The 115469-nt window shown below is 43.4% G+C and overlaps 9 protein-coding genes across 12 annotated transcripts; 6 read left to right on the forward strand and 3 right to left on the reverse strand.

The window, feature by feature from the left end:
• Window positions 1–4371: 4371 nt before the first annotated feature.
• Window positions 4372–21156, forward strand: cdc14aa (cell division cycle 14Aa). Its single transcript, XM_072688319.1, has 15 exons — window positions 4372–4700; window positions 6519–6609; window positions 7104–7179; window positions 9381–9473; window positions 10259–10338; window positions 11165–11231; window positions 12413–12475; window positions 13375–13462; window positions 13682–13912; window positions 14634–14772; window positions 14885–15032; window positions 15860–15957; window positions 17486–17614; window positions 18618–18972; window positions 20118–21156. The coding sequence occupies exons 1-15, from the start codon at window positions 4661–4663 to the stop codon at window positions 20145–20147; spliced, it is 1728 nt and encodes a 575-aa protein (XP_072544420.1). The 5' UTR covers window positions 4372–4660; the 3' UTR covers window positions 20148–21156.
• A 429-nt stretch (window positions 21157–21585) lies between these two features.
• Window positions 21586–31427, forward strand: vcam1a (vascular cell adhesion molecule 1a). The gene is made up of 9 exons (XM_072688321.1): window positions 21586–21725; window positions 21984–22253; window positions 23696–23977; window positions 24187–24438; window positions 25020–25280; window positions 25425–25685; window positions 26449–26709; window positions 26854–27114; window positions 27779–31427. Exons 1-9 carry the CDS (start codon window positions 21608–21610, stop codon window positions 27931–27933), a joined length of 2121 nt encoding a protein of 706 aa, XP_072544422.1. The 5' UTR covers window positions 21586–21607; the 3' UTR covers window positions 27934–31427.
• A 3125-nt stretch (window positions 31428–34552) lies between these two features.
• extl2 (exostosin-like glycosyltransferase 2) lies at window positions 34553–45102 on the reverse strand. Of its 2 annotated transcripts, XR_011980163.1 has the most exons (6): window positions 45063–45102; window positions 43668–44089; window positions 42717–42787; window positions 41644–41759; window positions 37463–40065; window positions 34553–36586 (listed from the first exon to the last, which is right to left on the reverse strand). XR_011980163.1 is itself a non-coding variant. In XM_072688326.1 (5 exons), the coding sequence occupies exons 1-5, from the start codon at window positions 45065–45067 to the stop codon at window positions 39681–39683; spliced, it is 999 nt and encodes a 332-aa protein (XP_072544427.1). In that variant the 5' UTR covers window positions 45068–45102; the 3' UTR covers window positions 37028–39680. The 2 variants fall into 2 exon arrangements, 1 of the variants encoding a protein (XP_072544427.1); XM_072688326.1 differs by lacking the exon at window positions 34553–36586 and having other exon boundaries at window positions 37028–40065.
• A 1124-nt stretch (window positions 45103–46226) lies between these two features.
• LOC140562581 (glyoxal reductase) lies at window positions 46227–53398 on the forward strand. Of its 2 annotated transcripts, XM_072688335.1 has the most exons (8): window positions 46227–46453; window positions 48761–49009; window positions 49161–49262; window positions 49758–49849; window positions 49938–50120; window positions 50234–50293; window positions 51222–51320; window positions 52144–52227. In XM_072688335.1, the coding sequence occupies exons 1-7, from the start codon at window positions 46249–46251 to the stop codon at window positions 51315–51317; spliced, it is 987 nt and encodes a 328-aa protein (XP_072544436.1). In that variant the 5' UTR covers window positions 46227–46248; the 3' UTR covers window positions 51318–51320; window positions 52144–52227. The 2 variants fall into 2 exon arrangements, with proteins under 2 accessions (XP_072544436.1, XP_072544435.1); XM_072688334.1 differs by lacking the exon at window positions 51222–51320 and having other exon boundaries at window positions 52144–53398.
• Window positions 53399–53413: 15 nt separating this feature from the next.
• rc3h1b (ring finger and CCCH-type domains 1b) lies at window positions 53414–70607 on the reverse strand. 2 transcript variants are annotated; one of them, XM_072688332.1, is made up of 19 exons: window positions 70462–70607; window positions 68189–68670; window positions 67120–67240; window positions 66667–66906; window positions 66294–66469; window positions 65500–65700; window positions 65094–65226; window positions 64417–64648; window positions 63314–63565; window positions 62566–62759; window positions 61934–62379; window positions 61546–61704; window positions 61105–61257; window positions 60778–60997; window positions 60317–60407; window positions 60045–60141; window positions 59430–59594; window positions 58233–58333; window positions 53414–58120 (listed from the first exon to the last, which is right to left on the reverse strand). In XM_072688332.1, exons 2-19 carry the CDS (start codon window positions 68417–68419, stop codon window positions 57964–57966), a joined length of 3369 nt encoding a protein of 1122 aa, XP_072544433.1. In that variant the 5' UTR covers window positions 68420–68670; window positions 70462–70607; the 3' UTR covers window positions 53414–57963. The 2 variants fall into 2 exon arrangements, with proteins under 2 accessions (XP_072544433.1, XP_072544434.1); XM_072688333.1 differs by lacking the exon at window positions 70462–70607 and adding an exon at window positions 69090–69138.
• A 5283-nt stretch (window positions 70608–75890) lies between these two features.
• On the forward strand, window positions 75891–88725 carry LOC140562799 (uncharacterized). Its single transcript, XM_072688652.1, has 10 exons — window positions 75891–76875; window positions 76960–77154; window positions 78511–78583; window positions 81476–81616; window positions 84904–86096; window positions 86293–86473; window positions 87251–87476; window positions 87608–87729; window positions 87819–87991; window positions 88442–88725. The coding sequence occupies exons 1-10, from the start codon at window positions 75891–75893 to the stop codon at window positions 88633–88635; spliced, it is 3483 nt and encodes a 1160-aa protein (XP_072544753.1). The 3' UTR covers window positions 88636–88725.
• A 976-nt stretch (window positions 88726–89701) lies between these two features.
• Window positions 89702–99003, forward strand: colgalt2a (collagen beta(1-O)galactosyltransferase 2a). The gene is made up of 12 exons (XM_072688654.1): window positions 89702–89931; window positions 91269–91382; window positions 92108–92225; window positions 93039–93173; window positions 93278–93482; window positions 93872–93991; window positions 94934–95007; window positions 96410–96516; window positions 96606–96738; window positions 97723–97850; window positions 98189–98395; window positions 98760–99003. The coding sequence occupies exons 1-12, from the start codon at window positions 89702–89704 to the stop codon at window positions 99001–99003; spliced, it is 1815 nt and encodes a 604-aa protein (XP_072544755.1).
• Window positions 99004–100113: 1110 nt separating this feature from the next.
• On the reverse strand, window positions 100114–107882 carry LOC140561757 (Krueppel-like factor 9). The gene is made up of 2 exons (XM_072686987.1): window positions 107048–107882; window positions 100114–104733 (listed from the first exon to the last, which is right to left on the reverse strand). Exons 1-2 carry the CDS (start codon window positions 107604–107606, stop codon window positions 104471–104473), a joined length of 822 nt encoding a protein of 273 aa, XP_072543088.1. The 5' UTR covers window positions 107607–107882; the 3' UTR covers window positions 100114–104470.
• A 3114-nt stretch (window positions 107883–110996) lies between these two features.
• On the forward strand, window positions 110997–114123 carry LOC140562801 (zona pellucida sperm-binding protein 4-like). Its single transcript, XM_072688655.1, has 8 exons — window positions 110997–111735; window positions 111814–112001; window positions 112087–112184; window positions 112253–112410; window positions 112495–112687; window positions 112762–112909; window positions 112984–113059; window positions 114023–114123. The coding sequence occupies exons 1-8, from the start codon at window positions 110997–110999 to the stop codon at window positions 114121–114123; spliced, it is 1701 nt and encodes a 566-aa protein (XP_072544756.1).
• Window positions 114124–115469: the final 1346 nt, after the last annotated feature.

Raw genomic sequence — 115469 nt, forward strand, 5'->3', positions numbered from 1 at the left:
TCATATAATAATAATAATAATAATAATAACAATAATAATAATAATAATAATAATAATAATAATAATAACAATAATAATAATAATAATAATCATCATAATCATATAGTGTAATAAAACTATACTACTATTATTATTATTATTATTAATAATAATAATAATAATAATAGTTCTACAATAAGTAATATCAGAATAACAACAATAATAATAAAAATTATGATTATTATAATTATAATAACAATGATGATGATGATAACAATAAAAATGGAGACAATAGTAATAATAATAATAACAGTTTTCTTTGCAGATTTACTATTTTCACCACCAGAAACTGTCTAACCTCACACTCTCAGTACGTTCCGCAGTGTGTGATTGTGCTGAGTGAAACAGTCCTGTCTGAAAACAGTGAATCTTCTCACACACTAATCCTTTATAACTGTACAGTCTCCTCACACACCGGCCTCATACCGGCCTTTCCCACACTGAACACTCCAGAAACCTGTGCCCACAGGGCTGGAACGGGTCCACCGGTCAGCTGACCTCAGAGCTGTGGATGTAAGCCCGTCTCCTTCCCTCAGCTCTCTCTTCCTGAGATTAGTGTGAGAAGCCGGGACCTGCAGGGCCGTGGTTTTCCGCTGCCCCGTTAAGATCCTGTCTAATTGGCTGATCTGCGCTGACGGGCCAGGACAGGAATAGGTGATGAGGTTTAGAGAGAGGTGTAGCGAGAGCTGCAGAAGCTGAGGAGTGGAGAAGCTGCACAGTGGACTCGACCCGACCTCCACAGTTCCCCTGAACTGATGAGTGTTAGTATACGCTTGGTCATTTAGAAAGCATACATACATGGACAAAAGTATTGGGACACCTGCTCATTCCTTGATTGATCCTTCTTTTGTTGGAGTAATTCTGTCTCTGCTCTCTGGGGAAGAGGGGACTTTCTACTAGATTTCGAGGAGAAGAATTGGTGTGAGGATTTGGTTGCATTCAGTGGCAAGAGCATTAGTGAGGTCAGGATGGTGGGATGTTGATAATCACCACCCCACATCATCTTCCCCAACTCCCCAATTCAACATCCAAATCATCCAACTCAAAAGTGCTGGATGGAGCTTCACCATCATTCCAAAGAACACAGTTCTTCCACTGCTCCACAGCTCAACGCTGGGGGGCCGAATACCCCTGTAGCCCATGCCTGGCATTAGGCAGCATGGTACCAATAGGTCCATATTGATCTGCTCCAGAGAGTCCTAATGGCAGCACTTCTCTACAGGGACTAGACAAGCTTAAAGTAGCTGAATGCATTCATTCATTACAGGGGTGTCCACAAACTTTTGGACATAGTGTTTCTCAGGCTCAAAATATGCCCCCAATGCATCTCCCCCCCCCTGTAAATGACACCCATGTATGAACCATTACAACCCACAGGAGCACCTTTACCGCTCTACATAACTCAACACTTCTTCTGGGGTTTCCCGTGTCTCTTTGAGGAGCTCTCCTGTGACCATGCTTGCGATTAGACACCTGGCTCCTCTCGGACTCTGCCCTCTACATCTCAAATGTTACCTCAGCGCAACTGACCCCTGACGAAAGGTGGATGTTTGCTGATCTCAGAATCAGAACTTCCAGGTTATTCCACACTGTTCCTAAAGCAGAGCTACAGAAGAACCACAGTCAGGGTTATCCTTTAGGCTGTTCGGCCCCATTTGCAGAAGCAGAAGAAGGTGCAACATCTGGTCGTCCTGTATCTGTGGACACCAGGAAAGAACAAGGCTTGGAGGACTGTCTGAGAGTACTTCACCTGTTATAGCAATAACATGTAACAGAGTAAGTCGTAACAGAACGCCTGTGTCAGGGCAGGAGCTGGGTGGATTTTTTTTTAGAAGGCAGAGTGGCAACCTGAACCTGTTACCTGAGCCGCTCTTCGCCTTGTTCCATGGCGCTCCGTCAGGTGAGGCTGCAGGCGCGTACCTACACCTGTTCTTTTGTCCTTTATGCCAAGAAATATTGCCCAGCGCTTTTCTCGAACAGTTTGTGGAGTCTTGCCCTGGACGGAGGCCTCCTGTGGACAGCAGGAATCGGTGAGGAACCGGTGAGGAACCCTTGAGCGTCGCTGCTCTAAGGCCGCAGTCTCTTTACCGACCTCAATGAAGGCATGTCTCGTTTGCCCGTCTGGGGGGGACACTGGCGGGTCAAACATAGGCCTCCAGCCATGGTGCCCCCAACAGCCTGGATCGTACACATCGCAGGTGGGTGTCCAGACCTTTTGATCCTCTTTATTTTTTGTTTTAGCTTCGACTGTGTTCCTTTCAGAACATAGTGTCCTTGGCTTGGTCCAAGGTCCAAAACTGCGTCCTGATGCATTGGTCTGAAGGCCTAACCAAACTTACCATGCCGATCTAGCCACTCAGCAAGTGATGAAGTGAGTTGAGAAGTATGGACGATTTTCCTCATTTGTGTAGAATTCAGTGGATGAAATGTAAACAATGTCATTTCGATTTGGGGGGGTGGGGGGAGGGGGATTGTTGAAAATTATTGTGGAGAAATTTACCAACAGATAACAGTTTCTTTACAGTGGTGGTAAAAGGAGTCACCATAAATAAAGGACTACACCAGTGGAGCTACCACCACCATGTGTTTTCTGAGATTTATATGTATTAATGGTGGTAAAAATATGTAATATTGGTGGTAAAAATATGTAGTATTGGTTTTAGAAATAGGCTATTTTGCCTTACAACACCTCTTCATGCATCTCTCCACCTGTTTATCAGTTTTAGGCCTAAAGCTTATCTCAAAACACTATACCATTAAACCTTTCAGACGCCTGGTTCCATTCACCACCACTGTAAACAATTCCCAATTGGTACATTTCTCTAGAACGGAGCATTTCCCCCCAAACCCACTCTGACTGCCCTTGTTTACATCCCAACCACTGAGCTAAGCATGCATTTTGAAACTTTGGCGGAGTTCCCCTTTAAGGTGGGCCCTTTGTGGTCAGTCTGAGGTGCGCACAGGAGGGCCGGTGTGTGTGTGTGTGTTTGCAGATCGTGGCTGAACATGAGCTGGCAGGAGACGAGGCTGATCACGTTAGTCAACGTTAGAGCTGAAGCACGTCAGACACACGTGCTGACGAGAATCCAGACAGCAGAGCCCTGCTTACACCCCCCTACCAGGTCACACACACCTGGTCTCAGTGGCTTCCGTAGGACTGAAGGAGTATCAATGTCATTCAGTCAAACATGGTCTGACTGAGGCTGTGATGAGTGTGGTTGACCTAATGACCTCTCATTACTGAGGTTGTGGAGTGGGCACTGCCAGGCTTATTTATTATTTGTACATTTATTTTATGCGGCTGGTGTGGTGTACTGGGCAACAACACCTCCGCCCCGGTGGATTTCCTAGCCAGACAAATATACGTTACCTTATGCCAGTAAGAGTTTTTGGGCAAGACTCCGAACACTATATTCTCCTACATGTTTAAACACGTCGCTCTGAATATGAGCTGTTCATTTATTTTTGCTTTGATTTGACTATTTTATAGAAAGATATTTGACAGTGTTTTAGTTAATTATATTATATTATTAAATTAATCAATTAGAAAATTGATTCAGTTTTAACCAAATGTTATCAGTGGTTTGGAATCTCTTATTTTATATATTTTCTTTTTTAATTTAATATCCTTTTATTTTTTACTTTTATTAATTATATTTAAAAAATAAAGACTTCCAGAGTTTTACGTTTTACTACTTTCTTAATGGGTTTTTTTTAACCTTAATATTATTTTTTCTTTTACGTTTTAAAATGAAATATTATTATTTCCTTTATTTTCCTTCATTTTCTTACATGTGTCTTAAAAAAATAACTAATTTTTTTTTTAGAATAGAAAAGTGTATATTTTTAACTGTAATAATTAAATTTGAGAATATAAATTATTGACACAACTTATATCTCGTATTTTATCAGAATAAACACATTTTTTAAAGCTTTTACAGCGATTTTTATAAGTATGAATAAACCCGTTAGCGAAGCAAGTTCTTCCCACCCGTTTTCAGACATGTCCCGCCCTCCCTGCGCTACGACTGGTTAGCACTGTCGCCGGCTTTGCGCTGCGATTGGCTGATGGTTCTATTCTTATAAGCATTCCGCTTCTCAGCCAATCCCAGTGCGGGAAAGGCGTGACGTGTCGGAAAACGGGCGGGAAAAAAATTAGCCGCGTCTCGAAAGCTTATTGGTCACCGTAAGCCCGTCCCTTAGCAACGCTCCTTTGTGTGGAGGCAGGGCACGTGGTTACCAAGCGACGTCTCTTTAAGAAGTGTCGCGTGAAGTTTGTTTGTGGCGTTCTGCGGGTCGGGAGCGCGCGGACAGAAAACCAAAACAGGAGACTTTATTAAGAAAATAAGTAAAAATTAAAAGTTTGGGATTTTAAGTGTTTTTCAGACACGTTTGGGGATTTTTTGAGGGACTCTGATCGTCGTTACGCGACATGGAACCACTGTTGCGGGACCAGAACTACAGTTTTTGTGGAGTACTTTGTGCTTTGGTGCTCAGGCTGGATCTGCTGCTGAGGGTTTAGTCTGCTGTGGTTTCAGACTGTGGTTCAGGGCTCTGCAGAGAGTAAGAGAGGAGCTGTAGGTGCCAGAGAACCCAGCTAGAGTAAAGAACAGTGAATGAAATGGCTCATGACCTGCTCGGAGCTGCTGAGTTTATCAAAGGTATTTGAGTCCAGTTAATACCTGGAGGAGAGCAAATCCGTAAGCTAGTCAATTAGATCTAATGTGCTTGTGGCAGTGTGTGCAGCCTGAAGGTTACACACACTGTTGTCAAAGAATTAAAGGAGTGTGTAGTCATGTGTACATTAGTTACTATCCATTGATCTACCTACCTACCTATCCTATCTGTCTGTCTATCTACCTACCTATCCATCTGTCTGTCTATCTACCTATCCTCCTATATATCTGTCTATCTACCTACCCTCCTATCTGTCTATCTACCTATCCTCCTATCTATCTGTCTGTCTATCTACCTACCTATCCATCTGTCTGTATATCTATCTACCTATCCTCCTATATATCTGTATATCTACCTACCTATCCTCCTATCTATCTATCTATCTACCTATCCTCCTATCTATCTACCTACCTATCCATCTGTCTGTATATCTATCTACCTACCCTCCTATCTATCTATCTACCTATCCTCCTATCTATCTGTCTATCTACCTACCTATCCATCTGTCTGTCTATCTACCTACCCTCCTATCTGTCTATCTACCTACCTATCCTCCTATCTATCTGTCTATCTACCTACCCTCCTATCTATATGTCTATGTACCCACCCCACCTACCCACTCACCCACCCTTCAACCTGTCTGTCTGCCTACCTACCCTCTTACCTATCTATCTACCCTCGTATTTGTCTGTCTATGTATCTGCCTACCAACGTCCTATCTATCCATCTATCTACCTACCCACTCACCCACCCTTCAACCTGTCTGTCTGCCTACCTACCCTCTTATCTACCCTCATACCCTCTTTATTTCTAGATACCTGTCTATCTATTTATCTAACTACCCTCCTACCTACCTGTCCGTCCGTCCGTCCAGCCATCCATCCATCTATCCACCTCATCATGGACATGAAGGTCATAGCGATCTTTGGCTGTCCTCCTTTTGACTCCCTGAAGAAGTTACAGCATAAATTTGGTGCACAAGTTTCCAGTTTTCTAAAATCAACACAGGCTCAAAATTTGGTTAAATGTCTCTTAGGAAGTTGCACTATGACCAGGCACCTTCGGGTAGCAATCAACAGGCCTAGAGGATATTACACATATTAGGGGTTAATAAGGCCACACTTTTACTCCTCTAAAGGTCTTTGTCTCATCTTTATCCACTTTGTTAATGTGAAGGAGCTGTAGGCTCTCGGTCCATGACAGAGTCGGCGTCACTGGTGTTTCGGCAGCTTCCAGTTTAGGGCAGGCCCGTGCCTTGGTGGTTCTTGGGTTGTGCCTGGGAAAATAAGGGAAGGGAAATTTAACCAAATATTGGAAATATGGCTCTGTGCTGATTTCAGACCCCCCCCCCCCCCAATAACTATATTATTATTATATATTTTTTAAAATAATGTGGAACTTGTAATTCAGTGTTTGGGATGTAAACACAGTCATTCAGAGTGGGGTTCAGTATGAAATGGTTCATTGTAGAGAAACGTCTTCAGGGTAGAAGTTAATGTAACCAGGCATCCAAACCCACTGGTGAACCTACCACCACCATGTGTCTAATGAGTTAAATGTTTATGATGGTAAAATAGTGGCAAATATGAAAAATTGATGTTTACTGGGGACTACTTTGTCGTACAACATCCCACAGGTATCCCTCCACCATGAATTGATTAAAAACAATGAGTTTTAGGCCAAACATTATCTCAGAACTGTGAAAAAAACATAGTCCTCTGCTGTCAACAACCCATTTTTTTTTACCTGTAATCGTTATTTCTTTATTAATTATTAATTTCTGTTTTCATATTTTCTTACAGATCGGTTATATTTCGCTACTCTCCGAGGCAAGCCGAAAAGCACAGCAAACACACACTACTTCTGCACAGATGACGAGTTTATCTATGAAAAGTGAGTGCTTAGTGCAGACATCTGAATATCTGTGAAGGCTCATAGGGTAGAAAGAGCCTACTGGAGTATAACCGGATGGTCACCTTTCCATATATAAGCTCACCTGTTGTAAAGTACAGCATAAGCAACCCAGTCAGCATGCTCATCTGAGGCTTACATGGGTGGAACGTGGGCTAGGTGGGTTCCAGGTGGGCATGGGCTCTGAGTGGGTGTGTACTTGTGTTGTTATTGGCTTCCCAAATAGGCCCTGTCGTTACAGCCAACCTTAATTTTACATGGGTTTCATCTAGTACCCATGTGACAGTGCACAACTCGGATCAGGCCCATGGTTAACCCCTCCTGGTCCCATCATTGGTGGGCGTCCATATGTGGGGCCTACATAGAACCAGTGGACAAAACTGGTTTTGGTTCCCAGTTAGGCTGCCCATACAGACCCCACATGGGCATATTATTTGAGGATGATTAATGAACCTAATGGAGGATTTCTGTTTCAGCTTCTATGCAGACTTTGGGCCTCTCAATTTGGCCATGCTGTACCGCTACTGCTGTAAACTGAACAAAAAGTTGAAGGTAAGGCGATTTAGCTACGGCATTCTGCGTGCAGAGGCCTGTCAGATACCTATCAGTTACCGGGCATGTTCTTCCACTTAACCTGGCACTTGCATTTTTACAAATATCCAGGTTACTGCAGTGTTAACTCAGAGTTCACAGTAAGTGCAGACACACTCTATTTGGACAAAAGTATTGGGACACCTGCTCAATCATTTTTTTCTTCTGAAATCAAGGGCATTAGAAAAGAGTTGATCTTGCTTCTGTTTGAGTAACTGTCTCTTCTGTCCAGGGAAGAATGCTTTCTACTAGAGCTTGGAGCATTGCTGTGAGAATTTGATTGCATTCAGTGACAAGAGGTCATTGAGGTCAGCATGTTGTATGATCAACTCCACAGCTCATCCCAAAAGTACTGGATGGAGCACCATCCATCATTCCAGAGAACACAGTTCCACTGCTCCACAGCTCAACGCTGGGGGGCTTTATACCCTTCTAGCCCATGCTTTGCATTAGGCAGCATGGTGCCAGCAGGTTCATCTGGGTTTACCTGCTCCAGAGAGTCCTATTCTATTGGCAATACTTCTCTAGAGGGATGAGATTTATATATGCATTTGCACATCTGTGTCAGCAATGCATGCAACTTAAAGTAGCTGAATGCATTCATTAAAAAGGTGTCCACAAACATTATAGTGTAATTTCCATTATTAGGAATGACCTTCGTAAGATCAGAGACAGAAGCGATGTATCTGTTGCTGCACAGTTGGATGTGCTGGTCATCCTCTAGTCCTTAATCAGTCATTACAGGATCCTGTTGGCTGGCTTTTTCTGGTTGGTGGACTGTTCTCAGTCCAGCAGTGAAGCTGAGGGGTGTAAACACTCCAGCAGGACTGCTGTGTCTGATCCACTCGTACCACCAGTGCAACACACACTACTAACACACCACCGTCATGTCAGAGCAATCACTGCATGACAAAGATCCACCACCAAAATAATGCCTACCTGCTCTGTGGTGGTCCTGTGGGGTCCTGACCATTGAGGAACAGGGTGAAATGAGGTCATTACAGTCCATCAGCCAGCCAAGGGCTCCTCCTCGTGGGCATTCATTGAAGAACAGGGTGAAAGGAGGCTAACAAAGTGTGCAGAGAAACAGATGGATACAGTCTGGAATTATAGAACTACCACGTGCTACTTTATGGGAAGAGGGGGGAGTTCATTCCAAACCAGGGGTGGTCATAATATTCTGATAGAGATAACAGGATGTAATACTGTTACGGTGCTGTTACAGTAATACGATTACAGTAATGCTGTCACGGAAAACATCATGGTCCTGAAACTTGCTGGCAGCATCTACATGCTTCTAGTGATGACCTTCACGTTGTTATATGACCACTAATCTCAGGAGGGAGCATTGCAGTGCTGCCCATGCGAGGGCACTCTTTCACTCTGTGAAGATGTAGACTCTGTAAAGCCTTATTAATGCTTGCTTAGTCTGGAACAGAAGGTTCTGGCGTTGGTGAAAGAGATATCCTGAGCTAGAGTGGCTGTTTCCTCAATAGCCCTCCACTTGCATCTGGAAATGACAGACAAATGATAGTGTGGTCACGCATGTCCAGTCAGAGTGTGCTCTCGGCTCAGGGATACAGAGGTCATGCAAAAAGCCGAATTCAGTCAAATTCAGTCAAGTGTCATGTTTTATTTGAAGCCTTTAGAATCCGTCTGTGACGTTTCCGTCAATCTGTGCACACCAGTGGGTCCTCAAAAGCTGGAAATGCATTTAGCCTTCACCAAGTGCTGCTGTACACACTTAGAAATATGGTGCTACTTTGGGTGATGGTGATTATCCAACATCCTGACTTCACTAACTTCACTAATTCTTGTCTGTCTAAATGCAATCAAGTCCTCACAGAAGTGCTCCAAAATCTTTTTGCCAGGACAGTGGAGACGGTTACCCCAATAAAAGCAGGATATATATTTATAATACCCTCCAATTTGAAAGAAACAATGCGTGAGCAGGTGTCCCAATACATTTGTCAATAGAGTGTACATGCGATTGTGAATTATTTTGTAACCATTTGGTTTGACTTATCTTGTGGAGTCCGTCAGGGTTCTATTCTGGGGCCTATGAAACTGTTAGCGACATGATTAGTTACAGCTGTGGGCTTACACACAGGGTAGGGTCTAAGGGTTTAAAGACAAACTGGTCATTTTTTGTGTCTTTGCAGTCCTTCACTCTGTCCAGGAAGCGGATCATCCATTATACCAGCTATGACCAGCAGAAAAGGGCCAACGCCGCCTTCCTGATTGGTGCCTACGCTGTGAGTCTACTTTACTACCTTTAGATTTACGGGGATTATATTTGAATAAAATCTATTTAAGACATGAATTAATAACATTTTAATTGCCCAAATTTCGTGATGAATGGACCAATAGAAATGCTCCATAACAACTTGGAATAAAATCGTTTTACACTGACATCAATTGAAAGCCAAGGTTGTTTGTTTTTTTGTTTTTTAAATATGAGAGTCCCACATGGGTCCAAATTTAGGCCATTTTAGTTTATGAAGTTAGAAGAGCCAGCTTAGCTCATTTTCAGTTCTTCAGTTCATTTTGATTTCATTTCACTGCCTTGACCTGATCTTAAAGTCAGTTAAGATCAGTTTTGCAATCCCTGGCTGTGGTCAGTGCAGCTAGTGACTGTCACTTTTACTCCAAGCAAAAAGGGCTCCGTCTAGAACTGGACAAATGGGTCTTTTCGCTTTGTTACATCGGTGGAACCCTTTGGAACCATTAACAAAAGGTTTTTCACCAATCCAAAGCACACTTTGACCCCTTAAACCCCCTTTTAGCTACAACACATTATATAGTAGTTAATAAATACTGGTAGTAATGCTACAGTGGGTAGTGGAAGGTTACTGAATAATGTCTTAGGCCTAGGTTTCAATGGGGTTAACTAGGCAAAGAACCATTTAAGTATCCATCATCATGGGTCTATATAGAACCATTGCCTGCAGTAAAGCATTATTTGTGTTGTACAGAAGAAGTTTCCTAATGAACAGTAAGGTCAGAGATTTACACGTCTATTCTTTGTATGGAACTGCAGGTAATCTACTTAAAGAGGACTCCAGAGGAGGTGTATCGTGCCCTGATATCTGGAACTAATGTGTCATACCTGCCCTTCAGGTAAGACTCCTGCCTCACGCCAGGCATGAGGTAGATTCCTAAGCAGTTTAAGCTGCCTGTGATTACGTGTGATGGTTCAGAATGGTGTTAGTGTGGTGCTGGCGCAACAGATAACACCACTACCTGCCACTGAGCTACCACACCATGTGGGAGACGGGGGTTCGATTCCCGGTCTGGGTGGCTGTGCTGTGCTACACCAATAAGAGTCTTTGGGCAAGACTCCTAACACTACATTGGCCCACCTCTGTAATACGAGTAACCTTGTAAGTCGCTCTGGATAAGAGCGTCAGCTAAATACCATAAATGTAAATGTAAATGCTGGCAATAGCCTGTATTTAAGCCTGCATAGTATGGGGTTAAATACACAAGAGTTTCCAGGTGTCCAGGGAAGGAATTCTACTAGATTCTGAGGATTTGGTTGATTGCAATCAGTGACAAGAGCACTACTGAGGTCAGGATGTTGGATGATCACCACCCTACCTTATCCCCAACCTCCCAACTCATTCCTAAAGTGTTGGATGGAGCACCACCATCCATTATTTTAGAGAACACAGCTCTTCCAGTGCTCCACAGCTCAATGCTGGGAGGCTTTATACCCCTCTAGTCCAGGCATTGGACTTATCGTCTACTTTGATCCTTGGTGATGCTACAGCCATTTGTGGTAGAGAGAGTCCCACGATGTTGTGCACTGTCCAGATGTCTATGCTACAAGCTAAATTTCACTTGATAATAAAGTGTAAAGAAAAAGGACATGGGAGGCATCTTACTGAGTCTCTCTCACAACTTAGAAACGTATTAATACATGGTTGATGTTACGTCTCTTTAGAGATGCTGCCTTCGGGAACTGCACGTACAATCTGACCATCCTTGACTGTTTACAAGGCATCCGCAAAGTGAGTGTTCAATCAAATTGAATCAAATTTCTTCTTTATACCTTGTTTTTTTTGTTTCTTAAAAATAAAGGTGCCACAAAGGATTACTTGAACCTTTGTTCAAGGGATGTGTGTGAGAACCTTTTAAAGATTTAAAGGTAGTCAAAGGTAAAGGTTCTTTACCATTTAAAAGGTTCTTCACGCTCACAGCTCTTTAGAAAAATGGTCTTATGGAGCCAAAAATGATTCTACTCTGGCCTTGTGATAGTAGACAGGTCAATTTTTAGGGCTCTGTCTATTGGGTGAACAGAATACCTCAGCCAACCGTGGCCAGTAGTCCAAGAGTAGTCCATCACTGTGCAATGCTTGTAGGTGAATCGGGGACTGTTACTGCCTCTCTAGCTGGAGATGCTGCCTTTTGGGACTCGTGTTCCAACAGTGTGTCAACAGAATTGGCACCTATAAGAGAAAGATGGTTACCTCCAAAATCCCATTTTAACCCCCACCAGTGTCCCACTTGTTTATGTCATACTTACATAAACAATAGACAGGTCAGTTTCTAGTACTTGGCCTATGGTCCTCTTTGTAGCTAGAAAAGTCATTAGTACAATGTTGATGTTTATTCTCTTTGGAGATGTGGCCTTCTGGAACTTTTGTTCCAACAGAATTGGCACCTATAAGAGAAAGATTGCTCAATCACCTCTGAAATTAACCCCCCCCTGCCAGTGTCCCACTTGTTTATGTCATTCCTACATATTCAGCAGACAGGTCTGTTTCCAAAGCTCGGCCTCCACTGCCTCGGCTCTATCCCTTAATCTTGTAGTCCTATTATCAGCCTTTCCAGGACTGACACAGGAAACAGCACTGGCACGATTCAGGGTGGGGCAATTACATAACAGTGCCCCACAAAAACATAATAAAGTAGATAATGAGAAAATAAAAAACGCAGTGTGAGGAAACAGGATACTAATACCGTTTCTTTTCCCAGTTGTTTTCACAAAACTGATCCAGCATCAGGACGACCAGTATGTTCTTCTAAATTAGAAATCGGAATGGGAGCCATATACCACACATTAGGTCATTAATGCATGTAGAGTTATTATTAAATTAATGTTAAATACACGAGTGCCCTGGAAATCCTAACCTCCTTATAAATAGAACATTAAAAAAGTCTGTTAATGCTTTCTATCAACTCTGCGTAGGCCCTGCAGCACGGGTTCTTCGACTTCGAGACGTTTGACGTTGAAGAGTATGAGTATTATGAGGTAGGATTCGTCATGAGGTCTTCTTTTCTTTCAGCACCTTGTTTTTCTGTATTTGTAGAAATCCTTTCTTTTCAAACCCACCCAAAACCCCCTCGTGGAGTTATAGTGTAAGTTACCTTACACTATAAGTAGTTAAGTAGTTATAGTTATAGTATATAAGTAGTTATAGTGTAAGTTACCTTACACTATAAGTACCTACATTTAAGCTTCTACAATAAACACTGCAGTACCTAATTAAGTGATTCATTATCTACAATAAATGATTCAGTACCTACATTTTAGCTTCTACAATAAACAAGATAAGATAATCCTTTATTAGTCCCTCAGTGTCACAGCAGACACTCAGTTACAAAAAAAATGTAGATAAAAAGACTGTCGTACCTATTAAGTGATTTATTATCTACAATGAACGATTGTGTCTACAATACATGATTCAGTAAATGATTCAGTACCTACATTTCTCTACAACTAATTCAGTGACTACTTTACATTATTTATTATCTGCAATAAATGATTCTGTATTTATAATAAATGATTCAGCAACTATTGTAAATAATTAATTATCTACAAGATATGATTCTGTATCTATAAAAAATAATTAATTATCTATTAGAAATAATTCATTATCTACAATATGATTCATATGACTGATATGATTTTACATATCACATTAGTTTTTACAATAAGTCAATAACTAATATAAATTATTCATCTACAGTATAAGATTCTGTATCTATAATAAATGATTCATTATCGACTATACGTGATTCAGACCCTACATTTTTTTTGTTTCTACAAATACTAATTCAGTAACTATTATAAATGATTTATTATTTACAATGTATGATTCTGTATACATAAACAATGATTCATTATTATCATTTCTGTTTCTCCTAAAGCGTGTAGAAAATGGTGACTTCAACTGGATCGTCCCAGGGAAGCTGCTGGCCTTCAGTGGGCCTCATCCCAAGAGCAAAATCGAGAACGGTTAGTAATAAAGACAAAACATCAGGCTATGTTACTAATTTACGGGAATTCAAACACAATAAAAAGCCTTATCTTCAATCACAACCTCATGCACTTTGTTTAGCTGTGGCCAGAAACTCACCCTACAACTATGAGCTTTTTCCTTTGATACACTGGCCTTTGCCCCACGCATAACGCCCCTATCCCAAAGCACTAGTTAGTCTTGTGTGTCCTTCACAGGTTACCCTCTCCACGCCCCAGAAGCTTACTTCCCCTACTTCCGCCAGCACGACATCACTGACGTGGTGCGGCTAAACAGGAAGATCTACGAGGGCCGCCGTTTCACGGACGCTGGCTTCGAGCATCACGACCTGTTCTTTGTGGATGGCAGCACGCCCAGCGACCTTATCATCTGCCGCTTCCTGCACATCTGCGAAAGTGCAGAGGGAGCCGTCGCCGTCCACTGCAAAGGTAAGACAGAGGTTAGGATTCTAGAGGTAGGCGGTCGTGGCCACACCTATTTGTTTGCGTCCAGATACAAGACCCTAGGCTTCAATTCATCAGTCCAGGGCTCAGATTCCCAAAAGCATCTTAATGTTAAAGGTCATCTTGATAAACATGAACCTATCGGCGCCATGCCTAATTCCAGACGTGGGCTAAAGGGGTATAAAGCCCAACAGCATGGAGCTGTCGAGCAGTGAAACTGCAGTGTTCTCTGGAATGATGGACGGTGTGTTCATATGAAATGGAATGATTATGCGCCATCCAATACTTTTGGGATGGGTTGGGGATGAGGTGGGGTGGTGATCGTCCAACATCTTCACTCACTTCACTTCACTCACCTCACTGACGCTCTTAATGCTGAATGCAATCCGATCTTCATAGCAATGCTCCATAATCTAGTAGAAAACCCTCCCTGGACAGTAGAGACAGTTACTCCAACAGAAGCAGTCTAGACTCTTTTTAACACCCATGGTTTTGGATAAAACAATGAATGAGCAGGTGTCCCAATACTTTTGTCCATATCGTGTATATTGTGTCATATTGTGTACGCCTGAAGAAGGAATGAATAGAAAGGCCTATTTGAGCAAGGCTCAAATACTTCTGACACCAAATATGTACTGAACCATCAGTAGGTCTTTTGAAGGTAAATGACTTTTCTCACATTGTTTCCTTTTACCTGTATGTGCAGCGGGCCTCGGCAGAACTGGCACTCTGATTGGCTGCTACCTCATGAAGCATTACCGCTTCACAGCAGCGGAGGCCATCGCCTGGATACGCATTTGCAGGCCTGGTTCGGTCATCGGACCCCAGCAGAACTTTCTGGAAGAGTGAGTGGCTCCTCCAATCTCCAAAGCCAACTTGGGTATGGGTATCATTTGTACAGTAAGAACGATTCCCATTCTCGATGTACCACCGTTTGTTGTCACTTTCTCGTCGTAGAAAGCAGCACAGCATGTGGGTGGACGGGGATCTGTACCGTTCGAAGCAGAGGCTGCAGTGGCAGCGGCAGCGGCGGCAGCAGGAGCGGGACATGGCTCACCTCATATCCAGCATGGATGACGTCTCCATCACCAGCAGCATCAACGAGGTGAGAGACTTGAACCTCAACCATACAGTGCTGCTGTTAGCTAGTGTCATACATGGTGCCATAGTCATGACGTTATGCTGACCAATGCTAATACCTCTACTAAACCTCCACTAGTTACAAACCTGTGATCATAGTGTACATACACTATATGGACAAAAGTATTGGGACGTTCATTGTTTGTTCTGAAATCAAAGGTATTTGAAAAAGGGTTTATCCTGCTTTTGCTGGACCAGAGCGTTAGTGTGGTTGGGATGATCACCACCCCACCTCATCATCCCAAACGTACTGAGTGGTGCACCATCCATCGTTCCAGATAACATAGTTATCCATAGTTCCAATGCCCCTCCAGCCCACGCATGACATTAGGCATGGTGCCAACAGGTTCATCTTGATTGATCTGCTCCAGAGAGTCCTATTCTATTTGTAGTATTTCTCTCTACAAGCGGCGAGTGTGTGCATTTGCACATCTGTGTCAGCAATGAGTGCACTTAAAAGTAGCTGAATGCATTCATTAGAAGGGGTGTCCACAAACATTTGGACATATAGTGTAATTCATCATCTGCTGGAATCCTAAAGAGTAACATACTCTAGCAGACCTAGATTAAGCCTCGTCTTGGCCTAAATTGCAGTGCCACTAGCAACTAGTTTCAGTCTAGGTTTAGGCTGGGTCTGGGAAACCAGGCCTAAATGTTCCTTTGGGCTAGTTTGTGACTGTTCACTCGCTGTTGCAATTAGCACTATTAAAGCAATGGCTCGTTCAGAAATGATAAATGCTGCTAGAATTAGCCATAAACCTTGTTTGCGTGTTCTTGCCCTGTCCCGTACAGAATGACTACAGAGAAGATCACCTGGGTCTGACTCAGGGAGACAAACTTCGAGCACTGAAAGGCCGACGTCCTCCAAGGTCTGCCCCCACTGTGCTCGGGTAAGCAAGTTGCCCGGTAAAGCTAACTACTGTCTCTTGCTGAAGGGCAGTTATTGAGTTGTTATATGTTACTACTAATTACAACTAATTACATGGGATCCCAAAGCAACCACTTGACAAAACCTGAGCAACCACCTGCACCCAGCAGCAACTCCTTAAGCATACACCATATGACACATCTAGCAACACTGTAGCAACTTCTTAGGAACCCCTTAGCAACTCCATAGCAACATCCTGATATACCATAATAGCCACCTTGCAACACCATAACAACTGCTTAGCACCCATCAGCAACTCTTTAGCAAACCACTAAGCAACACCTTAGCAACCACCATATGTAACACCAAATAGTATTTTTTTAGGATACCATAACAACCACTTAGCAACACTCTAGCTACCATCTGGGATATCATAACAACTACCTGAGATACCATAGCAGGCATTTTGCAAAACCTGAGCAACCACCCTAGAAGCCATTGAACTGCTCAGCAACCATCAGCAACTCCCTAGTAACACCATGACATATTTAGCAACTCCATTGCAATTTCTTAGGAACTCCACAGCAACCTTCCTGGGATATCAAAGCAACTATCTGAGATACCATAATAAACACCTTGCAACACCATAACAACTGCTTAGCGCCCATCAGCAACTCTTTAGCAAACCACTAAGCAATAGCTAAGCAACCACTATATGTAACACCAAATGACACATCTAGCAATGCCATAGCAATTTCCTAGGATACCGTAACAACCACCTAGGATGTGGTTAGTGGTTTGATACCAAAGCAGCCATTTGGCAAAACCTGAGCCACCACCCTAGATGCCATAACAACTGCTCAGCAACCATTAGCAACTCCCTAGTAAAGCACTAAGCAACACCACATAAGCAACCACCTTGTAACTCCATATGACACATCTAGCAAAGCAGCAGCAACCTATTGGGATACCATTGCAACCACTTAGCAACACAATAGCAACCACCTACTATCTGTGTCAGCAATAGGTGCAACTTAAAGTAGCTAAATGCATTCATTAGAAAGGGTGTCATATAGTATAGTACCTGGGTGTGCCCTGGAACTGTGGTAGATCAGTGGTTCTCAAACTGTGGATGACCTTGAGGAGAAGAGTGGGTCATGAAGAAGCTGCAATAATGCGTAACCATGTGGGCCTGAGCATGTTTCATTACTCTACCATTAAAAAACATTTTAATGGGTTTGTTGGCACCACCTCTACAAGGGGCTCCTGGCACAAGAACATGTGAGAACCTCTGCTCTAGACCACTTGTTTAGTTTGGTTGTCAACCATTCACTCAACATGTATTACGAGGCTGTCTACAGGCCCTATCCACTTAGATAATGGTGTGATAATGGTGATAATGATGTGAGCAGTGACGGGCTGGGGGGGCAATAAGTGTTGTTTACACATATTGCTACACATTAGCTGTCCCAGCTGTGCAGACAGTGCTGGAGTGATGCCATGTCTTTAAAAGGGCTCTTTAATGACTGTTTGTTGTTGCTGTGTTCCAGTGGGATATGTCCTATGCCTGGTTCCATCTCTCCTCCAAAATCGTCCAAAGCTCCACTCCCCTTCTCCGCCGCCTCATCGCCACGGAGACTCTTACGGAGCCCCTCCTCCTCAGCTGGTAACCTGAAGAGGTGAGTTCATGACAGCGTATAGGCATGTTCAGTACATGGAAGCCACCAACCATGAACCTCAAACACTGCCGTTCCTCCTTCAATAGAAACTCCAGCACAACCAAAACAGAGCTGTGAAACGGGCCAATTCCAAAACCTCCAAACTGTTACATTACAGACCTGACTCGTATATTTACACCTTCAATATTTACATAAACCTAGCCCACTAGGGAAAACCTTTTGAGGCTTGACACAACTGCTTCTTTAGTCGTCTTTAGACATGGAAGCGAGGCTGAAAATGAGTAAAGCTAACTGTAGGCTGACTGAAGAAGGGAGAATGGCTTACCGGAGACTAAAAGCTAACGCTAGGCTAATCAGGCAAGTGAGAAAGGCTAAACAGAGGCTAAAAGCTAATGCTAGGCCAACTGGAGAAGGGAGAGTTAAGAGATCTAACTGGTGGCTAAAAGTTAACGCTAAGATGACCGGAGAAAAGGGAAATGGCTGACTGGAGGCTAAGAGTAACGCTACATCATCTGTTGAAGAGAGAATGGCTGACCAGAGTCTCAAACATAGTGATACGGTGACTGGAGAAAGGGAATATGGCTGACCAGAGGCTAAAAACTAACGCTAGGGCGACTGGAGAAGGAAGAAAGACTGACCGGAGACTAAAAGCGAACGCTAGGCCAACCAGAAGAGGGAGAATGGCTGACCAGAGGCTAAAAGCTAAAACTAGGCCAATCAGGAATAGGAAAAAGGCTGACTGGAGGAAAAAAGCACTGCTCCACGCTGTACCATCTGAACAGCTGGTGTTAAAAACTAGGTTAGGCTAGTCTGAGCTATCTAGCTGTGGGTCGTCGCAGTGAGGCAATCCTGAAATTGGCTTGTGAGACAGCACCTCAGCATTTTTCACTTCAACTAAAGATACACACTGTATTTGGGACTAGGCCAAATTGAGACCTAAACCCCTACTAAACCCCTATTAAACTGCTTGCTTCTGTGTTTGTAATTATCCCCCTCCATACAGCTTTAAACCCCACTTAGCTCGTTCCCTTGGCAACCTCTACGGCCCGGACGACTTCCAGGAGGAGGACGGAAGCGAGTCCTCTTCTACGTTCCCCCCTTCACCAGCTACCCCTGTACCCCTCTCCTCCGCTCCCCCTCCTGCACCCCGCTTCGGGTTCGGATACCCCCTCGCTGACCCCCGCCTGCCTTCCCCCGGCCCAAACTTCCACCCGGAGGTCAACAACAACCTCAACAGCCCTCCTGGGCCTGGGGCGGCCCGGCCGATGAAGAGAGCGGCTTTCGGCCCCACCAACAGAGGTCCGGTTCGATCCGGCCTCAGAGGGCTGACGGGACGCCCCCTTAGTCGCTCCATCCCTGTGAGTGAACCCGGCTCATCTGCTGACGGACTGGGGCCTGGGTGTTTCCTTTTCTTCTTCTTCTTCTTCTGCTGCTGCTGCTGCTGCTCCTTCAGATTCATGCTCTTACTTCACCTTTGGGTCCTTTGCTTCATGTCTTGCCCCTGTGGAAGACAGGTCAAGCTTCCTGAAGTGTTCTTTGCCTTTCTTTCTTCTGCATTAGTCTCAGAGAACATATCTGGGTTATTTTCCACATTCCTGAACTTTGCATCGCAGTTCGGAAGACTGGTTATGCAGCTGAAGTACTCAGCTTTTATTTTCTGGCAGTGTTTTTCATTCAGGTTAAACTAAGTGCACATACTAGGACACATCTAAACCAAAATAGAAGTTGAGTATGAGGTTTGGTCAAGCATCACGATACCTCATGCAGCAGGCAGCATATTCCTCCCCACTTCATTGAATTGACGTACTGTGAGGGAGCCACCACTGTAAACAATACTTAGTTGGAATCCATGCTGTTACTTTGTCTGTAGGTCTATTGCTTTCAGTCTTGCCCCTATAAAAGACATTTTTCTTTTTCCTGTTGGACCTAGTGAGAAAGTGAGAAAGGCTAAACAGAGGCTAAACGCTAATGCTAGGCCAACTGGAGAAGGGAGAGTAACTAACTGAAACTTTGGCTTTGACTTCCTTTTTGAATTTGAATTTGACTTCAGTTGAATTCTGAGTGAACGTATGTGTTTGATTTATTATGTCAAGTTTCTGTCATTACATCGCCACCTACTGGCTGGTCACCTACCTAATATGTCCAACATGTCTGCTGCGTTTGTCAGTCCCCCACTCCCCATTCATTGGTCAGTTTGTTGTGCATATAGTGGTGTTTTCATCCATTCGGCAATGTAAGAACAAAACTGAAAGTACCTCCCAAAACTGTCCAGGCAAAACTGACCATTAATGAAGTGCTAAAGGGTGACTAAGGCTACATTCACACAGCAGGTAAAAGTGGCTGATTTGTGTAGATGTATGTATATATTTTTGTTTTGACATCACACAGGTAGAGCTGTGTGGGAGGTGTTTCCAATAAGGTGGACAGTTAGCGTATATCATCTATTTCCCCGAATAAGTGAAGCAGATTGTTCATTTCTGTTTGTTTGTCTGTCTTTTCACAGTCCCTTCAGTCTGAATATGTTAAGTACTAAAGCTTCAGTGATGCGCTGACTCCACTGATACCTGGACTGCATCTGGACGCTGTTGAGAGGAGATTTTCGTCGATTAGCTGCTACCTGTCACACGGACTGTCGCCTCAGCATGTGTGGCAATGATCTGCACCTGCAAATAGGACAAGAATAAAATCAGTGCATGGTCTCCATGTCAAAAAAACAAACAAACAAAAAAAAAAACACTGTTGTTTCAGTTTTTGTTCTTACGTACATCTCAGCTATTTAGTCTGTCTTCCATAAAAGCTAAAACCACATAATGTTCTTCATGGTTTCTCACATTTAAGTTAGATATTTTCTAGCTGGGAAATACTGAAGTAAGTGGGTTGTGCTGCCACAGGACTGTACAGAAACTATAATATGTTGGAAGCAAGTTTTCCCACAGGACTGTATAGAAACTATATGGTATATTGGGAGCAAGTTCTGCCAAAGGATTGTATAGAAACTATATGGTATGTTGGAAGCAAGATCTGCCACTGGACTGTATAGAAGCTGTATGGTATGTTGGAAGCAAGATCTGCCACTGGACTGTATAGAAACTATATGGTATGTTGGAAGCAAGATCTGCCACTGGACTGTATAGAAACTATGCTATGTTGGAAGCATGTTTTGCCACAGGACTGTATAGAAACTATGCTAAGTTGAAAGCATGTTCTGCCACTGGACTGTATAGAAACTATAAGGTATGTTGGAAGCAAGATCTGCCACAGAACTGCATAGAAACTATAAGGTATGTTGGAAGCAAGATCTGCCACAGAACTGCATAGAAACCATGATATGTTGGAAGCATGTTCTGCCAGAGGGCTGTATGGAAGCTATAAGGTATGTTGGAAGCAAGATCTGCCACAGGACTGTATAGAAACTATGATTTGTAAAACAAGTGTTGTACAGCTAGTTTCTCTTTTGTTTTGATTTTAAAGTTGTATTTGATTACTAAGATAAGAAGAGTGTACCTAAATGTGAATATAGGTAAAATGAATTAAACTTAACATGAACACAAACAAACGGTTAGCTGTTTTTATTAAAACTATTCTGTCCTGGCACCGAAGTGGTAGAACAAACTTCCCCTGGGTGTCCTTTACTTTGTAGCCAGTAACCACCCACTTCTGAGTGCACACTATTTAGTGCACTGTTCCTCTAATAAGAAGCAAATTTGAATACAGGCTTTGTTGCTGGTAGTGGCTTTAAAATTAGCACAGAAAAAGGAATCAAAGCAATTCCTTCCTCTTGTGTTTCTTGGCTGTGATGGAAGCTTGGCTGAGTGCTTAATAGTGTGTGGGAGTGTGCGTAAGAGACAGGGGACGTAGAAATGGATAGGGGCGTGTCCACTGAGGTTCACTATCTTGATCGGACTGCCACCAGTTCATGTCCTCTTAAAGTTATGAACTCCAACACAACTTGGTGCATTGCATCCACCTACAGGAGCCACACAGTCCTGGGCTATGATTTCACTGCTGGACCTTTGTTTTTACCGGGCTACAGGCATGTTACATGAAATGGGCGGAGAAAAGTGCCTTGCTTTTGTCTTTCTCTGGATGACAACGCAAAATTTAATGACAGGTGAGCCATGCATTTTTCCTTGAGAATTAACCATGATTTTATACCTTCAGAACATCGACTTTACAGGTAAAGAAAAAAGACCTTCTTAACTTTCATTGGAAGTGAATGTAAATAGATTTCTATTGGTCCATTCATCATATTAAAATTCGAATACAATGTAAAGAAGAGTAGACAGACACATGTCATGTGCAAAAGTTTGAGTACAAAAAGTTGTATGCGATTACTGATGCTCATCAAAACACCTTTTTCCCTCCACAGGTGCCTTGCAAGTACACCTAGAGCCTACATCTGTGTTGAAACATGTGAACGAGCATCTGGAGCTCGTATGCACAGCGCTGGACTGTCCCGGTGAAGCCCAGTTCATGTGGAGGGGACTATTGGACACCACAATTGGTGGAAAAATGGAGTGGAACCAGACAACCTCACGCAGAGTGTACAGCCAACTAACTGTGGCAGACGAGAAAACAGTCATATGCAAGGTGAAATGTGGGGTACACAAGGAGGCCAGGACAAAGATACAAGTGTATTGTGAGTACACACACACACACACACACACACACACACACACACACAATACAATGAATTAGCCCCGCCCACGGCTCCATGTTTCGACTCGTACATTAGGGCGAGACTAAATACTGAATTCACCTTGATTCCAGCGTGTGATGTTGACCATGTTAAGATGTGTTTCAAGTCTGAGCTCTTCCAGGGAAGCTCGTGTTGAGGCGTCTCTCAGGTGGATATGGAACCCCCTCTTTGCACTGTAAAATGAACAGGATGCAAGGTCTGTGGATGTAATGGCAGTATACAAAAATGCAGACAGCCTTATCTTTAAACTGTGTGCTAGCCAACACTCCATAACCATGGACTGCACCAGGGGTGCACATCTCTAGTCCTGGATGGATAGTTTCCAGTAAAAATTGGTATTTGCCCTACTCAAGCACATCCACTTTGCCTGGCTGCTAGTTAACTGATGAGTTCAGTCAGGCGTGTTTGAGAAGGCCAACTACCAAACTTTGCTGGAGACTGGAGTTGTGAACCCCTGACTTAGGACCCTCATTACAAATGTCAACAACTCTATATGGACAAAAGTTTTGGGACACCTGATCATTTATTGTTTCTTCTGAAATCAAGACTGTTAAAAAAGAGTTTCTCCTCATTTTGTTGAAGTAATTGTCTCTACTGTTCAAGGAGGGAAGGCTTTGCAATTTGATTGTGCACCCCTGACTTAGAACCTCATTATAAAAGCCAATATCTGTCCAAGCCTGAAAAGCAACATCTAGATAAATCAGAGGTATTTTGAGGAAATTTACGTCATCCCATATTTCCTATAACATAAAAAGATAAAATCGGATTGTAATTTATTTTGGAAAAACAAACAAAAAAAAAAAGAAACTGAGACCCTGTTTACACCTGCTCATGTGACTAGTATGTGGATCATGTTCCGATACGGTATTAGCCACAAAACACTCACTCTGTAGTGTCTCAAATGTGTCTCCAGTGTGTGCGGCTAAAATACGATTGCTGTCGGAATATGCAAATTCACTCATAGCGCTACAATTATTACTGGTGTTTCGATTGTGGAATGTGTCTTGGATGTGTTTACCCTTCTATAACAGGTGGCTCAAATGCATCTCAGACCCACTCCTGAAGTAGTTTGAGGGATCGGATTTGGCTCTGGTTTAAATGTGTATTGGATGTATTTACACTTGCAGTTTTATGAGGCTTGAACTGATCCAAATATAATCCTGATACTCAAAACTGACTAAATACTGGTGATCCAACCTTTTTATTTTTCCTTTTTTAAAATCTGGTACATAATCTTTAACACTGGTGTGTTCTACCACCGTTAGCGGACTACCTTCATAAAGAAGGTTGTGGTAAGAACAACAGATAAAATTAGATAAAAGGATAATTGATTCATTTCCTGCCTTCAGTAACAATCAGTGATGAAGTTTCTCTCTCCACAGCATTCCCGAGTGACCCTGTGATTTCCCGCTGGAAGGCCTCATCCCTCCTGTGCACAGTCCACAGTGTGTATCCCTTCAATTGGTTTACGTTCAACTGGCTGCGTGGGGAAACACGCCTTACGGGCAGGGAAGTCTCAGATGTATACAAAGAGGGAATCCAGGACATCTACTCAGAGTACACCCCAAGCGAGGAGGACCTGGGGAAGAACATCACCTGTAGAGTCACGCTGGCTCTGGCTGGGGTACCGAAGGGCCACCAGGTCCGCTCTGTCACAGTGCAGTGTAAGTGTTGGACACCTGCTCATTTCAGTTTGTTCTGAAAGTGGAGATGAATCATTAAATTACTGGTTGTCCACTTGACCACTGGCGAACTGTGTGGTCACCAAAGAAATCAGAAGATGCTTCAAGGAAACAAGGAAAGGTCATTTCACGTGTTGTCCAGCATTTAAGAGTTATCTAGAAGAACATCTTTGCGTGTTTGTCGCTTGCAGATGGTCCAGCCTCCATTAACATCTCCAGGAACACCACTGTGAAGATCGGAGAACGTCTGGAGCTGAAATGTGATGCAGAGGGGCAGTTCAACATTACATGGAAGAAGTTAGAGAAGAACGAGGCAACACCATTAACCACAGACAAGGTGATCATGATTGAAAAAGCTACCTTGTCCCATGCCGGCGAGTACGAGTGTGAGGCAAGCAATGAACTGGCCAGCCGGCGGTCCACAGTTGGTGTAATTGTTAAAGGTAAGCAACCACACTTCTCTGCACATTCAAGACGTCTTTCAATGTCAGACCTTCTCTGAGTTGTCTGGCAGTTGTCACCCATTAAAGCAACACTATGGAAAATTGGCATTTCTTGCTCCTGAGCTCCCCCTACAGTCGGGAACTGTAATTCGTTCTTTTGAGCCACCACTAAAAGACAAGCTAAGAAACACAGAACTGTCACCGAAAGTGAAGGCAGTGTATGAATTGAGGCAGTAGAGGATACAGCCCGATTTTACACAAATATGACTCGGGTTATGCAGCATTATGCAGTTATCGCAAACATTATCCTGCCTCTCACTTTACTAAATTTACCCATTCCAGTTAGTTGCGTGCCGAGTCCGGAGTAACAACGATGAAACGAGGCACTATTTTGTCTATTACAGGTCAGTGGAGCACCACAATAATTTTGAAGATGCTATTTTAAGATAAAAATTCGACATAGTGTTGCTTTAATTATAGTTACTAGGTTCCCAAGGACACTATTCATGAATGTGTTACCTCGACTTGGCACTGAACTGGGTTTGATAATCCAGCTTTACCTTCTGGCCTTTGTCTTGCAGGTCCTCCGAACGTCCCCAACATCAGACTAAGCCAGGTGGGCAACCCAAGAGCAGGAGACAATGTTACCATAATCTGCGATTCAGACAGCGTCCTCCCAGTACTGACCATTTCTGGGGCCTCCCTGAATCAGGTGGAGAAGGAAAGTTCTTCTGTATCTGTAAACCTTCCCTCGATACAGCTCAGAGATTCTGGGATTTACCACTGTGAGGCGAAAAATGAATTGGGCAGCACAAGAAGCAGTGTGACCGTCACAGTTCACGGTACGTCATGCAGCATTTATATTTTCATCAAGTTTCATTTGACGGTTGCAGGAACCCAAAACAACCACCCTTCCTCCACAATTTCATCAAAAGCAGGTAACATGAACTGTGGTTCTTAAATTCTGACCTGCTGTTTCTTTAAAGCTCCTCCGATGAACTCTACAGTGGTGGTGCATCCATCTGCACCAGTGATGGAAGCTCAGAACGTGACGATCCACTGCAGTACTGTGAGTTTTCCTCCAGCCAGTTTCACTCTGAAGAGAGAAGATGATGGGCTTGAGTTTGCATCTACAAATGGCATCTTCCACCTGTTCAACCTAAGATCCGAGGATAAGGGAATCTACTTGGTCAACTTCACCAATGAACTTGGATATGAAACACAGACCATTCATCTCGTTGTTATTGGTAAGTAATGAACCAGTAATTGTCCCAGGTTAGCCAGCTAACCAGTTGTGCCTTTGTGGTCTAGGTTCAGAGTAGAGTAGCTATGTTGACCTACCGAATAATGGGAATACCCACCCCTGGCTCGGATGACGCTATTGAGACGTGGTGGGGTGGACTGCATTAGGTGAGAGAAGGTGTTCGTAATAGAGGTTAGCTGCTCCACAGTGGCGTGTCAGTTGCTCTGTGCCGCTCGCCGGAGTCGTCATTCCCCTTTCGCCACAATGTCTCACTAGTGTCATTTGAGCCAAGGGTGGTTATTCACACTATTAGGGTGTGTGGCATCAGCTGGAACCTTATCAGTGAATCTAACTATAATAGACAACAAAATATGGGGTTCCAACAAACAGTGGTCTTGAGGCCCAATGTTAGGTAGCTATACATTAACTAAGTCCAATTATAAATACATATATATATTTATATATTTTAACACCAAAGCAACAGAAATCAGGCCTTTAATTGAAGAAACTTCTATAAATACCCTCCTAACAAAAGGTTACGGTGATCCTTAATGTTATCTTCTACTTCTTAATGTCATCTATTGTCGTTGTGGTGAAACTGACTTCCCTTTACTTTCCTATGCTATTTTACGATAAAAATTCTACATAGTGTTGCTTTAATTATAGTTACTAGGTTCCCAAGGACACTATTCATGAATGTGTTACCTCGACTTGGCACTGAACTGGGTTTGATAATCCAGCTTTACCTTCTGGCCTTTGTCTTGCAGGTCCTCCGAACGTCCCCAACATCAGACTAAGCCAGGTGGGCAACCCAAGAGCAGGAGACAATGTTACCATAATCTGCGATTCAGACAGCGTCCTCCCAGTACTGACCATTTCTGGGGCCTCCCTGAATCAGGTGGAGAAGGAAAGTTCTTCTGTATCTGTAAACCTTCCCTCGATACAGCTCAGAGATTCTGGGATTTACCACTGTGAGGCGAAAAATGAATTGGGCAGCACAAGAAGCAGTGTGACCGTCACAGTTCACGGTACGTCATGCAGCATTTATATTTTCATCAAGTTTCATTTGACGGTTGCAGGAACCCAAAACAACCACCCTTCCTCCACAATTTCATCAAAAGCAGGTAACATGAACTGTGGTTCTTAAATTCTGACCTGCTGTTTCTTTAAAGCTCCTCCGATGAACTCTACAGTGGTGGTGCATCCATCTGCACCAGTGATGGAAGCTCAGAACGTGACGATCCACTGCAGTACTGTGAGTTTTCCTCCAGCCAGTTTCACTCTGAAGAGAGAAGATGATGGGCTTGAGTTTGCATCTACAAATGGCATCTTCCACCTGTTCAACCTAAGATCCGAGGATAAGGGAATCTACTTGGTCAACTTCACCAATGAACTTGGATATGAAACACAGACCATTCATCTCGTTGTTATTGGTAAGTAATGAACCAGTAATTGTCCCAGGTTAGCCAGCTAACCAGTTGTGCCTTTGTGGTCTAGGTTCAGAGTAGAGTAGCTATGTTGACCTACCGAATAATGGGAATACCCACCCCTGGCTCGGATGACGCTATTGAGACGTGGTGGGGTGGACTGCATTAGGTGAGAGAAGGTGTTCGTAATAGAGGTTAGCTGCTCCACAGTGGCGTGTCAGTTGCTCTGTGCCGCTCGCCGGAGTCGTCATTCCCCTTTCGCCACAATGTCTCACTAGTGTCATTTGAGCCAAGGGTGGTTATTCACACTATTAGGGTGTGTGGCATCAGCTGGAACCTTATCAGTGAATCTAACTATAATAGACAACAAAATATGGGGTTCCAACAAACAGTGGTCTTGAGGCCCAATGTTAGGTAGCTATACATTAACTAAGTCCAATTATAAATACATATATATATTTATATATTTTAACACCAAAGCAACAGAAATCAGGCCTTTAATTGAAGAAACTTCTATAAATACCCTCCTAACAAAAGGTTACGGTGATCCTTAATGTTATCTTCTACTTCTTAATGTCATCTATTGTCGTTGTGGTGAAACTGACTTCCCTTTACTTTCCTATTATGAGTTAGTACGTCCATTGAAACAGTCGTTTTTTTTTCCGTTTAGAGGGGGAGGCCAGCACACTCATCCTGACAAAAGCCATCGTACCTTCTGTGAGTTCCATATCCCTGCTGACCGCTGCAGCTCTTCTGATCCGACATCTCAGGAGAGCCAAGAAAGACTCCTTTGGTCCTTCTCTGGGTGATGCATTAGACCTATAATCTCAAGAGTGGAACAGATAATTACTTAAAAGGACACTTTCTCAATGTTTTGAAAAATATCTTTGACACTTTCATATTTTTCCATAATAATAAGCAGACCTGCGTTGAAGGCCATCCTTGCTGAAAAAAAAAAACCTGTCCAGCTTAGCTCTTGACCAGCACAGGGCATGTTTTTCTAGAGTTTGATGGTTTAGCTAGTCTATCAGCATGACCAAACCTAACCAAGCTAGTCAACCAGTATGACTAAGCTTGTTGACCAGCATAACCAGCAGGACCACACTGGTCAACCAGCTTTACCAAAGTAGTAAAGCAGTATGACCAGCCTCACAAACAGCTTGGTCATGTTGGCAATGCTGAAAGAACAGCTAGTCCATCAAACTTAAATGAAAACAGCTAAGATAGCCCACCAGTTTAACCAGCTTGTTTTACCTGTAAGAGGGATGTTTTCTACTGGGTGACCAGCTTTCCAACCACCGTTACCATCCAAACCAGCTTAGACCATCTGAAAAAGCTGTCCCTAGGTGGATTTTTCCTCAGGGATGTGAATTTTCCAACGGTCTGTCAAAGTAGACACATTAAATGGCGTGATAAATTCCCAAAGCTGCTCATTTTGAGCATTTTTATGGTCTGAAAATAGTTTAGTAAAGCTAAAAGCCATGACAGATGAGATTTTACCTCAGTAAATGGTATTCTTAGCAACACAGTGAAGTAAAACCCCCTTACATGTTATACAAATACTGCAAAATGACTAAATTATTTATTATTGTGTCATATAATAATGAAGATATCGTAGTTTAGCAGTGTTTAATGGAGAAACTTAACTTATAAGTCACTTTTGCCAACAAAATTACCACAGGGAACACTATGCTGTTTTTGTTAGTGCCTTTACGAGATTTCTAGTGTTTTGTTAGCACCAAGCTAACAGTGTTGTGTGTCTATTTTCCCCCACACTGGGGTAGACTCTCAGATGGCTCCCTACTCCCTAAGTAGTGCACTATGTAGGTCTTAAAATATTAACTTGTTCACCCAAACAATGCATAATATGTCTACTATAAAGTTAGCTAGCCTACTAGCTAGCGCTGTGTTTCTGTGCAGAAGCAGTACACGGGTGCTCACTACACTTGAGGCAGCTCTAACACAACTTTTAAAGCTGGTTAGACATTCAAATTACATATTCGTTGCTTTTTACGGATTCTTTTAACAGTGAATCTCTCAAGGAATACTTCAAATAAAAGCCTAACACTGGATATGAATGGAGGAGAGCTAGCCTGCTAGCTAGCTAGCTGTGTTTTAGCCTATTAGCTAGCTAGGTCATCATCATCATCTACCCAGTTGATCAGCCTAATTCAGCCTAATTTTGTGATTAGTGATAGTGATTGAAAAATAAGGTTGTCAGCACCTCGGTGTAAAGCTTGTTTTACCCTAAGAGGAATGTTTTATACTGGCTGACCAGCTTTCCAACCACATTTTCCATCAAAGATCAGCTTAGACCATCTGAAAAAGCTGTCCTTAGGGTGGATTTTTCAGCAGGAACATTGAATTTTCCAACGGTCTGTCAAAGTAGACACGTTAAATGGCGTGATAAATTCCTAACGTCGCTCATTTCATGCATTTTTATGGTTGAAAAATAGTTTGGTAAAGCTAGAAGCTATGGCAGATGTGATTTTACCTCAGTAAATGTGGAGTAAAAACGCCTTACATGTTATAATATTAAAATGATAAATTCTCTCTCAGGAAAAACTTCAAATAAAAGCCTAACACTGGGTATGAATAGAGGAGCGCTAGTCTGTTAGCAAGCTAGCTGTGTTTTAGCCGATTAGCCATCACCATCCAACACTGGAAAGCCTAACACTGGATATGAATGTATGAAAAATAACATTTTAAATGTTTAAAAAAAATCAAAAACATGTTGACTACCTGACACTTTAGCACAGTGCTGTCAATCAGTTTTAAAGGCTTTAACAGTATGTTAATAAGGAAAGGCTGTTTTGGGTAAATCAAGCAATTCACACATTAGAAACATTAGACCTCAGGGAAAAATAAAGGACATGGCCACCATGTTTGTCATTGCCCTTGTGCTACTTTGTCAAAGTGGGCTACCATAGTGTATATCGCTGCTGTCCGATGAACCTTGTAGCTGCTCCGAACTCGGTGTACATAATCCTGGATCAATGGACCAGTAGAAATGCTCTAAATTACTCAGAATAAGCTCTTATTTTACACTGACTTCCACTGAAAGTTAGGACCACTTTCGCCTTCTCCTGTAAAATCCCCAATTTGGAGCCGGAGACATGTTTTTCATTGGACAGCGACGGGTATCAGGGTAAAGATGAGGTAACTGAGGTAAAAAAATAACAGTAACAATAACAGTTAATGATAACAGTGAGCTCAGATTGTATAATGCACATAAGGAAAACCGAATGTGAACACATGAAAGCATTAAAAATAGTGGGGCTACCGCTAAGTAGAATATCGATAGGTAGCACAACTCGACAGAGCACTCTTTCAATTGGCAAACCTCTGCAGAACAGTCAGCCATGCAAAGTCTAAAGCTTTCCACTTTTTGATTTTGCAGTCTTTTTTTTTTTTCTTGTTCCATATGTATGTGGAGTCTTGTGCAACACTGTTTGTATTCTTATGGTTGTGTATCATTGCTGTCAGGCCAAAACCTTGTATCTCTATTTTTGTAGATTTCTACTTTTTTGACACAATGTGAATCTGGCAGTTGTTCTAAAAAATGTGTCCAAATTTCCTCACGAATGGACCAATAGAAACGCTCCAATGTGACATGGAATCAGATCTTTTTACATTGACTTCCATTGAAAGTTAAGACGTTTTTTGTCCCTCTCCTGTAAAGAAGGTTTCTTTGCTGACAGTGGCTTAAATGAGTTACAGGGTTGAGTTTTTAGCATAGAATTAGCAAACCCTTAACTTTTAAACAGCCTATGGTCCGCCGGCGGGCCTTCTATTACCAGAGAATAGCCCCACTAGTCTGTACAGAAGTTCCTGTAGCTACTGAATAATACATATTAGTGTGTAATAAGCCTTGGGAGTGTTAAGGGGTTAATTAGCATCTATGCTAATGATCGCCAGTAAATCCAGATGATACTGAACATGTTAAACATGTGAAATTAAAAAAATCATTTTACAGGAGCTTTTAATGGAAGTCATTATGAAGCGTTTCAACAGTCAGATTCACATTACAGTAAAACATAAAAGGGTTTTTGCGCAAAAGTGAAAATGAATAATGTGTTTAAGTAACAGGGTTGAGTAAATACTGTGGCCGTAACTAAGCTGTACATTCATCAGAACCTGTAATGGACTACTTATATTAAAAAATAACTTCACTGGGACACCACCTGGCACCCCAGTCGTAGGAATCAGCCAGTTGTTGGGTCTTGATTTGTTGGTATGTGAAATGTATCGTACCTAAACTGTTAATCTGTGTAAATAACCTTTCTGAATGAATCATTAAATGGAATCTGTTAAATGTTTTTGTGCCGGCCTGATTGAATTCTTTCACTGCGGACCTCCACCAGCTTAGCTTGATAAAAGCACAGTAACGCAGCTACAACAACAGGAGTTTAAACACACATACAGCACGTTCCCAACAGTGAAAGTAAAAGTAAATCTATTGTTTGACGTTTAGTCTTTCAGTTTTTTAAAGCCAAATACATAACCCCTGTGGAATTTCCTGACTTTATTATTATTAAAGCTGTGTTTTAGCCTATTATAGCTAGCTAGGTCATCATCATCATCTACCCAGTTGATCAGCCTAATTCAGCCTAATTTTGTGATTAGTGATAGTGATTGAAAAATAAGGTTGTCAGCACCTCGGTGTAAAGCTTGTTTTACCCTAAGAGGAATGTTTTATACTGGCTGACCAGCTTTCCAACCACATTTCCCATCAAAGATCAGCTTAGACCATCTGAAAAAGCTGTCCTTAGGGTGGATGTTTCAGCAGGAACATTGAATTTTCCAACGGTCTGTCAAAGTAGACACGTTAAATGGCGTGATAAATTCCTAACGTCGCTCATTTCATGCATTTTTATGGTTGAAAAATAGTTTGGTAAAGCTCCACCAGCTTAGCTTGATAAAAGCACAGTAACGCAGCTACAACAACAGGAGTTTAAACACACATACAGCACGTTCCCAACAGTGAAAGTAAAAGTAAATCTATTGTTTGACGTTTAGTCTTTCAGTTTTTTAAAGCCAAATACATAACCCCTGTGGAATTTCCTGACTTTATTATTGCAATGTAGTATTTCTCCTCATTTCTCAACACAGGAAATAACTAATGGTCGTAACCACAAAGAGAAACCTGGCATGTAAGCCTCAATATGGTGTACTTGTCCAGTGCTATTAAGCCCTTAGACTTATTACACACTAAGGTGTATTACTCAGTATCTAGTATCACACTCAGAGGACACATGAAGCTGCTGACGGTGGTGGTGCTGGTGGTGTTGGTGGTAGATTCACTGGCGAGATTGGAAACACCACGGTTAAGAAAGTCTGCAAGTAACAGTAATCTACAGTAAATCCTTTCACACCAAACTCTGCTCTGAACTGACTCGTCTACTCGACTGCCTAGTTATGTAAAAGATGTGAAACTGCTCTTTAACCAAGAACGTAATACTTCTTGAGCTCCTACTGTATGACAAGAGATAAGAAATGAGAGGAGATAAGTTTGAGCAATAATGACTAAAGAAAACATGTGATAAGCTGTTAGAAACTGCTGGCAGGGTGGGATACTATGGGGAAAATCCTGGCATTCTAAGAAATCTCTAATCTTCTGTCTTGCCCTGTGCACAGCACACAGCATCTGTGCCCCTCAGTCTGGTTCTGAAAAACAGATGCAGTGTAGTTTTACCAATCAGTGCTACTACTACTATTACTGCTACTGCTACTACTACTAGTAGTACTACTGCTATTACTACTACTAATTCTACTACTACTGCAACTACTATTTCTTCTGCTTTACTACTGCAACTACAACTGCTGCTACAATTACTACTACTGCTACAACTACTACTGCTGCTACTACTACTACTGCTACTACAACTACTATTACTACTGCTTCTGCTTCTACTACTAATACTACTGCTGCTACTACAACTACTATTACTACTACTGCTACTACTATTTCTTCTGCTTCTACTACTGCAACTACAACTGCCGCTACAATTACTACTACTGCTACAACTACTATTGCTGCTACTACTACCACTACTACTACTACAACTACTGCAACTACTATTACTACTGCTGCTACTACAACTACTGCTTCTAACTCCTAATACTACTACTGCTACTAATACTACTATTTCTTCTGCTTCTACTGCTACAACTACTATTGCTGCTACTACTGCTGCTACTACAACTACTATTTCTACAACTGCTGCTACAATTACTACTACTGCTACTATTACTGCTGCTACTGCAACTACTACTGCTGCTGCTACTACTATTACTTCTGCTATACATACTACTACTGCTACTACTATTACTTATGCTGCTATACATACTACTACCACTTCTACTTCTATTAGAGATGTATATTAAAAAAATAAAATAAAATAAAAGTATGCTTCATAGTAATGAATTATAAAAATTAACTATATAATTTTTTTAAAGTGTGATCAAAGTGTACTACAAGAATTTGACGAAAGCATAACATTATGCTGTTTTCTCTTCCGAAACTGGGAGGTAAGCAGACGGCTAGACATTGTTGCATTTAGCAGGATTTGCTTTTTTCTGGCTGATGCTTAAGATTAAATTTTTTGGGTCACTGCTTACAGGGTGTGGTGTTGCTGGCTTCCTTCGAACGCCTTTTGTTTTAGCCCTGATAAAACAGTTTCGACATTAAATTGTAGGAGTAGGTTGATTTAGATCTACAGTTCTCCAGGTGGTGTATACAAGTTTTTGGCTGAGCAGCCGATGTTGATGTGAGCAGTAATTAATAAGTAGTTAGAATGAAGGAGGCATAATTTGTAAGTAGTTCTCCAGGAGATATGGAGGACCCAGCAATTAATAGTCTAATTAATAGTGAACTGCCATAATTCTTGGTTCATTGTTACCTATTGAGCAATTAGTCCAATAATATCTAAATGCAGTCACTTGTTTTGGTGCATCTTTGCAAGGGTTTCCAATATATATCTGATTAATTTGCGCCAGACTAATGTTATTTTTTAAGCCGTAGGATAAAACTAACTTTCATTGGAAAACATACAGACATTCACAGGGTAAATAGGACACATAGCTTAGCTTATGTGGTCTGGGTAAGCTAATGGGTTTCATAGACAACCTAAAACTGGAGAACTGCTAATTCATTGTTTCTTCTAAAATCATGAGTAGTAACAAAGAGTTTGTCCTGCTTTTGCTGGAGTAACTGTCTCTACTGTTCAGGGACATTGCTGTGAGGACTTGATTGAATTCAGATCAGGATGCTGGATGATCACCAACTCATCCCAAAAGTACTGGATGGAGCACCAGAGATTATTCCAGAGAACACATTGCTCCACAGCTCAATGAAGGGGCATCCACAAACATTTGGAAGTACAGTATATTTGGTAAAATTGGATACATTTAAGATAATTTACCATTTATTTTCCGCTCATCATCATCAAATCATAAGTTTAATCTCCTCCTAAAGGAGGATGGTTTTCCCTTTTGAGTCTTGGTTCCTTTCAGTGTTTTTTCCTCTTTCTGCAAAGGACTTCTTCCTGATATTGTGTCCCTCAACGAAGCTCATTAAGATTGCGTCGGAAAAAGCACTAAAGAAAGAATAACGCTGAAATTGTGTGATTATACTAACGATCAGAATCTTTACACACCCTAGAAGAATCATGTGAAACTAATCAACGATGGTCGAACACAATGAACCCTCTCTGGGGATCTCTGAGAGACTTTGATCCACCTTTTTTCTTTTACTATTGCCCTGAAAACAATCCAGCACTACACCCAAGAGTGACATTTGCATTGTGCCAGAAAGTGTTTTCCATGCTCTGATTAACTCCAGTCTTGCTAATGGCCAAGCACAGCCCCCTTTTTGAAGTCCATGAAACAAAACGAAAAGCTGTGGAGGAGAAGTGAGTATAAAAACCCTTTCACTTTGTTTGAGGGCATGCTGACATTTCAAACTGAAACCTGAAAGTACAGTGCAGGAAGGTCAGTATGGTGGAAAAACTAATCGCAAAAAGTCCTGGTTAAAGGAAAAGTTTAGGGTGGAGAGTTGTTCAGAGGATTTTCCCCCATTCTTCCTGCAGAAGGTTCTAGTACTGTGGGATGCGTGGGCCATTTCGCTGCACTGCTCTTTAGATTTTAGTCCGTCATACTTTCTGATGATGTCTAGGGCCATGGCAAACTCAGAACAGTTTGTGGCTCTTTGAAGTAGTCCTGCTGTAGAAGTCATCATCGTCATCTTCAGCCTCAACTGGGAAATGTTCCCGGTGTCACTGGCTGCAACACAAACCCAATCATGATCGATCCACTCTCATGCTTAACAGTTGGAAAGGTGTTCTTTTCACAAACATCTGCACCCGTTGCTCAGAAAAGTTCTATTTTAATTCGTTCCAAAATGCGTCAGGCTTGTTTAGATGTTGCTGATGCTGAATTTTGTGGTGAAGACAAAGAGGAGGTTTTCTTCTGATAACTCTTTACTTTATGTTTAGTCATGATTTTCTGCAGTTGTGAAGAAAAAATAAAAAAGCTCAATACAAAACTGAAACACAACATAAAAAAGTAAAATTAGAAGTGTCCCAGGCTTTTAAAATAGTCACTTACCAGTGACCAAATCTTCCAAAATGTTGGAATAAACCAGTTTCATCAAAGCAAACAGTGTTGATACTTGAGAGAGTCACATATTCACAGAAGATACTGAGGAGGTACTGTGGAGATCTTTGTCCTGTTGTGCTGTTGTCATTGTAATGTTTTTTTAACATCACTGAATAAACTACTTTTCAATATTCTGCAATAAGTGACATAATTCAATTTTGGGAGATCAGGACCACGTCCTGTACCTCCTACACCTTTCTTCTCCAAGACTCACCTCAGCTACCGGGGGCTCAGCTTTACGCACCTAGCTAGCTACCATGAAGCCACCTCAAACTCCCGCCCATCCTCAGAACTTCTGTCTCAGAGGTAAACAAAAAACATTTCATGTATAAATGGTCAATTTTTGAGTGAATATTGGTAATACATATCACTTCTAACTGATTATTAATTATTTTAAAGCGTTACCTAAACTAATTTTCCTTTACTGAGGTCATTTTAGCTAGCTAACTTGCTTACTATCTAGCTATGTCTTCAGCTGTGAATGGAAAAATGCATTAGCGCCACTTTCATTGCTCACAAAATATCAGGCTAGCACAGCGTATACTTTAGTGTACCTGTTTATTCATTAGCATGAGAAACTAGCTGACGTTAGTGTGGATTGTTTGTATTTTAGCTAATTATCCTGAGGAGAACTGAACTTGCTAGGTAAGAGCATGTTGTAATGATCAGACTTTACTGTTTTTAACTGAGCTGTACAATCTTTGAGCCTTCTCAGAATGCCAAGCTTTGCCTTGAATGTTCTGTAGGTTCTGCTGAGCTCCGGGTTGCTCTGGTGGACCAGGTCTCCAGACAAGTTCTGCTGCACCTCCTGATCTGGAATCTGGACATGAAGATAAACAGAGGAGGTGAGTGAGGGATAAGATCATACCGGGTAAAGTATAACATGGATAATCAATGTAGTTTAGCATGAGATCGTGATCTAGATCAGATTTCATTTCCTCAGCTCAGCTAGTGTTTACATTCTGCTCCATAAAAGTAACTTTTAGTAAGCCATGATGGGATGAGATTGTATATTGCATAAATGTATTTATGCAGATATTTAAGCAAATTAATTTCTATACTGGGCTGATGTTCACTGATATTTCTGAAAAACGAAATTTCTACATTTGACAAAGTCTCTTTACACTTGCCCTAATCTGCTTTTCACAGAATGACCCTTGCTGTAAATAAAGCATTTTTTAATGTTTAAGGATTGCAGAAGTTGTTTTGGTTTTCTGTTGATTTTTTGTTTAAATTTCAATGTTGTTTTAATATTAAATCCGTCTGCAAAAGTGATGATGAATCAACATTGATTGATTCAGTTATTAACATCTATTTAATGACCGATTGTTATCAGGATAGCTCAAACAGTGTAGTTATTACGAAAAGGATAAAACCATCATCCCTAGAAATACTCAAGGCTTATGGCTGTATGCAATCTCACACACAACTAGACCAAGCTAAAGACAGTTTACTAAACATCCTCATTTAACTTTGTATGGAGCCTGTTTGTACTCTTGGTGGAATTTCCCATCAGAGTGCTTGTAGAATCCGTTCTGGCCTTGTTCGGTTTCCTAGAATTATGTGAGGTTAAAAGTGAAAGTGCTGCAACAAAAGGGCTAATAATGGATTTATTAGTTATGTCCAACAGCATAACAATACGGCTGACACGATACTTCCATTGTTATTGTTGACTTTCTACCAGCTTTTTGCTCACTGTTTGGGTGGAATTTTCACCCATTCCTCCTGCAGATCGGCTCCAGGTTGTTCAGGGTGGTTGGAGGATGCACCGCAAACTGACGAGGCCCCAGATTCTCTGCCGTTGTAGATGCCCGGAGGTCGAACGTATGATGCTGAAATGATTCGGCTCCACCTGCTGAGCTCATGTTAGCAGTACAGCCTGAACACTGAGCACTGAAATCTGCATGGCAAGGCTTTAGCAGGGAAACATCAGAAAGTTAAAACAGAACTTTTTGGACACAATGAGCAAAAGTATGTTGGGATAATAATAATAATAATAATAATAATGGTGCAAAGTTCAATAAAAAAAAAAAAGAACACCTCTCCAACTGTTAAGCACGGGGTGGATCGTGCTTTGGGTCTGTGTTGCAGTGTGATCCTTAAGAGATGTAATTATCCATCAGCAGCCATCAGCAGCCAGAGCCGGAGAAAGCACAATTGGCCTTAGATGTCTCTCTCTGTCTCTCCCTACATCACTTCAGTGTGATGCTGACCAGCACGTCCGTCTGCTGGCCGATGCATCACAGCTGGGTACCGGGCGTTTTCCTACGAGTGCATTGGCTGCCCGGTGATGTTGCAGCGGTGGTAGTTCGGAAAGAGGCGGTGGCTGGTTGCTCATGTATCGGAGGAGGCATCCTCAGTGTCAGGAGCATTACATGTGACAGGGGGAGAGTACTAACGAGGGGGTTGCTATTGGAATTGGGGAAGAAAATTGGGTGGTCACATATTCAAAAGCTTTATGAAAAGGTATAAAAATGTACACATGCCTCAATCCAGTACGAAATGCCACAAGCACTTTCTCTCTCATTCCAGTGTGACTAAAAGTGATGATGAATCAACATTGATTGATTCAGTTATTAACATCTATTTAATGACCGATTGTTATCAGGATCATCAGGATTTCCAGTGTGACTAAAACAACATAAGCAGGGTTTAAAATTTGATAAAATACTGGCAGTACCAAAGCTTTACATAAGTCCATGTCTTTAATCTGTAGGCTGGGCAACATCTAGATATTAAAATACAGAATTTATCAAATCTATCAGTTCCCAGATCAGTCTCCCAAAAATATGAGATTTGTTGTCCAGTGCTGTCCCAGTCTTGCCCAAACATTTCCCCCAAATTCTTAGCTAGGGATTCCAGTTCCAGTCTTCTTGCTTGGCATCCAAGTGAGACCCTGAGGTCAGACCCATAATACTGAAATTATGTTAGCATAACCAAGCATCTTCTTGCTTGGCTCCCAGGCCTCATTTCTGAAACTTTAACCTGAAAATAAAAACAGCTTACAAGCATATAATACTATGCCATCCCATAATATGCGAGATAATATTACGAAAGACATTTTCTCTGTTAAAGGCTGTTAGATTTTTGACAGCAAATCAAATGAACGTGATTGATCACTGACCCGATTAGCAGTCGGTCAGCCCAGACATATTGTAATATCTCACATGTCCTTTATTGGTTGACAACAGAAGATGCTACGCTAGCACTGCTAACAAATACTGGACTTAGACTGTCACCAATCTCCTCATACTCAATACATGTCCATCAACTCACCTCTCAAAATGCATCTAGGTCTATATTTGTTTGGGGAAGGTTATTAAATGGATGTGGTTTGGACCACGGTCAGGACAGTCCACTAGGACTAGCCGTTCGGATTTTAGCTTAACATATAGCTTAATAAGGTCTATATGTATGGTTTTACTAAGCTGTCATTATTAAAAACCTGTTTTTGTAGCTTTCTGGTAGCTTTTTAAAGCAAATAAATTAGGATTGGTGACAGTTCAACACCAGTGTTTGTTAGCAAGATTAGCCTAGCGTCTTCCTTTGTAAACTAAAGAAGCACATGTCAGAGATCAGGCTGATCAGCTGCATCTGGAATCTGCACTGTCCATTTTGCACCCATTGGCCTTTGACACCATGCGGTTCAGATCTTATTCAGCTACAATCCTCATACTAGTCATATTAGACGACCAGGTGTAAACAGGGTGTAAACAAGTTGAGGAATATGTCTGTTTTCTGCAGGGTGAATGGAGAGCAATGGGGCAGACTTTCTGCATAACTCAAACACAAAAATAATGGACGTTTTATATGGTAAATCAAAGGATAGCAAAAAAAAAAAAAAAGAAAGAAAAAAAAAAAAGCCTTGGATAAGTCCCAGGAAACCCCCACCTCGAGGTCCTCTATGCAGGGCATCAGCTCCTGCTCTTGTGGTTGGCGTAGCTGGGGAAGCCGAACTGCGAGATCATGATGTTGGAGTAGCGGAGCGGCATGTCCCCATAGATCTGCGCCAGTCTGTTCAGGCAGTGCGAGCGCTGGAGCAGGTGGTGCGCCCGGTGCCACATGCCCACATAGCCGCTGCTGGCCTCCTTCTCCAGGTTCCTCAGGTCCACAGGCTTCACGAAAATCCCTGATGGTCGGCCGAGCCCCGACAGCTCCCGCGCCACCACGAAGTTCATGGCGATGTCGTCACAGTTCTGCGTCTTGTCCAGCAGGGCATGCACCTCGGCCGGCTGCGTCTGGAACAGCTCCAGGAAGCGCCGGTGGAAGAAGGCGGCGCCCACCAGCACCATGGAGTACCTTAAAAAAAAAAGGGAAAAAAAGAAAGGGGGAACAGAGGAGATGGTTCACCGTTCGTTTATCATGTACCACTTTTACCGTTTTTCGCAGTGGCTCTGCAGCAGGACGGCCGTGGGTGCGATTATACTGATCCTCATCCTGTAACACTTTCCCAACTTTAGCAAATGCTACCAAACGCTAGCAAATATATCAGCAGGCCATCAAATTCCAGCTCTCCTTAGACTTGAAAACAACATGAAAATAATTCAAATAAATAAATCATTGTGCATTAACATCATTATATAATATAATCACGATCAGGGACAAAAATAGATAATTTGTTTTTAATGATTATTTACCATGTAAAAATAAAAATGTGAAATAATAAATATAAGTATATATATATATAAATTATTTTCTTTTAATAAATGAAAATGATTAAATACATTAAAAATAATAATGTAAACATTTACATAATATTTAAGCATATTTATTTATTTTTATATATTTATGTATTTTATATAAATATATGTATAAATTTCACGACATTTTGTCATGATGTGAATCTGGCAGTTATTCTTTACCTTCTATCAGAATTTTATGATGAATGGACCAATAGAAATGTCCCAAATCTTTAATATATATTTCATGACATGTTTTTTAATCTCTGGAAATTAAACTGCAGACTTCATCATATAAGTCTTGATAATAAGCTTTAATATCCATTAAATAAATAATCCAATAAATAGTAGCTTCAAAATTGTACATTAGTTTTAGGATGTGTGGGTCCACCTGTGAATCTTTAGAGGTAAATGTTTGTGTATTTTTGTGCACTTCTTTTATTATTATTATCATTATTATTATTGTAATTACTGCTCGATATACTCTACTATTACTGCTATCCTATGTACAGTCGTATGCAAAATTCTGGGCACCCCTTTTTCACTACGCGATCTGTGCCGAGCATGTCTGCAAATTGGCCAGGGATCGTAGGTAGTGACAGTGCCGAGTCCACAGTGGCAGTGTTGCTGCCCTCGCTTGCTACCTCAACCTCACTGGCTAGCAGGCTAAGGCTAGTGCTAAATGTTTAGGCAGCGTAGAAATGGCAGCAGAGGGGTGACTTGCGGTTGCCAGTCTTGACTCTTTGTGCATCATCGGCCAGCGTTAAGACGCCCTGAGCTTTTCAGCTTAATTTATAACATATATATTATATACAGCTCTAACAGTTAGTGGAGCAGGTGTGTGATGTGTCTGGCTGGTTGGCTAATGCAAACTACTGTTTCCCCGCATGCTCGGCACAAATCAGGCAGGGGGCACGGTTCGGGTAGCGACGCCCCTGTCCAAATAACATATTTGGTTGATTTTCCAAGGTAAAATAAGTGACCACCCCCTTAACAGGACACAAACGTGAATGTCCTGCACCTTTTATATATTTTCTAAATGTAAAATAGAAGGAAAAATCTAATGTAAGGTTTTTAATGTGTCACTACTTTCTATTTATAACGTCACACTGCCGCTCCTAGTGTTTAGTGAACCAGCTTTTGTAGTACTGCTGACTGACTGATTGTTGCGGATGTGTGCAAGTTTACAGCTTCCTACCTGTCGCCACCACCCACATCAGGATCTTGCAGTTCAAAGCTGCCATAGCTGAACACACCGGAGGCAGTGGTCACATGCTTCCTGGGCACAAAGCCCACAATCTGGTCAGAGAATTGCTGGAGTGCCAGGTGTCAAACACGTGGGGTTTGTGTGAGAGAAAGAGAAAGAGAGAGAGAGAGAGATCATGTCAGATCCAAAGTAGAAATTAAAAAAGTACTCTTAAGATGATCACACCTGAAGGTCCGGACCATGGTTGATGTGTGGGTAACAGTGTCTACATTTGATCCAGTTAGATCTGGATCTTATCATCAGCACCACCTACATGGGGGACACCTCTCTATATTTGGCACTGATTGGTTTGTAGAGGGCCGTGCGTCTGACCTTTGTCAATTCGATGGGTCGTCTTTCCTGGTTAAAATGAATGAATGGATTTGAGGCTTCACTAAAGTGCTGATATTACAGCATTACTACCAGCAGCACCAGCATTAAGCCCATTCTGACGAGGCTGGCGGCCAGCATGGTCGCGAAGCTAACGGTAGTACACAGGGCAAGGCGATACTAATGCCCCAGTAGAGATGCTGGGTGAGGCCGATGGTCATATGTTTACATTGTTGTGCCAATGCTAACGCAGTGGTAGTGACGCTGGGCAAGGCCAGAAGTCAGAGTGTCACAATGGCAATGCAAACGCAGCAGTAGTGTTGCTGGGCGAAGACAACAGTCGCAGCAATAACAATGCTGATGTTATGATAGCAATGCTAAAGCCATGGTAGTGACACTGGGCAAAGCCAGAGGCCCGCACAACCACACCGTGGTATCGATGTTGGGTCAACACACTATCGCTATGGACTCTGACACACATTAACGCCACAGTATGTCTTCACACCACTTCCTTTTACAGTAGTATTCAAGCAAGGAGACGCAACCTCAGCAGCACAGATACTTGTCTGCTTTGTGGCTAAATGTGATGTCCTCAAATTTCTTCTACACAAACAAGCGGCAGTTCTTGCACATGTGGGTTTCAACACGGCCCATCAGTCAGCTCAGTGTCCGCCGTGTCGACGACCACGCCTTACCTTCCAGACGGAGAACGCAAAGCTGATATCAGGAACGCTGACCAGGGTGTCGTCGTCCAGCATCAACACCGCTGCGGAAGAGACGTACAGTGTGGGTGGGGTTATCAGACGAGCACAAAAGTGAGATCAGTCAAAGCTGCCTCTTACTAATGCCTCAAATAGACTTTCTTGCATAATTTCTGACTCTGAATGACCTACTATTATCTAAACAAGCGCTCTGAGAATGTGAAAGCAAGCATGTGCTTAGCATCAGCTAACAGACTTCCACACTGGCTAGAATCGTGCCAAGTGATGGAGAGGGAAATGGAGGGCCATCCTACCCACCCAGAGGGAGCATGGCCAGTTACGTTCTCTGGGACTTCCAATCACGGACGGCTGTGGCATCACCTGGGACTGAACTTCCTGTGGAAGTCAATGTAACAGATTGGAGCATTTCTATTGGTCCATTTATCCTGAAATCATTAAACATCAGTTTGAACTATGGCGAGTTATGTTCCAATCCCGGGTCATGCTGCTTGCCATCAGCAGCCGGAGTCAGAGAGGGCACAACTGGCATTGCTCTCTCAGGGGTGGGTTGATGGCACTTGCTCCCCACTTCATCACTCCTAGCGTGATGTTGGTCACCAGAGGCCTCTGTTAGCTGTTATATCAGAGCTGGGGATCCATGCTGGCTACCTAGCGATGCTATTTGAAAAGAGGTGGTGGCTGGCCTTACATGTGTCGGAGGAAACGTGTGCTAGGGGTATTGCTAGTGATGGAGTGGGGGGCCTTAATGGCAATAGGGTTATTGGCCTTCCAAATTGGGGAGATTCTACATACATTTAGAAATAGTTGCCAAATCTAAACATCTACCAAAACTTCTGCAAAGCAGGTATTATTACCGATAAGATTCCACATATTCCTAATTACGCTGTCCATTTCTAAAATCTACCTTCCCCACCAGACACCTACCATCCGTCTCAATCTCAGGAAAAGGCTGCAGACGGTTTCGCATCCTGTTACTGCTTTGTTCCTTGAAGACCACTTGGATGGGATGAGGCCCCAACGACTCCCACAGCTTTACAGGCGGAAGCTCCGCCACATTGTTCCAGACGATAACGACCCGGTGGAGACGAGGAACAGCCTGGTAGTGGTTCAGCAGCTTCAGGAGCAGGTCCGTGCGGTTGAACGTCTGCATGACCAGCGTGAAGGAATCAGGCAGTAAGACGGGCCAAGAGCTGTTGGTGCGACGACGAAGGACCCCGAGGACGCCATCCTCAGGAGACGGGAGCAAAGAGGTTAAGGCGGCACCAACGACCAGCAGCAGCAGCAAAGGGACGACAATCATATGTGCCCGGCGGGGGCTAAGGGGCCTGCAGCTGCGGAGATGAAGCCTGTAGGGACGAGAGACAAAGGCACTTTATTCATTTATAAAGGATCAATTTAAATACGGCTGAAATATTGAAATATCAATAACTGGTATAATAAGCATGTCGATATCGGACAGATGTTCACACTGAACTGATATTTTGAGCCAAAATAAGAGCAGAATATTAATTGTGCTGCATTTGTAAAATTTCCCTTGGTGAAATGTTGGTCCCAAATCCTATATTCACAAATGTATCATCAAATCCACAATATGTCCAAATGTTTGTGGACAACCCTTCTAATAAATACATTTAGCTGCAGGGGTATTCCTGCCATGCTCCCCATAATTCCAGGTAGGCTCCCATGTAGACACTAGATGTCCAAATGTTTGTGGACACCCCTTCTAATGCATGCGTTCATCCAGCTACTTTACGCTGCACCCATTGCTGACAGGAATGTGCAAATGCACACAAATACACATACACAGCTTGTCTAGTTCCTGTAGAGAGGGGTATGAAGCACTGTGCTCTCTGGAATGATGGATGGTGGAGCTCCATCCAGTACTTTTGGGATGAGCTGAAGTCTAGTAGAAAACCTTCTTCCCTGGCAGCTGACAGTCCAATAAAACACTCAGAGGTTTGTTCTCAGTGGAGGAGGAGGTGTTCACTTCTTTGACTAGCACTTTTGCATTGGTCAAACACTACATCTCAGGAATGCAGTAGTCCAGATTACACCAGCTCAGGATTATTTAGTCATGCCACAGCTATGGGGTACATGTCTTAGGATTTAACTATGGGGGGCATCTTCTCCAAATGAGCTACTCAACTTGATCAGAAGCAAGGCTAGAAAACTGGAAACTACAGTTTTTGCACATGCAAATGCAATCCCACCAACACCACCCACACCACCCACCCAAACACATCTAAACACAGCTAAGATGAACATTTCCTGCTGTCAAGATGCTAAACCCACCACTTCTCACGTGTGATCATAGCCTACCTCATTTTAACTGCAACACAGCACTCCCATGATCCAGGCACAACAACTTTGGGGGAAGTTGAGAAGTTTGCGCTCAGTGCGCAGGCGCGTTTCGCAACCACCTTTCCAACGCAGATAGTGCCCCCTAGCGGTGGCTAGGCAGACCAACACCACCGGGCCTGGGCAGGAGAAGCTGAACATGTTTGGAGAAGCTAACAAGCAAATGCTAAACACCAACCACATCAGCCATAACATTAAAACCACTGCCACAGATTATCCAGATTACCCAGATGGATGCAAGTGAACAGCCAGTTCTCGAAGGTGATGATGTGCCAAGCGTACTTGTGGCTGGACGACCTTGGGTCTCTGAACATCTCCAAAACGTCAGGCAGGTCTTGTGGGTGTTCCTGGTGTGCAGTATGGACTCTAGTAGAAGTGCTCTAAGGAAGGACATCCAACCATAACAATAATGCAATCCATGGAGACCCCACCTCACAGCGTACAGGATCTGCTGCAGGACACCACAGCAGGACACCTTCAGAGGTCTTGTGGAGGCCATGCCTGGAAAGGTCAAAAAGGTTAATTAATTGGCAGAGAAATCTGAGACACCTCCATGGGTCACAAAGAACCACTGGGCAACATCTAGAGGACCTACAGGCCTCGGCTGCTCCGTGTAATGTCAACGTCCGTGAGTCCATCATCAGGCAAATGACGGACAAGAATGTCGTGCACGGCAGGAGAGCAATGAGGAGGCCACTACTCTCCAAAACGAACACCGCCTCCCATCCGCCGCTTGCTCAAGGCCGCGAGGATACGCCAGAACCTGGCAGTTAGCGTTCTCCTCCAAGCGTGTTGAACTCCAAAGATGGGATGGCTCGCTTCCTGCAACCCGGAGGAGGGCATTGCACCGGTGGCCCTGTGGGATAGCAGGAACCAGGTCAGACGGGCGGCTGTTCGACCTGGATGTTGTAGACTTTAGAGTGGGGGGCACTGTTTTACACCAGCGTGGAAGAAAACCTAATAAGCAGAGCAGCGGAAATTCTCAAAGTAAAGTATAATGGGTAAAGAACACTTTCCACCTAGGAAGGCCGTCCCAGTGCTCCAGTATAGGTAGCTAGTGTTAGGGAGCAGGAGTCGAGAGACACCATTTGAGACACCACCCACCCTGTGGTTTGGAACACAGCAGGGAGAATGGCAGGACGTGCCCATGCAAAGCAAGGCAAGGCAAAGCAAGGCAAGGCTCAGTAATGCACTTTGGCTCAGTAATGCACACACTAGTGCATTCATTTCATTTACTGTAGCTAAGCTAAATCCCAGAGACCATCATCCTATCTTCACTACAGCAGCTTCCATGCAACCGTGTCCTGCTGTGCCCATCTCCAATGGCCTCAAAATTCCAGTTCTTGGATTAGGTGAGTTTGCTTTTCGTCCTTAAAGTGTTTTAAAGCTACAACTGAACCTAAATATGTCGACAGTACCATTGAAAAACAGGGTTAATGGGTTTTTAAAGTCTTGGGGTTTGGCTGGGGGGGGTGTTGTTGTTAGTGGACGGTGAGTTCGGTTCCTATGGTCAGATGGTTCCTACACACACAGAGAGGTCTGTTCACCTTCATACTGGTATAGCCTGTCGTTTTATTAACCTTAATTAATAAATAATAATAATTAATATAATAATAATAATAATAATAAAATCCCATTCTAACCAGTAGCTGCGACCTGACACTACAACTCCCACAACCCCCCAGTGTATAAACGTTTCCCTGAGGTTAAACTATGAAGTTTCATATTTTCGAGTCATTTCTGAGGCGTTAATAATATGGTCACACCGCAGATTAATTATCCAAGCTCTCACAGAGGGGAACCGTGGTTGTAAAAGTTGCTGAACTCGGATAAAGCTGCTCCGCTAAGCGCTGTTAGCTGCGCCGGCTAGCAGCGCGGAGCTGAGGGTCAGAGTTCAGACACGAGCCTGAACAGAACTGCGGTTAAAGCAACGCTGGACCGACGTTTCCTTGCTAACTGGGTCGGGTCGGGTCGGGTCGGGTCGGGTCGGGTCGGTTGGGGGGTGTCGGCGCTAATAGGGTTGAACGGAACTGCTGAGGTGTTCACATTTAGCCCGGAGACTTAAACCCTCCCCTCAGTTTAACTGACTGGCTCTAAACTCTTTTTTTGGGGGGTTGTTAAATTGAGGGATTTATTAAATAAATAATAATAATAATTATTTAATTAACAAATTATTAATTTGAGGGTAATGATTTAAATGGAGGGAAGATATTATTAATATTTATTATTATTATTATTATTAATTGTTATTATTAATAATAATAATTATTATTATTAATTATTAATACAAGGGGATGATTTATTAATTGAGAGAACGGATTATTCATTCAAAGAAACAATTTATTAAGTACTAATTATGTAAAGCTGCTTTGTGATGACAACAGTTGTAAAAAGCGCTACACAAATAAATTTGACTTGACTTGACTTCATTAAATTGAGAACCGATTGGTAATATGAGTAATATTTATTTATTAAATTGAGAGAACAAATTATTAATATTAGGGAATGATTTATTAAACTGAGGAAACAAATTCTTAAATCGAGGGAAAGGTTTATAAAATTGAGAACAAATTATTCATTCGAGGGAACGATTTAAATTGAAGGAAACAGATGTTTAATATAAGGAAATGATTTATTAAATTAAGGGAACTGATTTAATTCAAAAACATTTTATTAAATAGAGAACGGATTGTTAATATGAGTGAATGATATATTCAATTGAGAGAAAAAATATTAATTTAAAAAAATGGTTTATTAAATTGAGGGAACAGATTATTAATATGAGGGAATGGTTTATTAAATTGAGGGAACAGATTATTAATATGAGGGAATGGTTTATTAAATTGAGGGAACAGAATATTATGAAAGAATGATTTATTAAATCAAGGTAATGGTTTATGTTTCTAAATATTGTTTTTGTACCTTGCTACTTTTTAGGATTGTAGGTTGAAGGTGGCCTTTTTAGTACTGCAATTTGGAAAACAATTTAATACTAATGTCTAAACTTTCTATAAAGCTAGCACAATGACGGTAACTACAAATATCTGATTCTACACAGTATTTCTTCGCCACACTAGGGGTGGACGATATAGTATAGTGTTACATTATTGTATTTTAATTAGATTTTCACAAAACACAACATTTATCATATTTTTTTAACAGTTTTATCATTTTTTTAAGCACTGGCGATATTCTCAATATGCTTAGAATGTATATTGTTTATCACAATAACAAAATGTATTACAATACAATAAAATCTCCCTCATCACCTACACCTCACTTTAAATATTGGTATTTTCACATGGACAAATCATGAAAGTATTCATAGGGTGTAATTACATAATTAATACCAAATTAATAACAACATTTAAAAAGCTGTTATAAAAGTTGATGATGAAGACGTTTGTAAAATGTTATGTTAAAGATTTAGAGACCCCAGATAATACTAGACTCTTCTTGAGTTCCTAAGCTTAAAGACGCTGGATGAAATGAGAAGTTCCACAGCACATCTAGAAGTTACTCAGTATGTTTGTGTATAGAGTAATATTTGACTAAAGTTGGTATGTGGTTTCGACCTTTAGCCTCTACATCAGTTACTTGGATTGCTTTGCTATTGCTCTGTCCTCCACCCTCCTACCCTCCGCTTTTACACTGTCCAGGGACATCGCATAATGGAGGCTACTCCCATGAGGCCGTGGTTTACGCTCTTCAGGAATGTGGCATCAGACACATAGACACGGCTAAGAGGTATGGCTGCGAGGAGGCCTTGGCAGGTTCCTTGTTGGAGAGCAGAGTGCCACGCGAGGACCTGTGGATCACCACTAAGCTCTGGCCGGGGGACTACGGGTACCAGAGCGCCACACAGGCCTGTAGGGCCTCTGCTGCCAGGCTGGGAGTGGAGTATTTAGGTAAGCGTGTGGTATTGCAGCTTAGTGGACTAGTTCTTTTCAGCTCGTGGGGAAGTTGCCATCAACAACAGGTACCAACAACTTCTGCCTTCTAATGCATGGCATCCGGGAAATTATAATCTGATGCCTGTATAATTTCTCCTCCTCACAGACCTGTATCTTATGCACTGGCCTGACTGCACAGTCCCAGGACGCTCCAACAGAGAAGTTCGAGCAGAGACGTGGAGAGCATTGGAGGAGATGTACGATGAAGGTAAAGGCGTTGTCAGACAATAGTAGTTGTCTCCAACTGTCCTCCTGGAGATCTAGCAAACTGTCATGTTCAGCTCCAACCCTGATCCAACAAACCCTGACACCCACTGATTGAATGAAGATCTTCTGAACATATTGATGGTGGCAGATTTGAACTAAATCCTACAGGAATGGGGGTCTTCAGGAGGATGGTTGGTGACCAGTGGTCAACGATAGGGGTTTTCAGCACTGGTCCTGGTTATTAACACCATGCAGAGTTCAGCTTCAACCCTAATCGAACACCCGGTCCAGGTGGCGTCTACTAGAGTCAGATGTCAGGAGATGGTACTTCTCCAGGACCACCCCAGTCTTAATTGTTGCTTATTGCGAAGATGACCTTCACCTACCTTCTGCAAACAAAAAGGGCAACCCCAGGTGTCAGGGGTGCCCAATCTTTTGCATATATGAAACGTCAACGTGTGAAAAGCATCCTTTTGAGCACTTTCAAATATCGCAGGATTGTGTCGTGCCATTGGTGTGAGCAACTTCCTCGTCTCTCATCTTGAGGAGCTGAAAGAAGACTGCGGAGTGGTTCCTCATGTTAACCAGGTGTGAATCCTCGACAGATGACACTCACAGCGATAGTCATCATCCATCGAAAAGCCAAAGCAATATGAATGGTCTGCTCTTTTTGCAGGTGGAGTTCCATCCCTTCCAGCAACCATGGGAGCTGGTGGAGTATTGTCGCAGGGAGGGCATAGCATTTGAGGGCTACTGCCCTCTAGCCAAGGGCCAGGCCCTCACCCATCCGGTCATCCTGGAGCTGTCAAAAAAGTACAACCGCAGTGCCTCCCAGATATGCATCCGCTGGAGCATTCAGGTACAGCAAGAATAGGAGGACTTTTTATTACCAGTGTGGTTCCACAATAGGTACTGTTACCCATTAATGGTCAGCATGACCTCGAATAACTCCTCCATCATTATCTTTTCTAGAATGGGGTCATCACAATCCCAAAGTCCACCAAGCCACACAGGATTCTTGAAAACTGCCAAGTAAGTTAAGTAATCTCCCACTATAGTGAGTACAGTCAGTTCTACTCCAGCTTCCAGCCCTGACACCATGTCCTAACAGTGCAGTATTGCATAGTGTCGCCAAGCCTTCATGATGTCTGCACGTTAAAATCAGACCGATAAGCAAACAACCTCCAACCTCAGCTCCTGTCAGTGTCTCCTAAACCTTTTGTAATGGTCAAACTTCCCTCTTGGCTTCAAACTCCTAGATTCCTCGTCCATGTTTGGTCAGTTTAACGACGTTTTGATGAAAAGTGGCTGGTTGAACCACAGTCATGAGGTTAATTATCAACATGTCAAAAAAAGAATAATGCTCTTCATCACAAACAGTCATTCGTGACTGGTATGGGCAGTTTGTTGTAGATGATTGCCTGCATCGCTAGCTGTTAGGATCAGGTGTTGGTTAAGTGCTGGAAAAAATCAATAAATCAATCCATATGGATTCTGACAGCTTAACACGGTATAGTGTCTACAGCTGGTTTCAGATGGTCTAAGTGGTTGAAAACCTTGTCGAAATGTTGGTCATCCAGGCGAAAACATACCCTATGCTTGTAAGCTTACTGGTTAACCAGCTCTTGACCAGCTTAATGTACGGAGCGTTCGATTTGGATCATACTTATTTACACTAGTTGGAGCTAAGCTTGTTAACCAGCTTGTTCAGCAACATCACCATGCTGGTTGACCAACATGTCCAGCTTGACCAAACTGGTCAACCAGCTTTATGACCAGCTAGTCCATCAAACTCAAATGAAAGCATATGCTATGCTGGTCAAGAGCTAAGCCGGTCCAGCAGTTTACCCAGCCGGCTTACCAGTATGGGGTACCGGGTTTTTGGCCAGGGTTGGTTAACTCTAAGTTGTTTGACGTTCGATTGCCATGTCTATCTCTGAGACAACCTCTGCATGCGCAGGTGTTTGGATTCCAACTGGAAGACAAAGACCTGGAAGCTCTGAAAGCATTGCATGATGGGAGGCATGTGAGCTGGGACCCAACCCATGTGGAGTGACTGGTGTGTGTTCACTGAATTGGCCACCTTCTACAAATATAATATAACTAGCTTTCAATCAGCGTTTCAGACACGTTTAACAAGATTAGTTATTTCTGTTAATGTAACTGCAGTTACACCTTACTGAATATTAATTACAGTAACCGCTAATAGTTTGTCCTCATCAAGATCCAGTCTAGCAAACTGCTGCTTGTCAAAAACGAGGAACCCAAATCTCTGCGTAATTAAATGGTTAAGGTGTGAACACTGTGGGTTTGGTGTGAAACACTGTGGTAAGGCCGGGTACAGGATCTCCTCGTCGTTCCAGGTTTCTTAGACTTCGACTAGCAGTGGCTGGAGCCATGTTAACCTTATGATTGGTCAGGGGGGTATGCTGACCGCCCATTCCAAACAGAGAGGAGAGCAATACTGGTAAAATACAGCAGCCATTTATTTGGGAAGATCTTCAGAAAGCATACTTTGATACACTGGGGCCCTGAGGAGCCAGATTATCTTCATTAGAGAGAAAACTCTAGGTTGGGTTCCCAGGGGCTGGAATTACTGCCACTGAATTATGCTGCAATTTTGAAAAAAACAATTGAAACCCTGCAGACGTCTGGGTCTCCTCGCCACTGTGAACAATTCTGACTTTCCTAAGCTTCTCTAGAACACAGCGTCTCACACTACACCCACTTCTGCACAACTGCTCATACCTTACCCATCAGCTCTGAAGAAAACTACCAATGAAATACCTGCCTCCTTTAAGGCCTCTTTTACTGAACAGTTAGTTTAGCGCACCAAGGTCCGTTTATGGTCACTGACCCGCATGTTCCTCTTCCATCTACAGGTTTTTGGGTTCATGCTCTCAGAAGAGGACATGGACAGTATAGGGCGTCTTCACACTGATACAAAGCTTGTTCGTCTCAGTTACCCGCTCTGGAAAGGATAACGGAGGCTTATACAGTCGTAGAAACGCACAACTCGGGTAGGGCCGTAATTATGACCAGATTTAAAGTCACGCATGATGGATTTCCAAGTGAAACGGTGAGCTACGAGTGAGCCGAGCTACGTTTTCACTTGATGAGTAGCGCAGGAGGGGGGTGAAACACAATGTTATGGGTCAGTACAACGTGTTCACCTGGCCAGTGGTGCACGAGTAGGTCATCAAAAATCAGGAGCTTTCAGATGTTTAAAATGTGACGCAATGAATGAAATATAATAAATAGAATTGGACGCAGGTCTATTTTGATTTGGACTATGCTTGACGCACATCCTGTAAAACAATGCATTTTTCTTTTAGATAGAATTGACTTGAAGGGAAATATGTTTTTAGTTGCTACAGCAACAATAACTGGTATTACAGTCACTGTTTAATGTATTTACATGTATCCACCTATTTAGCCCTGCTTATTTACTTTTTACGTTTTGGTACTAATTACATGTTATTTAAGGAGTGTTTCAGCTTGGGCAGATTTTGAACAAGGCACAATATAGGGCAGCCAATCAAAACAGAGCTTACATAGCTACATAGTTCAGTCTGTAAGGTATAATAAAGTATGTAAATTTTAAGGGATACAGTGTTTTGGCATCATAGGCCCACACTTTAGTATTTACACCTTCATAACTGCAATACTCTTAATTTCGTAGGCCCTAAAATAGAACCCTGTGGGACTTCTGAATATGCTTAACCAAAGAGTTGGCAGTAGTTTCTGCTTTATGCTTATTAACAGGATTACAAAACCTAGGGTTCAAAAATGTTTAAAAACATGAGCAGGATGTGGGTGATTTAAATATTATTTTTAATGATAGATAAATAAATGTGTATATTATGTAATTTAAATTATATTTGTCACGGTCACGTAAAAGCCTTCTCAAATTTGACATCTACAATTTTCAAATTTGAAGCAGTTATTTTTTCCACATTTTGTTAAACTGTATGAGGAATTGGCCAATAGAAATGCTCCAGAAGTTTAATGGACTTTCATTGAAGGTTAAGGTTTTTTTTTCTCCTGTAAAGTTAAAGGTTTTCAATTCAAGGATCACAACATGCATGTGTGTGTTGGTGTTAAAAATACTATAATTTCTGTCCTGTAAACGAATAAACCCACTAAAACGAGTTAAGTGTCAATATTTAATCCATCCCTCTCATTCAGAATCACTGTTGTACACAAGTTACATTTTTCTTTAATATCACAGGTTTTTTTTTTCCTCATCTTCCAGTTTCACCTCTCAAACAAACAAAAAAAAAGCAGATTGTATTATACAAATAATGCAAACCAATTTTCACACAGTGAATTGTTTTACAAAGTCATAAAATGGCGTAATAATGGCTACATCCACATTGGAGTAAGATGGTTCTAAACATTCCTTAATGGAGTATAATCTATATTTATATATATAAAACCTTTCCTTGTTGAAATCAAGCCTGTACCTTAATTTAAGAGATTTTTTTTTTTTTTTTTTTTTTTTTTTTGTAACAAGACAACTTGGAAGTAATCATAAAAAAGCCATTACATTTCCCAAAAAAGTTAGGAATAAAAAGGGAAAAAAAAAATGTATAGACACAGCCATAACAGTGTTAAGGTTCAAAATGAGTTAATTTTGCCTTTCATTTAAATGAATGCTACAGGTCCGCTCAAAACAGACACAATCCAGATAGAGAAATGAATATCATCCATTAGGAACAGACCCATTCTCAAAGAAAATCACATCACGCTGTGACTTCTCTGCTGGGGGATATAGAAATAACACATGCACAAAGCTCTTCTTGTAGTTTTTTTTTTTTTCCTGTTTTCTATTTTTTTTTTTTTTTTTAAAGATGTAAATGAGTTGTATGCCTCTTTAGTGGCTATATGTGGATGGTCAACATGATTTCATTTGTAAAACATACAAAAAAAAAAAAATATCCAAGAAACTCAGTGAGATCACTGATTAATTATATGTAATAAAAAAAATAATAAAAAAAAAAAGGAAGAAGAGAAAGGGTGGGGAGGGGGACAAAAAAGGGGCACCCAAGCAAGTGCCAGTTCGCCGGCACATTAAATACATATAGCACATTCCCATATAATCCAGAGGTTAAAATAAAACAAGCATCCTAGCAGTGCGCCACTTTGAAAACTGCCACTTTGTGACTGTAGCACACACTAGGGGGCGCTCCATGCAAAAGAATAGGAAAAATAGAAAAACAATATTTATGTATATACCTCACACCTGCTGAACGCCGTAAATGTGGCATGCTCTGGACAGTAACCGTATTTATCTGCAATTAGCAATGCAGCAAATTAAAAAAAAATGAAAAAAATGAAGGATTAGCACTAAATCGTGCTTGTCACCAAAAAGAGCAGCCAAGCAAAACCGAATGCTAGCGGCGACCGGAGTGACCAGAGCAGTTAATCAGATAGAAAGAGTTTACCCTGACCGCAGTAAAGAATACTGCATGCAGTCAGGAGCAGCCATGCAGGTTAGCTAGGTTAGTTTAGCTTAGCTTCTTAGATGCTAGCCCAACTGCTTTGCTTTATATAGCAGCACAGAAAGGGCGGTGGGGACAAAGTCACTCAGGTTGGACAGCTTATGGTGGTCAGCTTTTGCATGTCGGCAGATGTTCGAAGCAGGGATTCGTTCAAGGTTTCTACCTCCATGTTATTCTTGCTTTGTTTTCAACATAATAATCTAATATAATAATAATAATACACAGATGAGCCAAAATGTGATGAACACTCAGATGAAGCCAATAACAGTGATTATCTCGTAATAGCGGTGCATGACAAAGTCTGGGATATCGGTCAGACAGAACTTGAGAAAAGTGGTCCTTGTAGTCAGTGTGTTGGATTAGAGGGGGGGATGGTCAGGCGTGAATACCTAAGAAACGGTGCCTGGGGTAAATAGCTATGAGTACTGGGTTGAAAAATCTCCAGCAAGGCTAGTGGGGGCTCCTTGGCTGCTGTGGTGAGTAACTGCCAACAGCGGTCTTAACCCACCCTGGGTCCCAGGCGCTAGAAGGGCTACCCGTGTCAGACACGTGTCAGAGTGCCCATGCTAACTCCCGTCCACTGTCGAATGTGCCTTGACTGGCCCTTAGAGCAACGGAAGAAGGTCGTCTATACCTGGACGCTGCACCTTTGCACCTTACAGTCCCTAAAGGATCATCTGCTGCTGCTGATAATGTCTTGGTGCCCGCTCCCATACAACACCTTCAGAGCGAGCAGATATGCATCATCAGCTGGTCATAATATTTTGGCTCACTGGTGTACACTGTATAGGCATTTTCGATCCAGGCTATGTTGAAGGTAGACGATCTCGGTACGTCATAAAGGCAATCAAGAATCAAGTCACCCTCAGCGACCCTCCACAAGTAACACCATGCAAAGTGACCACCGGGGCGAAAGCATTCGGCAACGCCCAGCGTTTCTAATATTATTAAGAATTTTACGAGAATTCAATCAAGGAGCGGGAAAGGGGAACATTAAAGGTCCAAGGATGACAAATACGGCTACTGCACGAGGAAGTGCTTGTCGAGCAGGACGACTAGAACATCGCTAGGCCCTCGAAACCTCGTCAGCTTCATCTCTGCATGTCTACGAACTGTGAGCTCAAGTCTAAGCTTGACAAAGCCTGCCTACAAAAAGGCAGCATGCTCTTCTCGAGCAAGAACATAAACAGAGGAAAAAGAACCATAAACAAAAACAACCACAAGCATCATCATAATAGTAATCGACGATACCACGACAGCTATAGCACAACCCCCCCCAAAAAACAAAGGTTAACATGTTAAGAGATTGCACCCAAAATTGGAGCTTAATATCATAGTCGGTCTCAAGAGACTAGAACAGAATCTCACACGTGAAGAATGTCATCACTACAGGAAGACTTCAGAGCTTGTCCACTTCTTGATCTTTCTGTCTTTTTCTGGGGCAGCCTTTTTTTGTTTTAAATAGTCAGTGAATATATTATGTGCAAAAACACACATTAGGTCAAAGCAAGGTGATACAGGTATAAGCTGAATACATGCTGTCTCCACGGAGAGTCAATTTAAATATTAGGGGAAAAAAAAATTACCAAAAGAAAAACAAAACAAAAAAAAAAAGCTCATGTGAGGTTATAGAGAGCTACTTTACAAGCCTAATCAATACCCATCGAGGCTGATTAGGTGATCCTGTTTAATCTAAACAACACCTGTCTGGTTAACTTCGTGGTAATCAGTTCTGGGGGCGGTTGTCTCCAGTGTATCTGAACTTCCGTCTCAACCCGTCCACTCATGCTCCATGCATCCATCCAAACCCAGCCAGCCGACCGACCGACTGCCCGCCATTCTAGGTCTGCTGTTGTTGAAACGACCATCTCCTACTATGGTTTTCTGTGCAGCGGCTGACATGAATATGCAGACGTGACCAGGGAACCCAAATAAGCAACTTCACAGAAGTCAGGGAGAATTGATGAGAATTTCCGGAATAGGCTGCGATTGCGTGAAACGGAAGAGGCGTCGGGAACACCAAACAAAACCAAGCCAAACTTCCTGACCAAACCAAACTGAACACAACACACCGAACTCCAAACCTGGGAACACGGGAATCCGAAAGTGTCATTCTTCCTTGGATAAGAACAGTACAAAACGAAAAAAAAACGAAACAAAACAAAGCACACACTCATAGAAAAACACGGAAAAAGTGCTCGTTTTCTTTTAGACGTTTGTTTGCGCTCTATAAAACAGAGCGCTTTTGGTGCGCGCCTTTCCACGGACTTACAAATTCCAAACAGTTCTGTAGCCAAACCATAAACGAAACGAAATCTTACAACTGATCGCTTATCTTCGACCCCCGTGTTCCAGGCAGAGCTTGGAGCCCGGAGCTCCTTTCGTCTCACGTTGAAGATGCACGGCCACGCTCACGCTGTACCTTGTTAAGGGAAACCTGCAGTAATGCTCCATACAAAATGGACCAATAAAAAAAAAAAAAAAAAAAAAGTTATATTTATATATAGGCTCTCCGTGCTACTTTGTGCCTGGTCAGTCAGATCATATTCGATGCTGCACAGATGTACTTATGGCGTTTTAACACAGACCAACTGCATAAGGCTTCTCGTGCCCTACGAGAACTAGGCTACAACGCCCGGATGCTACAGAACCAGTGGTACTTCTGTTCTTCTGTGAGGCCAATCGTCAGGTTCGTTTGCTTGCTTGCTTGTTTTAATCCTTCATGCCTGCTCTGGCTTTACTGTTGGTATTTTAAATAATACGTACACCGAGGGAATATAGAAAGGGGTGGGGGGGGAGAAAAAAAAAGAAAATAAGATAAGGTAAGGTAATCAGATGCCCTGGTTTCCAGGCGATGAGATGTCATTTAAAACAAAAAGCTCATTCACAGAACAAAAAGAAAGAAAATTCATATCACGGCAGATACTGCTCATTTTTCTAGATAAAACAAAGAGAAGTTGTGTCTGTGCATGCATGTAACAGCATGCAGAGGTGTGTGTGTGTGTGTGTGTCTCAAATCGATGTGTTCCATTCAGAAATTTAAAGAGTTTCTAATCTCTTCAAAATAATCGGTGTAAACACATGCTAACTCTTTCCACAGATTACTGAATCTCAGCTTCTCAAGTACAGGTGTATGTCTGTGTGTGTGTGTGTGTGTGTGTGTGTGTGTGTGTGTGTGTGTGTGCGTGAGCGCTACTCTTAAGAGCAAGAGTGAACACCGTTCTTCTGCAGCTCCGAGCCACTCGCCGCTTGGTCTCCGGAGCAAAGGGTGAGTGAAGATGTTTTGCTGGTCAGAGACAGCATAGATCCCCCCACGCTGACCGGCACCATGCTGCTCGAGCCGTTTGAGACGTCACTGAGGGCAACAAAAGGCAAGACTATGGATTAAGAAAAGACTAAGGATTCTAGCAGGATTCCACGTTTAAAAGTTAGGAGTTCACCGATTATGATGATCTCTCCACACTCACCCCAGTGCTAAGGAGAGCTCCTCCAGCTGGGCTTTATGGTCAGGCTGCCCATTTTCAGAGGCTTTCAGCTTGTACTGGACTTCGTGTGCCACTTGGCTCTCCTGTAATCAGATAATGAAGAATGTTCACACAACAGGAAGGACTGGAGCAAACGATTACTTTTTACTCTCAAATGTTCTGTACTTTTCTTATTTCTTTGGTGTGCAAGCCATAGAAGATGCTATCTTCATGTGTGAAAGGGTTTTGGCCCCTTCTGCAATTCAGCACAGCGGAAACCACTGCTAAATCAGGAGCATGAGTTCTTGTATTATGTCTGCCAAGACACACCTAGATCAGTGGTTCCCAACCCTGGTTCTGAAGAACCCCCTGCCCTTAACATTTTAGTGGTTCCCTGCTCTAACACACTACCTTTAACTGAGGAAGTGCTTGTTAAAAGATCCGATTAGCTGGATCTGGTGTGCTGGGAGCAGGGAAAACACTACAATGATCAGGGCAGGGAAGCACTGACCTAAAGGATTCTCCTAAGTTTTGGAAACCACACTCTATAGACACAAATACAGTTGAGGTTTTTTTAAAATAAGGACCTCATACCAGCAGTGAAGCATGGTGGCGGTAGTGTGGTTTGGGACGCTTTGCCATCATTAAGAGGACTATAAGTATTATGCCCTGTTTTAGAGAATTCTTTAATTCTTCATCGGTCCGTGAGCGGAAGCGCGATTGGGTCATGCAACAGGACAGTGATCCAAAGCACACAAGCAAGCTGTCTTACCATGGATTAAAAAAAAAAAAAAAAAAGAGAAACCTTAACTTCTGGAATGGCCTAGTCAAAGTCAAATTGCGACCGCAGTTGAAAGAAATGCTAGAGAAGCACTGTAGAAATGTTATGATACTTACACCCCCTATTAGAAAGTTTCATTCAGCTGTTATTGCAGCTGAATGACTGTGTAACCACCTACTGCAAGTAAAGGGGTAATCCCTTCTACACCAGAGGGGATTAAATGTTCTATATCTTCTCTTCAAAAATACATTAAATGTTTGGTTCCCTTCAGAGTCTCTTTTATGTATTACTATGTTTTGGTTTAAGCTGTGATGTCATTCAGTGTTCGAAATGTGGACTGCACAAATTCAGTAACTTTAACTAGTCTATTCCTATCAGTCACTACTAGTCACTTATAGGCAGCCCTAATGCCGGCTCACCATGGCGATTTCGCGGGTCCTCTTGCCAATCTCCCGCTCCACGTGGTGGAGCTCTAGACTGAGCTGCTCGCTGGACACAGTGCCTCCTGAAGCCCATTTAGCAGCAGAAGGCTGGGCAGCCAGAGCGCTGGCCTCTCTTTGCAGAAGCATGGAGTTACTGGCAGCCTGCACACACACACACACACACAGCATTAATAGGGGGCTTCAGAGCAAGAGTGGGCATCATTCCTGTCTGTCTACAGCACACACATGCACACTATTCTTAAACTGGTGATGCTCCTTCATTAGCAGGACATTTACAAGCTATGTTCAGCGGAGGCTCATGTGCTAACAGCAAATAAAAGTACATTAAAAAAAATTTTAATGCAGAGATTAAGCAAGCTTGTTGGCTCTCAAAGATTGGTGGTTTTGATGAATGTATACAGAGATTATTACTTGTATAGTGTGGTGTGCTTTTTTTTTTTTTATAGGGGTGAAATATAAGTGAAAAAGCACCATCAGTTGAAATCATGATTGGGGGGCCAACACCCACACTATGGGCAAACAGTGAAATCCTCAGCATTAAGACATGCTAAATGCACTGTACTGTTTGTTTTTGAACTCAGGGACACACACCTCCATGCCACGGATCTGTGTCTGCTGACTGATCTGTTGGTTGACCTGCTGAAGCTCGATCTTCAGCTGCTCTCTGTCAGGGGCGGACACGGGCAGACTGTAGAACACAAAAGACAAAAACAAGACAATCGTTACCACAAGCAAATGCACCCGAATTATCCAAACATATGTGCCACCAACCAGGGTTACACACACACACACACACACACACACACACACACACACACACACACACACACACACACACACTGGAAGAATAGTCACAACCATACCGTTCACTGAAGTGTCCTGGAGAGGCCATACTCTGGTGCTGCGGGTAGGACACACTGCCCCAGCCTCCATGGTTCCCATAGGAGTACTCAGCTAAGGGGGCAAGAGAGATACTCAATTTGAAGGACTGCTCTAAATTCACAGATAATGTCACCATCTTCACATTTTTGTGCAGCCAACAGCCTAAACTTTGCACAACGCATTGTGTTTGTTATATTATATTTATATGCAAATACACAACAACTTCTACAACTTTGGTAGTTCACAAAAGGACCACCCGGAAATTTGACAATGGTTAAAGTGCCAAGTTATTGTTTACAGGGCTGTAGGTTCAATACCATGATTGGGCCCTTGAGCAAGGCCCTCTCTTAACCCCTTTCTGCTCCATGGGTGCTGTACCATGGCAAGAATTTTGTTGTGCTGTACCCAGTGTACAATTATGTATGTAGTCGTTCCAACTGACCTGCCATAGTTATGTGTTTTGAGCCAGAGCCCTGAGAGGAGGCCATGGCCTGCACTGGGCCGGTGGTCTGGTAGCCTGTTTTGGAGGTGCGGGAGATGGCCCCGAAGGGCGAAACTGTGGGCAGGGGGCCGAATGGGATGATGGGGTCGTCGTCTTTGGCTTCTGCAGAACGGCGCTGGGCGTCCAGAGGTGGTTCACGCAGACTCTTTCCCTCCATATTCTGTCAAAAGCATAGAAAGGTGTTCTTCATTGCTTTATTGATGCTAACAGAGAATGCTGAGGAGGATGAGGTACAAGGGGGTGAATATGTTCAAAGGGGTCTCCTACCATCATCTCCACAGCGCCAGCTGACATGGCATCTTTCGGTTTTGGGTCTTTGGAGCCGATGTATGATCCTATAGTATCACATGACCATGGGGAGTACTGTCCGGCGTAGTCTGGTTCCCGGGTTCCAAAGGCTTTGGAGCCGTCCTCTATGTACTGCAAGACAGAAGAAGCAGGTTAGGGCAAAGCCTATAGAGACCAGTAGTAATAGTGCCCAATGGTAGCTGGAAAAGAGACCAGTTCCCCTGCAGTTCATTACAAAGTTATCAAGAACCCTCTTGTATGAGAAGATTTGGAACACAGGATTCAATTAGAACCCAGAATTAAAAAAAAAAAAAAGCAATACAGGAATCTCATATGCATGTTAGCTTTTAGATAGAGTCTATAGCTATATAGACAACTGAAGACATCAAAGAATAAGAATGAGAAAAAGCCCAGGCTTACCTCTTGGGGATAGTCGCTAGGGAAGACATGAGAGGGCAGGGTGGGGGAAGCAGCGAAGGGAGGAGGAGAGATAACTTTTCTCTCCTCCAGCTGGTTTAGCAACTCCTTACGCCTGCGGTGCAAGTAGTCCAGGCTGGGCTGGGAGCGGCCATACGGATCCTAGAACAAGAGTAAGCACAAACGCAATGTCACGGCTTACCACAAAAACACAAACATCCCTGCTAGAGTACTCAATACCAGCTTAACAACATTCATGTGACGTAGGTAGGGTTCAACACAAGTCCAAAAAACGCTTAGCAAATACCTGGATGTTGAACATCACAGTCATCACTGTAGTTCTGATACTTAAAGGTTACTAACAAGAGCATCACAGACCCCTCTGACTCACCCGGACATGGGATCGGATTTGACCATGATGCGGCGCGGGTGGGTAGTAGCCCTCAGGTGGATACCTCTCCCGTGACGATGACTCAGGGTGATAGAGGGAGCCGGGCGCCCCAGCAGTGGGAGGAGGCAGCGGAGCAGGCGGGACGTCCAGGGGCACAGGGCTCATTCGGACCAGCTCGTCTCGCGGAGGTGCAAAGGACTGTGGAGGAGGTGGGGGTCCGGCGTAGGGGCCGTGCCGACGGCTGTCGTAATGGGAGGGTGGAGGGTAGGGGTGAGGGTTAACGGCTGAGAAAGGAGGGCCGGAGTGGGGGCCCGGATACTGGCGTTCGGGCCCATACCCGGGGTAAGGGTCTTGATACGGAGCGACAGCAGACTCCCCTGGGGGAGGAGGGTTACGGATGTAACGGGGTGGTACGTATTGAGGAGGCTGGTAGGGGTAAGGGTTACCTGGAGGACAGAAAACAGGAATGCTAAGAGTCATCTTTAAGGTTTTATTTATTTTTTTTTAAATATCACACTTATACTAGTTTGAACCGTAACCAACAAACAAATGTGCCGGATAAGTCTCTGGAGACTCTACACATCAACAGATGTTGCATTTGCTTTAGTTTCAACATGGTTGTTGTTTCTTACCAGTAGAGTATGATGTATCATACTGAGATCCAGAGGGTGCTCTAGCCTCGGGGTAGAAAAGTTCAGGCTGTTGTTGGGGGTACATGGGCGGTGCCCCACGGGGCACACCAGCCAGCTGCTTGGCCAGGGGCAGGTGCTCAGCCCTGGGGTGGGCTATGGCATGCGGTGGCAGGGGCAGGCCAGATTTATCCAAACTGTAGAGAAATAAGATATGGGTCAGCGATTAAGGGGGACAGTTTTAGTTGCTCATAAGTTATTAGACATGGCATAGAAGTACCAACGGCTTTGGACACACACACACACACACACACACACACACACACACACACACACACGGTATCACAGAGCAGTTCTGAGGAAAGTGTGGGGTACCCTGGTCCAGAGCACCAGTTAACAGACGTCTGTGCCGGCCAACAACGCTTAAGAGCTGTGAGGGGAGAGAGCACCATCTACCCAGCCGGTAACTGTGGCAACTGTGCCTTGATCCCCGCGCCATAGTGGTAGCGCATTAGACTGCTGAGCCACTTTAAGCCTGCTCTGCACATTTTAGGTGTTTACCCTGCTCCCAACACACCTGATCCAGCCAATTAATGGCATCATTAACATGCCCTTCCTGAGTTGATGGCAGTGTGCTTCAACAGGAGCCCACTCAAATGTACAGGGCCAGGTTGGGAACCACTGATTTACTGATTATAAACCTGATTTGTGGTTGACGTGATGATGAACAGATGTATGGAGCAGTACGCACCTGTCAGGGGGTGAGCCTGGAGCGCTCATGCTGCCAGGATCCATCTTGGGCTTGCGCATGAGCTCATAGTGGGAAGGTTCTGGTCCACGGCCCAAAAGCTGTGGCACTGGGGTGCCGGGGCAGGCGGCCACGATGCCGTTGGTGAGAGGGGAGGGCTTACGGGTCACGCCCTCAAGAGTGACGCCGTCTTCTGGCAGCAATCCGGGAGGACACGGCAGCCTCGGAGCCAGGCGCTTGTTCATCTTGCGATATCTGGAGAGGAGGAGAGGTGTGACATTCAGTCCTCCAGGGCTCGCTTGCATTCAAATGTAATGCAAAAATGCTTGAACTCTCAACCACCCATGTCATTTTGTAGCATTTCTATTGGTCCAGTCATCATGACATTTTAGAACGATGTAAAGAAGAACTGCGAGGATTTGCATTATGTCAAAAAGTCAAAACTGCAAAAATGGAGATGCAAGGATTTTGAGTGAGAGCAAGGTTTTAGGAAATTGTGTGTGACACTACAGCCTGATTCTTGCGCAGTGCAGCGTGCTGGAGCAGGGATTATAACGGTTATTCATTCTACCTTATTCCTCCTATTTTTTCATTCCTTTAATTCAGGGTTTTAGTGCCATTTCACTTCAATAGTAGAATTAGTCACGACATTACCATAAGAATGGGTTGGCTTGAGACCTGAAGGTCGCTGGTTCAATCCCCAGAACAGTCATTAACAGCAGAGGATGCAGAGCATCTAAACCCCAATTGCTCCCTGGGGGCTGAGGTGGTTGGCCATCTCTCTGGGTGCGTGTTCCCACCGTCCTAACCACCAGCGTTAATGTGCTTACTGCCACAGAAGGGCTAAAAGCAGAGGCTGAGTTCTGTTGTATTGATGTGAAACGCTGCTAAAGTGTGCTTATGTAACATTTATTACATGGTTATACATTTCAGTTTGTCGGTTTCCTATTTCAATTAACACTTACTGTTGTCTTCATTATGAACTGTTCCTATTTTAGGCTTATTATTCACTGCCTGCTCTATTCACATGACAAATGACTAACTCTGTGCAAGGGCATTTGCATAACCGCTCAAACGTGAGAACAAAGAATACTACTACTACTAACTTCTCCAGCTCCTCCTGCGAGTGGGCGAAGGTGCAGCTGGCCCCTCTGGGGCAGCCCCCTTTCTGTTTCATATCGCGGCACATGTAGGTCTTGTACTTGCTGTGCTGGGGCGGCTGCTGCTGGTCTGTGCCCTTCTTGCTGTGGTTCTGGATGAAGTCCACCAGGCCGTGCACCACCGTCTTCACTGCAACCAGACCCTTCTCCAGCTGCTCCCAAGTGGGAGGGGGGGCATCTGCAGACAGAGGATATATAGTTCATGCTTTATGTCAGAGCAAGTTCTTAAACCCTCATTGGTTTCTCTTTTAAAGATGTGGGAGGTAGGGGAACCTCCCCAATGTGGTCAGAGAGGTGCCCAAATCCAAAAAAACAGGTAGGGTGTTTATTCTATTCTCAGACTTACAAAAACTACAACAGGAAGGCAGTGCGAGAGATTTTTGCAAAGCTATGCTAAAAAACAGTCAAATCTGATCTAAAACTGAGTCCGGGAGGCAACCTTCCCTGAACATTTTAGTGCTTTCCCTGCTCCCAACACACCCGATTAAGCTAATCAGCTCATTAACAAGCCATTTAAGAATTGCATGGGCTGGGTGCCTCCAGAACCAGGGTTAAGAAACACTGCATTAAAGGATACATTTATGATGCACCTGCCTTCATTGTCCTGAATGCAAAAAATTTACCTGGACTGGGGTCAATGTTGGCCAGCAGCTCCAGGTGAGGTCTCAACCGGTTCAGGTTTGCAGGATCGCCCGTTCTCTGCAGCGCTATAGTCAGTTCCTGCACGCTCTGAGCGAATGACGCAGGTGTCTGCAACTAAAGGTCAACCAAAGCAAGACAAGTTATATTTCCTTCCCAGAAAATATGAATATACATCATGCATGCTGGACGTCTGCAGTTGCACAGGTTTCCGGTAATAAGTAGAAAGCTAATTACTTGTTATAGCTGTACAGCACTAAGAATGGAGCTTTAACAAAATGACTACGTAGAACCGCATGCTTAAGGCAGATTAACCAGAGCAAGAAAGGACTTGGAAAAGTATATAAAAGCTTTAGAACTATGCAATGCTCTACCACAACTAAAACTGACCTTATCTATGATGGACTGCATGTGGGACTTGTGGGACTGGTCTCCGTAGAGAAGGGAGGACCACTGGTCAGGGGCGATGCGCAGGCCTCCTTCCATGGCGATCTGTACAATCTGGGAGTCGTGCTCCCTCCGCAGAGCCTCGTACGTGCGGAACTCTTCTTTCAGCTGCATCAGTGAGGAGTCCTCGTCTCGCTTGGTCACCTGTGCAAGGTCGGAAAACATGGAATGTGATTAAAACAAGATAAAATTAGCAATTTTTACACACTGAAACCCAGACTCATCATTCCATTTTGCCCTAACTAACTGGTAACCATTTAGTATAGCATATTTTGTGGAGTCCCACAGGGTTCTCTATTAGGGTTTCTGAAAATGATGTTGATTGTGGCAGTAATGTAGTTACGGAACTGAAGAACACAGAATTTAAGGGGTTTTAAAGGGGGGGGGGGGGCTCCCACGGATCTGAATAATTTCCCCAGAAGGATTCATATACCAGCTATTGCTCATGAAAGGCCATCGTAAAATGCCCCACAACTATGGACATTATTTAAAAAAATAAAAAATAAATAAAAGTAAAGACTATTACTCAATTTTTATCAATTTCTTATTTTTTTATTTAGAAATTTGATTTCTTTTGTTTTTTCCATTTGTTTTTCAGGATTGGAAAACTAGCATATTTACTGGTTTCTCCAAGAACGTGTGAGAACTGAACTTTCTGCCATTTTTATAATGTATAACAAGTAAAAATTAATCAATAAAAAAAAAAATCACCATTAAACAATGGAAAGTTTGCTGACCTTAAAGCAAGAGGCGCGGTAAAGGAGCTGAACCACATGTCCAATACTGGTTTTGGAGGCCTGGGGGAACCTGGGCTCCAGACGCTGCACCACAAAGAGAACCAGAACCTTTCTGGACAGAGCAGATCCATCCTCCAGAGCGAGAAGCACCAGCTTCAGAGCCTCCTCCTGCATGGCTGCAAAGAGACCACACAAAAGACCAAAACGTAAGACACAAATATATCTAAAATGTCACAGAATGTTAAATTAGGTCTCATCTTTGCACTCATCTTTGACCAGTGACTGAGCCTCAACTTTCAACTAAAGCACACATGTTAACTGTTCCTACTGGACCTACTTCTATTTTCCCATCCATGAACCACCAGATCTTTACCTGGGCCCAGGAACTGGCAGCCTCTAGCCCTTACAGCAGCCCACAGGTTGGAGGAGAGCTGCTGGGGGTTCTGGTGCTGCAGGATGAGCTCGGTGACCGTGCGCTCGCCCAGAGAACGGGCCGCCCTCATGGCCCGCACTCGACCTTCCTCCTCCACCAGCTGACAGTGCACCAGAGTCACCAGCTTCCTCTGCATGGGCCGACTGAGCATGCTCTGTGCTGCGTTACTGAGCCCCACGCCTAGAACGAGGAACAAAAGAGCATAGAATTAGCGATTCAACCCACCCCACATACCACACGCTGCCAAGAAACACCTGACCCACCTGATCTTTAGACTACTAGGTTAAGCAGGAAGTGATGACACACTTGTCATTGGTACACACGCTTCCAAGACCCATTACCCGTTACCAGACTTACAGGCAGAACAATGTAATCTGTTTGGATGGGGGTTACCTCTCGCACTGCTGAGGGGTTTAAGGTAGAGTGCCAGCTCCTCCACACACTGTCGAGCCTCATCATAATGCTTGGTGTCCTCTGGACTAGTAATCAGTGCCACAGGCTGCAGTTTGGGCACCTGAAAGAGAGATTGTCAGTCAACAGTGTAACTTAGTATAATGGCATATGTTAATGGATTACTATAAGGATGTTTGTTTCTTAATGTCTTATTGATTTAGCCATAGCGCCTGTCTTAGAACCTGTGTCCTATCAATTAAAGGACATAGAAATATCATCTGCTGCACTTACAGTACAATGAAAGGGTAAATCAAGCCCCAAAATCTCCCTTTAAACCTCTGCATGTTATTAATAGCCGGTCTTAACACAATACATAATTTCTGCTATACAGACCCCATAACGGTGCAATAGTGCTTGAACCCTGATGCAATGCAATTTGAACACAGCAGCTTAAAAGCAAAGTGTTTCACCACAATTTAATAATAAATAATAAAATAAATATTAGTTGGTTGTTTGGTTGATTACAGGGCCCCTCCTGCCAACCAGTCATCACCCTGCAAATATCACTGAAAGGTGGTGAGTTTGCATATATGCTAATACCCATCGTTCAGGTTAGGTTGGAAGTGCCATCAACCCACCCCTGAGAGAGCAAGGCCAGTTGTGATCTCTTTGACTCCGTCAGCAGGACCCCAGATTCACACTAGGGATACTTGTGTGAATCATAATGCCATTCGAAGCCCCCCCAAACTTTTCCTTGTCAAAATCATTTTCAGGGCCCCTCGAGTGGTCCAGCAGACTAAGGTGCTCTCACTATGATCAGAGGGCCGCTGGTTCGATTCCCGTTCATGCTCCGGGATTGGCCTTGGCGTCTCCTGGGTGGGTAGATGGAGCCAGGTATGAGCTCTGCTCCAGGCGCATTGGTTGCCCCGCGGTGTAGCGCCAGAGCGAAGGGGTATGGTGGGTGGGATGTACACACAGGTTGGGTGGTCCAAATTGGGAAGGAAATGGGGGGGGGGGAGAAACTCCAAACACACCTGACCAGATAAGCAGAACTACACTTCACACTCACCTGACCCCCGACCAGCTGCAGAAGGGCAGAGTTGACTGGCAGCTGCTCGATGTCGGTGTTGATGGCCGTCTGGTCGAAGGGACAGGCCTTGCGGTGCAGCTTGTTCAGGCACATCTTGCAGACAGTGTGGCCGCACCCCAGACTGATGGGCCGGCGCACCGTCTCCTCGAACGTCTGGGTGCATATCGGACACAGCAAGAACTCCGTCCATTGTGGAGCTTGTACAGGCATCGTAGCTAGGGTGGTCTACATGTAAAATGAGCTAAGCTTGCTTAAAAAGTGTGAGGGGTGTGTGTGTGTGTGTGTTTGTGTTGGTGTGTGTGTGTGTATTGGGAAGGAGAAGGGGGGGTGTTTCATTAAACAAAAAAAAGGGGGAAAAAAACTGGAAGATTCCACTGGAATCAAAAAATCTTCTGAACACAGGAGTTCTTAAATAATTTCACACGTCCCGGGTGCTCATCACATAGTGTGAAACCTGAAACCTGCAACGAGACAAAACACAGGCACGGTTAAGTGGAGCGGACATAGCGGCCGCTGCCGTACTGCGGGAGGGACGCAGCGATATTGGAACTGTGGGCTGATGAAAATAACGATACTACTACTTTCCACTCGGTATCGGCTAGACGTCCTGGACCAGCGAGCTCTCCACCTGTGAATCTTGGATATTCACAAACTAGAGACCTCTCCAACTCCACCAACACCAAGATGCTTCGGGAGAACTGGACCCAGGGCTTCTGGAATATCGGAATATCCAACCTAAACACTGCTCATCTCGTTTCTTCCTATTCTTTTTTTAATAATACAACTCTGACACCGACATGGTTCCAATACCACTGTTCATCCCTGCTTACAGCACAGCCCATCTTCCTTTGAGCAAAACAGGGCAACAGTGTAAACATACCCAAGCACTGTCCCCACCACCACGATTGAGATCACGGTGCATCCTTAGCTAATTAACACACCTTCCTTAGAGGAAAATAAAAGCCTCTGGCTGTGTACAAACACATTTTTCTTCCTATACTGCCCCAACACTGACATACACTGGCTGGGTTAACCAAAATGGGGACAAAGGAGCGACTGGTTGTTGCTGCCTAAACAAGAGAAGCAGCCAGCTGCAGAAACTGCAGCGCAAACAGACGAGCGCTGGAGAGCATCGTTAAGCTGGCTTACGTTAAAAAGTAAAAACGACACCAAATATGAGGCATTTCTGCTGCTTTTCACCTCGTTATCTCTATTCTATATCCTATTAGCTATATTCCATTAGCGCTAGCTAGCTATCTAACGTTACACTACAACGTTACAGCGGCGCAGAGAGCTAGCGCTAGCTATCTAGCTAATAGCTAGCTAGTTAGCACTGTCGGCTAACCGGCTAACTCGCCTGTCAGCGCCAATATTAGACAGACACGATTAATAAAAATGTTGTAAAACGTGGCTTCGGTGATTTTACAACTTCCAGAGGCATATATATTACAGAAGACGTGGCTGTTAAAGCACATAGCGCCGGTGCTAGCTCGCTACAACACTCGCTACCGTAAGCCGGCTATCGAGCTAGCTAACTAGCTAGCTAGCTAACATTGTTTGCGGCGTTAAACTCGTCCATTCCTTTAAGTTAGACAGCTAGCTGTTAAATATTTTATTTAAAAATCAATAAGTTATAACTGACATGTGCCTGAGAAGCAGGTCGATGTAGCTAGCTGTAGGCAATGGGGATATCTAGCTAGCTAAAATGAGGACAATACGTGAAGTTTACGCTGAAGCTACACCGTTTAACACGCCGATTATGTAACGCAGAAATAACAAACTAAACTACCCCTTTAAAAGAGCATTTCACTCAGTTCAGAACCCCCTCAAATGAAGCACAACTGCGGGTCAAGACAGATAAGCTGTGAAAGACTCATAAACGCCTCCAAGTGAAAGAAAGGCTGTGTGCAGGTTCAGCTAGCATCGTTAGCTTAGCCGGCTCGCGGACAGCTCAGGCTAAAAACACGAGCAGCTAGCGACCAAGCCAGCTCGTTTTCTACTTCTCTCAGTTTCTGGAAATAAACATCTCAATATTCTGCGATTAATCAAAGCCCCAAAATGTCAGAAATGTCACCCAAAGCAAAGCTGGCTTAATTTGCACGTCGCGTTTTGGTCGTTGAGCTACACGGGCTGGCTGATCGCGTTAGCGCGTTAGCAGCCGGTCCCCACCCAGAGACACAGACACAGACAGAGGCACACAGACATTTTGGGTGCACGAAAAAACCTGGTTTTTGCACATTTTTGAGACGTACTCATCCTAGAATGGCTATTCAGCGTCTTCATCTTTTCTTTAGAAAACGTCCCGTCATTTCGTCGGTCGCCATCGTCGACCGTGGAGCAGGTTGCCGAAGTTCTTCGGGAGTTTCTATCTCTCCCTTTACACCTCTATCTCTCTCTCTCTCTCTTTCTCTCTCGCTCACTCACTCACACTCACAAAACCCCAAAACTGGCAGTATCATCCGCCGACAGGGCCACCAGCTCGGAGCGCCAGCAGCGGTCAGAGCGCAGCACTGCACCCACACCCCCCCACCCCACCCCACAGCAGCACTGGCCTGCATTCCAGGATCAGACGATCATATTTCCACATATTCGTCATCTAGGAATTTTCTGAAAAATTCCCTCCGATCCGATCTGAAGATAGGAGACTCTTGGTGTGTGTAACAGAGCACCTTTCTCAAGCAGATCCACAACCCTCAGAGGGAGGGTTAGCCAGGCTAAAGCATATCAAAGCATCCTATAAACATGGTGGAGGTAGTTTTACACACTGGTACACTTTTAATAACTCCATAAGATTCAGAGTTATGATCAAATTAACATCCAAATGAATGTACAGAATTTTTCAATGAATATTAAAAAAAGAATTTTCACAGTAAAGTTATAACTGATATGTGCCTGAGAAGCAGGTCGATGTAGCTAGCTGTAGGCAATGGGAATATCTAGCTAGCTAAAATGAGGACAATACGTGAAGTTTACGCTAAAGCTACACCGTTTAACACGCCGATTATGTAACGCAGAAATAACAAACTAAACTACCCCTTTAAAAGAGCATTTCACTCAATTCAGAACCCCCTCAAATGAAGCATCCTCAAAGCATCCTATAAACATGGTGGAGGTAGTTTTACACACTGGTACACTTTTAATAACTCCATAACATTCAGAGTTATGATCAAATTAACATCCAAATGAATGTACAGAATTTTTCAATGAATATTAAAAAAAGAATTTTCACAGTAAAGTTTTAATAACATTAAACTTCCAATAAACATCCAAAGGGAAGTTCTAATAAAATTAATATTCAAAAATGTAAAAATAATAAAACAAATAACAAAACAATATCTAGAATTAAGGAAGCTGCCACTGCCACAAGCTTACCCTCTCTACTCCCCGGGCGCTGGAGTTGGCTGCCCACCGCTCTGGGTGTGTGTATTCACTGCCCCTAGTTTACTAGTGTGTGTGTGTGTGTGTGTGTGTGTGTGTTCACTACCACAGATGGGTTAAATGTGGAGAATGTTTCGCTGTACATAGTACAGTGACAAATACGTGCACCTTTACATTTTAATTATAAATTTAGTTGTAACAACAATTAACAAAAGTTAATTAACTGAAGTTATAACACTTCAAGAATTAAGTTGTAACTAGATTTACACCCAGATTAAAGTTCTAAAATAATTAAATGTCCAGACAAAAGGTCCAATAAATGAATATAATTTTTATCCAGAATGAAGTTCTAATTAAATTAATATCCAAAATAAAGTTCTGATAACAATGAATTTCTTAAGTAAGTTATAATATTAATACATAAAGGTGTTATATAAGACATAAGATTCAGACATTCAGAAATCTAGAATAATTTCTATCCAGAATTAAATTCTAGTCATATTTTAGTACAATTTACAACCAAAATGATAAATAATAAAGATTAATATCAGACAACAGTTCTAATAAAATCAATACAATGAAATAAGTTCTAATATTGTTATTATCCAGAATGATGTTTAATAAAATTAATATTCAGAGACATGTTCTAATAAATGTTCTAATTTGTTCTATGTTCTAATAAACAAAGTTATCCAGAATTTCTTATATTTGAAAGGTGGGGTTCAAATCTGGAACACATTGTTTCACTTACTGTAAACAGACTGATAAACAGCTGCTGTGATGCTGGGTCAGTTTAGCCCACTGTGGTCTGTTATACAGTGACCTGGTGCCGGTTTTGCACTGTAACTGTTTATTAACCCACGTTTTGTGCCGTAGCTTTTGAATGCAGTCATGTGTATTACATCATCTTACGCAATCAATGCTACAGTTGGCATGAAAGGAATTAAAGTACGCATTTATTTTCCATTTTCGTCTAATCCGTCTGATTTCTGCGGGGATTAACAGACCAATCATGAATATTGAGCGAGCGGCCTGTGGGTTAAATGGAGATGCAGCTGCTGAGGTTTCCAACAATATTTTCGAGTGAGACAGCTTGGTAAGGGAAGTGCTCTCATACCGTTATTGGATCTGCTGGAGAGAGCCTAACCGTGAGCCATTCTGTATGTGTGTGTAAGGCCCCTGGTCAGTCACACTGCCCCTACTGTCCAGCAGTGTACATGCATCTGTCCAGATTTGAGGATATGCAGAGTGGAGGGGATCAAAGGTCTTCCACTTTCTGCTACATGACCAAGCTTGAGGGACAGCTCTGAGGATGGAGATCGGGGTGGTAGATTTTGGTAGATGTTCTACTGAATATTTTCCATAAGACTGAATGTGTCAGTGATACACTCTTAACACCCAACTAACCACATGGTATATATGATATCAACAACCTAGCCACAATCTAGCAAAACCATTATGGGGCAGAGAAAGGGGAATTCCCAACATTGGTCCAAACACATCACATGCATTAGTGTGAATGAGAGGCAGTAATAAGACACAAAATATAATATAACAGTAATAGTAACAGTAATAACAGTATTATTAAGTAACAGTAGTAACAGTAACCGAAGTAACAATAACAGTAATAATACTTGTAATAGTAACAGTAACAGAAACAATATCAGTAATAGTAACAGTAATAACAGTAATACTAACAGTAACAGTAAAAATAACAGTAATATTAACATTAATAACAGTACTAATAAGCGTAACGGTAATAATAACAGTAATAATAACCGTAATAGTAACAGTAAAAATAGTATTATTAAGTAACAGTAGTAACAGTAACCGAAGTAACAATAACAGTAATAATAATTGTAATAGTAACAGTAACAGAAACAATATCAGTAATAGTAATAACAGTAATACTAACAGTAACAGTAATAATAACAGTAATATTAACAGTAATAACAGTACTAATAAGCGTAACGGTAATAATAACTAACAATAACCGTAAAAGTAACAGTTATAATAGTAATAGTAACAGTAATTGTAATAGTAACAGTAATTGTAATAGTAAAAGGAATAATAACAGTAATAATAACAGTAATAGTAACAGTAACTAACAATAATAGAAACAATATCAGTAATGGTAACAATAACAGCAACAATAACAGCAATTGTAACAGTAATAATAACAGTATTAGCTACAATATCAGAAATATTAACAGTAATTGCAATAGTAACAGTAATAACAGTAATATTAACAATAACAGTTACAGTATCAATAACAGTACCGGTAACAATAACAGTGATGTTAACAGTAATTGCAATAGTAATAGTAAAAGTAATTGTAATAGTAACTAATAACAGTAATAGTAATAGTAATAACAGTAATATTAACAATAACAGTTACAGTATCAATAACAGTACCGGTAACAATAACAGTGATGTTAATAGTAATTGCAATAGTAATAGTAAAAGTAATTGTAATAGTAACTAATAACAGTAATAGTAATAGTAATAACAGTAATATTAACAATAACAGTTACAGTATCAATAACAGTACCGGTAACAATAACAGTGATGTTAATAGTAAGTGCACAGCATGAGCTGTCCCGTGTAACACAGCGCAATATAAAAGACAGCTCTACTTTTGATCTGTTCCACCCATCATACCACAGCTGTCTGTCTGTGCAGGGAGAGGCGGGACCAAACGTGTGCTTTAAGCCACTGCTTGACAAAGTTGAAGTGGAGCAATGAGCAAACTGAGGCAGATCACACAGGAGAATTCAGCGGATGGACTGAGGTAAAGACGTATTTTAATCTTCAAGCTTTAAAAATGATTTTTTTAGTTTTATTCACAGGCTGTGGATATGGATGCTGTGCACATCTCATGCATGGATTTGCTGCAGAGCACTGGGGCTGAGTAACTGCAGGTGAACTGGATTTCTAACTACATACCTTTAAAAAGGGGTTCTCCAAAGGTTCCTTAGAAAAGCTGCTCAAAGGACAATCAGACACTTTAGCTCTTCTTTGCCTGGTTAAAAGATTCTTCTTAATTATTACAGAGAACCTGTTATGTTCGGTTCTGTAAAGAGTTCCACTGTCGTTACGAGTCAAAGGCTGTGTAGTAAAGGCACTGTTTACGTATATGTTTAAAATGGGTTCTTCAAAGGTTCTTTCATGAAGGCAGGTGTTACGTACATGCTTAAAATGGGTTCTTCAAAGGTTCTTCAGAAAGGACAATGGTTATGTACACTCTTCAGAGGTTCTTTTGTAAAGGCAATGAATATATATAGAACTAGGTCAACTTCAAGAACTGTGTGAATGCTTAAATGGTTCTTTGCATGTTTAAACTGCTCATGTTCAGGTGAAGAACCTGTTGTAGCTGGTTCTTTAAGGAACATTTTAACAAGGTTTCTATACAGCGGCAAAAAGGTTGCACTATTATGAGAAATCTAAGTAGCTGTATCTAGAATTACTGAGTTTTACACTCATGACAACAAGTGTTTTATATGGTACCACTAAGGTTCTACGATTTTAAACAGTTCAGGAACCTTTTTAGTGCTAAAATGGTCTTTAAAGAACTCTACCGTCTAAGTAAGAGTGGTTCTATATTACTATAGTCCTGAAAAGGGCTACTTTGACCATAACAACTGTGGAACCTGGTGCTATACATAGGCCCATGCTTTTAAAGGTTCTTCAAAGAACCATACACAACAGGCATTTAGGCAAAGCGACATTTAAGCATATTTAAGGTTCTAGGAGTTGTCATATTGTAAAACTTGAGGTGTATACAACAAGTGGTCCATCATAAAGAAGAACCAATTTAGAGACGTTTCCCAACACTTCTAAATTATTGGGTTCTTTAGGGGTTCTTTTGTAAAGGCAATGTTTCTATACAGAACCACAACAACTCAAAGAACCATTTGAATGCTTGAAGTGTTCTTGGCATTGGTAGAAAAAAACATTTGTAGATGGTTCTTGATAGAACCTTTCACAAATGGTTCAGTGTAGCAGCAAAAAGGGTTCTAGTGTTGCTTCAAGATGAAGAACTGTTCTTTCCAGTATGATATGGGGCTCTTTTCATTTAGAGTGTACGCAAAGACCCGTTCATGCAGTCAAATGGTTCTACAGTATTGAAGAACCATGTTTGTAAGGTAATATTGTATCACTGTTGTCACACCAGCATATAGTGTGAGAAGCTTCTAGCAAATTTAATCCACTTCACAGGAATCCCATGAATGAAAAGGATCATCTACAGCTGACCCCATTCTTTATTTTCGTCCCATTTTTTATCTAGCACCCTCTGCTGCCGATGCTAATGGAAGGTGAGACACCAGGAGGACAAGACTCCACTGGTGCTGCACTACGAGCCAGTGCTGTGGAGTGGACCACCCAGATAACAGCTGATACACAGGGCTTGCTGTCCACTGGTCGGTCTACCTCCAGAAGTCCTTCACCCTTCTCAGGACGCTGTTCCCCTGGTTCCCCTGGTTCCCCTCCTACCCTCTCAGGCTCGGCCGTGGTATCCTTGCAGTCCAAGTTCAAGGAAATCTCACAGAGGAGGTGGAAGGACGCTGAGAAGTTCCCTGACTCTTCCTTAGAACAGTCGCCGCAGAAGAAGTTAGACGAGGACCAGTCAGCCCCAAGTCAAACCTCGTCAACAGACCGGAGGAAGAGGCTGAGCAGCAGCAATGAAGATGGACCCGATCCTCCGTCGTCTGTCGGCCACCTGAAGGAGGCCTGTGAGAAACAAGAAACAGAAGGTCCGGCGAGTCACCCCCGTGGAGTTGGCGAAGGGTCTAGCCTGGAAAACATCACCACCGGTGGAGCGGATACCTCCTTCCCCTCAAAGCCGACCTCCTCTCCGAGACACTGGGCACCGCCGAAAGGCTTCTGGAGAGTGGCTCGACCAGAGACCCTCCTTTTAAACGGAGAAGGTGCTCGTTCACTGGGGGATCCTTCGCTGATGAACTCGCCCAACGCCGGCAAGGAGGAGGTCCACAGGAAGCACAGGCTTAGGGTTGGACGTGCAACGCTTCGCAAGGAGCTGCAAAGGTCAGACAGCTTGGAGAGCACCTTCCGCAGGTGTTTCCAGAAGGAGACCCGTCCGGCGGATCCGCCGGGCGATCTCTGGAGGGCAGATAGCTGGGAGAGTGTATGTTCTCGGGGAAGATCCAAAATGGAGAGGGTTGAGGCCGATGAGAAACGCGGCGAGAAATGCAAAGCCAGGACCACAGAGATCCCGATGGGAAAGCATGCAGATGGACAGCATCAACCTCCAGAAGCGATTCACAAAGGTAAGCCATAGAAGCCAGTGTTACATTTAGGGATGCGGCAATACACCTAGGGGTGTAACAGGGGGCTAGTCCTTGGGGCGGAAGGGACGTCCCATAGAATGGGCCGAGTTCCTTCCAAACCAGGCAGCCGGCGCTCCCAACAGAATTACGCCACCGGACAGCAGCGGCATGCGACTGCATCCTCGTGGTCAGCTGTACCAGCGGTTGTTGCCCATGAGGCCGCACTAGCCTTAGTCACCTGTGGCTCCCACAGCCAGCAGTCTCTGCAGCAGAGCGCCTGTGAGCTCCGTGAGCAGATGGGCCCACTCCTTTCCGTGATTACAGATGTGGGGGTTGGGAGCGAGCAGAGTGTGGTCAGATAATAATGTTTTAATACCACACGATGAAACCGGAGGCTGAAATCTGCCGGCCCGGTTCTCAGGAGTGTTGTGTAACTGCAGGAACAGCCCTGCTGGTTTGGCAGGCTACAGCGCCGGGGGAGGAGGAGGGCGAGGGTTCGCTGGGATTTAGATCGCCCCTGTATGAGCCGGCGCAGCCCCGACCATCACCTGAGGGTCCCTTCCACTCGATATGAGAGAGTCTCACAAGTTGACATTCCCAGGCAGTTGGTCACTAATGGCAGCATTAGCTAGTCAGAGAGCATAGGCCTTCAAATACTAGACTAGAATACTAGTCTTGTTGTGATTGTAAGGCTACTTATCGACTCCATCTAATGAAAAACATGTATCTCCAACGTACTTTACGCTGTAAAAACCTCCTTAACCTTCAATGTTAAGTTCCTTCATTTACTCTTGAGCACCAGTTAGAGCAGATGGGTTTGTTTACAACAGCATAGCAAAAAAGAAGACGTACAAAAACGCCGGAGAACCGTCACTGTCAGAGCCTAGGACTTACTAGTTAGGCCAAAAATGTCAAATAAATAAATAAATAAATAAATAAATAAATAAATAAAGGGTCACCTGTAAAATAACTGAATACATTTTCTTCTGTCCACCTCCTAGTAATTCAGGTAGAGTGTTACCGTTTAGCTAACAAGCTAACAAGCTAACTGGAAAATGTTTGTCACGGTCACACAAATAATCACTAGTTCATGTTATTAGCATTGCTATTAATAATGTTTAATTATAATGATGTTAATAAACTAGCTATTATTTGTTAGTTTTTATTGTTATTATTAATATTATATTACTAACATTACTGAAATATTTTTCTTTGTGGTATACAACTACATATGAAATTGGGATCTTTGCATCTTCAGTTCATGTTCGCTAGATAACGCTGGCTTTTAAAATCAGTAGTTTACTATATTACTATATATATTGGTTCAATCACAAGGCTAATTTAGCTGCTAATTTAGCAAGCTTGTGTTAGCAATGCCTCTTTTACCAGCTAGCATTAATAAAGCCTATGCTAATGTAACTAATTTAACTGAAGCCTTTGCTAGTGTAATGAATGGCTTCTGACTGAAAGCATTAGCATTAGCTGCACAAGCGTTTGGAAAGACACTGCGGCGTTATGGGAAATGTAGTGCCTGTAGTTCTGCTCAGCAATTCAGGACTACTGGGCTACATACCACCGTAAATCGGGTCTAATGATGCTCCTGATTTGGATGTTTGTGTTTTCCACCCTGTGTAGGTTTACCTCCATCATATAAAGACACTGACTGGGACACGGCACTCATCACCTACGGGCCTGAGCTTACAGTCAGGTAAGAAACACTGACCTCGCTAAAGCCTCGTCCTCCTTGAAAGTGGCTGTCATGAATATAATTATTAATATAGGCATTGAAGGAATTTGGTAAAGACCGATAGTGAACTACTGAACTATTAAACCAAGGTCTTCAGTTTGAGCCACTTGTTATTATAAGTCCCTTTATATAAAGGCATGTTCGCAACTCCGCTAGGCGGTTATTTCTAGTAATACGAGGCCAGGCCTCTATATCTGTAAATGGAGAAAGACCAAAATACTCAAAACTGCTGATAAAATCTGATGAGTAGTTTATAGAAAATGCTGAAAAAACATGATTTGTCTAATGGACACACTTTATACGTGCACTTCTGGACAAGCTGAGAGATATGGAAGCGGCGTCTGAAGGTAAAGAAGCATGTGGACTGAGGTGGTAGAGTAATACTACAGGACTATGACGGGTTACACCTGGCTGGTTCTAGAAGTCAAGGTTCTCCACTGCATTTAAATGCTGTAAATCTTTGTAAATCTCAGTTGTACTGAAGGAATTGTCGGTAAGAGGCTACTGCTGAGTTCACATCAACAGCATAAAAGGATGCATGAGCACCTCCTGCAAAGGCAAACTGAGAAACAGGACACCCTGCAGCCGTGTGGTCGAGGACTGCTGAACCCCAGGTGCACCACATGGCACAGGGCTTTACTGTAATACTTTTATGGTTTAAATACAAGCAATAATTTATTTACTACTAATAGACTAAACATAATATTAGCTCCTGGGAATCGGTAGGGCTTCTCTGAAGGCGCAGAATGCTCTGCAGGCTCCCCATTGCATAGTCGGGCCAAGCTAAAATGGTAAAGTTGTGTTTTTTGAGAACTAGCTTAACTCAGTTCAGTTTGGTCAACAATACATATTAAATTAAGCCTCAAAAACACGAGTAAATGAGCTGCAGCTGAATTTGATGAAATACTGTGTAAGATGTTTAGTCTGTAGCTCCGCCCCCTCAGTCTGTTTACTGTTTATTCCCATCTGCAGGTTAGGACTTCAGAAAGCCATTATTTTCCTTATGTAGAAACCTACAGAAGACTGGGCTTCATTCACCAGCGTCTTCCTACGAATGGTCTCAGATTTGTTCTTTATTCAAATCTAAATTTGTTTTCTCAAATTTGCATGAAAATTGTGTAACTGCATTTAAAGAAGAAACTTCTTCTTAGGATCGGGTGGAGAATGAGGCCCAAGCTCCACCTTTAGATCTGTTAAATTAGACATTCATTTTAGTAATTCAAGATTAATTTAAACTGCTCATTTTAGAGTCTGACCTTAGGTAGTCTTACGGTCTAAGACCAGTGTGAGGTCATCATCATGTTAGGATCCTTCTTCTTAAGAAAAATAGTAAAAAGGGATTTTGAAATATAACTATTTATATTAATAGTTTATTTATATTAATAATTTATATAATTTTATCTTAAAAAGAAAAAAAATATTAATTCACTAATATTGTAACAGTACAGTGTACAGTTTACATCAAGAACAACTCATAAAATCTGGGTTCGGGTTCACAAAAGTGTCTTAAATAAATTCTTGTTAAATATGTTGTTTGGCTAAGTGTCAGACATAAGAAAAAAGTAATAAAAGTTCATGTAAATAGTTTTTTTTTTTTTTTTGTTAAAAATTCTAAAAACAATCACTATTCTTAAAAAAATTATATATGTTGAATAAATTCTTACGACGGCCTAACACTGGTCTCTGACTGTAAGAGGTCAGAAGGTCAGCCTCTAAAGGAGATTTTCTGTAAAGTACTGTTCACTTCTACATCAGAAAAATAAACATTTTCTGATGTTAAGCCTCAGATTTAGCGAGAGGATTTCTATTCTGTTTGCTGTTTCTTCCACCATCTTCTAGATCTTTTATTTTTAGTATAATTCAGTTTTTAATAAAATGTAAACATGTCAGAATGAAAAATGTGTCGCCCTTCATTTATGATAAGCTCCAAAATGCAGCATTAAAGGTTACATTGCAAGAAAAGGCCTACAGACGAAATTCACAAAGAGTTTCTTTAAGAAGATCTTTAGAAGAACATGCTTCAGACTTCTTTAATAGAATATTTAAGAACTTCATACGTTTTTTCGTTGGAGAACTGCAATGGGCCTCATTCTCCACCAGTTCCTAAGAAGAAATGCCTTCTTAAATCCCACCTGTGCGAATTAATGAAAATTCTGACCTACAGCAAGTTTACAAGAACTAAGGAATCCATCATTATAAGAGCAGAGCTGTGAACGTCACGAACCTGACGTAGACTCTTTGTTAGGACGTCCTCAAAGACTAATTTAAGAAGATATTGGTGAGTGAGGCCTTCTGCTAAGAGCTTCTTAAATGAGTGTTTTTCTTAAGAGTCTTCGTACGTTTTTTCTTCGTGGAAAGATTCGGTGTCTCCGGCCCCTGGACAGATCCTCTGAGAGTTTTACGTAAGAGTAGCTTGACCCCTGTTTGTATTTTATTTTCGAGATAATGCTCTACAGCTCTGAAAACCCTTTACGGTTAAACCTCCGGTACGTATACACACACACAGCACTGGAGCCACATTACAGATGAACTGTTGACAGGATCCAAATCCACGCATATGACACATTTCCCATCACCTTCAGATTAAGCTCATTCACTGCGTCCAGTACACAGCTCTGGAAGAGATTATATAAAGCTGCTTTATGTACTGCGTACTGTGGCGAGTTACGCGAGCTGCCTGCTCTGTACCGCGATCTACTGTATCAACTGCGAGCCATGGCTGAATCGAGGTATATATGCTGTGCCGGCTGTGTTGTATGCGTGTGTGTATGGATGTATGTATGTATATATATATATGTATTTGTGTGTATGTTGCTATAGTAACAGATCTCCCTACTTCTTTTCCCTCATCAGATCCACGCTAGTCCCTGGAGAACTGATCCTCAGCCCACGTCACGAGCAAGCCAAGCGCCTGCTGGAGAGGGCCCGATTAAAGGCCCGCTCTCAAAACCAAGACAGTGAGCATGTCTCTCAGCCTGCGGACAGAGAAGACCTGTAAGTGACCGTTGACACTGTTTATTTACGTACTCATGTGACCAAATATCATATATATACAATATATAGCTTGATACTTTAGCCATATATACACACATACATATATATATGTATATATACACATATGTGTATGTGAAGTATATTTAGTATATATCAATATATCTATATATTGTTTATTAGTTCCATTTATACACACACACATATATACATATACACATACAGAAGTCTGAAATATAAATATATATATATATATATATATATATATATATATATATATATACACACACACACACACACACACACACACAACACATTTTAGATACATATATATGACAATATGTGTGTGTATACAAATATACGACAAATATATTGTATGTTAGGTATAAAGGAAGTGTAATCTCCGAGATATATATTTCAAAATATATATACATATACATGTATACACATGAAGTATCATATAATAGATCATACATATATTTCTGATTGGTAGCAAGTATGAATGTACACATATGAAGTCAACATTAAAAATAGTACATATGTATAACAATATAATATTATAATATAATTTTGCATTGTTACACATATATGATGGTATTTGTTGATATATGGCTACATAATGTCCAAAAGTTTGTGGACACCTGCTTCTGTACTGTTGCTTCTGAAATCAATAGTCATAATCCTCTGTTTTCCCTTTGCTGCAGCAGTAACAGCCTCAGAGTATTTTGCAAAAAGTCCTTACACTAGATTATGGAACATTGATGTGATGATTTGATGGCATTCGAGCATTGAGAGCATAACGTGAGGTCAGGTGCTAAAAACGGATGATTAGTTATAGATCAAAAAGTGCCACCCAGACTTATTCCAGAGGTGTTGGCTGGAGCTCTAGCACTCTAGATAAGTCAGTTCCACTGCTCCACAGCCAGCCCAGTGCTGTGGGGCTTTATACCCTTCTATCTACCTAACGGCACTGGGCATGGTGAGCTTAGACTCATGGGTGGCTGCTCCAGGGCAGTCTGTTGTGTTGGCAGTGTTTTTCTAAGGTGATTAAACAAGTGAAGAAGCTGTGCACGTGCAGCTAATGAGTGTGGTTGGGGTGGTTGGGTAGGTGAAGCCACTCATTAAAAGGAGCGTCCGGATACTTTTGTATGTATATTGTATATACGCATACGTCGTATATGTGAAATCTGTGAATTGCCATATATCAGATTTCCATTTGGACACTTGCTCCACCACACACGTTTTAGTTTCGTTTTAGTTATGCAGATCCTTATGCAATAGATTAATAGCTGCCCCAGAATCAGAAACTGGACCGTCCGAGAAGAGATATTGCTCTCGAATTCTCATTTAGCGTTGTGTCGCAGGTTATATAATCGTGTTTATGGAGCCAAATGATTATTCGGGATGTCTGTTTTGTGTTATAAATCCCTCTCTTGTTATGAACACAAAACCAAGCACACATACACATGCCAAAATTAATCCAAAGCCTCTGAGGTTTTATCTGTGGGCACTGTTAATCCAGTTAACACAGAATAATGCACCGATGTCCTGTTTAATAACAGGCCAAATTTTCACATTACACCATTGGAATTGGAAAAACTTGTGTAACGGACTTTAGGCTTATAAAACTAAGGAGAAAGGAGCGCTGTCATCAACTGACACTGAATACATAACCCTGTGTTACTTCACTCTGCAGTAAATACAGGGTTACCTATGATGCCAGTAGGGTAATGGGCTGGAATGGCTGGAATTCTCAGTCTCACGCTATTGGCTACTGGCTTTAATTATTCGTTACTAGAATAACTGGAAAAAAAAAAGTTTAGTTAGGCCTAAATGAAGGTCAAATTAAAGCCCTGCAAGACAATTGTGATATAGCTTATTAGATTAATGTGTGAAAAAACTATTACTGGAGGTAGTAAACATTTACATTGCTGTGAAAAAGTATTTGCCCCCTACTGATTTTGCCTTTTTTCATGTTTTTGTCACATTTCAAACAGATCATCAAACTAACTCTTATATAAAACACAGACAACCCGCATAACCACAAAATACACTTAGTTTTAGTTCTATAGTTTGATAAATAATTTGGGGTTAGATTAACCCCTTAACACTTCAAGGCTTATTACACACTAAGGTGTATTACTCAGGAACTATAGGAACTTCTGTACAAACTGGTGGGGCTATTTTGGGCTGTTTAAGGGGTTAAGATCACAAGTTAAATCAGTAAATTCATCATAAGCAAGTAATTCACAGGCCTAACAAAAAATTTCTAGAAATTCTCATGTTCAGTCCCTCAATGAGTAAACCTTAGTCTAAGTCTTAGTCACATTTTAGTAATTTAGTTATTGTTAGTTCAAAATATTATAGTTGAGTTTTAACTGGTGCTGGTCCGTTAATGTTTTTAATATTTAGTAATAATTTTAGAAATACATTTGTAAGGTTTTACCTTACCTTTAGGTTTTTTTTAGAGGTCATGTTGGTTGTTAACTTTCCTAAACAACAGTTTGAAAAATATTTTATGTGTAATAACACATTGACATTCAATATTATGGAGGGATAATTTTTCCCCTTCAAATACATGGATTTTAAATTAATTAATTTAATTAATTCTCATCTCATTTCCAGCATGAAAAATAAGTCTTCAACATCTATTTTCTGGTCATAGTTGTCGTTAATGAAATTAACATTAGAGAAAACAGATGGCAATGTGGCAAAGTAGCAGTTTAGTGCACAGTTAATGAGTAGATAAGCTATGAAATATGCTAACGCTAAATGAAACCATTCGCTGATTCTGAATAGTCCTAATTACTAAGTACAGAATCAGTTCAGTCTCATTTTATTTGGATAGTAAAATTCCAATAGAAATAAAGTCCTATAGATTATCTACAGGTGCTCACATTGTTAATAAACTAGTTGGTACTGATTCTGAGCAGCGTAAGGTGTTGGACCAGGGTACGGGTACGGGATTGGGTTGAGATTAAGGGTCAGGTTAGCTTAAGATTTGAGGTTTAGGGGAGGTTAAAGAGAATTAATAGATATTTAGTTGAATATACTGTACGCTAAAGGTCAACAAGGCCAAATGTGGGGTGTTCCCAGCAGGGGAGTCATTAGACCAGACTTACCGGGGCACATAAATTTGGAAAAACGATCTTATCAAATGTCCATCTCTGAAATTTAAGCCCTTTGCCAATGCAAGGTCACCTTGTCCAGATATGTGAAGGTCGTGAAGTAGGTGACCCTTGTTTATATCCTAAGCGATTCTCCTAATTGTTCCTGTCCTTTCTCTGTAGGGACCTCCTGCCTCTGCATGACTCGCCACACAGGACAATTATTGTAGCCACTCAGGAGCAGTTAGTGCCGCCGGGTGTCCAGCTGCTGGAGGTCCGAGGCAGGAACAGCGAGCGTGAGGTACCACCAAGGAGGCATGGACAATCTCCAACCCGAGTGCGCTTTGAGGATGAGTCGGAGAAGGAGGCGGAGCGGCGGTACCTGGACAGGGTGCGCGAGCGCGGGCCGGTGGTGGCAGAGCGTTCCCAGGCCAGCCAGCAGCCAAAGGCTGAACAGATTCTCACTATCTCGCAGATGAGCAAGGGACCTGGCTCGAGCTGGGGTAGCGTGGGCATCCCAGTAGCCATCCTGACGAACGAGAGAGAAGGTACTTCTCTAGAGACTGTCGTGCTCAAGGAAGACCTTCGAAAATGTGAGGCTTGTGGGAGCATCCTAGCACCCGTCCATGCCAAAGAATCCGAGGCACAGGGCAAGCAGTCTCCTCGATGGGTCACTCCTGGTCATTCGAGTCGCCAAATCATTCGTCCTGCTCTCTTGGGAGAGGAGATGTTGACCGGTGGCTGCAACTTGGCTGAGAGCGTTGAGGTTGCCGAAGTAGGTGGAGCCGGCGACAGGGTGTCAGCTTTTGGCAAGCTCCGCAGGAGGAGCCGGAAAGGGGACAGCCGAGTCGAGACAGGTTATGGTCCTTATGCTCGAGGTCAGGAACTGCTGGCCCAGCGGCGGAATTCCAGAACCCGTTCCAGCCTGGAGGACATACACAGCCTTCGTTCCAAACAGTCAGAGACACCGACACGAGGGGTCACTTTCGCCATTGACACCTTACCCGGAGCAGATCCCTCTCAACCCACAACTTCCAGAAACGCCAGGGACTCCCCTGGCCCTCAGCTGCCCATCAAGTCAGCTTTAAAGTCAGCGTCCAAGAGCAGGCCGACAGGGCAACGGGTGGTGAAGCTCCTGCCTTCAGTTCAGTATCGCCTCATCCATCTGGACAAGCAGGTGGAGGGAGGTTCTCACCACCCCGATGCCGCACCTGAAGAGCACCTCAGTGTGACCCTTGCCACTTCCTCGCAGGCTTCACAAGCCACCTCAGGGCTGACTCCCTGTATCAAGCCCTCTTCTCTCAGGTACTCTTCACCTGTGCTAACTCCTGAGCTCCAGGCTCTGGCGATATGGGACACTGTAGACCCAGTTGATGGTAAGCTCAATCATTGTTTCTACCTTTGGTTGTTGAATGAGTGTCCTGGCTTGTTATGTAGTGGTAGATCGTCTGTGACGGCGTAGCTGAAACTTAGGGGGCCGTTAAAACGGTTCACTGAAGAGCTGCATGGTTGAACTCCAGTATACCTTCACATATCTCACAGAGATACACTATCACGCTCTCTGTTCGTTAGCCCATTTGTCAAGTGACGATGTCTGCAGGGATTCCACCTGTGCTTCACCTCATCCCCCAGAGTGCCGGCCAGCGGTCCGAAGTATGGGCATGTCAAAGGCTGAGGACCTCAGGGCAGAGCTTCTAAGAGCAGAGCATCGCAAAGCTGAGTTACAGTGGGACGAAAATATGACCGGATCACGGTGAGCTGCTCGTCGGCAAACGTAAACCATTAGGCAGTCATATTTATAATAATCTGGGGCCTATTTTTGGACCCGGAGAACCAGAATCCAGCACTGTTGGGTGATCTCCCTGCTCTAATGCACCCACTAACCCTGATAACCAACTGCTAGAAAGACACTAATAAAATATGAAGAGCCCAATTATGCCCCCTCCGGTTGTTGTCAATCTATGTGAGGAAACTGATACTGTATATTTTCAAGCCCCTGGGAACCTCAAAGTGAATCTGGCTCCTCAGGGCCCCCCCCCAGAGTAAATATGAAGATCTCCCTGAAGTCTAATAAACATCCGCTGTCCTCTCCGTGTAGAATGGGCGGCCCTAAAAGTGGGTCAGGTTTACGTCAGCATACCCCTGACCAATCAGAAGGCTAACATGGCTCTGCCCTCTCTTCAGAGAGCTAAGCTAAAGCTAAACCTGGCGAGCTAAAGCCCAGGATGTCCCGTCACCTTTCTGCTTTAAATTTGGCATCTGGGTCCCGGGACAGAGGGGAGGTCTCGGTACTGCACCACAGCCAGGATGAGCCTCTATCCACCGTCCGCTGGCCGCCAAAGTATAGAAGTGGAGAGGCGACGAGCAACAGATGAGAGGGACAGCGAGGCATGCAGGGCGATGTATCTATTTATGGGCTGGTAACTCGGTTCCAGATATCAGAACCTCAGTAGACCCTAAAGATCAGTGCATCCACCCACAGACTCCATTTCATCCATTCACCATTATGTTGACTGTGCTCCATATGCAGAAGAACAGCAGAGAGAGAGGGCAAGCCCAAACTTTCCCTTCGCCGTTTCTTCTCAGCCATGGGTCTGAACAGCATGGGCAAGCTGGTCAAGGGCAACCGGTCCAGCAGCATGGAGCAACTGTCCTCCCCAACTCCGAAACACAGCTCAGCGTCTCCAAGCCCCACTCACAAAGGCCAGCTGCCGCCACCGCTGCAGAGAACCCCCTCTCTGCAGTCCCTGCACACGGTGCGTATGGCTACAGTGTGGTAAACATCTGCTTAGGGCAGATGGGCAGAGTTCTGGTGTTTGCCATTGAAAGTGGTCAGTGTTACCAGTAGTCTGAAGACCTGTGCTGTGTTAACTTTCATGTCCACCAGGAGTCTCCTCTTGCTCAGCTGCGCAAGGCGTCTTCTGTCCAGAGCCTTCAGTCTCCAAAGAGGAAGTTTGAGCGATCCACCATTCTGGGGGAACTTCCACTGCCTCTTAGTCTGGGACCCAGGTGGGTGGAACGCCTTTCAAATGTGCTCTGGTTTTCTCACCATATCACTGTAGATAATGGAAATTGGGCTTTGATTTGTACCATTGCAGAGAGCTGCAGGTCGAAGGGGCGATGGAGGGAATGGAGGGATCTCGAAGTGTTGGTCCACTGGGGCGACTGGTTCAGGCTTTCCCTGATGGAACTTTGCTCCTGGAGCTCACCAGGCCAGCCAATGGACCTTTTGGCTTTGTCATTTCGAGAGGCAAAGGTCGACCAGACTCAGGTACTCAGGCTCTAACGATGGTTGTAGCCTCAACTTCCCTGAATCTAAAACTAGCAAACAAGAAAAGGTCTCTAGCTGCAGGTGTTTCTGCTTCTCCACAAGGGTTCTTCAAGTAATGCCATACAAGTACCATCCAAACTAATTCTTGTGGACTTCCAGATGATCCAATGAGCAAAAAAGTGGATCATCTCAGGGTTCCAAAGGACTGGTTGGCCAAAAGTGTCCAGGACCAGAACTGAAGAACCTAATGTAAAGGATTTAAGAAGCACCAATAAACGCTTCTTTAGTTTAGCGCTGGAGCTACAAGGCTTCCAAACTCTAGAAGGCAGGCCTCCACACCTCTGAGCACCACTCTGGTTGCATCCAGGTCTTTAATTAGGCTGTGAAAGCTTGGTTAACCAGCTGCGAGTGCACTGACCTTGTACTCGACCTGTTGTGTTCTCTTTCCAGGGATTTACGTGGAGCAAGTCGGAGGCAGTCCCACAGACAACGTCTACACCGGGCTTCTGGGTGTCGGGGATGAAATCCTGGAGGTGAATGGCGAGGTGGTGGCTGGACTGCACCTCGACCAGGTGACTCGCCTGATGACCCGCGAGAGCACGGCCACTATCCGGATCCTTCCACACCGCTGGATCCAACACTGAAGCAGCGAGCTGAGAGATTAGCTATGTGGCTGTGTATGTCTGTGCTGTTACCTGTTATACCTCAGCAATTGCACTCTTCCTTAAGTCTAATACCAATAAGCAGGATGTGAAGAACGTCATGTATTGTTTACAAAAATGTTTATCAATAAAAGTAAAAACATGTAACGTGATTCATGTTCATTATATTAATCTTATTATACAATCATTTCAGTGCCATGCTGGATCCACACAGACCCCTCAACCTCACACTGACCACCACATTCTTTCTCTCTCTGGTGGAGACCGGGATAGATAGATAGTATAGTATAGTCTATATAGATAGATAGACAGATATATGTACAGAGACAGACAGACAGATAGACAGACAGACAGAGATAGATAGATACAGACAGACAGACAGATAGATGATGACGTCAGACACTGCATGTACCTGTATACTCATAAATTATCATATAGGACAGACAGACGGACAGGCAGACAGACGGACAGGCAGACAGACGGACAGACAGATAGATAGATAGACAGACAGGCAGATAGACAGACAGGCAGAAAGATAGATAGGCAGACAGACAGACAGACAGATATAGACAGATAGACGGACAGGCAGATAGATAGATAGATAGGCAGACAGACAGATAGATATAGATAGATAGTTAGACAGATATACAGACAGATAGACAGACAGACAGATAGATAGACGGACAGACATACAGACGGACGGACATACAGACAGACGGACGGACGGACGGACGGACAGACAGACAGATAGACGGACAAACATATAGACAGACAGACAGACAGACAGACAGACAGATAGATAGATAGACAGATAGATAGATAGATAGATAGATAGATAGATAGATAGATAGATAGACAGACAGATAGATAGATAGACAGACAGGTAGGTAGGTAGAGAAAGGCTATATCTTCTGTCCTTTTGTCCTTTTAAAACCACAGCTCAGGTTCCCTCTGTGGTCAGTGCCATGCTGGATCCTCACAGACCCCTCAGCCTCACACTGACCACCACATTCTTTCTCTCTCTGGTGGAGACTGGGATAGCACTGTCATGGCCATGCTGCCTCGAAGTGTAGCTGTTTGGCTCGTGTTTGCAGCACTAAATACAAGGTTTGGATCTTCAAGCGCTCTTGCTGACCTGGAACCGGTTCGGGGCGAGTCGGCCCTGCTCAAGCCGAAGGTCATGGTTGCAATTCTGGCTCGCAATTCCGAACACAGTCTTCCCTTCTACCTGGGCTGCATCGACCGCTTCGACTATCCAAAGGACCGGATTGCTATCTGGTAAGATTTTTACTTGACATCTATATATATATTAAAACAATCTGCTTATTTATGGGTAAGTTATTAAAAAGTGGTTGATGTAGCAACGTCATTCAGAGTGGGGATTGGAGCTGAAACGGTTCATTTTCCAAACCCACCAGTGAACCTACACTGTTAAAAATATAGGTTCCTTGTGGAACTTTTGGAGGTTCTTCAATTTCAAAACTGGTGCTTTGAGGTTTTTGAACCATTATGAAAACATTTGAAGAAGAAAAAGGTTCCTTGAAGGTTCCTTAACGCACCTTAATAGGTTCTACTAAAAGGAACTTATACTATTAACAGTTTTTATGATGGTAAAATTGTGATGAAAGTACATTTTCTTTGGTGGACTATTTTGCTCACACCACCCTGCGCGTATACCTCCACCGTGAATGTATTTAAAACATGATCTTTGGGTTTTAATCCAAAAATGTTAAATGTTAAAACTATTGTAAACCAGTGTCTTGGTCATCGAGCAGTAAATTCATGATCATTTGGTGTAAGGACTTTCTGTGCGGGACCTTTTAGAGGCGTTAAACTTTTCAGATGTCTGGTTCCATTCACCACCAATGCGAGCTATTCTAAATGGGTACATATTTTCAGAACGGAGCTTTGCAAAACAGATCCCACTGCGAGGCTGGGTTTACACCGCAAGCCTTTAAATATGCGGACAGATTAAATAATGTGGTGATATTATCCTTTAAGGTCTGTCCCATGTAGAGTACATGTGCAGCAGAAGGATTATAGAGATATGGAGGGAATTCCCTTTAAATGCTAATCGGCTCCTTTAAGCTGGGGTTTTTACGTTAGCAGCTACGGAACCTCAAATACGGGTTCTCTATTTGAGAGCAGGTCCTGAATCTGCACCCAAGTCTGAAATATGCAGCGCTTGAAAAGTACACACGAAGGGGCAAAAAGAGGACTCGCACTGCAGTGAAAGAATGCAGTGTGTGTGTGGTGTGTGGTGTGTGTGTGTGTGTGTGTTGTGTGTGGGTGGTAGATTTTAGCGGTAACCACGTATTTCTTCTTATGGAGCATTAGTATATCCCTTTGCAACGCATAGCAAATCTAAAGGATGCGAGGGCGGTTGCCATGGTGATGCTATGTGGTTGCTGTGGTATACCATGTTGTTGTTATGGTGTTGCTGTTAGGTTTTTTGATGTGGTGGTGCTGTATTATGGTAGTTGCTGGGCGTAGCAACTGCCTAGCAACCCCATAGCAACCACCTAGCAACCACTTTAGAACACCACAGCATCCACCTAGGATGTGACTGCCTAGTAAGCGCATAGCAACAGAATTCTTCCCTGACTGTGTTGCAGGGCGGCGACAGACCACAGTATTGACAACACTACAGCCATACTGCAGGAGTGGCTGGCGGGGGTGGAGGGCCTGTACCACTCGGTGCGGTTCAGGACTACAGAGGACGAGAGGAGGTAACGGTTCGGCCTGTAGCACATTCCGCTACATTAGCTAACAGGCGCTCGCACGGGCTAGCATTGCACTGAGCAAAGGACGTGCAATGGCAGTGCAAAGGCCTCCCAGATCCCAGTAAAGCCAGTAATGCTCTCTGAGACTCCTGGGTCACGAGTGGCTGTGAAATTACAGGCATTAATCTCCCAGTAATAAGGCCAGCGCTTAGATGGCTGCGCCACTCTGGAGTCTTAAAAATAAACCTGAATCGTACCAGAATAAACTAATCGTAACGAATCACAGTAAAAATGTCAGATTTCCTAGAATCAGATATTCAAGAAAGTCGAGATTTCACAATACATGTTTGCTTAAAGGATCATAAATTTGAGAAGTTTTAAGATCATGCACTGGACTGATTCTCAATGAATTGTAATTTGAGAAATTTTACATTTCACTAATTTTTTCCAATAGAATTCTGAATCTGAACAACAGAAAGTTTCACACTGATTTGTCTCCTAAACAATCGGATCATTTATGGACCATAACCATGTAGGATATTTGCAGAACTGGGATTCCCCAGGATTGCGTGGTATCTGACGCTTCTCATAAATGAAGGGCTGAATAATGAAGTGAGAAGATGGATCAGGATTTTTAAAGAAGAGAAAACTATAAAATGTGAAGCAGCCTTTTAACAAACCTTATTTTACTGTACCTGGATTCCAGCCGTGCTTTTAATCCCCCTCTGTAGATCCTATGCGGACGAGCTGGGTCCCAAACACTGGCCAGACTCCAGATTCACCCATGTGATGAAGATGAGGCAGGCGGCTCTCCGATCAGCCCGCGCTCAGTGGGCTGACTACATCCTGGTGAGACGTCCTGAGTGTGGAATCAAATAAGATTTAAGTCTTTATAGTAGTTGGTGAAATCTACAATTTTACATGAAATTGTTTCCTGAAGAATTGTTAAATATGAACTTTCCTGATGATTTGTAATTGTAAATTTTAAGATTAGCAAAATAATTGTTTGGGTTTTTCTTAGATTTTACATGAAATTGTATCCGGAAAATTTTTTAATTGTAGCTTTTACATGGAACTTTTACATACTGTTTTTGTAATTGTGAAATTTAAGATTTAAAACAGAATTGTTAACAAAAGAACTTTTACATATAATTTTTCACATTTTGTTTCACATGTTTCCTGAAGAATTGTGCATTTCACAAATTTCACTTGGAATTATTAACAAAAGAATTGCATTTTTTTTACTTTATTTCACACAATTGCCTCTAAAGAAATTGTTGTTTTGTAATTGTTACAAAAAATTATTGTAAACTTTTCTCAGAATCTTTCAAGGATTTTCTCACACAGAACTGTTTCCTGGTTAATTTGACATTTGGAAAAAATCAAATTGCACATTCACAAATTATTTTAAATTTTTAATTCACAAATTTTTTTAAATTTGAGATTTCACATGAAATTATTTCCTGAAAAAAAATGTCCTGAAATTTGAGATTTTACGCAGAACTGTAAACTATAGAGACTAAACTAAAGAAGACTGGCTGACTACGTTTGGGCTTTGGGGGAAGCTGTAAATGTGATGTGATTTTTTGGGTTTTTTTGTACCACGTTATCATCTTGTGTGTCACTTGCTGTTCACCTGTATAACACCTCTGCTGTCTTTAGTTTGCAGACAGTGATAACCTGCTGACAAATCCAGCAGTTCTGACGCAGCTGATGGCTGAGAATCGCACTCTGGTGGCCCCCATGCTGGAATCAAGAACACTCTACTCCAACTTCTGGTGTGGCATGACCACGCAGGTATGTTTACCACAATCGAGGCCTTCTGTTTCAGGAAGTGTCCACAAACATTTGGACAATTCTTCAAATCCAATACCCATCTCAGCGTCTGCTTCTTCCCACAGGGATATTATAAAAGAACGGAGGAGTACGTTCCTATACGGAACCGTAAGCGCACCGGGTGCCACGCCGTCCCCATGATTCACTCCACCATGCTGCTAGATCTGCGGCGCAGCGCCAGCAAGACCATGGCTTTCTACCCACCACACCACAACTACCCCTGGGTCTTGGACGATATCATGGTCTTCTCATTTTCAGCAAGGCAGGCAGGTGAGTCTTTTTATTGTGCATTAACCCCTAAACAGCGTATGAGCCGCCGGCGGGCCGAAAGTCTTATTACAAGCTTCTATTACCAAAGAACAGCCCCACCAGTTTCTACAGAAGCCCCTGTAGCTACTGAGTAATAGGATATGGGCCCTTTAACACAATGGCCTCCTGTCCGTAGTTTGCAGGATAGCCGTTACAGTGCGAGTCGGGGCTGATCCAGGCCTATTTTAATGGATCGGGTACTGGCTATTTTAATCGCAGTCAAGTTTCTTTCTTAATCAACGTGTTCAGAGCACCATCTGGTGTTCTCAAGGCGCCATTAACGAATTATTTGGCTGTAAAGCCACGCCCATGTGACTGTATTTCGCACAGTTCATCACCCCTTCCTGTAGGGGTGCAGATGTTTGTGTGTAACAGAGAGGAGTACGGCTTCCTGCCTGTTCCACTGAGGGCTCAGCAGACTCTGGAGGAGGAGGTGGAGAGCTTCGCCCACACGCTCACAGAGGCAATGGGTGAGCGGAAACGTGCTGATATCATGATTTACCACCTTAGCGTTTAGCATGCTGCACAGTTTTACAATATAAAGTCACCGTCTGACTAATACCTTGTATCTCAATTTTTGTTGTTTGTCACTTTTTGGCAAAATAAAGGTTTTTGCGGGACAGTTTAAGTCATTCAAAACTCTATTAAAAGTGATAATGATGCCATATTTGAAAGCTTTGGGCCTATCATTCCCAGACAATATACGTACGTGGGGTTTACATGGGTGGAATGAGGGCTAGGTGGGTTCCAGGTGGGTTCCAGATGGGCATGGGCTCTAAATGGGTTTGTACATGTGCTGTTACTGGGTCACAGTTGGGTTTCTCAAATGAGCCCCTATCATTACAGCCCCCTCTAATCTCATATGAGTTCCATCTAGAGGCCCTCCACGTGCAGAGTACAACCTAGATGGTGCCCTCCCTCAATGGTTAACCCCTTCTGATCCCATCACTAACCCACATAGGACCCTGTCAGACATCCATATGAGGGCCCAACATGAAACCCATGGACAAAACTTTCTGGTTCCCAGTTGGGCTACCCATACAGGCCCAATATGGCCATGTTAACCGGGTTGGAAGACTACTGTTGGTCTAGACCCCAGTCATGCCACAACCATCCAATGCTCTGGAGTCCCAGAGAGCATAACTGGCCTTCCATCTCAAGCCCCTTTCTGTACACACAGTTTTCACGGGTGAGATAGAACTTTCACCCCTACATAACACCTCTCTTTTCTTCCTCCATTCAGCCTGGGGTCCCTCCCCCTCATCCATCACTCAGGTTTCTCAACATCTGTCTGATTTATTAGCATGCTCGTCTCCACTGAAGTAGAACACTGTGCAGTGATTACGGTTCAATAAATAATGTACTGTGTATGAAACGCCTTTATTATACTAATTTATTCCATATCCCCTCAGTTGAGTTTCCCATGAAGCCCTCACAATATCTGACCCTTCACCTGAAGAACAAAGACACAATGGCCTTTGATGAGGTATTTATGATATTTCTATATTCTTGTTTGCAACAAACTGCACCGTTCTAATATTTGCAACATATGGTCATTTTTATATAATTTTTATCGGCCTCGTCCAACATTGCCACCTCAGTGATAACACCCTGGCCATTGGCCGCACCGACTACCGGCCTCGTTCAACATCGCTACCTTGGTGATAGCACATTGACTACCGGCCTCATTCAACATCACTACCTTGGTGATAGCACAACGACTACCGGCCTCATTCAACATCACTACCTTGGTGATAGCACACTGACTACCGGCCTCATTCAACATCACTACCTTGGTGATAGCACATTGACTACCGGCCTCATTCAACATCACTACCTTGGTGATAGCACACTGACTACCGGCCTCGTTCAACATCACTACCTTGGTGATAGCACACTGACTACCGGCCTCATTCAACATCACTACCTTGGTGATAGCACATTGACTACCGGCCTCGTTCAACATCACTACCTTGGTGATAGCACATTGACTACCAGCCTCGTTCAACATCACTACCTTGGTGATAGCACATTGACTACCGGCCTCATTCAACATCACTACCTTGGTGATAGCACACAGACTACCGGCCTCATTCAACATCACTACCTTAGTGATAGCACATTGACTACCGGCCTCATTCAACATCACTACCTTGGTGATAGCACATTGACTACCGGCCTCGTTTAACATCGCTACCTTGGTGATAGCACACTGACTACCGGCCTCGTTCAACATCGCTACCTTAGTGATAGCACACAGACTACCGGCCTCGTTCAACATCACAACCTTAGTGATAGCACATTGACTACCGGCCTCATTCAACATCACTACCTTGGTGATAGCACACCGACTACCGGCCTCATTCAACATCACTACCTTGGTGATAGCACACCAACTACCGGCCTCGTTCAACATCACTACCTTGGTGATAGCACATTGACTACCGGCCTCGTTCAACATCACTACCTTGGTGATAGCACACCGACTACCGGCCTCATTCAACATCACTACCTTGGTGATAGCACAACGACTACCGGCCTCGTTCAACATCACTACCTTGGTGATAGCACAACGACTACCGGCCTCGTTCAACATCACTACCTTGGTGATAGCACACTGACTACCGGCCTCGTTCAACATCACTACCTTGGTGATAGCACATTGACTACCGGCCTCGTTCAACATCACTACCTTGGTGATAGCACATTGACTACCAGCCTCGTTCAACATCACTACCTTGGTGATAGCACATTGACTACCGGCCTCGTTCAACATCACTACCTTGGTGATAGCATGACCGTTTCTGAAATCGCAGCAGAATGTAGCTTTCTAGATGTGCTATGAAATATGAATTCATCTACAGTGTGTTACTCTCTCCCTCTACCAGGTCTATTTAATTAACCTGAGGAGACGTGAGGACCGTAGAGAGCGAATGCTGGGCACGTTGGAGGTGCTGGGTATTGAGGTCACACTCACGGATGCAGTGGATGGCAAGTACGATACTGTGACTAAGTGAAAGATACCTGCTAATTTTCCCGCAGTGTAGTTTGCCTTCATTTGAACACTGTTTCCTTCTTCCTCAGGGCCCTAAACTCCTCCCAGCTCCAGGCTTTAGGCATTGAGATGCTGCCTGGCTACAAAGACCCTTACTCGAACCGCGTGCTAACCAGGGGAGAAATTGGCTGCTTCCTCAGTCATTACAACATCTGGACGCAGGTGCTTGTTTGCAGCTGTTCCACACTAACTAACTCCTGAATTAACATTCTGATGACAGTGAAGGTGAACGAGTCTTCAACGGCCATTCGTACAAATTAGTTGTAGGAAGTGAAGTTTTTATCATTTTAATTTCTAAACAGCTAAAAATGACTGAATATTTCATTTTTTATCATAACATTTTCTGGTAAAGGCATAAATGGTAATGACACTGGAAGAATACACGACCAAATGACTACATTTTTTAGATGCAAATGCCACTCTATTCTCATGGTAGACATGTGCTCGCATGTCAGTCTTTGGCTACAAAAAAATAAAAATAAAAAAATAAATAAAAATAATAATAATAATAACCTTAGAAAATTCCTTACTGAAATCACAGGCTGGGGGTGGTAATATATTATTCAAAAAAGCAGATTAGATAGGAATGTCAAAAAGAAAAATAAATAAATAAAAAAGTCTGGATTGGGGACGAGGCCAAGCTAGCAAATACTATAAAAAATGCATAATAAACTTGGTACATCGTTATGTGGGTGTTGCAATAAATAATATATTTAATACCTAATACCTTAATACTAAGCTATTTATGTGTAATATAGTTCTTATAACATAAATGAATAACCTGAGGACTTAAAAGTTCCCCTATTTGAAGAATCACCCTAAAGCATTACAACGCTCACTGGCCACTTTACTGGAAACCCCTTTAAACATGACACAGCTGTAGCTCCAATATGGCCACTGTATCAGCAATAATATCAGTTACAGTTGACCAGGGCAGCTCTAGCACAGCAGAAATTTTACCATCATTTTTTTCCACAAAGATTTACCAACCGGTTTCCACAACAACTAGAGGTCTAAGAGACCCAATCTAGAGACCTGACAGATGCATTATCCAGCTGGATAGCTTTAATTACACGGCTGCCAGCATTCTATGTATGGCGTTTATGCTCTGAACCTCTAAACTGAGAGGTGGACTGTCTCCCTCAGGTGGTCAGGAAGCAGCAGCAGCAGGTGCTGGTGCTGGAGGATGATGTCCGGTTTGAACTGAACTTCAAGAGCCGCCTGAACGCCATCATGGAGGATGCTAAACGAGCCCAGCTCAGCTGGGACTTGATGTTAGTAGAGGTTTGCTGTCTTGTTGATTGGGCTTCAGCGTTTCTCCAGCTCTCAGGGATTTGCTGAGGTCATCTTAAGGGCCGTTTTACTAGTATATCAACCAAAGTGTGATGTTCTAGACGTGGTACCTACCAAAAGTGCTCCAACCGGCGACAGGGTCACTGATGCAATCCGTGGAGGCTCCACCTCTCAACTTACAGGACTGTTTGGGGGCCAGATATCACAGGACATCTTCAGAGGTGTTGTGGAGTCCATGCCTCGAAGGGTCAGATCTGTTTTGCAAGCACAAGGTAATACATCATAGCTAACATTCAGTCTTTCCTCTCTGCGATGTTAGATACGTGGGCCGTAAGCGACTGCAGGTGAAGCGTCCTGAGCGCTGGGTGAAGGGGGTGAAGAACCTGGTGCACCCTGATTACTCTTACTGGACCCTGGGCTACGCTCTTTCCCTGCAGGGAGCCAGAAAACTGCTGGACGCTCAGCCTCTGGGCAAAATGCTGCCAGTGGATGAGTTCCTGCCCATCATGTTTAACAAGCACCCAAAGTACGTTACGCTCATCTTCATTCATGGTCATTTAGATGATAGAACATCTCCAAAGTTCTCCCCGTGGAGTCTAGTATGGTATAAGAGTTCTCCTCCTGGTCCACACCTGGTTTGGTAAATCAGGTGAGCTGCTGATGGAGCACGAACCATCAGTTCCACTGCTCCGCAGCTCAATGCTGGGGGGCTTTATATACCCCTCTAGCCCACGCCTGGCTTTAGGAGGGCTGATAGGATCATGTTTACCTGCTTCGAGAGTCTTTTTCTATTGAGAAAAGTGTGTGTGCATTTGCACATCTGTGTCAGCAATGGGTGCAACCAAAGCAGGATGCCTTTGGCTAACTCTGCTCTCTGTACACGTGCACAGGGAGGAGTACATGGCTCACTTCCAGCAGAGGAACCTGCTAGCATTCTCGGTGGAGCCGCTCCTCCTCTTCCCCACTCACTACACCGGAGAGCCGGGCTACATTAGCGACACGGAGACGTCCACGATCTGGGACGATGAAAGCAAGGCCACCGACTGGGACCGTGAGCATGTCCACAAAAAACGGAACCGTGGTGACGCGGGTCCTGCGGCCACGATGGACGGAGGACATGGAGGCGAACTCTGAGCCAGACAATTACAACATGGATTGGCCAGGGCAGAAGGCCTCGTTTATAAGGCCGGGGGCTTTTTAGGGATGCATTCATTGTTATGAAAGCCAATGGATGTACTGCTCTCCTCCACCATGAACTGAACTGAACTGATAATGTAATTATGGCAGTGTCTGAGGTAAACCAGCATGGTTATTCTACCTAAAGGGGAAATTCCGCAGGAGTTACCAAACCTTATGCAAAATTAAACAGTCAAGCCAGTCAGATTGGGTTTGGTGTCAAGTCCTGGAGAATCTTACAGAGTCCGAATTGTCTGCAGTGATGGTGGATGTTATATGAAACGGTTATGAAAATACCCAGCCAGACAACGGAGCTATTGTTTTCTTACAGTTTCAGGAAAAGACTTTGGTCTAAAACATGATTTTTTTTTTAAAGAGAAATGTTCATGGTGGAGGGATACATGCCGAGTATCATGACACCAAATAGGGCCTAAAAAAATAAAAGAATAACTGCCACTATTTTACCACTATCAGCATTACAGATAAAACTCGTAATACAAATGACATGAGGAGACATGAGGAGCATTGGCTTTCTTCATCTACAGTGGCATCGGTCATAGGCAGCAAGAATCTGAGCCACTTGGGCAAGAACCAAACCCATGAGGTTCTAGACGAGGTTCTGGGCCTCTGAACACCTCCAAAACATCAGGCAGGTGTTGTGGGGTGTTCCCGGTATGCAGTGCTCAGTAACTACCCAAGTGCTCCAGGAAAGGACAACCGGAGCACCGGTGATTTGTTTCTTTAAAAAAAACAAAAAACGCTGCTAAAGTCTTGGTGCCAGATACCACAGCAGAACACGGTCAGAGGCCTTGCGGAGACCCTGCCTCGAATGGTCAGGCACAAGAGGGACCAACTTCAGATTAAGCAGGTGGTGCTTTTGTTATGGCTGTTAAATGTTATGTTCGCGGGGCAGCCATGGGGAGAGCCTAGGTTCCTATTAAACCTGAACACACTCTGAACGATGCACCGACTAAAGATGCTAACATTCTTTTAAAGTAAACCCCGCCCCTAAAAAAACCCCAAACAACAACAACAATAATAATCACAGCAAATATCCAAACCGTCATAATCATTTTATTTATTATTTAAAAAGCACTGGCAGTTTTTTTTTGTGGTTTGAGGCAATTACAATTAACCCAAGTATTAGTAAAGTTTCATACCTCAAAATAAGCTATGGAAGAAAATACCTTTAAAAAAAAAAAAATCACACACAAATAATAGCATGTAATAAATTAAATCAGCAGAATAATACAAAAAAAATTAATTGACAAAAAAAAAAAAATTAAAATAAGACAAAATAAGCATGCTTACACATCGGTGCTGCATATGAAGAATGGAGGTTTTCAGCATTCAGTTTAGACACCTGAGGAGATGCACCAAAGCTCATGTTCCGACTCGCTCCCTTTACACGCCACCAACCTCGAGTACAAGGCCGTGTAGGAAGAGGCCTGGACGCGGTCCTGACCCCTCCGGCGGACATCATTTATTAGTGTGACAACTGGCCTGAACGAGAACGTTTACATGGAAGACACACATACACAGTTTAGTGTGTAAAGAAGAGAAAAAGCTGTAGGCTGGACAAGGCCGAGATTGTACGGCTACCAACCGAGAGGGCAGCATTTGAAGGCTAACTCTCCCGCAGACGTTCTGCTCTCGCTCAAATGAAATCCAGACACACAGAGTTCATACAGGATTGATGTACAGACGCAAGAAGAGACTCGGGCACCAAGAACGATGCAGCATTTTAATCCCCCAACCCAATCCAACCCACCCCCTAAAAAAAACAAACCTACAGCACGCTAGCCGTCCTCGCTAGCGCTACAGCTAAGCTACGCCACACATGTGGACGTCTACACTACCTACAAGGGAACTGCTCTGCACTCGGCGCACTTTACATACTTTATTAATCGAACTATTGAATAAAATATTTCGCACAGAAATGCTGGGGAAGTGGCGAAGGAGCTACAGACCAGTTAGTGCTTCTATGTGCATGGCGCTGGTCAATAGCGATCCGCTTGTTGTTAGCATTAGCGGCACTTCTGTGCATTACTGTGGGAAATATTCCTTCAGCATCCGAAGGCCGAGTCGGCACGAGCGAAAGTGGTGCTTTTTTAAAAAAATACAAAAATGAGAGAAATTTGAGGCGTACACAAAAAGGGAAGACGGGAAAATTTACAACAAAGCAAGAAGGGTCAGTGGTTTCTGTGGTGGCATTTACTGGATGGGAGTCTGGTGGATCGGCGGGACGTAGGAGGGATATTAACGCCGCGGTGAAAAAAGGAGGCTTTGTAAAAGTGGAACTTGAGTGACGCAGCGGTATAGCTGCTCTCGACCCGCTCAGAAACGGACGCGAGGCCAATGGCGGCTAGCGCACAGTGCGCTCATTGATGGCTGACCGCGTCTGCCAAGAGCAGTACAACAGACCCAAAGACGGCTCCAACCGAGGGTCTTGTCCTTCTCTGAGGAGAACAGAACTTAATGAGGCAGAAAAACCCACACAGCGTCTGGGAGACGCTACAAATGCTTGTTGTTTTTTGATCAACAGTAGAGAATTGATCCGCTATTGAGAAAAGCGCTAGCGCTACTTCTCGGAGCAAAGCTAAACCAACTCCAACAGCTTGTAGGGTTTTTTTTGTGTGTGTTCGACAACATCAACAAAAGAAAACACAGTTTACAGTTTCCATGTAAAAGTCGTAGAAGCCACTGCTGAGCGGATGACTGCCAGCAGCCACCTGTTGCAGTGGCTTGTATTGCATGATACTGAGCTAGCAGGTCGTGTGAATTAGCGGCAGGTCCGAGACTAGTGTGTGAGCTACCGACAGACATCGTGATAAAGGCTTTTGTTCGGGTTCTGAGAGGAAGACGTCGGAGTGAGGCGGTGGGCCGACGTGAAGACATGGAGGCCTTTTGCAAAGGCAAAGCTTCGGTACCTGGAATTAGTTCGACTGGCTGATATGTGACTAAAAAAAAAAAAAAAAAAGACCAGAGATACGAGAAAAACAACTAGATATATATATTTATATATAAAAAAGGAAATTAATCAATCAATCATTCTCAAGCAAAACAAGTCCATATTTTTTCCCGTTGCCATCTCGTCTCGCACTGTCCAAGCACTGGGGAAAAGTGCACAGCGAGACTAACGCATGGGGTTTATTGTGACAGGTCTTCCCATTCCACAGTGTTCTCTCTTGTAGAAGTACTTCTTTTCTTTTATACAGTGTTGCCCATCCCACTAGCAGACAAATACCATCATCATCATCGACGCCTATAAGAAAAGTGCAATATTGCATATGTGTATTTTCTTTAGTTTAAGAAAAGGGGGAAAGTTGAAAACGTTAAAAAAAAAAAAAGGTTAGATGGTAAACAACGGTGCAAAAGAAGTCGGATAGGATTTAAGGCTTTCCGAGATTCCTGATGTGTATAATATTGTTCGCTGAGATAGACGTGAGGGGTCCACTTGGGGGACAGTTTGGAGAAAGAGAAGCCGGACGTCCGGCATCTCTGCAACGTACATACGCACACACACACGCACACATACACACAAACTAGCAAGCAAGCAAGCAAGCAGCACTAGCCTATCCATTAGAGCAAAGCTCTTAGCCCCTAATATAAGGTCTATAACCCAACAGGCATCACACACCAGGTCATTTATATAGCATCTCTACTGTAGAAGCTTTAGATATATATATATATATAATTATATGTACACACACGCGCACACGTATACACTGACGCAAGACATTTGCAACACTTTCAGACCCGATGGTTCATGTCCAAATGTGAGGATATTTTAAAGATAAAAAATATATATATATGAAAATGAGCTTAAAAAAAAAAATTTGAACCAGTTTCCATGGAATTTCAGTGTCAACCCTACTGAAACACACACAGCATGTATATATATATATATATCTCGTCGCAGTCGCACAAAAACTTGGTCGTTTTAAACATGAACCTGGCAGTTGTTGTTTACATTGTGACGAAGTTTTCTGACAAACAGACCAATAGGAAACGCTCCAAAATGACACGGAAAGTTTTCCCTGCAATTTTGGAGGCGTTTGTTGTTTATTTTTTTGCGCGACAGCCACACGATACGATTAAATTGATAATATAAGTAATTGCAAATCAAAACAATAACTTATTACAATATTAAAGACTGAAAACAGCACAAAACACAATAACCCATGATGTTTCCCCACGCTTTACAGGTCATTTCTTTTTTTGTCTTTATATATATACCTGAATTAAACAGTTCTAAGCTTTTGTACTTTCCATCATTTTCTTTATCAACGTTTAGCATAGATGGGTATTACCTAGCCCATCGATAACACACAGAGAGAGCGAGAGAGAGAGAGAGCGAGAGAGAGAGAGAGAGAGAGTGTGTGTGTATGTGTACATGGCCGGACTTTTAAAGCTCAGCGTCTTACTTATATGTAAACCAACCATGAGAATGCACAAACTTCGAAAGGTGATGCAAGTTTCAGTGTATCTTAACCACTATATTACAAAGTATTACCCAACCGTTTTTTTGGTTGCACAATTCCATAATTCGGTCCCGTTTCTGTGAGGTGAATGACTGCACGAGAGGAGTGAATCTGAGCACCTGTGGACGCCTGCTGGCACCCAACTCTTTTTTTTTTTTTTTTTCCCCCGGGGACATAACAGGTGTAGTGGAGAGGTGTGGTGTGCAAGATGTCTGCTAGGACCTGGAATGACACAGCAAAGTAGAACGGTGTCCATTAAACAGTGGCCAAACATCATAAATAAGTCATAAATTAGGGCCAACTTTTTCTTAATGAATCTCAAACTCGATCGGCGACAGCGAGCGTTGTGCTGCACTGCGGGCGGCCATCTTGTTGGCTGGGAACAGCTTCACTGCTCCGCAGGAGGATCGTACGGGTTGTGCTTCTGGTGAAAAAGGCCCATACACCTATGTTTAGCTTAGTGTAGGGCTAAGCTGCGCCGACCCCTGAACACGAAGCACCGGCATGGCTCGTCCATCGCTCTCGAGTTTCTACAGTCGTCAAGGAGGAATGTGTTGAGGCAGGCGGTTGTCGTTCTTTAAAGAGCAAAACGAACATCGTGAACATCATTGCCGGCTGATCTGGGAGGATTCGTTGGAAGACGAGGTGAACAGCTTCTCCCAAGACCGTATTCGGCCTGTTAGAGTGAGGATGACCGCGGCTGATCAAACAGGGGAGTGTTTTACAAAGTGGGGTCTCTCAGCAAGCTGGATAATAACTGAAGTGAGAAGACTGTCTGACCGGAATGACCTACAGCTGAGAGCTAGCACTTTGTGAAATGCCTCCCGAGTGGCAAAAGAAAAGAAATATAAAAAAAAAAAAGAAAAAAAAGGAAAAAGTGGTCGTATTGTAGGGCGAAGGGGTCCGTCCGAGAGAGCTGGGGGAGATGCGACAGCCCTGGCTCACTGAGACTCTGCGCCCATTGGAGACGCTTGGCCCTGGCCTGATCCTTGGGCCGAGCCCTTGCGGCCAATCATGGAGGGGTGGAAGTCGGGATGGCGGCGGGCGTGCTTGATCAGGTGGTCGCTGCGCATGAAGCGCTTGTCGCAGAGCGGGCACTGGAAGCGCTTCTCGCCCGTATGGGTGCGGAGGTGGCGGGCAAGCTCGTCAGATCGGGCAAATTTCTTCTCGCAGCCGGACCAGGTGCAAGGAAATGGCCTCTCGCCTGCAACGCACAGAACACATGCCACTTACAACACTGTAGTGTTCCTTTCAGTCATGGGCCAGTAGCAGGCGTACTTAGGGACGATCAGATACCTGGTCTGATCTACCAGTTCGTGTATCACTATGCAGCTGAGTAATGCTTACAATGATTCTCACAGTGAGGTTATAAGAACATTTGAATTTACTCTTTAATATCGTCATGTGTCAATTATCCTGTCACATAAACCCATGAGTTTGACCTTATAGTAACTCTGTATGGTACAGTTTAGCTATTAATTTGTAGGGTATTATCAAACCGTTATATATTGCTGTAGATATCCGTTTATTATTGATAATCATCAAATCATATTGGTACTATACAAAAGTCTACTGTAGATACACACACACACACACATACAATCTTTAACTGCCTTTTTGTACAATACAAGATACTTATCATGATGCACACAATCACAACTGAAATACATCAGTAGCGACAAACTCTCGTATGGTCATTTTTATTTAACATCTGCTGCTCTTAATCTAATTAAACCAAACTAATAAATAAAAAAATTAATTAAAAATATATACATATATAAAATCACCACACACAACCAGTCCACAGCTCTTTCACCACCGTGTTCTCGCTACTGCTCCAATACTGGTGCGATTTAACTAGCTTCTTAAAAACTGCAGTAGAATCTGTATTTAACACTATTCCACTGTTTCTATCATATATACACACACACACACACACACACACACATATATATATATATTTATAGTAACAACACATTTCTCAACATTAAAAAGTTAAAAACGAGTTCACTGGCTCAGGAAAACACCAGTACCCAAGTACCTATCTGTGTGTATATATATATATATATATATATATATATATATATATATATATATATATATATATATATACACATACACACACACACACACACACAGAAAAGCCTTAAGGCCTAGCTTTTTGTTTGGCTTGCAGATGTTATCTAGCTAAATCTAACATTACATTAGTTCATTTTGGTTCACATTAGCATAAAACAGATCAAACAGATCTTCAGGTTTTTGATTATTACACATTTTAACCCGTCTGGCCTACTGCAGTTTTCACCTCCTAGATTTTGCCTGTTTTGTCCCTAAAAAGGGTCCCTAGAAAGTCGGAAATGCATCATAACCTACACTAGCCCGAAATGTTAATAATTAAAAACACATTTAATCCACTAAATTAAAATAAAAATGAGAAACAAATTCCAGGTAAACTGAAAGGCGAGCATGCGCTATGGCTCCATCTACCTTGCTGTGTCCAAAAAATAAAAAAATATATCAGACGATAATTTTATCATATTGGTTCAGATATTAAGATATTAAACAGCTCAGAGATATTAGCTAAATAACTTAAAATTGTTTCTTATTTTTCTTTTTATGGCACTTATTTAGATTTATTTATGGCACTTATTTTGGCCGCAGCAGATTCCGCATAACAGCTATTTTCTCAACATGATTTTTTCATTTTAATCAACGTTAAAAATTCATGTTTAAAATGAAGACACTGATTTTCAAGGCGAACATGTGGTGAACTCCGGCTCCCATCTAAGCAGCACCACCCGCCGGTCGTCTGTGTGTCTCATATGCAAATTTGAACGCCAGTCACAATTTCGGTCCTCCCTCCCTCGCTCCCTCGCTCCCTCGCTCCCTCACTCCCTCGCTCCCTCCTTCCTTCTTCCCTTTGTTCATAAATGTCTTTGTTCAGGAGCCTCGGTGCGTCTTTACTCATTCTTTTGTTCCCACCCCCAAAAAATGATTAAGTTATTATGGTTGAAATTGCTGTTAAAATTGAACGTTTTCTTCGGGCGGAAGTGGGAATCTGAGAAGTCCCTGACAACAAGTCAACAAACAAAGTTAGCAGAGTTAGTTCGGGTAGCGGCCAGGCTTCCCCTGTCAGCGCTCCACTCTCAAACAACGAGGAAATAAACACTTAAAGTTGCTTGTATTTGTTTGTTTATTAATTTATTTTTACTCAAAACTAATTAAAAGCGTTTTAAAAGAGCGCTTAAGCAGAACGGCTTTATTGTGGAAACCAATGCCGATAAACAATGAGGATTATCCACCCATAACCCCCTTAAGCAAGGTCCCTAGCTAACCGTTTAGCTACTTATAAAAATAAAATATATATAAAAACAAATAAACCACAAATAACAAAAAAAAAAAAAAAAGTTGAGGACCCAACCCTCCACCTCGCTGCTGGACGCATTCCCCAGCCTTTTGTTGCTCTGCGACCCAGAGCTAAAGCGCTAACAGCCGTTAGCTGTGCTAGCTAGCCATACCTGTGTGTGTCCTGATGTGCGCCTTCAGGTGAGAGGACTTGCCGTACACCCTGTCGCAGCCGTCGAAGGTGCACGGGTGCCGCTTGGTCGGGGACCTGGGTGCCCCCCCTCCTCCTCCTCCTCCTCCTCCTCCGCCGCCACCACCACCACTACTACATCCTCCCCCCCCCCACATGTGCTGGTGCTGCTGCTGCTGCTGCGGGACCGGGGTGGCCGAGGGGGTCATAGTTGGGGTCGCGGTGGGGGTGGCCGAGTCGGACAGCGTGGTGTAGCCGCTCTCCCCGCATGACGAGTTGCTGCTCTCGGAGTAAGCCGACACGGGCCGCAGCTTTCCGTGTAGATCCGTGAGGACCTGAGCCACCGTGGCTATGCTGGATCCCTCCAGCCGGAGCGTTTCGCGGACCTCCCTGTCCTCGCTCGACCCTTCCAGCTCCCCGGGTGCAAGGCCCTGAGGAGGGGCCTGCGTGGCCGCCGGCGTCGGTCGGTGGAGGACCGGCCCGCTGGATATCGACACCAGGCATTCGGCGGCGAGATAATCCGAGTACGCGAACATCGACATTTCAGCGATTTTTAACGTATTTATTTAGATTTATTTATTTTCGCTAAACCGCACCGCAAACCCACCGATATCACGTTGTTCTCCCCCCGAGTCTCAGCCTCGTTTCCTCCCCGACTACTTTTAAGTACTTCTCGAGTAAACTCCTCAAATACAGGAAACACGAGCCAGGCGAGCAAAACGGGCCCTAGAAATGATCAAAAATCAACTAAAAAAAAAAACAAAACAAATCAGCGACGTATATCGTGCTCGAGCCCCAACGTGGTGGTACTACATTGCGCCTCGTTTCATTGTGTCTACGCGAAAGCCGGTGAAATCCACGCCCACCCCCGTAGTCGGGATCGTTAGTTTCTCTTCACACCCGTATTCCGACACGTCCCGCCTCTTCCGCGCTACGATTGGTCAGCCGCGTCCCTCCTCTCGCGGCGCTATTGGCCGGAAGTTTTTTTATCCGCAAGCTGGCGGTGGCGAGTAGCCAATCACAGCGCGGGAAATGCGGGCTTCGGCGGAAAACGGGTGGGTTATAAAAAAAACTAACGCCACGCAGCGAATGACGTCGCGCGCGGCGTGGGCGTGTACCGAAACGACACCGTTGCGAAAGTAAATATGTCTTATTGTCTTTTTTTTTGTTCATCGACTTAATAGAAAATAAAAATCATCAAATAGCTATTTTCATGTCACATACAACAAACACACACATTATATTCGACCATGTCGTTGCGAGTTATTTTGTGAATTGGGCGCAACGTGTTTTATGCTATTGTCTATTTCAAAGCCTCAACGTTACATAAACGTCTCTAATTACAGTAAAGCAGCCTCTATTGAAAAGAGCATGGGCCTATATAAGTCGTATTAGTGTGCTTTGTTGAGCCTGGGACCCTTAGTGAACGCCCATATGGTGGGGGGTGGGGCGGTGAAGTGTGTTCTGTGGGGGGCGCAGGGGGTTTGGCTGCTGTCCCACTCTCCCACTCCCACCCATAAAGTTTAGGCTGGGATGGGACAGGACGTCCGGCTATGGCCTCAAATCTCTCATTCTAGTTGTTTAGGCCAAAGTTCCCCTCAAAGACACGGCGCACCATGTTTTGATTGCGAGCTCATTTGTGGTCTACATAAGCTGGTCTTTTTCTCCGAGCTAGGGCTATCAGCTCAGAAATTGGTGTGTAGGGGGGGAGCAGAGGAGGAAACCAAATGTCCCACTGTCCGTAAATGAGGTCACCAAATGTACTGGATCCCGAGCTCCTCCTCCACAGGCCGGATTCAAGATTTTTCCAGGGTTGCTTGGTTTGTTTTGGACAGGAAATCAGCACAGTCGTAGTCGCTGTGAGCACTGACTTGCTCTCAACTAAGTATAAGCTCTTAAATTTACATACGCTGGACTTCTGCCTGTTTACAGTTTAGATAGTGACAGTAATCCAAAGGGGACGGGAACAAGAGAAGGACAGTTTCACAAGTTTTGCTGTTAGTTTTGTTTGTTTTTGACAGAATGGATGGCATCCACCTTTATCTAATCGAGGCCTGGTTAGATTATCTGTGCGTATCCAGATCATGAAGGGTGGAGATGAGTTAGTAATACTCCATATAGCCATATTTCTGCCATAGTCATCATAGCTGAGCCTCATCGAAGACTGAACATTGTGCATTGAACAGCTACAGCCATTTACATAGGTCAGGAGCTATAAACATCACATTAAAAGGTAAATGAGGCTTTAACTGATGGGATGAACATATTTGTCCACGTATATTTAGCACAGCAAACTTGATTATATTCTATTTATACTGTATTTTACCCTAACTGGGCAAGTCAACCAGCTGGTAGACTTGCGCATCTGCTTCCTGAATGGATCATCCAAAGAAGAACAAATTAAGAGTCGCGAAATTTTTGCAAATGTATTTCTTACAGGGTTTAATTAATGCAAATATATCACCAAAAGCATATGTCACACTTTCAGAAACCCCCAGAAACTCATTATATATATAAATTGTGTTATCAAAATATACAGAGCTCTTAAAGGAACAGTTCTTCAAAAAAATCAAAAGGACATGATTGATCATTGACCCCTGATGACATATTTGATGTCTGAAGTGTGCTCCTTAGTTTACTTTAGTAGTGGGACAGGCTAGGCTAACACTGCTAACACTAGGCTTCTGTAAACATACACCTAATTTCTCTCAGTATCCAGGTCTGGATAAGAGCAGTATCATTTACTTTATAAAAAGAGCTCAATCATTTTGAGTAACCGGATTAGGGGCCATACGCACATGGGCCTGCTGGGGCCTACTGACATGTCCCAGAAGGGGTGCAGAGTGGAGTTCTTAGTAAGAACATGCCCAACCAGCCACTGCCTCTTTTCGAACTGCGGCCAAAGCAACATCACCAGACAACCAACACGCTCGGAGGAAAGCACCAGGTACCCAGCTCTGATGCATTGGCTAACAGACGCCTGTGCCGGACAGCATCACAGGAGAGAGCCATCTGCCTACCTGGACAGAGCAAGGCCAATTGTGCTCTCTCTGGCTCTGGCTGTTGATGGCAGGCAGCATGTCCCAGGATTCAAACCAGTAATCTTTGGGTCATAGCATCACAGCAGGATCATACACCTGCCTGGAAGCATCGGTTTCTCCACTCATGAAACTTCCTCAAGCTGTGTGACCAGTAAAACGACTTTCCCCTAGAACAGGGATGGGTAATTCCAGGATTCCTGCTCAGTTAGTTTAGCTGTCCTTCTTTAGCATACCTGATTCATGTCACCTGTTAATTGCCAGGTTTAGTTAGGCCAGGGAACTCAGCTAACTGTACTGGACCCCGGCCCCTGTTGCCCCCTCCCGTCCTCCCGTCCTTAAATGTAATCTGTTCAGGCCGTGAAGTAACCAAACCTGACTGTACCCATAATTGTTCCTAGAGATGCTTGCACATTAGATGATCACAGTTTTGACGAGCGTAGGTGTCCAAATGGACCGGTCATTACATTTGTAGAGCAAATACAGAAAAAAGAACACCGCAACCCCAAAAGTGTGCCATCGGCCCAGCAGATGGCGCCAGAAGTATAAGCTTTGGGCCCATGTTCCCATATTCAGTACTGTGATCCAGCTGCAAGAAAGGCCTTTGAGTGTGGCAGCTCTGAGACACTAGCAACTGTCAAGCAACTAACTGAAATTGAACATAACATACAGAGTATTTGACATTCCATACTAAAGAAGATACATGAAGAAGTTACAATTACCACTGGAACGTAAACACAGCTCTGACGCAGTTCCTGATTGCACAGGTCTGGAACATAATTGAGGTCTACAATTGTAGGAGGAGGAGCTTTTCACAATTAGCAGGTAAGACACGATAAAAAAGGTCAGCAGAAGCACTGAAAGTAGCTTGTTGACATGAGAGGTTTAGAAAACATGGGGAAAATGTGGGGTAGTGTAACATTTGTGGTGCTCTGGTTGAATGGTCTGAGCAATGCTGCTATAACTTCATGGAGCCTGCAAGCAGAGAAACAACCTCAAAGTCCTCCTGGGCCGCTTCCTCAGCTTCCTGGCCCATTCCCTCCTCAGCAGCCTAGGCCGCTTCCTCCTCAGCTTCCTGGACCATTTGCTCCTCAGCAGCCTAGGCCGCTTCCTCCTCAGCTTCCTGGACCATTTGCTCCTCAGCAGCCTAGGCCGCTTCCTCCTCAGCTTCCTGGACCATTTGCTCCTCAGCAGCCTAGGCCGCTTCCTCCTCAGCTTCCTGGACCATTTGCTCCTCAGCAGCCTAGGCCGCTTCCTCCTCAGCTTCCTGGACCATTTGCTCCTCAGCAGCCTAGGCCGCTTCCTCCTCAGCTTCCTGGGCCACTCGCTCCCCAGCAGCCTAGGCCGGTTCCTCCTCAGCTTCCTGGGCCACTCGCTCCCCAGCAGCCTAGGCCGGTTCCTCCTCAGCTTCCTGGACCATTTGCTCCTCAGCAGCCTAGGCCGCTTCCTCCTCAGCTTCCTGGGCCATTTGCCCCTCCAAGATATGATCCTCAGCCACAGGTGACCACCTTTGATAAATGCAGACTGGCTGATGCTGACAAGATTCCTTGTGGAGAACCTGGCATAGATGCTTCTCAGTGTGCTGCCATAAACTGCTGTTTTGATGGACAGCAGTGCTACTATGGGAAAGCAGGTAAGGGAATAAACTTTGCTTGACTTGTGTTGGGGCTAAAACTTGCTCCCTGTGAACTAATCTTTCTCTTGTTTCTAGTGACCGTCCAGTGCACCATAGATGGCCAGTTTGTGTTGGTGGTGGCCAGGGATACAACCCTACCCAGGCTCAGCCTGGACTCCATCAGCCTGCTGGGAGGCAGTGATGGGCCCTGTGGTGTTGTGGACTATAATGCTGACTTTGCGATCTACCAGTTTCCTGTAACTGCTTGTGGCACAAGAGCAGTGGTTGGTTCTAGAGGCTTTTGGTTTCTGGTAGGTGGGGCTTGTTTGTGGGTGTCTAAAACGTGTCCTGTGCTTGTCCTCCAACCAGGTGCTCGGTGACTATGTGGTCTATGAGAACAAGATGTCCTCCTCCTATGAAGTTGGTGTGGGACCCCTTGGCGCCATCACCCGAGACAGCCACTTTGAGTGAGTCCCGATCCTGTTGATCAGTCAGAAGTTGTGGGCTTTTACTGACCTCTTGATTCCTCTGCCAGGCTTTACGTCCAGTGTAGATATTCTACCACTACTGTTGCGTCCCTGGCTGTTGAGCTGTCCTCCAACGATCCTCCTCTACCTGTAGCGGCTTCTGGTCCCCTCAGGGTGGAGCTAAGACTCGGCAATGGTCAGTGTGTCACCAAGGGCTGTGTGCAAGGTGAGCTGCTTCTGTATTGATCTTGGTGGAGCTTATGGTGCTTTGTCTCTGGCTTCTGTAACACCTTCCTCTGGATCTCCACAGAACAAGTGGCCTACACCTCCTACTACACTGAGGCTGACTACCCTGTGACCAAGGTCCTGAGGGAGCCTGTGTATGTTGAGGTGCGCATGTTGGAGAGGACTGATCCCAATCTTGTCCTGGTCCTCGACCGCTGCTGGGTGACCTCCACACCTGACCCATTCGGCATTCCTCAGTGGGACCTTCTGGTGAATGGGTAAGCTGGCTGCATGTCTACCACTTGCATAGGCCTCAGTTCTCAGTTCTGGCTAATGCTGATGTACTCCAAAGGTGCCCATACCGAGATGACCGCTACTTGACCACTCTGGTTCCAGTTGATGGGTCGTCTGGTCTTCCGTACCCTAGCCATTACAAGCGCTTTGTCTTCAAGATGTTCACATTTGTGGATCCTGCTTCCATGGCTCCTTTGAAAGAGAGGGTAACCCTTTGATTTCTCCTCCATTTGTACAATAAGTAAAAGGCCTGGCTTTCATGGCTTAATCTGTCCCCCAGGTCTTCATCCACTGCAGTACAGCGGTGTGCTCTCCGACTGCAGGTGCCACCTGTGAACCAAAGTGCAACAGGAGGAGTAAGTAGGAGTTCTTGGCTCTGGTTTCTGTAGGTCATTGGTTCTCTAGCCAGAGTACATGAGAATTGATGGACCAGTGCTCTGGATTGCAACCACTGAGCAAAATCTTGGCCCCTACTAACCTGTCTCTTCTCCAACAGGGAGGGATGTTGGTGCAGCTGTAAGGAACTCTCATCCTGTCTCCGTTGTATCCAGTGGAGAAGTGATCTACACACAAGCTGCCCTGCTTCAGCTTGCCTGAGACCTGATCTTCATTCAATAAAGATGTCTAGCTATCAAATGCTGTGCCTGGGTTTTTTCTTATACTGTGCCCTTGACTGTAAATGGTCAGTAGGTGTATGACTCTTAATATTGGCTGTCATGGCTGCTGTTGTTCATCAATGTGTGAACATGTTGGGGCTGTCTAAGGAAGGGTGTCCACCACAAATAACTTGCCCTACAGCTGTGGGATGGTGGCTAATGCCTTTTTAGTGCTGCTTTGGTACCACTGTACTGATCCTTGGGGAGGGGATGGGCAGTCAAATAGCATCAAGTTGAAACTTCATCCTGAAGTAGGCTGCAGGCCCTGTCCCAATTCTTGCCATAAGCCCCTCCTGAAACAGCAATTTTAGGAAGCTGTGAAAGTGGTCTGAGCGTTCAAGGTGTCTGAGAGCTTAGGACAGAATTGGGACCCACTTCACCTCCCTGTCTCCATCTGTCATTTCACCTGTATCCAATATTGTATGATTCCCAAATACTGCTGTTGCCACTGCAGAGTTGACCAGTTTCTATTGGTCTTCATCCACTGCAGTACAGCGGTGTGCTCTCCGACTGCAGGTGCCACCTGTGAACCAAGGTGCAACAGGAGGAGTAAGTAGGAGTTCTTGTGTTTTAGTTAATAGGTTGGTCAGTCCCTGAGGACTAGCTCTCAACCACTGCCCAAGAATGTCTTGATTCTTCTAACCTTCTGTTTCTTCCCACCAGGGAGGGACACTGGTGCAGCTATAAGGAACTCTCATCCTGTATCGGTTGTGTCTAGTGGAGAAGTGATCTACACCCAAACTGCACCACCTCAGCTTGAGTGATGTTGCTCTGCTTTCAGTAATAAAAGGCGTCTTGCTTTCAAAGGCCATGTCTGGTTTTTCTTTTCCCTTTACAGTGTTTACAATTATGCACATCAACAGCCAGCTGGTAACCTGCACAGGACAGGGGTGTGAACTGACTGTATTGGCTAGATTCGGAAGACTTGGTACCTGTGCTGTCCTGGTTGGGGGATCAGTTGGTGGCGTCCCCTGAACCAAGCAGGTTCAATTTTGCAGTTGTAAAGCAAATTCTTGCCACTTAAGACTGAGGTACTCTGGTGCTGATAAGCTCTCATGAATCTGCACATGGTCAGTGGATTGAGGACTACTGGCAATGGACAATAACTACAGAAACCCGGAGTGGTCTGTATGTCACTTTTCCTGCTGGCTATAGGTGGTGCTTCTTGTCCCATAAATGACACTGGTGACTTTTTACAGCCAGTGTTGAGATTAAATGGTAAATTCCTTCCCTCACCTGAGACATTGCAATGGTGTGAAAAGCCATATTGATTGATGGGCAATGTTAGTTTTAGCAAGCCTGTGTGCTCTAGTTGTGCTGGGTAAATCCCAGGTCTGAATGTTTCACCATCACATTTCTATTACCATTGTGCCCAAATTGGTAACATATGTAAGTGTTACTGCCCAGCAGTTTGGGGGATGCATCTTAACCTGTAAAAGATGGTTTGTGGGCTTAACAAGGCCTCCTAGCCTTCTCTTAGTGATTGGTATTGATCAGTGCTGGAAGCTTCAGTGTAAGAGTTTGATGGTGCTTAATGGACTGACCAACAGAGTCCATTAAGACAGTCCAAGGAGTGGAGTTCAGATTTGAGAATCCTCATTATAGAGTTGGACCAATCAGGAATGTCTGTCTCTTGGAGAGCTTTCTAAACTCCTGTATATTGCTAGATGAATTCATACAGTTGTGCATAAGTACAAATTACTGCATGTTGTAGCCACATTGACCAGGCCTGGAAGAAGCCCCAAATGGTAATCCTCAGCTGAGAGGAAATTGGTTCAGAGGGCCAGGAATGCCTACAGAACTAGCAAGGCACAGGCCTGTCAGGATGTGGACGCTGTTGGAACACCAGTGGCAGTGTCTACAGCCAAGCGAGCTTTACATCACTATAGAATGTGAGGCTGCCATCCTGTATACCAGATGGATAACTGGTGAAGACATTTGGGCGCTGAAAGGCATACCCAAAACTCAGAAGCACAGAGCTGGAAACAATACACACCCTGAGTTTTCTTTACTACATGTATCAAGTTGAATCCTGAGTTTCCCATTTGTATATATGTGGCTTCATTGCTGAAAAGCTCCATATGGATCCAATCATTCTGGACTTGGGCCG

This window comes from Salminus brasiliensis, chromosome 9, assembly GCF_030463535.1.
Source record: "Salminus brasiliensis chromosome 9, fSalBra1.hap2, whole genome shotgun sequence".
Classification (NCBI taxonomy): domain Eukaryota; kingdom Metazoa; phylum Chordata; class Actinopteri; order Characiformes; family Bryconidae; genus Salminus; species Salminus brasiliensis.

Bases quoted from the DNA above. Each gene is read 5' to 3' on its own strand.
- cdc14aa (XM_072688319.1), top strand. From the start codon at position 4,661: ATGGCTCATGACCTGCTCGGAGCTGCTGAGTTTATCAAAG. The intron at 4,701-6,518 runs GTATTTGAGTCC...ATTTTCTTACAG, and splicing joins AGCTGCTGAGTTTATCAAAG to ATCGGTTATATTTCGCTACT. The intron at 12,476-13,374 runs GTAGGATTCGTC...TTTCTCCTAAAG, and splicing joins AAGAGTATGAGTATTATGAG to CGTGTAGAAAATGGTGACTT.
- vcam1a (XM_072688321.1), top strand. From the start codon at position 21,608: ATGATTTCACTGCTGGACCTTTGTTTTTACCGGGCTACAGGCATGTTA. The intron at 23,978-24,186 runs GTAAGTGTTGGA...TGTCGCTTGCAG, and splicing joins CCGCTCTGTCACAGTGCAGT to ATGGTCCAGCCTCCATTAAC. The intron at 24,439-25,019 runs GTAAGCAACCAC...TTTGTCTTGCAG, and splicing joins AGTTGGTGTAATTGTTAAAG to GTCCTCCGAACGTCCCCAAC.
- extl2 (XM_072688326.1), bottom strand. The intron at 42,788-43,667 runs GTAGGTGTCTGG...TCTCTTCCGCAG, and splicing joins TCCTGAGATTGAGACGGATG to CGGTGTTGATGCTGGACGAC. The intron at 41,760-42,716 runs GTAAGGCGTGGT...CTGGCACTCCAG, and splicing joins TTGCGTTCTCCGTCTGGAAG to CAATTCTCTGACCAGATTGT.
- LOC140562581 (XM_072688334.1), top strand. From the start codon at position 46,249: ATGCAAAGCAAGGCAAGGCAAAGCAAGGCAAGGCTCAGTAATGCACTT. The intron at 49,010-49,160 runs GTAAGCGTGTGG...TCCTCCTCACAG, and splicing joins GCTGGGAGTGGAGTATTTAG to ACCTGTATCTTATGCACTGG. The intron at 50,121-50,233 runs GTACAGCAAGAA...TATCTTTTCTAG, and splicing joins GCATCCGCTGGAGCATTCAG to AATGGGGTCATCACAATCCC.
- rc3h1b (XM_072688332.1), bottom strand. From the start codon at position 68,419: ATGCCTGTACAAGCTCCACAATGGACGGAGTTCTTGCTGTGTCCGATA. The intron at 63,566-64,416 runs GTTAGTAGTAGT...CCTCCTCTCCAG, and splicing joins TCGCAGGAGGAGCTGGAGAA to ATATCGCAAGATGAACAAGC. The intron at 62,380-62,565 runs GTAAGAAACAAC...TCTGTCCTCCAG, and splicing joins TGATACATCATACTCTACTG to GTAACCCTTACCCCTACCAG.
- LOC140562799 (XM_072688652.1), top strand. From the start codon at position 75,891: ATGCTAATGGAAGGTGAGACACCAGGAGGACAAGACTCCACTGGTGCT. The intron at 86,097-86,292 runs GTAAGCTCAATC...TCTGTTCGTTAG, and splicing joins CACTGTAGACCCAGTTGATG to CCCATTTGTCAAGTGACGAT. The intron at 87,730-87,818 runs GTGGGTGGAACG...GTACCATTGCAG, and splicing joins CCTCTTAGTCTGGGACCCAG to AGAGCTGCAGGTCGAAGGGG.
- colgalt2a (XM_072688654.1), top strand. From the start codon at position 89,702: ATGGCCATGCTGCCTCGAAGTGTAGCTGTTTGGCTCGTGTTTGCAGCA. The intron at 91,383-92,107 runs GTAACGGTTCGG...CCCCCTCTGTAG, and splicing joins ACTACAGAGGACGAGAGGAG to ATCCTATGCGGACGAGCTGG. The intron at 96,517-96,605 runs GTACGATACTGT...CTTCTTCCTCAG, and splicing joins ACGGATGCAGTGGATGGCAA to GGCCCTAAACTCCTCCCAGC.
- LOC140561757 (XM_072686987.1), bottom strand. From the start codon at position 107,606: ATGTCGATGTTCGCGTACTCGGATTATCTCGCCGCCGAATGCCTGGTG. The intron at 104,734-107,047 runs GTATGGCTAGCT...TGTGCGTTGCAG, and splicing joins GCACATCAGGACACACACAG to GCGAGAGGCCATTTCCTTGC.
- LOC140562801 (XM_072688655.1), top strand. From the start codon at position 110,997: ATGGGGAAAATGTGGGGTAGTGTAACATTTGTGGTGCTCTGGTTGAAT. The intron at 111,736-111,813 runs GTAAGGGAATAA...TCTTGTTTCTAG, and splicing joins GTGCTACTATGGGAAAGCAG to TGACCGTCCAGTGCACCATA. The intron at 112,411-112,494 runs GTGAGCTGCTTC...GGATCTCCACAG, and splicing joins CACCAAGGGCTGTGTGCAAG to AACAAGTGGCCTACACCTCC.